The sequence below is a fragment of the Chanos chanos genome, chromosome 5, assembly GCF_902362185.1.
Source record: "Chanos chanos chromosome 5, fChaCha1.1, whole genome shotgun sequence".
NCBI classification, from domain to species: domain Eukaryota; kingdom Metazoa; phylum Chordata; class Actinopteri; order Gonorynchiformes; family Chanidae; genus Chanos; species Chanos chanos.
Genome location: NC_044499.1, coordinates 35,795,541 through 35,916,965, shown reverse-complemented (window position 1 = coordinate 35,916,965; position 121,425 = coordinate 35,795,541). Strand labels below are relative to the sequence as shown.

The 121,425-nt window shown below is 41.5% G+C and overlaps 11 protein-coding genes across 13 annotated transcripts; 7 read left to right on the top strand and 4 right to left on the bottom strand.

Moving 5' to 3' along the window:
* Positions 1-1,608: 1,608 nt before the first annotated feature.
* Positions 1,609-5,213, bottom strand: LOC115813241 (transmembrane protein 184C-like). Its single transcript, XM_030775857.1, has 10 exons — positions 5,097-5,213; positions 4,714-4,844; positions 4,434-4,470; positions 3,821-4,026; positions 3,333-3,407; positions 3,156-3,249; positions 2,790-2,902; positions 2,549-2,648; positions 2,032-2,203; positions 1,609-1,892 (listed from the first exon to the last, which is right to left on the bottom strand). The coding sequence occupies exons 1-10, from the start codon at positions 5,211-5,213 to the stop codon at positions 1,609-1,611; spliced, it is 1,329 nt and encodes a 442-aa protein (XP_030631717.1).
* A 2,052-nt stretch (positions 5,214-7,265) lies between these two features.
* On the bottom strand, positions 7,266-12,692 carry ednrab (endothelin receptor type Ab). The gene is made up of 8 exons (XM_030774009.1): positions 12,680-12,692; positions 11,691-12,272; positions 10,911-11,038; positions 10,511-10,709; positions 9,217-9,369; positions 8,651-8,784; positions 7,734-7,842; positions 7,266-7,406 (listed from the first exon to the last, which is right to left on the bottom strand). The coding sequence occupies exons 2-8, from the start codon at positions 12,213-12,215 to the stop codon at positions 7,266-7,268; spliced, it is 1,389 nt and encodes a 462-aa protein (XP_030629869.1). The 5' UTR covers positions 12,216-12,272; positions 12,680-12,692.
* Positions 12,693-27,672: 14,980 nt separating this feature from the next.
* On the top strand, positions 27,673-30,851 carry ttc29 (tetratricopeptide repeat domain 29). Its single transcript, XM_030774927.1, has 8 exons — positions 27,673-27,776; positions 28,184-28,407; positions 28,986-29,171; positions 29,267-29,479; positions 29,644-29,729; positions 29,879-29,970; positions 30,358-30,481; positions 30,576-30,851. The coding sequence occupies exons 1-8, from the start codon at positions 27,673-27,675 to the stop codon at positions 30,849-30,851; spliced, it is 1,305 nt and encodes a 434-aa protein (XP_030630787.1).
* A 1,524-nt stretch (positions 30,852-32,375) lies between these two features.
* On the top strand, positions 32,376-38,703 carry slc10a7 (solute carrier family 10 member 7). Of its 2 annotated transcripts, XM_030774553.1 has the most exons (13): positions 32,376-32,568; positions 33,813-33,895; positions 34,110-34,246; positions 34,878-34,953; positions 35,060-35,098; positions 35,343-35,378; positions 35,677-35,760; positions 35,972-36,137; positions 36,334-36,385; positions 36,528-36,601; positions 36,829-36,974; positions 37,318-37,375; positions 38,178-38,703. In XM_030774553.1, the coding sequence occupies exons 1-12, from the start codon at positions 32,469-32,471 to the stop codon at positions 37,336-37,338; spliced, it is 1,014 nt and encodes a 337-aa protein (XP_030630413.1). In that variant the 5' UTR covers positions 32,376-32,468; the 3' UTR covers positions 37,339-37,375; positions 38,178-38,703. The 2 variants fall into 2 exon arrangements, with proteins under 2 accessions (XP_030630413.1, XP_030630414.1); XM_030774554.1 differs by lacking the exon at positions 37,318-37,375.
* An 11,715-nt stretch (positions 38,704-50,418) lies between these two features.
* On the top strand, positions 50,419-59,952 carry otud4 (OTU deubiquitinase 4). Its single transcript, XM_030774926.1, has 20 exons — positions 50,419-50,562; positions 51,206-51,289; positions 51,396-51,446; positions 51,803-51,849; positions 52,079-52,151; positions 52,345-52,426; positions 52,596-52,770; positions 53,076-53,130; positions 53,265-53,385; positions 54,690-54,754; positions 55,055-55,149; positions 55,440-55,558; positions 55,666-55,825; positions 55,915-56,038; positions 56,200-56,293; positions 56,519-56,583; positions 56,699-57,671; positions 57,932-58,111; positions 58,413-58,453; positions 58,579-59,952. The coding sequence occupies exons 1-20, from the start codon at positions 50,419-50,421 to the stop codon at positions 59,806-59,808; spliced, it is 3,978 nt and encodes a 1,325-aa protein (XP_030630786.1). The 3' UTR covers positions 59,809-59,952.
* Positions 59,953-61,148: 1,196 nt separating this feature from the next.
* On the bottom strand, positions 61,149-67,279 carry abce1 (ATP-binding cassette, sub-family E (OABP), member 1). Of its 2 annotated transcripts, none has more exons than XM_030773461.1 (18): positions 67,186-67,279; positions 66,571-66,742; positions 66,285-66,370; positions 66,044-66,141; positions 65,802-65,919; positions 65,319-65,456; positions 65,039-65,108; positions 64,810-64,906; positions 64,629-64,718; positions 64,413-64,534; positions 64,053-64,274; positions 63,894-63,953; positions 63,755-63,813; positions 63,493-63,603; positions 63,242-63,384; positions 62,978-63,100; positions 62,630-62,741; positions 61,149-61,980 (listed from the first exon to the last, which is right to left on the bottom strand). In XM_030773461.1, the coding sequence occupies exons 2-18, from the start codon at positions 66,671-66,673 to the stop codon at positions 61,933-61,935; spliced, it is 1,800 nt and encodes a 599-aa protein (XP_030629321.1). In that variant the 5' UTR covers positions 66,674-66,742; positions 67,186-67,279; the 3' UTR covers positions 61,149-61,932. The 2 variants fall into 2 exon arrangements, with proteins under 2 accessions (XP_030629321.1, XP_030629320.1); XM_030773460.1 differs by having other exon boundaries at positions 66,571-66,719.
* Positions 67,280-67,405: 126 nt separating this feature from the next.
* anapc10 (anaphase promoting complex subunit 10) lies at positions 67,406-68,875 on the top strand. Its single transcript, XM_030775662.1, has 5 exons — positions 67,406-67,493; positions 67,690-67,809; positions 67,903-67,993; positions 68,163-68,283; positions 68,581-68,875. Exons 2-5 carry the CDS (start codon positions 67,695-67,697, stop codon positions 68,806-68,808), a joined length of 555 nt encoding a protein of 184 aa, XP_030631522.1. The 5' UTR covers positions 67,406-67,493; positions 67,690-67,694; the 3' UTR covers positions 68,809-68,875.
* A 4,179-nt stretch (positions 68,876-73,054) lies between these two features.
* LOC115812445 (FRAS1-related extracellular matrix protein 2) lies at positions 73,055-91,067 on the top strand. The gene is made up of 30 exons (XM_030774925.1): positions 73,055-73,088; positions 73,494-73,526; positions 73,631-73,710; positions 73,827-73,917; positions 74,367-74,480; positions 74,783-74,999; positions 76,157-81,087; positions 81,215-81,304; positions 82,162-82,308; positions 82,427-82,657; positions 82,898-83,023; positions 83,193-83,444; positions 83,696-83,845; positions 83,964-84,173; positions 84,545-84,742; positions 84,961-85,125; positions 85,931-86,113; positions 86,252-86,382; positions 86,485-86,646; positions 86,824-87,127; positions 87,300-87,431; positions 87,814-88,127; positions 88,221-88,404; positions 88,490-88,594; positions 88,804-88,931; positions 89,121-89,255; positions 89,404-89,530; positions 89,778-89,965; positions 90,059-90,205; positions 90,420-91,067. The coding sequence occupies exons 1-30, from the start codon at positions 73,055-73,057 to the stop codon at positions 91,065-91,067; spliced, it is 9,957 nt and encodes a 3,318-aa protein (XP_030630785.1).
* Positions 91,068-91,981: 914 nt separating this feature from the next.
* rnf150b (ring finger protein 150b) lies at positions 91,982-97,959 on the top strand. The gene is made up of 7 exons (XM_030775290.1): positions 91,982-92,677; positions 93,980-94,230; positions 95,070-95,141; positions 95,255-95,337; positions 95,447-95,543; positions 95,684-95,888; positions 96,561-97,959. The coding sequence occupies exons 1-7, from the start codon at positions 92,224-92,226 to the stop codon at positions 96,668-96,670; spliced, it is 1,272 nt and encodes a 423-aa protein (XP_030631150.1). The 5' UTR covers positions 91,982-92,223; the 3' UTR covers positions 96,671-97,959.
* A 726-nt stretch (positions 97,960-98,685) lies between these two features.
* On the bottom strand, positions 98,686-105,530 carry LOC115813176 (protein phosphatase methylesterase 1-like). Its single transcript, XM_030775788.1, has 14 exons — positions 105,502-105,530; positions 104,006-104,105; positions 103,306-103,398; positions 103,058-103,115; positions 102,717-102,768; positions 102,423-102,577; positions 101,899-101,989; positions 101,229-101,294; positions 100,899-101,025; positions 100,321-100,444; positions 100,024-100,068; positions 99,571-99,635; positions 99,116-99,183; positions 98,686-98,710 (listed from the first exon to the last, which is right to left on the bottom strand). Exons 1-14 carry the CDS (start codon positions 105,528-105,530, stop codon positions 98,686-98,688), a joined length of 1,098 nt encoding a protein of 365 aa, XP_030631648.1.
* A 9,001-nt stretch (positions 105,531-114,531) lies between these two features.
* ppm1ka (protein phosphatase, Mg2+/Mn2+ dependent 1Ka) lies at positions 114,532-119,840 on the top strand. The gene is made up of 7 exons (XM_030773922.1): positions 114,532-114,614; positions 115,515-116,093; positions 116,297-116,397; positions 117,171-117,336; positions 118,209-118,353; positions 118,534-118,668; positions 119,460-119,840. Exons 2-7 carry the CDS (start codon positions 115,660-115,662, stop codon positions 119,589-119,591), a joined length of 1,113 nt encoding a protein of 370 aa, XP_030629782.1. The 5' UTR covers positions 114,532-114,614; positions 115,515-115,659; the 3' UTR covers positions 119,592-119,840.
* The last annotated feature ends 1,585 nt before the right edge of the window (positions 119,841-121,425 follow it).

Genomic DNA, 121,425 nt, shown 5'->3' with positions numbered 1-121,425 from the left:
CTGTTTTGTGTAGTGTTCTGTTCTGAAAATGACATTGGGCTGGTTGACCCAAAAGCATCACTGTGCCATGAGGATCATATCAACACTCATTGAAATCATCAAGAAAAAGAAAGAAAAAAAAAAAAGATATTTGCTGCAGTATTCCATTACAGTCATTGTATGTAAGATCATATATGATCAGATGACTGTGTAAGCCTCTTTTCTGTATGGAGTGGAAACAGGGCTATGATCTAGCCCTGATCAGAGATTCATACGGTGAATGCCCCTCTGTGTACTGTCTGGTACTAAAGCACTTTCTCTATGGCTAGTATGATATACATTACTCAAACCAGACTTTTGTTTGTGTCAAAGCCTTACTCTGTACTCATTTGCACTTTCTAAACTGTGTACATCATTGAAATTGTTTGAGTTGACAATGGTTGTATTGTAAAAATACTAAGTGGAAGATATAGACTATGCAAAATTTTCTACACAGAGTTTATATTTTTCCACAGATAAGATGAGGGATTTTGTCCTGATTGTAATCTCAAATCTTTTATCAACCTGAGCCATACTGTGTCATACTGCCCCCTGATGGTTAAAAATAAAACTACAGAACCTTGTCTCTGTAATTCACACAAAAATGTTCATATGCAAAATTGACCTTTTATTATATGCGGTATCTGAATAGTGAAAAGCAATGGGAGTTGTGCATTTTTATAATTTTGGATTTTACTTGAAAGACCCATCAATTCTGAAAGTCAGAAAGCTTCTCTCTCTTTCTCTCTCTCTCTCTCTCTCTCTCTCTCTCTCTCTCTCTCTCTCTCTCTCTGTGTATGTGTGTGTATGCTGACTGTTAAACACGCCTAAACACACACAATAACTGCACATCAAAATAACCACACAAGCACTCACATAGACCGGTTTGGAGCATGTCTAAAAACACCTGAGCATTTGTGTCTTTAGTCCAGTATGTTCCAGAGCTGAATTTCACTCACAGGTCTGCACAAGCATGATAATGTTCAGCGTTTAAAAGTATGACACCAAATGACTATACAAAACTTCCCCTCAATCAGTAAATCTCCATAAAAACACAGACATTCTGACAAAGTCTATACATTAGTAAAGATTAGTAAAGTGCCAAATACAGAAGTACCTCAAGCTTTTTAACAACACCATGTTGCCTCTGAACACTACATAGCTACAATATGGAAACATTAGAAAGTTACAGTCAAACTTGAAACAATACCCTGACGTCACAAGCACTGACAAAGAATGTGTGAGCACTGCTTTGTCCCAAACTCACAACTGTAATGAAGCCAGTGCTCTCTCTGTGTGTGTGTGTGTGTGTGTGTGTGTGTGTGTGTGTGTGTGTGTGTGTGTTAGTGGTTATATGGATCTGTCTGTCATTTGTTAAGGACTTTAAAAGGTTCATACACACAATTTATGATTTCGTTTAATTAGCCAATGCTCTTATCTAGAGTGTGTTACCCCCAGAGCACTCTGAACTATTTCTATGTCTGACATAGAATATAGTGTATGTGTTTGTGTGAGTGTGTGTATGTATGTGTGTTGTGTGTGTTTTCCTCTGGTCTTTGTTCTGACTCTGTTTATCATCCAAGTGCTGCACTATGACTCCACCCTCGTGTCTTTGTTCTTGGCTGTGGACCCACTGACAACTCTGTCACTCTCCCAAGAGGAAGCATTAAAGCCAGCAGGAGCGGAGAGAGAGTGGGGTGTATTTGTGTGACCCAGCCCCTGGTACTGCCCTCTTGGCGAGGGGGGCACAGAGAGAGTGTTTGCCTCCCCTAGGTTCTGAGATGCTCCTCTGAGAAGACCAGTGTGTTCTCCTTGTTCCAGACCCTCTTCACAGCCAAAATACATCTTACGGGGTCGTCCCAAAACAGTGCGCCCTGGAACACACACATAGACATAAACATAGAGAGAAATACAAATAGACACATTTCATAAACACAAATATTTCCATCTCACACCCAAAACACAGTCCCCTGGGACAGCCGATATTCTACAGTTCGCACACAACATACTCACCCACGTTGCGGACTTGTTCTGAAATGTCAGCGCGAATGTCGGAGACGTCCCACATGGCTAAGAAAGAATCAAAGCAGGAGCCTTCTTCCTCCTGACACACGTACGGCCGGTAGGTAAAGCTGTAATGGTGAGCAATGGCTGCCACAAACATCTCTATACAGATGATAAAATCCTGCAGACAGACAAATGAATTCAACACATTACGTGCTTCGTTAGATGATGATCACAATAGGTAAAATGTTGAAAATGGTATAGTTGACAGGTAAACTCCGGCACTCTTCAGCAGGGGGATATTCCAAGTACGTGGTTTAGTGATTAATCTGGATAAGTTAATTCAAAGTAAGTAGTAAACCTCGTAATAGAAGAGCCCTATGGCTTCAATCTCTTAGCAAACAAAGCCATAGGGCTCTTCTATTAGGAGGTTTACTACTTACTCCGAGTTAACTTACCCAGGTTCGTCACTAAAACACGTACTTGGAATACTCCCCTGGGGCCTTGTGTTTTTTGGTAACTGTACCTGTAATCCTGTAGCCACAGCTTCCACACTGTCCCATTCCCAGGTATGTTTATCTGAGATCACTCCAACCTTTACCAGAAATGCAATAAACACTGCCTGCCTACAGAGAGAGGAGAAACGAGAGAGAGAGAGAGAGAGTAAGAGAGAGAAATAAAAAAAGATATTTAGAAAAGGCCCTTAATTGAAAACAGGCAGTAATAAGTTGTGACGGGATTTTAGATGGTTCGAGAAGTGCATGTACCAGAAAGAAGCAAAGACCACCATTTTGACACAGAGAAACTTTCCAACAGGTCTCAGTGGACTCAACTCCTCCCTCAGGGTACGATAGAACAGCACCAAGCAGTACATGGCAAACTGACACACACACACACACACACACAAACACAAAACAGAGGAATAGTTACTAGTGTACAGCAGAGTGTGTGCATATCTTCAGGTTATGTGATGAACCTTAAAGCTCAGCTCAAGTGTTTGTAGGCAGTCATTCAGATAGTTACGAAATCCTTTAGACACACTGATGTATCTATTCAAATCAATATACTGAACCATATGCAGCATTTGTGTATGTTTTATAAAGTATTATACTGTGAATTTTTGAGTAAATTACCAGCTGGGAGGCATTGTTGACTATGACCAGGTAACTCCACGCATTTCTGAAACTGAAGTTAGCTTCATCATAGACCCCACAGAGCTGACAAATGCTAGAGAAAGAGACATATTTTAACAGAATATTGTGTGTGTGTGTGTGTGTGTGTGTGTGCATGTGTATGCGTGGGGCTCTCACAGTGCTATAACAGTGGTCACAGGTCTGACAACAGTGTACTGTAGAACTCCCAGTTTGCATCTGAACAGCAAAACTCTGAGAAGAGAACAAAACAAAAAAATAATGTCCACAGAGTACACAGTCAATATGTCAAATACAGAGCTTACTTAAACACACACTCATACTAAAATCATCAAAAACTGCAGCACAGTCAAAAGCTAGACCAAGGAAGGAGGATTTAAGTGGCAGGTATTAGTCAAGTTGAGTTTCAAATGAAAAAAACAGCAGGAGCAGCAGAGAGTTGTGTGATTGTGTGTGTGTGTGTGTGTGTGTGTGTGACTTGTGTGTTTGTGTGTGTGCGTGTGTGTGTGTGTAAGGGTGAATGAGTGAGTGAGAGAGATAAGATAATTATGTTTCTTCCAGCTAATACTGTTTGGACAACCACATACTGTAAACATTCAGGCCAATTAAGCTCCATGGATATGAATGAGCTGCAGTGAGAGACTCACTCCCCCATTGGCCAAGGTGGACAGCAGCAGAGAGGTGGAAGCAGCCTCTGAGTCTCCTGGACCTCCAGCATCAGAGGAAGGCTGGGATACTGGTTCTCCAGGAAGTTGAGCAGAAACATTAGGAAGTTGTAGATGACATACGCCTCATAGCACTCTCGACATGTGTCCACATAAATCGCTATACTGGGGTACTTGAGGGCAATCCACTGAGAGTTACACACACAGACATGCACACGCACACACATACACACACACACACAAAGGGAAAAAAAAATTAACAAAAACAAACATACATGTGCTAACATGCATGCCAAACCTGGTATATGTGTAAGTGTACAGAGAAGTCACCTAAAGTACTACTTTGGTGAGAGAAAATGCAGCTGTAATATTTCTCTCAATAAAAAATTAATAATGTCAACAAACCAGTTACTTAGGGGTGAGACAGTGAGAGAGAGGTAGAGCAAGAAAAGGAGAGAGAGAGAGAGAGAGAGAGAGAGAGAGGAATTCCTGTTTTAAATTCCTGTTCTATCACTTTGGAGAGAACAAAGCTAATGTCCTTAATGACCCAAAGTTATTAGAAAATTATAAGACAAGTGAAGAGAAAGACACTCACACTGTCCAAGCTGTATATTGGCACCATCCATAATATCCTGTAGAGATATGACATGTGACATATTAATCTCTGAAAACACTCAAGCTTATACCACCAGCTCGCCCAAACTACACCTGTTATAATGCAAAATGCAACATATGCAATATGTAAACATTACAAGCATGTAATACCAGGTAAGTAAGTCATAGGTGTTTGTGTGTGTGTGTGAGAGAGAGAGAGAGAGAGAGAGAGAGAGAGAGAGAGAGAGAGAGAATAGGTGCGGGGTGTGGGGTGGGGTGACCTGATAATAGGTTTCTGGAGCTCTGGCTGTGTGTAGTGAACCAAGTGCTGCAGGATGTCCCACAGAGAGACAGGAATAGTCATGAACACAAACACTCCAGCAATGAACCACGCCTTAGTGTGTGTTCCCACCTACACAAAACACAGGGAAAGAGGTGGCGCGGGGCTTCATATGACATTGCACAGTGCGTCTAAAATAACATAATTACAATTTTGTCATTTAATAAAATCTTGATGTCATCATTATAAGCGATTACTGGTGAATAAAACATTACGTCAGTGTTGAGAACTGATGGAGCACAGAGTTACGACCTCCGATATGTGCACCACCATCGTCAAAGACATAAAACCGAGATAACCATAAACCAAGAGTGGGAGACTCACCTCCGCTTTCTGGAGTTCCCACACACACAAGGGGAGCGCGACCACCAGAAGCAGTATGTACACAACCACAACGAGTGGCCGGATCCAGCGCCGCCAGTTCCCGCAAGTACACGGCATCTTTCCCTCAGTGCGTCGATGGTCAAGCAAGGATACGCGAGGCGACCTGTCGTCTTCGCATCATTGAAGTATCAGTGCATTCCTTTATTGGAGAGTCTAAGTATTAGGACAGTCAGTGTCAAAATCAAGGCTGGGTCATCCGGGAAGTTGCTTACGCATGCCGCGCATCGTGTTTGTCATGACAATCCGTAAAAATAAAATCAAACAAAATAAAAATAACGAACCAGATCCACGAAGCGCAACTCACCGTGGAATCAACCCATTATCTTCCGACTGCATCACAACGAGAGATGATTTGATAAAATGTTGGATAACAAAAGCGATGTAAATCTGTGGAATCGATTTTATCTGTAGCAGCCTTTCAGCGTCGCAAAACCAACGGTCAAGCAGCAACACCCTGGCTGAATGTTCTGTAAATTGCAGGTCACATTAAATAATATTACATTATAGAGAGCAAAAAATCAAAGGTTTAAAATGGTTAAGGTGATTTCCCATGCAGATCGTCTAAGGATGCTGTTAATACTTAGGTTGGATGTAGGGAGTAGGCGTATCTGACGCCCTGCTCTGCGTTAACATCTTGAGTCAATTATTAGACTGATACGCTAGAGGGCGGTAGTTTTTAGCTTTTGAACGTGAGCGCTGTCTCCCAATCATTTGAATGTTCTGTTGCTTATGTTCATGTATTCTTCTTTGATTTGTCCAAGAGTAAACGAAAAGACCACACACACACACACACACACACACACACACACACACACACATCAAGGGCACAATTCTCCGCCACATGTTGGTAACCGCTAACGCACATTTTAGGGAGAGAGAGAGAGAGAGAGAGAGAGAGAGAGAGAGAGAGAGAGAGAGAATGTTCCACACATGTCTGAAAAACAGGAGATTAGATTAGGTGACTGAATGAAAATGTTTTATTGGTTCACTTTAATCTTAGCCGGAGGTTCAGGAAAACAGAAGCACATTCCCATATATGAACTTTCCACTGGTTTGTTTTTCCTTGTGTTGATAAACATATGTACAGCCAAGCCAGTGAAAAACTGAGTGCGTAAAAACGGCAGAATGAACACATATACATGATAAAATACACATACACACACACACACACACACACACTGTGAATTTATATTCAGTGTGCGGTGCAAACAATAAAGATAATACAAAAACAAAGCTATATTTAAAATGTTCTTTATTATAAATGTAATCTATGAGTATTTTTTTTAAATATACTTATTTTTTGGTGAAGATGTATTTCAGAAAGTCACTCTTAACAGAAAATTCTCTTCATTAATAGCCATTTCATTTCAGTCCCTCATAAGAACAATACTCTTAAACTCTTAAAACTCCTTCACTATCCTTTAAAGAGCAGGCAGTTCTTTTAAATCATTTTGTCTAACAACAGATTCAATATTCTCCAGAGCTTTTGCTGATATAATTCTGTTCGTTGGAAATAAATATAACTTCAAGTAATGTTATACACATCCTTAACAATAAAAGTGACTTAATGTCAAATATACAATGTCATTTCATATATAATGTTGTATTATACAAATATGTAGTCATAAAAAAATGAATGGTACAAGAAGTTTACATTGTCAGTAATCTGACAAAGACATGTGACATATTTCAGTCTCAGATCTCAGTGACAGCCAATGAAAGCTGGTTCTGCCACAAAGCAGTAAAACTTTGGCTGAAACAGTGATGTTGTAAGAAGTTACGGTCATATCCCTGGGAAAAATCTCTTTGTGCATCCTCTTGATTATGGCAGAGCTGAAATTGACCCATGAATATCAGTGACCACTTGTTTGACCCCAGGTGTCCACTCCTTGGACATGGCCCACTCCTCGCTGAGTCATATATTCTATCAAATAGTCATATCACCAATCAAATAATCAAATCTTCTCTCAACCCAAGACAGTGCACTTTTCAACAGCAAAACAATGAAGAGGTGGTTGAAACTTTAGAGACATTAATTTCAAATGTTACATAGTCCATCTACAAGGTTGGAATTTGTTGTTATGTTTGCATGGAGGAAAATGTGTCTGGTCAGTTGTAGCTGTCTTTGCGTAGGCTGCGGTCTGCATGCAGATTATTAAGGTCAGGGGTTTTGTACTGGATGCTGGTTCCATTGAGAGGCACCATGCTGCTTAGCAACGAGTTTGAATAACACCAACAACACAGGCAAGACTGTGAAAGACAGACAGTGAGAGAGAGAGGGGGGGGGGGAGAGAAGTAAGACACACTCATTAAAATATCTCAGAGGTTGACAATATGCTATTAATATTCTGATTCGATTAGTGCAGACAAGTCTTGGTCCTTCACACACACACACACACACACACACACACACACACACATGCACGGACACGCACACGTACACACACACAAACCATAAGACAGCATAACCAGACTTCACACAGGACAGGAGAGATATGGAGAGAAAGTGAAAGAGGAGTGCAGAGGAAGAGAAAGAAGAGAGGAAATTGGGCGATAACAGAAGGCTTGACATCATACCTTGAAACAGCTTTTGAATTTTTTGCTGACAAAGAAGAGGATGATGGGGTTGATACATGAATTTATGGTGGCCAAGTTTATACTTAAGTAGTCCAGCACCAAAAGGAAACTAACAGACAAACAAACAAACAAACAAACAAACAGACAGACAGTCATTTTTCAAGGCCACAACCCACTGAATCAGAAATGCTGACTCAGCTTACATTAGACCTGATAGTTCAGTCATTGTGAAATAGAATCATAACATCAACAAAGCTTAATTACTCTTGCTCAAACATATGAAGTATACAATGCATACTGGAATCTGATTAAAGGAGAAAATGGTTCTCTATTGCAAAGTCTGTTCTGCAAAAAGCTACAAATGTCCAGGACCAAACTCATGCTGAATTGCAATACCAGTATACCAATGTCGGAAATATGCAATAGTGCTTTATTACTACACCATAATACCACTAGGTTGGTTCAGCAGAAAAGAAACAAAATTACAACTTAGTAAAGCCCCTAATGTATTACCTCACAAAGCTATAGCTACTGTATCATAATGCTACAATAACAGGGTGTCAAAAAGCTGTAAAGTAATTACATCACAAAAGCACAAAATTGTAACATAACAAAACTGTCATACAGCCTAATCATATCACAGTTCTACTACATCACAAATCAGAAAGGATTATATTACAAAAAAACGAACGCATCATAATTTTTTACATCACAACAAAAGTATTGCATCGCAAAGCAAAAAAAAACTACAGACTACAACTACAAAACTACAGCACTACAGAATGCAGGGCAACTGCCTAGCTGGCCAGTGTAGAACAGTGTTCTTCATTTGCGGAAATGAAAGTGCACCTTAAAAGTGCATCTTGAGACATGTTTGGAGTATGAGATTAAAAGTAAGGGGAAGTGTGTTGGCTTACTTGAGTAGGTCACAGCGTCCAACATCATGCTGAGTATAAACCATTTTCTTCAGGATACGGCTCAGATGCAGTGGTAACCAGCACAGAGTGAAAATTAGGACCAGAGAAAACACTGCCTTGGCCACCTCACGTCTCTATTCACAAAAACAAATATAAATCCATTTTTACACTTGTTAAAATATGTATGTGTTTTTGTATACACTTCCTTTCCAAATAAACAAGCTGTCGTTTTACAAGTCAAGAGCTAAGAATCTGTATCCCCAGGCTGCATAAATAACGTATAACAGTTCCCTGAAAGAGTATGACTCAGTCCAAATTGTAAACAGAACCTAGAAAAACAATTGGGACCACGAACTCTCAATGGACTATGTACGAAAACAAACTGACTACAGAGAAGAAAAATGTTTTGTGTACTTTTTTCCAACGCATGAAACATAAAATGTGAACAAAGAATTAGAAATATGACGCTATTCCTTGAGAAAGATCATTGAGTTGCTGATTATTGCTGATAGTTGAGTTTTAGATATCCTAATGCATGTGTTGAGATGCAGTGTTAGCAGACTGACTTGTTTGAGATGTTCAGTCAGGGCAATTCTCAGACTTCCCTTCCTGTGATTTAGCATCTCCACCGCCATTAGCGTGTAGAAGAAGGCTGTGCAGGCCAGAGGCATGCAGAAATAAAACCCAAACAGCCACCAGTCCTTGGCATCCCTGTAAAACTGTACACACACACACACACACACACACACAAACACAGTCACACACACACATAGCCAAACGTGAGCACTGAACACTCAGCATGTAACAAGGAGAGAGTCATGTAAACAATACAGCACGTCATGAATATCATGTAAACCTGCGTTCTCATGACTTTAGCTTGTGTGACTGTGTAATTAGTGTGAGTATGCGGTGATGTATCTTTACTGGATGCAGCAGTGGGCTGACACACACAGATATTACCTCCAGATCACTATCTTTCATAAAAGCTACGGCCCATGTGAGGCCATGACCACGGCGACATGACAACGAGTGGTGATAATGAAGTGTTTTGTGATGTCTCTAAAAAACAGTAATGCAAGTGTGTTTCATTTCTACACAATGTGAGTTAGAATCTCCCTCGACTCAAAACAGCTGTTCGTAGATCCTTCTCAAATTAGCCAAGTTAACAAAGCTAAACTAGTGTAGAATGTCACCTCAGTGCTACAGGTAGACCAGTGTCCACCAATCAGGAAGTCCACAACATTCAGTCTTCTTCAGTTTGAGACGGTCTAGCAGGAGTGGTACTGGTACTTTTCAGCACTGTACTTAAGCAGTATACTGGTAGATCTGCTCTCTGACTGAGTAACAGCAATATGATCACCTTTCACTCTGCCTGACTACATCTATGAAGAAATGATATACTTTTACAATAACGATAAATTACAATAAATTTGTACTGACAAGTGTCATTACGTGTTTCATTTCACACGGTCAGTCATACGCTGAGGGCTTTTTTTTTGTGTCGTTGGGGTTTTTTTTGTTTTTTTTAGTTAGAGTTCTGACCATAAATGATGCGGATTCATGATCCGTACAGCATTATTCCCATGACCTGCCAGACAGCGGATGGGAAAACACTCCCCTTTTTCTGTTTTTTTTTTCTTCTCTTTTCTTTTTTTTTTTTTTTTTAAATTAACATTAATTTTAGCTTGTGCTTGCGAGAACTTGAGTACATTAAAAGGCACACACTCTTTCAAATTAAATACCAAATTAAACTCAAGGATTTTTTTGGACTTTTTATGGTTCTTTTATCACTGTATCTTTACTTTTACTGAAGTATAATATCTGTTACCCCCCCCCAATAGAGTAGTGGCATACACTCACTGTCATGAAGGTTGTGTTTGGGCTGAGCATGCAGGTTCGCATAGAGATGTTGTGGTATTCAAAGTTGACCATAGTGAAGCCCACAGCCTCAGGTACAGCCAGGACCACTGATATCACCCAGATACACACAATCTCCACCGCAGTGAAGACAGGAATACCCACACCCTGTACACGACTCCATGATGCTACTGCACGGTACCTACACACATTAAAAAACACACAAACATACACACACACACACACACACACACGTAACAATTAGCCTTCAAATTATGACCATGACTTTACTCAACAAACTGAATATTTAAATATCCACAGTTTATTTAGCTTTACATTAAACTCAGTTTTGGAAGGAGTCTTAACACAGAAGAGATTCAGAATCGGTACTCATCTGTGTTACCTGTCAATGCTGAGAGCACACAGGTTTAAGACTGTGATACCCACTGAGGCTTTCTGCAGGAAGGGCACCAGCTTACACAAGAAGAGTCCAAACACACTATCATCAAAAGGCCAACGCATCATCAGGAGCTACAAACAAATATATAAACACAACCACATCACTATAGACGGTTTATTTTGTGTGTGTGTGTGTGTGTGTGTGTGTGAGTGTGTGTGTGTGTGTGTGTGTGTGTCTGTGTCTGTGTGTGTGTGTCTGTCTGTGTCTGTGTCTGTGTGTGTGTGTGTGTGTCTGTGTCTGTGTGTGTCTTTGTGTGTCTGTGTGTGTGTGTGTATAGGGACGTGTCAGGTCAGTCTGATATGTTTATTTTGGGGGCTCATATCAGAGAAACACTCAACACGCTGGAGCATATCAATAATGCACACATAGAACTATGTCTGTTCTGTTTTTTGCCTGTGAAGGTAGGAATATGTATGGATATGTAGACTCCTTTTTATGTGTTTTAAGTGTGTGTGTGCGTGTCTCAAGAGTCTATTTATGATTTTGAAGGTGAGTTCAGAGTGTGTGTGTGTGTGTGTGCGTGCATATATGCATGTATGTGTGTGAATGTGTGTGTGTGTGTGCGTATATGCATTTATGTGTGTGTGTGTGTGTGTGTGAGAGAGAGAGAGAGAGGCTGTGTGTTTGTGTGTGTGTCTGTTTATGTGTGTATGTGTGTATGTGTGTGTGTGTGTGTACATGCGTGCACATGCCGGCATGTGTGCATGTGACTGTCTGTAGTACCTTGTACAGATTAATGGGGATGTCTATGGCAATATAGATGAGATCTCCTAGGGCGAGGCTGGCGATGAGAGCGTTAGGGCCATTTCTCATGCTCTTGTTGTGGTAGATGATTCTGAGCAGCGTGGCATTGCCTACCACTCCAACCAGAAATATCACGCACGACAGTATCGTGTTAACATACTTAAACAGTGTCGTTATGGACGTGCTCCGTAAACAGCGGGGAGGTGCCACGGGACGAACGTGCACTGAGCTGTTACTAGACGCCACAGAAGAGGAAGAGGAGAGGGAAGAGACCAAGTGCAGGGGTACGTGATTAGACCCCGGAGGTTCCACTGTTGACTCTTCAGGCTCCCACGTCTGGGCCGAGGGATTGCTGTGGCTTTTCTTACGAGGTGACTGGATGGTCATTGGGTCATCTGAGAGAAAGAAGTCACTTGTGTCGTTCTGTTGACAATTTCCACCAATCAGCTCAAAGGACATGGTTGTCATGACAATCAAGATGTAGTGCCACATGGGAGAGTACATTATGATCTCAGAATTCCAGACTTTGGAGATAGAAAGAGCAGGAAATGTTGTTTTTTCCTGGAGAGAGTGTACGCGAGGGGGAAAAAAAACAGAAATATGACGTGACCATGATGTTTATAAATACTAACATTCTGTACAAACCTTCCACTTCCCTAACTCATGACATGAACTGCCATCTCAGTAATCTGCTCTAAACCTGTGCTTTTTCAGATAATCTAACAAGATTCTTAAAAAACAGTCTACTGTAACATCTGTAGCAGACAAAGAGAAAGAAAGAGAGATGGAGAGAGAGAGAGAGAGAGATATGAGAAGAGATAAGGACAGTAGAGTAAACAGTGCTTCCTGCTGTTTTCATCTAAAATTCTAGATGCAAAGGGGGGGGGTTTATAGTCCCATTAGCTTTAAATACTGACACACATGAAAACACAAAAAAAGTTAAGTCAGGGTTTTTTTTGTTTTCTTACCGCTCCTACTAGGTTCTTGTCTCCGTGCCTCCCAGACAGTACAAAATTCCACCAAAGCAGAAACTCAAGGTTGATCTGAAGGAGCAGTCTGTTCCAGGAGAGAGAGCTTAGAGGTCTGTGTGTGTCCCAATGTTTAAGCAAGTGTGTTCTGTCTCACTTAAGCTTGTCTGTCTGTATCCACTCCAACTCTCCCTCTTATCACTATTCCCCTCCCCTCTCTCTCTCTCCCTCCCTTCCTCTGTCTCTCTCTCTCTCTCTCTCTCTCTCTCTCACTCCTTCTCTCTGGCTGTCTATCTAATGGGGACATGTGAGTGTACTCTTCTATTCACATACACACATCTGAAACCATGTATGAGCTCATGGGAGAAAGTCCTGTCACTGTAAAACAGTACAGAGAAAGACCACCCAGTTCATCTCTCTGCTGAGGAAATTACACAGCACACAGGTCGAATAAAAAGACTTAGAAATATAAAATGAGCAGAAGCCACAGTATGGACCTAAATTAGGTACAAAGAGATCTAGAAAAAAGTTTATGAAGTGCAAAGTGATGTGTAAAACAGGTCATTTTCAAGTGACTTTCATGTCATTTCACCATGACACCATCAGACTGCATATGATGCATACGTTGCAGAAGAAGAAGAAGAGAAAGAAGAGAGAGAAGGAAAGAAAAAGGATGAACTTCACGTCAAGAGGAAAAACTTCACGTCAATGACATATCTATTCAATGCACCTAAGACCATGGCGCAGACAAACTGTACGAAAATATTCACATTTTGACTCTCCAAAGAGGATACAGTGTTTTCACTGTTGTTAAATTTATATAATATTATATTCAAATTCCTGCGATGGACTGGTGACTTGTCCAGGGTGTTTTCCCACCTTTTGCTCCATGAGCGCTGGGATAGGCTCCAGCACCCCCCATGACCCTAATTAGGAAAATGAATGAACGAAGGAATTCCTTTAGAAAGTGAATGAATGAATGAATTCCTTTAGGTTTGTTTTCCAAGTACTGTGTTCTAGTGCATCTTATCTTTCACTTTACCTGTTCAAAAGTGGCCACAAATTCACAGATCTCAGGGCAACCATTATCTTTTTTTGTCTGCTCTTTTCTATAGTTTGTTTGTCCATCAATTCAAATTTTCCATTTACAGCCCAGCAGTTCTTACCTGTTCCAGTTTTATTTTTACCAACGTTCCAAATATGTCTTTCTGTTCTGTCTAATACTTTGCTTAAGCTAAATGAGACAGTGGTGCTGGTCAGTGGTGGTATGAGGCTGTTTGTATATTAGTGATTAATAAGTTAGTTAGCCCCCGACCACCTGACGACAGGGACTGTTTTTAGGGCAGGCAAATGGGATGGCTTTTAGGACTGACAGAGAGGACTGTTTCTTAGGGCTGTTTTTAGGTGTTGACAAAGAGGACTGTTTTTAGGACTGAGGGTCTGGGTTATGAGTGCTTCAGATTATATTGACTTAAACAGACTCAACTGGAGACACATCCAGAATCTTAGACTTCTTCTCTGGAGATTTAAAATGAGTGGATGTCTGCCTTCCTCCCCTGCTCTCCGGTGTCTCTCTGTCCGTCTGTCTGTCTGTCTGTCTGTCTGCCTGTCCGTCCATCTCTCTCTCTCCCTCTCTCTCTCTTTCTCTCAGGAAATTTAATTTGATCTGCATCATCTCATACATTTTTGGGTTGTGCATTTTTCTACTTTGAAAAAGTAAAAATTGCACACACTTTAATATTTTTGACACCACTATTACATTGTACTTTATTTTGATACATTTTATTTTGATACATTTTATATATTTCTATTTGTACTTTGTAACAGAATGCATTTTGATGTATTTTGTCCATCTGAGACGATGGGTCTGCCTCTTACTAAAAATACCTCCGACTATTGGAAGAGACATAGGAGATCAGACAATGTCTGGCCACACAGCTGAGAAAACAACACCGTCATATCATTGTACCTAAAACTGCACATCATCTGTCAGACAATGTCTCACCCCTGACAAAGCCAGAATAGATACAACCCCAACACATAGACAAGAACAAAGTTAGCAAATACTTATACAAGTGATTGAATTATCAGAGGTATAGAGAACATCTTGCAATAAGACTGCAGAATGTTTGTTTATTCCTCATTTCCTAAAAAAAAAACAAAAACAAAACAAAACAAAACAAAACAAAACAAAACAAAAAAAACCGCTTTGAAACCATAGGCATGCTTGTGTACAAATGCTTACACGAACACCCACAGAACACACATACATACATATGCTCACTCGCTCACACATACACTCGCACATTCACACACACAAGTACACACACATACATGCCCACACACACACACACACACACACACACACACACACACACACACACACATACATGTGCTTAATAACAAGATAACATACATACTTGTGAGTACAGTGTAGGTTTTCTTTGCACATATGAGGAGTGAAGTTCTGGATAAATGATATTCTCATTTTAACAATGCTAAAGCTTGTGCTAAGAAGCAAACCCCTGAATAACCTTTGCAGTCACGACCGTTTGATTTGTGACATGTCCACAGTAAACACAGACATCACTTAAGGGGAATTTGCTTGTTTAAGCTCAGACTAATTCCAACTTTAATTCCAACTTATGCTGAAAGTACATGCACTTTTATATACAAGAATGGGAATATGTCGCACACACAGCAGTCCAGAGATCAGTCAGCTGGAGAGTAAATTTTGTCTTTAATTAAATTTTGTTGCCTCTTTTATATTTGAAGATTCATTCACATTTGCTTTCTCAAACTAATTTACTTTGTTTTGTTAACATCTGCACTGTTTATAATTTAACATCCACACAGACTTTCAAATACATTTTTGTGCACATTCATTTCTTTGATTTAACTGTCATTAGAAAAGGTTCTAATTGCACGAATACTGAATGTACAGCACATTTTTACAGACAGAGCGACTTGTCCTCAGACGACAGAGAAGACAAACTGAAATCCTGGGAATAGATCGGTGGACTTTATTTAGTGTTTGACCATGAGAATGACTCCTCAGGCACATACACACACACACACATATACAAACACACACACACATACACAAACATACACACACAAACATACACATGCTCAAAATATCTTCAGCCTTTTCCACTGATCTGACTGAAAAATTAAACAAAAATGGTTAAAATTTGCATCTGGTAGCCCTTGGAACGGATGGAATGATGTCTTTAATGATAAATTGTGTACAAGGAAATAAACACAGACAAACATGTTCATAAATACAACAAACCTTTAATCTATGTATGACCTCTTTAATCTCTCTTCATTCCTTCTCTCTCTCTCTTTCTTCAGCTGTCAAGTGTGTGTATGTGTGTGCATTTATGTGTATGTGTATCTGCACGTGTAAGTGTGTGTGTGTGTGTGTGTGTATGCGAGTGAGTGTAAAAAAATCTCCACTTTCTTCCAATGCCCTGTTCTTCTGAACCTGCAGCAAGCAGAAATGTGGACTGGTTTCCTCTGAGGATATTAGATATTTCATTGCTCTCTGTTGTGGCTTTAATTAAACTCCATTCAGTTACTCAAGTGAACGAACTGGAAATGCTGTTTAGGTTAATATGAACATTGTGTCACTCTTGTAAAATAAAGTCAGCAACTGGTGTGTGGTTTTGATGAAGCAGAACGAATTATATTAAACTATTTAAGTGAAGTGGTTTTGTGGTGAAATCATATATTTCTTTTCCACTACTGCATTTAAATTGCAAGAAAAAAGTTTAATACAAGGCATTTTACAAAACCCAGGTTTTGGTTATATTTCAAATCTCTTACTTATACTAATAACTGTGATTTGTAAATGACAGTTTGTGTGGTTATACCTCAAAGGGTTAAGCATGTGTGTCAATTCTCCCACAACCAGCAACAGAGAACTCGCATAGGAAATCAAAGGAAAACCATTTCGGCACTTAGTCACAAGTTCACAAGAACAGCAACCAAATAAACAACTTTTTCCACATAAAAAAACATGTTCTGATGAGCAGTGGGACTGACTCAGACATTCATATAGAGAGGAGTAACTCTGGAACATTTGAACTTTCTCTTAAATCTAGAAATATGTCGTTTATAGAAACCAGCAGAATGCTCTGTGTCCTTTTTGTTGCATTCAGCAACTTGGCTGACCTGCCACACAACAAGAGGTCAAATTGAAAATTAAAGCAGCAGTTAAATTATAGCTCAATAAAAATTCATTTCATGGCTTCTTGATAGAAATACACCGTCATGTTTGCTTGTCTACAGCAAACTGTGTTTGTATACGTGTTTACTTACAAACCAAATGATTACATGTCCTGTGTCATGTTGCAGGGGACAGAAGCAAACAGATTTTTCAGAGTGGTATAAGAGGAGAGTGGGAATCCAAACCATAAACATGAATCTGAACTTCACACAGGAGGTCATACTATTCTCAGGCTGTTATTTTGATGATGGCAGATGTCCAGTGAGTTACAAAATTATGCAACAGGAGCTCTTCCAAACCCCTGACTGTGACATCTCTCCCTGTTTCCGCTTTCTTGATTATCATTATTCTATAAATCATCTTACCTCAACACGTAAGAACATTTCAATGGGTTTCTATTATTTTTCTTCAGCTATCTAGGACCTGTTTAGAGGTTGGGTCAGACATACTGTTGAGTACACTGGTATCTTGCTGTAAAGTGCCAGCACATATAATTAAGCCTGTAGTGACCATTTATCCTCATTTTGTTTCTATTTGTGAGTCACAATTTGTGTTGACTGGAGAATTTCTTGATGCTTGTTTGTTGCAAAAAAAATGAGGTCCAATGGAATTTCCAAAAATAAGGTCTGGTTTCTTACAGACTTTCATATGTTAAAGGTTGTTTAACCAGTAAAATAAAATTAAATGAAAGTAGTTACAGGACAAACTGAAAATACTAGAGCACAGAGAAAGAGGCCAGCAACTGCAAGGTCAAAAGCTGTGTGCTCCTAGTCAGCCACACCCTCTGCCTGTTTCTCTTCCTATTTAAAGACCTTGTGACCTGTAGAGGGCACATACTCACAAAACAGAAATACAAAAGAAAGCATCATAATAAATGCTCAAATAAATGGGTCCTACAAAGCCCTTACAAGACACCTCGGAAAAGTAGTCTTTTACATTCTTTTCTCGCTATCCAACAATAAAACAACAAACAAACACTGTTAGACTATTTCTGTTTTGCACCAAACTCTTTCAAAACTCACAGTCTCTTTCAGAACTACAAACTATAAAACATCAAACATCTCATTTAAAACTCAAGTCTCTTTCAAAGATGTGACAATCTACCAGATTTAGTCACACAGGTATTATTTTGCATTCTGATGGGCTGTGCAATGGTCTGTGTATTTGACAGTCTCTGGAGTTGTATTCATGACAGTATGACTGCTAGGTTGTGGGTGGTGAGTCTCTCACAGGTGAATGTGATTTCTCCTCAATAGTCCCTCAGGAGTTTCTGCCTGTTGGACAGCTGCCATTTGTGGTTCTCATTGGGTGGCCACACCTTTTGGCCTGGTTTAACCACTGGGAATGGACATGTTCGATGGCACTTGCTGTATAGCTGTTCATGGTGTTTCTTCTTTGACGTTTCAGCCTGTCTGAATTCCTTGATGTTAGGCCAGCGTGGAGTCAGAGTTTTAGGCAGTTGAGGCAAGTTTGTGTGCAACTCTATCCCCATTAGGAGACAAAACCCCCAACCCATACTCATCGCCCTAGCAATTGCTAAGAAAACTATCCTCTTAAACTGGAAAACAAGAAACACAATAAATATCACACAATGGTTAAACCTTCTCATAGACCACATATCCATGGAAAGAATTTCATTCCAACACAAAAACTTATACTTTCAAAAAATCTGGGCCCCTTTCATAGATTCACTGAATTTGCCTGCTAGCTAACCCCCCCCCCCCCACACACACACACACACGCGCATACTTCAAAGAAACTATCACTATTATTGTTATTAGCAGTAGTAGTAACTGTAGTACTAGTATTATGATGGTATTATTGTCAGTATTGTTGTTATCCTTATTAGTATTATGGTCATCAATGTTGTTACTACTATTATAACTGTTTCCATATTACAATTATTGGCGTTGCTTCCCCCATCACAGCTTCAGTCCTTTGTCTTGTCCCACGTATAGTTTTTTTTGTTTTGTTTTGTTTTGTTTTTTTGTTTTTCTTTTTTTTTTTTTTACTTTTCTTCTTTTTCCCTCACTCCCTTATTACCTTTCATTGATTTTGTCCTTCTGTCTGTCTCCTTGTCTACCTGTTCACCAATCTGTCTGTCATTCTACAGTATATCACCTGTCTGTCTGCATGTTTGTTCGTTTGCCTGTCCACCTGTCTCCTCTGTACACAATAAAATTTATAAGAAGAAACAAGAGAAAAAAAAAAAAAAAAAAAGAGAGAGAAAAGTACGATGTGACTCCCATGTTGGAGGGGTGGTGGCGGGCTTAAAAAAAAAAAAAAAAAAAAAAAAAGGAGACGTGCCGGAGACTAGCTATTCTCCAGCGGTGATGCACGATAACTTTGAAAATCTTAGCTTTATCTCCTCCTCCCTCCTACAGTCCTTTCACAGTGGCCACAGCACACTCAGGTTCCCTGTTAGCCTGGGGGTAGCGTGGGCTACTGGTTACATGGGTGAAGTTGTACTCTGCAGCAAAGTCCTGGAATGCTGCACAGCTGAACTGCGGTCCATTATCCGACATCACAGCCTCCAGGGTGCTGTGGCAACTGAAGACATCCTTCTGGGCAGCAATGACAGTGTTGGCATAGGTAATGTTGAGGTGAGCTACTTCACCATAGCGTAAAAAGTAATCAATTACTGTAAGGTAAGTTTTCTTCTCCCAGATAAACAGGTCTGTACCAACATGTTGCCATGGTCTCTCTGGTAAGGGATTGTTTAGCAGGGGCTCTCTTGGTGCAGGTTAATGTTTTGCACAGGTGTTGCAGTGCCCTACTTTCTGCCTCATCTGAACAGATAGTCCTGGACACCAGAACTTGCCAAGCTCTGGCTCTGCACTTGAGAATTCCTTGGTGCCCCTCATGCAGAACATCAAGGATTGCAGGTCTCATGGTCCTGGGAATGACAATCCTTTGTCCTCTCAGCAAGAGGTCTCCCACCACCGTCAGATATTCTCTCTCTGGCCAGTACAGTCTCAGCTCTGGTGGAAGGTGAGACTTTCCATGCAACTTACTTCTACAGTAGCGAATGAGTGCGCTACAGATGGGATCTCCTTTCTGCTCGACTGCAATTTATCTCAGCCTGTTGTCAGTAGCTGGTAGGCCTTGTATGACCGAGTCCTCGCACACTTTCATCTCATTCTCCTGTTCCATCTCAGCCACTGTAAGAGTATATTTCATTGGAACCCGGGACAATGTAACTGCTGTAATTAGCTGCTTTCCGGCGACATGGACGATGTCGTGTGAGAATTTAAGCATTTTCAATCGAAATCTCAAAATTCGAGGAGGGAGCTCATCCAGCTCTTTGTTTTAGCAGTGTTTAGCAGTGACAACAGAGGCTTGTGATACGTTTCAAGTGTAAACCTCTGCCTGAGCAAATAAGAGGACAGTGCCTCTTTACCAATTTGGGCATAATGTTTTTCTGCCTCTGATAAGGCTCTCAGAATGAAAACTACTGGTTGCCACTCACTGCTATCCAGCTGTTTCTGCATCAGCACAGCACCCAGTCCAAAAGATGAAACATCAGCTGACACGCAGGTTTCTGCAGAGGGTGAATACGGGGCTAGGACTTGTGGTACGCTCAGTTCACTTTTCAATCTCTTGAAAGCTTCTTTCTGTGGTGCTCCCCAACACCATTCATTGTTCTCAGACAAGATGTCCTTTAGTGCACAAGTTCAGGTTGCAAGGTGGGATAGAAACTTTCTGAGATAGTTTGCCATCCCCATCACTCTTCTAATAACTGGTACAAAGGAGGGCTCTGGCATCTCCAAAATGGCCTGGATCGGGGTAACCCCTTCTGAGGTGATTCCGTGTCCCACAAATGTTATTTTCTCTTTAGCAAACTCACATTTGTCATTTAATGTCAATCCTACCTCTCTAAGCCTCCTGAGAACCTGATGGAGTCTGCTCTTCTAAGTCCCTGCCATACACAAGAATATCATCTGCATGGCATATCCCTGCTTCACACCCTTCCAACAGCTGCGTCATGTGCCGCTGGAAATGTTCTGGCACTAAGGAAATCCCGAACTGCAATCTATTGAAAGCATAGTGCCCAAACGGGGTAATGAAGGTAGTCAGAAGTTTGCTGTCTTCCAACAGGGGAATCTGCCAGAAGCCAGATGTAGCATCCAGCCTACTGAAAACTGGCGCATGTGGGCATGGCTAGGGTGTGGTCCTCTGCTGGTCTACTCCCCTGAGCCTTGGGCACCCCAACTAAGCCAGCACACCAGGGAGTAGGTCTGGTGAGCTTTGATATCACTCCCATAGCTTCCATGCGTGCCAGTTCTCCTCTTACCTTGTCTTGCAGTGGAAGGGGAATTCTGCGCAGGGACAATAAAGCATATGGTACTGCTCCAGGCTCCAATTCAATTGCATAGGGCTCCTTCAACTTCCCCAGCCCTTTGAAAACTGTGGGGTACATAGCCCTGAGGTAGGGCTCGACCGATATGTTTTTTCAGGGCTAATACCAATACCGAGTATTAGTAATCAAGCAGGCCGATAACCGATATTTGGAACCGATACACATTTGCAGTAAAAATTTAAATCTTGGTGTCAAAATTTAGAACACAAACTCCAACACAAAACTTCGTTGAAATGTCTTCAAGCAATTAAAAGAGAGCTTTTCAACATTATCTTAAAACAAGAAGTCCCGAGAGCTCCCAGCAGCATTACTTATAAAGTTAACTGAAAATTTTAATAAATAAATAAATAAATAAATAAATAGAAGTGTCTATTTAACTCTGACAAGTGTACACCATCTATGCAGTCCATGTATGGATTAACACAGACCTTAGATGCAGTTCCTCTACGTCTAAAGTCTCTAACAACAATATCCTGCACCTCTCTACAAGAAACAAGAGTCAGAGACAGCTTCAGGACACACTTCAGTAACGTTACTAGTAGACGTGGGTTGAGACTGAGAGTATGCGCGGCCCTGGTAAGTGACGTGCAAAAAATAATGTTATAGCATTAACGTTATATCAATTTTTTGCTAGTCAGCAGGCTCAGTTATGGTCCAGCAAATGAACTTGTCGATGTTCGCTATCGCATTTAAGTTCGCTCTACAAGACTCAATATTAGCTTACATTATTATGACCATCGGCTACCTATCACATGTAAAACACTAACTCACGCGGACGAGTAATGTTGTGTTCACAATATGGTTGCTAAAATAAGTTCCAGTTGCATTGGCACAAATGTTAATCAAAGATATAGCTATCGCTATTATCTCATTATAGATAACTGTTTATCAATGCAATGAAGTGCATTATTCTGGCATTATCAGTGTAACAGGGAAACTGAGGTTTTTGCAACTTCAGCGAAGAGGATTGTGATATTTATTGCAACTTCGGCAACGTCTGCTGCCTTACCTTCAAAACACAGCTCCAATGAGCTCCGGTCTGCAAATGTGTTCCTCTGTGTCTGTCTGTGGCACAGTAGCCTTCAGTGTTGATTAGGGGTGGGACAAAATATCGATACGGGAATATATCGTATTACTTCCTCTTGCGATATGTTATCAATACAATAGTGCCAAATATCGATATTTTCATTAAAACATGCAGGTGCTCTAAACGGAGCCCCCCCTAATTTGACTAACAAGACTCACTACTTCATGACTCTTTGTGGTTCTGCTTATCAGTTTGATAATATCAAATGAATGAGGGTACACATGTGGTGAACAAAAAACTCACAGGCGGAAAGTGGCGGACAGCACAGACAGCAGGGGAAAGCAAATCAGAGAGGCACCGTCATCTTTCAAGTCAAAAGTCTGAGCCCACTTCAGCTTTTACAACACTGATGGGACAAAAAAAATGGATAAAGACTATGCAATCTGCAAGAACTGTCTCCGGAAAGTAAAGTACACAGCCAACACATCAAACATGTATAGCCACCTTGTTTGTCATCATCCTGATCTCGTCGTGGCAAAAACAGCAACGTTACCACAACTGGAAGTCAGCCTACAATGAATACAATGTTTAAAGCAAAGTTTCCTTTTATGTCCCTGGGGGCTACCAGTATTACTAAGTCTATCGCTGGGTGTATTTGCAAGGACCTTCGCCCATACATTGTAGTCAAAATGAACGTTTTTGCCAAATGCTTCAAACAGTGGAACCAAGATGACGTACCAAGTCAAAAATATTTCACTGAAACAGCTATTCCAGCATTGTATGCAGACACGAGAGCAGTGGTGCAGGATGCACTTCAATCTGCTGACAGAGTTGCACTCACCTGCAATGGCCGGACTCAAGGGCCACCAAGTCCTATGTGACCATCAATGCTAATTATATTGACAACTGGGAAATGCACTCTTACATCCTTCAATCTAGGGCAATGCATGAGAGTCACACCGGTGCTCCTATGGCAGAGGTGTTACAGAAGGCTACAGAGGAATGGAAACTGACTGAAAAAGACCCAGTAGTCATTACTGACAACGCATCGAATATGACTACAGCTGTTGAACTGACTGGATATCAACACATTCAGTGTTTCACGCATATACTGAACCTCGCGTCACAGCATAGCCTGAAACTGACTGTGAAAGTTCGGAGGATTTCTGTCTTCTTCCACAGAAGCACCATAGCCACAGATGCACTGAGGAGAAACCAGAGGATGCTGGACCTTCCACAACACAAGCTCATAACAGATGTTGTCCGATGGAACAGCGCCTATAAGATGCTCTCCCGGTTTCTCAAGCAGCAGCTGTGCTGCCCTCTTATCTCCCGAGGTAAGTTGTTTGTTGTACATTGTTACTGATAAAATGTATTAAAATCTGTATGCATATATCTGATTTGTCTGTATATCATATAGATGATTAAATTTTAATAATGAGGCTGTGAATGACAAATATGAATTCATGATTTTTAATTAAAGTGCTATGCTGCTCTGTTCTTGCATTAAAGCTGAATTTTAGTACTGACTAGGTTGTGAATTATATAAAATATGAATTATAATTATTTTATATAATGAAATTCTTCCTGTAACCTCAGAACTGTTCTGCTTTCTGGCAGTTTCGCTTTTTGCCAGTTTAAAGCTATTTTAGTTACAGGCACTAAGCTAAGGCTCTTTATTGTACATTATTTCATTTCAGTTATCAAATTCTGTGAAACTGACGCCAGTGAATAAATACATAACTCCTGCTTTTAGGAGTATTTTTTCTTCTTCAGTTACACTGATTTTGTGATGTATCTTAGATGACTGTCTTGCAATGCATCGAGTATCGCAGAATCACTGTATCGTGATACCATTGTTATCGTGGGCAACGTATCATGATAGTATGGTATCATCAGTTACTCTGTGATTCCCACCCCCAGTGTTGATAGGCTCTTACTTGAGACGTGCAACCAATCAGATAGTGCTGTGGGCATGACACTGCTCTCGACCACAGAGTGGTGACTACAGACAGACAGAGGCGGCTGCATCAGAGCCAAAGTAGAACATTTTTAAATTAATTTATTTTATTGGCAATTGGATAAAAAAAATAATGATACTGATAGGCCTAATCACAAAAAGGCTGAATATCGGCTCCGATAATCAGCCAGGTCGATAATCGGACAACCCTCTTGCTGAAGTCTTCCTGTTTAAGCTGAGCAGTGTGAAGACGCTGGATCATCTGTAGTGCTTCTATAGCTGGAAGTCCTAGTAGTCCTGATACATAAATTTCCTGCTCGGTTGTTCTGTTTTTGAGGTTCAGTCTTTCCCTGAACCATCCCTTTACATCTAGGATGTGATTTCCTGGCCCATATAACACTTTGCAGGGACTTTGCAGTGCTCCACGCACACCTGAGGAGAAGCTGTGACTTGGAATGGCAGTAACTCCTGCACCAGTGTCTAATTTAAACTCTGTGTTCTCCACATTCAAACTGACTAGTTCACTCCATTCATTTGTTGCTCCTGCAGACAACTCACCAAGAAAAGCAAATCCCTCATTCTCTTGGTCTACCTGTTCCTCCGCTATGTAGTTGACCACACCAGCTGATCTACATTTCTTGGCATAATGGCCTTTAAGGTGACGTTTATGGCATTCTGCCTCCCAAGCAGGACAGTCCCTCCACTCATGTTTATTTGCATTTCCACTAGTGATGTGTCGGTCGTGAACGATTCGTTCAATTTGAACTAATCTTTTGTATGACTAGGGAGTAAAAAGACGTCTGAGTGATTCGTTCAGTTTTCCCTAGGCCGCGCATGCACACCACTCAGGCTCAGCTTCGTTCGTGAACAGGTTCTCTGGGTCTGTGTCTTCCATTCACTTGTCACATAACCACTGCGCAGGCTCAGTGTAGGAACGACTGATTCGTTCACGACTCATAACTTACGGATCTTTGGGTCCTGAGTTTCACGTTCACTTGTCACATGGCCGCTACACAGGCTCGGTGTAGGAACGACTGATTCGTTCACGAATCATAACTATGGGTCTTCGGGTCTTTCATTCATCAATCACGTGGTTACAGCAGTAACATGACCAATGCTATTATTACGGGTGAGGAGAGCTATCTGACGTTAGCTAGTCAACCAGAACATTTCTGTAGCTAGCTAGCCGTGTGTAATGTAGATACTGAATAGATGCTTAATTTGCCTTTCTGTTGGAACAAGTTCATACACTACAGGTCTTCAATGACCAGGTAGGCTAAAGTGAATAGCTATCATAAAATGATCATTTTTTATTCATAGGTGCAGCACTCTCGTACGGGCAAATTAAGTAATCAGTCATTTCAACTGAATAACTCAGTACGCTATGGTCCAAAAGGTTGTTTAAAAGCCTAACAAAAGTGAACTTGTGTATTATACTTTACCAGGTGAAGCAAGCCATGTTCCTCTTAGTGTTTGAGAACTGTCTTTCTGTCATTACTCGGATGACAGCTACAGTGCCACACTAGTTCCAGTGAACGAAATGAACGAACGACTTGAAAAAAGATTTGTTCATTTTACTGAATGAGATTCAAAGATCCAAGTCAGTAAGAAGATCCGAACTTTCCATCACTACTTCTGAAGTGTGAGCTCAGGGTCTAGCTGCATTTGTTCTGACAATTTTGCATCACATATGCCAATTACAGTCCTGTCCCTGATCAACTCCTCTCTAAGAGCTCCAAATGCGCAATGTTCTGCAACATTGCTGTAATAAAGGCCTCAACATTTTCTCTGGGCTCTTTTACACGTCTGTTGAAACAAGCACATAAAAGACATTACGTTTACTAACACAATAATTCTGAAAAGATACTGACACTGCATCATATGATTTCTTCTGGTCCACAGGTAATGGTAAGATTTTCTTCAGCTTGGTTCCTCATTGTGTGCATAAATGTATTTACTTGGTACTCTTGTGTTTGTTAGTCTAAGCCAGACGCTACTCTGAAGTGTTCAAAACGTCTCATCCACTTTGGCCACTCGCTATGCTAAAATCAAAGCTGCTTGGTGGCGTCAGCTGCTTGCGGACATGCATCTATTTAAATATCAGGCTTAATGTATTTCTCTTTCACGTCAACTTGGATATGACATTTCGTCTCCGTTGCTCCTCTTTCTCTCCCTGTGATAGCGAGGCCTCTCCCCACCTCCGTAAAGCTAGTTTCTGGTTCGTTCGTTCGCTTCGTCCTGTCATGGATTTTTTTTTCCGACGAATTTTCCGCGGAAGCACGCGCTTATCTGACAATCAGATGAGGACTTTAAATTTCCTCCGAATTTATTCTGACGCCACGTCATGTTAAACGGTGAAATAAAAAGACTCAAAGCATGAGCACTCATTTGACCAGAACGAAGAGACGCGCATTCCAGAATTACGGTTCCGAGTAAAACCACTGATTCAAGATTCAAGATTCACGATTCAAGAACTTTAGTCATTGTGCAAGCACAACGAAATTGCTAAGTGATATAACTGATATAACAACTGATATAATTAAGCCCTACATGACAGGCCACTGTGCCAGCATAAATATTCAAAATGACTAAAATAGAATTACACTGGAAAAATTACAATTTGCACACCATTATGTGCACTTTTTGAGCACTATTTTGAGACTTCTCTGATAACTAAAAACCAGCCTGGTGTGCACCCCAAAATGTTATTCGTGCCTTTGTGCTTTTCTTATTCCTTTAATAAAATACAACTCTTGCCTTCTTATGATCTACTATCAATTCTTTTTGCCGATTCCACTGTGTATAAGGACTGCATTTTTGTAATACAGTTGTGTCACGTAGTTCTGCCAAAAAAACACAACTGAATACAGCTACATTTTAATTAAGTCGGAAAATGTGTAACTTCGTCTGTCGTCTGCTTACATTTGCTTAAAAGTTTGCTTCTTTTTGGGATTCCTACAAGCTCAGTATTCGCAGAGGCTCTGTACATTCCCAACTTTGTTTTATTATCTACGGTGTTGCTATAGCGACACGTTGTCGCAGCAAAGACAGAGTATTGTAAACAGAAAAGGGTATAGGTTTGGGCTTATTAACGTCACTCGAGTAGATTTTAAATGAGTATTTCTTGTGGGATTTTGTGAAATTTGGTGCGAGGATACTTTAAATAGATTTTGCAGGTACTGTTTCCACAGTAATTAACTTCGTTTGGTTTTGAGCAACATATAGAGTAACGTTCCGCTACAGCAGGTTCACAGAATAGTGAAACAGAAAAAGTAGCACATGTGTTCACAAGCTGTCCTTGAAAAACAGACTAAACTGTCTCTCTAGCGTTGAAAGAATGCTTCAATATTTTCAGCTGTACGTAACAGAGGAGTAGGTTTTTCTCACGGTTATTAACATTAACATTAGCAAGATGAGCACAGCTGTACTATCCAGACAGAAAATGCCATTCTTGCCGGACATCAAGAGTTCCGAAGAGCGCTCGTCCACTCCGGAGGGGAAAAGTCCGAAATCCAGGTAAGTATTTGATGGAATCTCAGTGTTATTCACATTTCTATCCAGTTGGACTGCGTGATTTTAATTAAAAACCCACCTGTTTTAGGATACAGAGAAAAGTGAAAATTACCATTCCGTCTCATGGCGCGAAAGACGAAAGGCAATCTCCCAGACTTTCAAAAAATGACATAGAACAGTGAGTGTTTCGTTTTGTAAACTGAATGTTTTAATGGTTCCAATGAAAAAAAGTGATTTTGCTTTCTCCTCAAAAAAAAAAGGAAAAAGAAAAAAGCCCAGTAGATGGCGCCGTAAGCCCGAGTAAAATCAAAACATTCGTCTACACCAGTTCTGAGTAACAAATTGCTGGAAATTTTTACACATACTCATTGCTTCTCACATCACTAATTCCACTACGAACTTTTCCTAAGATATCGCAACCCTTTGCGCCATAATGTCTACGTGACCATGCTCCGTCAGGGCTTTCATCGCTCCTTTGCTGACCTGTACTCACTCATGAAATTCTGGAATGAAACAAGACAAGCGGCCGGCCCGGACAGCGCGCTCTGGAAGGCTCGCTCGGTGGAGGAGCAGCCGTACAAACTGGAAACCCTGCAACTGTTCCTTACTCGCGCAGAGGCTGCCAGCAGGGCCGGTAATTTGGAATTATAAACGTTTTCTCACAGTGGCGATATTTACAGCTGAGGGTAAATCAATCCAGGCAGGGGTCAGGGACGGAAAGTTTAATACTCGCTCAGGGACCAAAATTGAAGGCTGGAAAGACCACGGTTTGACTAATCCCAGTTTTTGAGAGGTAGACTTATGAATGGAAGATCAACATGACAAGGAAAAACAAACACAATATTATGTCACAAACCAACTGTTGGTGCAGACAATTGCAAAGCACATCTTAAAAAGATCCTCAAATGAAATAAAAAACTGAAGAAACGAAAACGTATGTGCAATGATGGTCCAAAATGTGTTGAGTCTTCCAAATACTATCTGCAGCAGGTTGGGAGCAGAAACAGTTTTGAGAATCTTTCACCAATTCGGAGAGAGCGTCAAAAAATTCGATCTGTAGTGAAGAAATGAAAAGATTTTGCTGAGTTTAAACCCTCCGAAAATGTGTGCATTGTGCATATTACACTGTTTGATATATACATACATATATGTGTGTGTATATATATATATATATATATACTCCTTTCTCATCCCCTCCCACCCCCACCCCAGGTGATCATGGGTCAGTGTATGAGAGTCAGTTGGCCTTGGCAAGGTTCTTCTCACATCCTGAAGATAAATGGCTAAGTCATCATTTCTACCAAATGAGCCTGGTGTCTGCTCGCAAAATCAAGATAGATGGGGGAAAGAAGGAGGCTGAGGCTAATGCACACATAGGCCAAGTCTATCTGGAGCAGGGTAACAGCACGCGTGCGCACACACACACACACGTATGAGCACACACACACACACACACACACACACATACAGATGAGTATCTGTCTGTGTTGTAGGGCAGGTGGAGTTGGCAAAGGAGCACTATGAAGCATTTCGCCACTTGGCGGCAGGACGAACATGGCATGATGGAGAGGGGCGCACACACTACTCCCGCTCATGTGAGGGCCTCTGCAGAGTGTACACACTCCTTGCTGACAGGGCCCTCCAGAGCCAAGAGTACAAAACAGCCATTCAGATCCTTACCAAGGCCTACGAAATGGCTAAAGAAGGTATTCACAAATAAACACACATACACCATGACACATAACACCGAATGCCAGCATATTCCAGAGAACTCAAACACATTTACTCTTCTCAGACATCACCCTGTCTGTTAGTTAAAAGATTTTCTTTTATATATCTGGTATGACTGGTTTTGTCTTCCCTCCTTCAGCGGGAGACAGGCAGATAGAGGGAAACGCTGCATACAGAGTTGGTCTGGCCTATCAGAAAGCAGGTGACCAGCTGACAGCCAAACGGGTAAGAGAGCATGTGTTCATATTAAAACAGCACATGTGCATGCAGACACACACACATGCTTGCACATACACATGCAACCACATAAACACAGGCACGCACACACTCACACCATGTTTCTATGTTTCTAAAGGTTTTATTTTCTTTTTCAGTTCCTTAACATATACATGGAGATCTCCAAGATACTGAGTGATGCAAATAATGTGGGGAAAGCCTACAAAGCCATTGCTAAATCTCTGGAGAGGTAAGCACACAGGCACGCATGTATAACATGCTTTTGACTTTGTAAGTGTATGACTGGCATATATACTGACAGTCACAGTTACTTTGTAGTGTTTTTTTTTTCCTCTGTGCACTTAGCTAGCTAACATTCTTTCATATGAGCTGAAGTGTACATACAAACAGTAAAGAATCAAAGCAAACTGTAATTTGGTAGGAGTAATCTTATTCCCTCTGCCATTTTGTGTACGTGAGTTTTAAATGCCCTATCAATCACTGCCCTCTGTTTTAGGAACTACAGTATAAATATATATAGACACACTGCAAAATATTTTGTGTTAGATGATGTTACTACCTGATCCTAACATTAAACCTGATCAAAAATGTGTTTGTATATGTGTTTGTGCTACAGTGAGGATAAACTGACTGAGACCATCCAGTCCTTGGAGAAGTTTGCTGAGGTGTCGCAAAACAGTGACCAGCAGCAGAACCTGATAGAGGCCTACATGTCCCTTGGCATGAGCTTCAACTCTAGAGTAAGACAGAGACAGGTTAAGGGCCAACATGGTCAAGGCAGTTGGTACTTTGAATATGCCAGTGTGTAACACTGTGTGTGCGATATGTTTACAGGGTCAGTATGATCAGAGTTGTCAGTATTTCGAGCAGGCGTATGAGACTGCATGTGCCCTGGAATCAGTACCTCTTCTGCACAAAGCCCAGGTGTGCTTGGCTAGCGCTCGAGCACACAGGATGTTGCGGGCATACATCATACATGTAGAAGCCGGCGGGCGCCAGAGCGTTCAGAGGCTCATCAGCTGGAAGGAGAGCCGACAGGATACATTCAACGAGCCCGCGCATGAGTTGAGTATGTTACAAAAGGGTCAGTTAGACAGTTACACACAGTAAAGTTGTCCCTGGATTAAGCTGTCTGGTGCATCCTGATACACTCTGTAGTGTACTAGCAACACATATTTTGATGCGTCAAAACTTTCAAGATTAAGTTGTTATTTTGCATTTTTTTGGTTTTGTTAGGTATTTCTTGTTGTGTTTTGAGGCTCTCATGTGATTCATCCTAACCATTGTAAAGTTGTAAAGTGTAGCCTGTTACAGACTTAACATGGACCAAGATGATTTACATAAGATAGTTTTAATGGGACATTGAGCATGTAATTTCACTCATGATTTGCTGTGTGTAACAGTTATGGCATCCAAAACTACATGAACATTGTTTTCATCTAACGACTATAAGTTATAATTAGTTAATATAGAGTGCAGGATCCTGCATACCTTAACATCACAGTGACACAAATACAGATGCATCATTTCACTTTCCTGAAAAGTTGACCTTACTAAACTTGACGATTTACTCACTTTTCCTATAGATATTTTTGTCTTTCCTTCTCTCTGATGTCAAATGGAGAACGTTGTCCAGAAGAATATACAATAGAGTGTTCTTTCAGTTTCTCACGTGATACTATTACTCAGACTGTCATACTCCGCCAGTGAATTTAGAGGTTTCCTGGTTTTCTTGACAGAGAGCAAGAAATGAAGAAATGAAGTGAGACAGACGACTAAGGAAGTATGAGGAGGAGGGGAGGACAAGGTTTACCTCACATCACCCTTAACAGAATAAACTCTTATTTACAAAACCACATTGTATAAATATCTTGACTCCATCATCTGAAGAGTCCATAAATTCAATAAATAAATATTTACACTTTAAACAGATGGATACTAGAACTACTGGACACTGTTTGACTGCTATTCAGTGTATCTGCCTCCAGTGCTTTCCAACGTCTACCATTTCTGGTTGTGGCTTGGGGAAGCTCTAGAAACACTAACGGGAGGCACCTCTGCACAGGTGACCAGTCAGAGCTGTCTCTGACCCAGTCCCTTTGTCCCTTTTATAGTGTAATGGTTCCGTTGTTTTCTACTGACTAGTGAGTTTTCAATGATTAAGTTTCTCATTTCTTTATTGAATTAAATATGAATGTAAATACTGATAAAATTACCTCTCCAACAAGTACATACTTACAATAAACCTGCCTATAGAAAATTTTTATCAAGATCATCACGTTAAATGTGTTACCAACCCCATGCAGTACATTTCACTCTCATTTGACAGTGCCCTGGACCGTCTGAATTAGTTACCAACGCCGTAAAACTCCAAATAAACGTGCCTGAAAGTTTGAGATGGAGCGCCCTTAATTCGAAAACTGAAACATTGACTCTTCAATCATTGTTTAAATGAAAAGAATATGTCCTGTTTCTGTTTTAAGAGAGATTTTGCTGTCTATAATGTATTGCCTCACTTACACAAGCGTTTGTGTGCCATTATTGAAGGGGGGAAACAAATGCGTCCCTTTTAAGAGTATTACAGTGATTATGGCGACTCGCATATGTGTCCGGAAATGAGCACGGCAGGCATCAGGTACCTTGGTGTGGGGAGGTGAAGTAGTACTTTTTGCGGGTTAACCTGAAGGAACATACATGCGTTTTGGCAGTTGACAGACTGCCGCTGATATGGGCCTTTTAGCGCGGATACGGAAAGAGTGGTTTATTATCGGGATAGTGCTGGTGATCTCCTCAGCCAGACTCGCACCGTCGGTCGGAGTTAAAGGAGGTAAGGTTTATCTTATCACACTGGCAATATACTATCTCTGTCTCGTGGTCGTTCAAACAACGGTACCGATAACACTTCATATGTGAGTACCTGTGTCTACGTTTGTATTAAAGCGAGAATGATTAGACATCCCTGTTTCCTGTATCGATATCCCTTCATAGTCTTTCAATATTTTTTTCAGACGTACGTGGACCAATCGAAACAGAACAAGCCATCTATTGTACCTATGTGCATGTTACCAGCTACAGATCGAACAGGGAACTACTTTTCTAAAGTCCCATGTCCATAGCCACATCTCAGAAATGGTTAAGCGTTTTAGCAGTAGCCTTACTGACTACTTTAAACTGGCCATAATTTATCGTATCCATTTTGAATGGTCAGGTATTGGGCACCAACTGTACCTGTGTGGCGTGCATCATGTGGTGACACGTCGCCTGTAATCCGGGTATACCAAAGTTTCTTCCGTGTACACAGCTTAGGGCTGTTGACCCATCCATCCATCTCTCGCTCGCTCCCTCTCTCTCTCCCTCTCTCTCTCCCCTTCTCTCTCTCTCTCTCTCTCTCTCACACACACACACACACACACACACTCTTCGTTTGTTTTCCTCAGCATCAGCGAAAGAAAGAGAATTGGCTACCAGATAAAGAATCTTCAATCCCATCAATTACACCATACCATTTTTGTATATGCTCAGCGTTCAGTCAGTCTTAAAAGAATTGCTCAGGTGTAACTGTAGCTCACAATACCTGTAAGGCAAGTTGGACTGAGAGCAGTACACTGCAGTTGGAGAAAAGTTATTAGTTTTATGTACTGAAATTGCTCTTGGTTTCTTTGGTTTAGCAGAACTGAATTACACTTAGTTCTGCTTTCTCTCCCACAAAAACTCTGGGAGATAGATATCTTCGGCCATCAAATCTGAATAATAACACTACAGATGTAGCACCATGTTTAACACCATGTGAGAGATCATGATCATGCCTCGTAGTTTTGAAGGTTGTTCAGCCAATAGAGGTTGCACGGTAATGTTTTGGAGGTGCTGAAAGTTATCAGTGGAAGATTGGTATAATGGGCTTGTGAAGCAGCTGAACTGTATTAGTGTACTTGTGAAGTGTCCGTCGTATTTGGATGGTGATGCTGCACTGAAACAAATTTGAACCTACCTGACAAATCAGTAATGGGGACCAGACATGATTGAATTTGGGTCTGTTAAACTGTAGCTGCTTTCTCTCCTGCTTTTTATCAGGTCCTCTCAAGCCAGAGATCACAATCACCTATGTTGCTGTATCTGCTATTTTCTTCAACAGTGGCTTGTCTTTAAAAACAGAGGTAAGGACCATCATGTGTTCATGACAAACTGTTCGTTATACCCCAAGGATCTGCTTGTTTGTAGATCTCTGTGTGCATGTGCGTGTGCGTGTGTGTGTGCGCATGTGTGTGAGCTCAGGATCTTTATCTGTGAATCCTGGGAGAGGAACAGTCTGTTTTTGACATTCTCATAATTTAGTCTTCTAATGTCTCTTTCTTTATTTCTCTTTTTCAGGAGTTGGCAAGTGCTCTGATGCATGTAAAATTGCATCTTTTTGTTCAGACGTTTACACTCGTCTTTTTCCCCATTGCCATCTGCCTCCTCCTCAAAGTTTTAGCCCTCACACCTATCAATGAATGGCTTCTGAAAGGGTATGCTCTCTCTCTCTCTCTCTCTCTCTCTCTCTCTCTCTCTCTCTCTCTCTCTCTCTCTCTCTCTCCCCGTCTCTCTCTCTCTCTCTCTCTCCCCCTCTCCCCCTCTTTCTCTCCCTCTTCCTCTCTGCCCATTCCCCCATCCCCCACCTCTCCCTTTCTCCATGCTCTCTCTTTCTCTCTCATTTCTCCCTCAGTCATCTCTACCTGTGCAGACGTGAATGACTGAATGGAGTCTTTGTAGGACTGCTGTGTCCGTGTGAGTGGTTATATTCTGAGATGCAGTTTCTCAGAGCTCTGCTCATAAAGCCTCTGAGTACTGTATCTGAGAGTTTCTACAAAGACTCAGACATGCACTAATCAATGTTTAGAAACCTAAGTGTTATTTTTCACTCTTAAAATGCTTCTATCTAAAATACATCTGTAACATTCATAGCGTTCAAAGCTTAATCTTAAAAAAAAAATAGATAAAGTGGAAAATCAGCAACTTGTTTTAAAGAAGGACAATGCCTCCTTCCTGTCATAATATATAAAATATATACAAAATATTATTGCCATGGGCAAACACTCCATAAAGCATTGAGAGGTTCAGTAAAATACCTGGACTCAAAGTGTGTGTGTGTGTTTGTAGGTTACAGACAGTGGGCTGCATGCCCCCTCCTGTGTCCTCTGCTGTCATCCTTACCAAGGCTGTGGGAGGAAACGAGGTGAAGGAGAATTGACAATATATTCACATATTACAGTGCGGTCATTACTTGGCGTGTGTGCGTCTGCGTACTGTAATTATTTTCATTGTTACGTTATCTGTTGCAGGCTGCTGCTATTTTCAACTCGGCATTCGGAAGCTTCCTGGTGAGTCCTGACTCTGTTTAAGAGAAGAGGAGACGTCTGAAACAGGGAATGAGACATCTACGGTTGACAATTCAAGCGTTCTCATAAAAAATTTAAAACACAATACCGTTTAGTTATTAGTGTCATATTCCAGATAATAAATCCAAGAGAAACATCTGAGGAGAGCGCTGTGAATCAAAGTAGACTTTATTATTTGGCGGTGTCCTATATTAATTCATGTTAACCTAGAACTTTCTTTTGGCAGGGTATAGTTGTTACGCCAATGCTGCTACTTTTATTTGTAAGTACAACATTTACTTTTCCACTTTGTGAAGCTCTCCACCTCTATTTGTCTTTTTCTTTGTCTCTTTTGTTATTGATTTTTTTTCCCTCCTCTTTGTTTCCAGTCCATTCCTTTTGTCTCTTGTTTTCCCTCGTGTGGGCGTGAGTGAGGATAGCTTTACTCTGAAAGTTTAGCTCCTATGTGTAGCGAGTGTGCGATGGTGTCTGTGGGTTAGCTGTGATTCTTGAGATTGTAAAGTGTGTGTGTGTGTGTTGAGTGTTCAGAGTGTCTCATGATGGTTGTGTCTCTGCTGTAGCTTGGCTCCTCTTCTTCAGTGCCGTTCTCCTCCATTTTCTCTCAACTCTTCATGACCGTGGTCGTCCCCCTCATCGTAGGACAGGTGAGTGAAAATGACGGTTCTTTTGCTGTATGTGAGTTAAAATAACAACACAGTCTCTCTGTATATCCCTCCCATACTCTTCTTTTGTGTGTGTGTGAGAGTGAGAGTGAGTGAGAGAGAAAGAGAGAATGTGAGAGTGAGAGAGGGAGGGCGAGAGAGAGAATGTATGTGTGACTGAGTAAAAATAAAATGACCTCTCTGTGTGCTCTAGGTGTGCAGGAGGTTTCTGAGGGACTGGCTGGACCGGCGGAAACCTCCGTTTGGAGCCGTGAGCAGTGTGGTTCTGCTAATGATCATCTACACCACCTTCTGTGACACTTTCTCAAACCCCAACATTGAGCTGGATCATTTCAGCCTCCTCATCATCGTCTTCATCAGTGAGTGTAACTCTGAGCCTTTGAGAGAGGGTTCGATTAAAGTATATAATTATAAATGGCGTGGTGTGGGAGCTGTACATAATGAATATGATTTTGTGTGATCAGAGACATGAATATCTATATAAGAGGGGGAAAGACTAGTTGTGGTTTTGTGTGTGTGGCCAAGTCTAACCTAGATCTTTGTGTCTCCTCTCAGTTTTCTTAATTCAGATCAGTTTTATGTTACTCACCATTGGCATTTCTACCAGGTGAGTCTATCCATAGTTATATGTCTACCTACTGTATATCTGTCTTCACTTTTCTCAGATCTAAATAACTCTGAACTTTTTATTTTATTCACCAGTGTTTGTTTCTTTTGATAATAAGTGATAAATCATTTTTCTTCCATAGGAAATCTTCAGGTTTCACTGCCGCTGATTCGGTGGCCATCATGTTTTGTTCTACGCACAAATCCCTGACTTTGGGTACGGTATCCCCAGTTCTGACTCTAAACCCCATACACCCCATAAGATTGGTTCACGACAGCCTGCCTCTGCTGTCAGTGGACCAAAAAACAAGAGGGTTGTTGGTTCAAAACCCATCTCTCTTTGTTTGTGTGTGTGTGTGTGTGTGTGTGTGTGTGTGTGTGTGTGTGTGTGTGTGTGTGTGTGTGTGTGCGTGCGTGCGTGCGGGTGTGTGTGTATGTGAATAGGTATACCCATGCTGAAGATTGTGTTTGAGGGTTATGAGCACCTCTCCCTCATCTCTGTGCCTCTGCTCATATATCACCCAGCTCAGATTCTTCTGGGCAGCGTCCTTGTCCCAACCATCAAAACCTGGATGCAAACTAGACAAAAGGTACTCACACACAAACTCACAAGCACACATGGACCTCAAACTAATTTTTCTCTTAAATACAGGTCCAGTCCCGAACTCTCTCTCTGTGTTTTTCTCTCTCTCTCTCTCTCTCGCTCTCTAACACACACATGTACTTATCTTGTTTTTAAGGTAATCTCACTACAGACATTGCTGTTTTAATTATGTAGTATGATAGTGAGAGGAAAAACATTTGGAGGAGTCTTCCTTGGTCTTGTGACTGACACTGGGCAGTCAAACAGGGTTCTGCCTTTGTAGGTTCTGCTTCTCCATCTCATCCCCATTTGACTCCCTTTATACCTCTCTCTCCCTATTTCTCTCCCAGTCTAGTATCTTAGTGAGATAAGGTTGCATGCCTTTGCCATCACTACAAGCAAGCCTGTGTGAGTAAAGAAAGTGCCGGAAAGTTTTCTCCCACAATTCCTTAATTACCTTAATTGCCACATAGTAATTAAAAACTTGAAATTGAACCAAGAATTTTTTTTCCAATTCATGAGGATGAATTACTGAATAAATTAATCATTCAAATTACTGTTTTTGGTATGTTATCTGATACTGATCCAACAGTGATTTCTGAATGTAATTTAATTTATGTAATTTCTTAAATGAATCAGATTTCCTTTGTGTTGACATCAAATGAACAATTCATAACTTTCAAACAGGGCATGGTTTCCATTGTTTTCTATTGAAATGATCCTTTTTTTTCTGTAACACTGGAGAATGTAGACATGGGTGACATGGCCTAAAAATAATATCTCAGTATTTTAAAACTGTTTGCCAGTGACTAATATGTGTCGTCATTGTTTTCCCCTTGATTTCAAATGCTTAGTTTAGCACCAAGACACTTTGCTCATTCCATAAAAATGCTTTTTTTTACTTGATGTGTGGTGTTATTTATCATAATACGGGTGCTTGATATGAAGTCTTGCATCTGCTGCATATTTCACAGAACATTGAGCTGAAATTGAGCCAATAATTGAGTCTTGACAATACAGCCTCATCAGTTTATTTTGGTTAATTATTTGCTGAATAAATCAAACTTTATACATAGCTTAGATTTACCTACATGCCCAGTAACTTATGGTCAATGTAAGTCTCTTCCTTTGGGTGGAACCGTGTCCAGGGATGTCGTTAAAACCTTTCCTTAAGTGAATGAGTATAAACTCATATTGTGTTTCTGCACAGGCTGTGAAATTGACCAACGTCCAACCCGTTTGAGAAGGACCTGAAAACGTGACCTACAAGGGACTCAGATGAACCAAACTAAAGTGACTTAAACCAAACAGAACTGAACTGTGCCGAACCAAGCAGAACTGCACTGAGGTGAAGGCTCCGGGCTTTGGCACAACGTTGGCGGATGTTTTGCCTTCTCTCCTCTCTCTGGTGTAGGGAGGAAACAGTGGATCTAGTGCCTTATCACAATCTCATGTTACTGCCATGGGCGTCGGCCGGGACAGGCCCGTCATTCTACAGGACTGCTCTACAAACTCAAATGATTCCATGAATATTTTTAAAGTATTTGTGAATGTATAGCTTTATTTTTATATATGAAGTGCATTTGAGACCATTTTCTGAGCCATGGCTATTGACCGTGGAATTGTGACTAAGATAAAAGATTTTGTATGACATGATGAATTTTTATTATTTTCATTTTCATTGTTTACTGTTACTTATCAGTTACCATTCAATGTTTCAAAGGTCATCTTAACTTAGCTGGAGTTTTCCTGCTGTGACTACTACAACAGGGATGTTTTTTCGTATTTCTCAGTCAGTTGAATAACTTATGTTCAGCCTCGTGGTCAAAAAAAAAAAAAGAAAAATCAAAATAGTCTAAAATGAATACATCTGAATTTCTGTTACTTTTGACGCTGTCTCTTACAAACATCAACGTAGCCTCCACGTTTGCTGGAATTTGTTGAATTCAGCAGTGATGTCACTGCCGTCATATTCAGATCTCATGTGTGAACGTCCATCTTTTTCTGTATTGTTTCCTTTCCTGCTGACAATAAACTTGTCATGACTCATATTAGTTTGTCGTCTTTAAATTGTGTATCACAGAAAGGACTGTCCAGTTTAAGGTTGTGTTGTCCATCCTAAGTATTTAAGAGAGTTATCTGGCCAAAGAGAAGCGCACAGGATTTACGTGTGTTTCCACCCATTACTCAGTTCATAGTGGTTAGGGCTGGGGAAAGAAGACTAATGAGCATGTTTCTACTGGTTTAAGATCAGTGATATAATTTTGTTCATAATGGTTAGGGCTGGGGAAAGAAGACTAATGAGCATGTTTCTACTGGTTTGAGATCAGTAATATAATTTTGTTCATAATGGTCAGGGCTGGAAAAGAAGATCGTAATGACATTCAGCCTGCTCCTGATAAGCTGATACATTTAAGTTACATTAAAGAGACAAAAAAGTAATTTACAACTTTAATTTGATTAAAAAATCACACATTGTATATCAATATACGTTGTATATCACTTTCATGTGATATACAATAACTCCAACATATTTTAATAAATGAAAGAATTTATGTGGCAATATTCTTAGCTTCTTACCGATGCCTAGAAAAATACTATGGTCTGAATTACCATTAATTCATTTCCCTACAAAGGTTACACAGGTTCTGTGTAGATGTTATAATATGTCAGTATACTGGAAAACATCTAATGTTATCTTCTTGAATATTTTGGCTGGATTAACATTTTAGGCTTAAGATATAAATGCAATACACAGACATCAAGACAAGTATAACCTACTAAAAAAACTATCGCTTATTTGTAAAATTCAGTAATCAGGATGTGCTTGTGCGCACTCTAGCTGCCTGGTGGTGTAATTAGATTGTATTCTGCTTCCAGCAACAGTAAACTGTTCTGTCTGATTCTACGAACTTGTACCAGATCGCCGCATTCCTGAACGTGGATGATGCCTTGGCCTCCGTGGTTATGGTCGCTAAGAGACATGGCTGTGCTTTTGCAGCAGTGCCGTCGCTGCAGGTATCTAAGACCCACAGCTACACACATGCCAACTCCAGCCGCCAGACCCAGCAGCAAGCCCATCTCAGAAGCACTCTGTCTGGGTACACGTGCAGGCTTCTCTTCCTTAGGCTCCAGGGACCCGGATGCTACTTGGGGAGGACCAGGTTTAACTATGCCTGACAGGTTGGGGGAATTACCATCCCTGTAGATCTGGAAACTTGGCCCAGCTGTAAGATTAGACAGAGAGCGTCGGGGGACAGGGGAGGGGTCAGGATGGGGGGAGGCATGAGGGGTCTCAAGGATGGGGCTGGGAGTAGAGTCATGAACATCTCTGTGTGGGTTTATGCGAGTGTTTGGGAAGGGGCTGGGTTTGAAGGTTGTGAGGTATCTGTGTGTAGATGGGGTTGGAAGGACAGCAGTGGTGGAGCATGTGTGTAACATCCAATAAGGAGTGGAGGGCTGGGTGGGGGAAGGTGGTAGTCTTGTAAGGGAAAGGGAGAGAGCTGCTTGTCTGGGGGTTATGGCTGAGGAAGGGGAGGTCTGGGGGTGTGAGACTGGGGACAGAGAGATCAAGCTGGAGTTGGGGACAGTGAAAAGAGTGGAAGTGTTCTCGGTGTGTGAGTTAGTATACAGGAGACCAGAGAGGTGTGTGTTTGTGATGGTGCGTGTTTGCCTCTGTGCAGTGGTGTGCTGGTTTGTACTGGTCCTTGTGTTTAGTAGACGGGGCATATGGGTGTGTGGGTGGATGTTTCTACTGAAATGCATTGATATGTGTGTTTGCGAGTATGTATCTGCCCTGATATGTTGTGAAGCATTTAAACGTGAGTGCATATCTGTCCTGTTGTGTGTTTTCATTCGTGCAGTTGTGGATAAATGTGTATATTTCCTGGTGTTTGTTGGTGTGTTTGAGTTGGTGAGAGCTTTGTAATGTGAGATATTTTGCATGATTATGTTTGAACGTGTAGGTGAATCTGATTGTGTGGTACCTGTGTGGGAGTTTTTGATCGCATATGAAGGTCTGCGTCTGTGTTGGGGTACAGGAGAATGTGACACTGTGTGTGTGATAAAGTGTGAGTGTATATTTGTGTTCAGGGTATTGTGTGTATTTTGGAGCAGTGGAGTATGTGAGGAGATGTTTGTGTGCATGTGCTGGGACAGGAGAGTTTGTGTAAATGTCTGTTCAACAGGATTGGCTGTGCAGAAAAAAAGATACAACTTTAGAGATCAAAGAATCTTTACCTTTTTTACCTTATAAAGACATATGTGTAAGAGAGTCAGGCATTACCTGTTACACTCTCTACCCGTAGTCCTGTCTCATTCTCCAGCCCTAAAGAACTACGAGTACCATCATGCACCACAGCTGAGCGGATTCGTGCCCAGTACACAAAGTAGGACTGAACCACTGTAATACTGCAGGGAGAGAGATTAGTTATAGTTTAAGGCATCAGTAAAACAATTTTCTACTGACTAGCTCATGAATATGCATATGTGTAAGCCTATGGCTCACTAAAAAAGCAGGTAAAAACTAGACTACTTGTTAATTTATATGTTTGTCTCTCACTAGAAACGAATGTCGCCAGCGGGTTGGGGCGGGGCTCTCCACGTGAATGACAGGTTCCTCTTGAGCAGTTTGTTGGAGTGTGTGACAGTGTCTTGGTTGTAGAGGCAGGAGAACAGGTGTGTTCCAGGAGGGTGCAGAATAAACATCCCCAACACAGTGTCCTGCTTCACTGAACGCGCTTGCAGCATGAAACCCATGAAGGCCCGGGAACTCCTCACCGTCACTATGGAGACCATATAACCATAGCACAGCATCACACAATTTTGTCTCTATTTGTGTGCTGCAGTATAAGTGCAGTGTCCATTTGTGTGTAGTGTTGCAGTTATGTGTTTGTGCTATGATGACTGTCAGTGTATATGGGTATAGTCATGAGTATTCTCTTCTTTTGTGAAACAGCAGAGTGTGTCTTCATATGCTCTGTGTGTGTGTGTGTGTGTGTGTGTGTGTGGAGAGTTAAGGATGTGTGTACCTGTGAGGGTGTGCTGTGGTAAATAGACTGCTCTACTGGTTTGTATGGTAACAGCAGTGTGTGTGTTTGAATGTTGCAGTTCAGCTCTGATGTGTCCAGGCTTCATGTCCAAACAGGAAGATGAGCTCGCCCCACGCGAGTAACACACACACCATCTGGGGAGCACACACACCAACACACATCCAACAAGCAATGTTGTCTTCATCATCATCATCATCATCATCTGGAGCCTGTATACAACAATAACAGAGGCTCTCAAACACATGCACGCATATGGAAATAAATACACAATCAAATAAACAAATGAGTAATACAAAAACAAAAATGCATAAACAATAATTATTATCAACATCACTTCAGGATCACTGTCATAAATGAAACATAAAAAATAAGTGTAAAATGGTCTAAAATTTAGGTCAGTGAATAAAATACTGTATGTTGTGTAAAAGGATTAGCGATTTCTCACTGAATATTTAAATATTTATATATTGGGCAAAACAAAGTGCTGCACATCCTCTCCGGAAAAAAGCTTTGTCTTTGTTTTTCAGCTCAGATTGTCTTTGATAGCACACTGTGTTAAACTGAAAGCTAACAATAACGTGTAAGTATCACCCAGTACCATCCAGTACTCAGTATCTATTTCATAGTTTGAAAGTCCCATGAGGTAAGAACGTTTTCCAATAATAGTAAGATTTGATAATTGAATATAAATCATGGTGTACTTACCTGCAAGAGAAATCTTCTGTTGCACGTAAAACAATTCTGAAAAGATGAAACAATGAAGAGAAAGGCAACTTCTCCTTTTCTACCTTTGGTCCTCTTTCCTTCTGTCTCTGTCTTTATGTCTCTCTCTCTCTCTCTCTCTCTCTCTCTCTCTCTCTCTCTCTGGACCAGGATATGCAACAGCTGCTGCCTCCAGGAACTAGCAAACAATTGCATCCTCCTTAATCCCATCAACACTCCTTCTCTCGTTCTCTTTCTCTCTCTATGCAGCCATACAATTTCACAGTCACAGAAAACAGTTATGTGCCCTCCATCAGCTGAAACAACTTTCAGAATCTTATTTCACATTGTACCCAGTAGGTGATTTGCTATATTTCAAGGGGGGGGGGGCAATGGATGGCAGGTTAAGAAAGGGGATGCATTTTGGTCGGAGCCATAGATTCTAACTCGGACAAACCTCAGTCAGATAAAGGATCAATGAGTAAGGCAGACCAGACTAACATAATCCACTAAACAACCCCTTCGCCCCTGCACTCTCTCTGCTACTAGGGGATGGAGAGGTGGGATGGCAGGTTAACAAGGAGGATGTATTTTGGTCATCCCCCCTCAAATCGCCTACTGGTTGTACCAGCACATGAATTGGATGCATAATAATCCAGACTCAGTTCAGTCTCAGACAAAGTGTACTTTATTGGTTTGAACGGATGTCTAGTATGTGGCCATAGGTGAACTTTGACGAGAAAAATGATGAGGGCCAGATAGACTCCTCAGCTTTCTCTCCAGGATCTGAGCATCTGTGTACATTCAGAGAGAGAGAGAGAGAGAGAGAGAGAGAGAATGAGAATAAATGTCTGAAATTAGTATTGATTGTGTGTGTGTGTGTGTGTGTGTGTGTGTGTGTGTGTGTGTGTGTGTGTGTGTGTTTGTGTGTGCAGGGCAAGTGTGCATGATGCCTGGGCCCAGGACAAGATTATTTTCATGGGCCCCCGCCCCCACCCCAATTAAATTTATGAGCGAGGATCACTCTCCTTCCTGACCCCTCCGCCCCAGATGCCGGACCTGTGTGTGTGTGTGTGTATGTGTGTGTGTGTGTGTGTGTGAGTGTGTGTGACATCTTTGCCTGCCTACCTCTTTGTGTTGCTCCTCTCAGCCACTGGTGAAGAGCTGGAGCACACTCAGGCAACATTTTTTCTGATAAAGCCTGTAAACATTGAGAAGCACAGATGGTTCACTAATGGTGGAAATTACTCAAGCAAATGCTTTTGTGGCAGTGTTTGTAGCAGTGTTTACCTGATAAAGGTAGGTGTTCACTTGATTGTTGGCTCCTGGACACACACACACATATACATACATACATATATACATACATGCAGAGAGAGAGGGAGGGTGAGAGAGAGGGATTTAGAGTGATACTTGTATGTATTGACAGACAAAACATGAGTAATGAACTGAAATGTCATGTAATGACAATGACTTTACCTCTGGATGTAGTCTTTGATTGTTGTGGCTCTGCCCTCTCTGGTAATTTCCTAAAATGTAATTAATTAATTGATTAATGTACACCATCTGTATATTGGAAGCAAGTAATGTAGCACACACACACAAAACAGGCTTGGAAAATGTGAGGAAAACGTGAATTACTCATTTGGCGCATAATACTACATGGTGTAATACACACAAGAAAATATTGCAGTGTTGGGCTATGTTTTATTAACCTTGAGGTGTGAGGTCGATGTCTCCGCGTGGGAGAACATGGTCGCACACGACTGGAAGTTGGTTCATCCAACGTTTTAACCCCATACTCTGCTGCATATGTTGTTGTCCTTTCTTCCCGTTGCAGTGCGGCTTTCTCCCACGCCAACCGCGCGCCTAGGCGGATGCTCTCACACGCGCTCCTATCCTCAAATTCCAAGAAAGGACGTCGGCAGGGACTCTGTCTCGCGTCTAAGTTTGTCATTTCTTGATTTTGTAACGATTTGCCTTAGCTCAAGGCCCTTTCTGAAAATGCTCTTGTCCTGGCAGTAGTTGCAGGTACGGGAATAAACTTTTGTTTGCTTGTTTTGCTAAGCAACATAGCGCAGGGGCGGTGAACTTCGGGAGGAAACCACCTCCAGGCTTTCCAAAAGAGAATATTAAAATACCCCACTAAAACCAGCATGTGAGAGATTGCTAGAATGTGGGACCAAAAGGATACCAGCCTGTGTGAATAAAAAAAACGGCATATTATCAGTATGTCAGTGTTTTCCTGATAATACTACATACGGAGTGTTGGAGCAATAAAATGGTTTTCTGAATAATGACAAATCAAGGTGCTAATCAAAGGTGCTGGTTAATAAAATAAATCAGCGTAGCTGAGATGTAAAATAGTGTAAATCAATGTGATATGAATGTCTTCAGTTACTTTTGATTAAGGTCAAACTGTGATTCTTGAATGTGCCATTAGGGGGAAGTAAGGATCAAGTCATTTTTATTATTCAGAATGATGAGACCTGAGAAATAATGGTGTGTAAAACAACAATTCTGTGTTCGAAATATCCACTCGTAAATTTATAGCTGAGATTTCGAACAGCACTACAAGATGGCTGATTCATTAATTTAGTGCATTTCTGTGCTTTATATAGTGAATTTCTGTTTTTATATTTAAAAATATGAAATATATTTACCTCTAAAAATAAAGAATAGTGCACTATATTGTGGGTGAGTGGACATTTCGAACTTGACACAAGTTCTGGAAAGTTTGGGAAGTAGCTAAAGAATGTGAGAGGTGTGACTAATGGCTGTCTTGATTGTCCATTGGATGTCTATGTTTAGTAATTTGATCAGATTCTGTATAAAAGCAACTCTGTTGTATACTGCTTATGATCTGGAACAATAAACTTACACTGTATCAGACTCTTGGGAAAACCTTGACGACATTCCAGTTAGGTTCTTTAAACGTTATAGGAATGTTCCTGTAACAATCACAGTCTGCTCATATTTCACTTTTTTGGTTGATGAATGAATGAACAGGCAGACTGAAATACTAAATAAATTGTGTTTTTATTTATTGGATAAATTAATGAATGAAATATTTATTTGTTTGTTAATGTATGTACATAAGTATGTATGCATGTAAGTATGTGTGTATGTATATATGTATGTACAAGGATAAAGATAAGGATGTTTTTATTGTCATCCCAGAACATGTTGTACATGAAAAGGAACAAAATGAGGTACTCAGGTCATGGCTCAGGTAATAGCAGTAACATAATCAAGAAGAAAGCACACAATAAAACATTAAGATAAAAATAGGCAAATGAATATACAAGAAAGCACACAATAAAACACTAAAATAAAAATCTCACCCTTAAAATCCTATATTAACCTCAAAGCTGCATATATGTTACCTTGTGTATTCACGTATTTTTATGAAGTAGAATGTGATATCTAGGATCCACAACAAACATTACTATATAAGTTACTCTGTAACTGCAAATATCTTCAGAAATCCCCCTTAACTGCTCGGACATATTCTTATGCTGAAAGTCTTGTATAGCACCAGTAAAGATCACCACATAATGCTCTTGATTGTTGAAACTAAAACTTGCCTACTGTGAGCCTGCAGATGTTGAGCTCCTCAAATGCCCTTTTACTTTTCCTTTCCCTTAGGCTGTATCTTGACAGGTCATTATTCGTGGCCACTTTCCGCAATATTTTTCTGATGGCAACCCTGGGGTTGGCACCACCCAGTGACCTGAAATAATGTAGCTGTAAAGAAATTCATAAGTAAGAATAGTGCATAGTTACACCCTGTTAATTTCAGAATACCAGGCACAGGACATGTTTGCCCATTGTGGAATGCATTTTTGCTAAGCAAAATAATCACTAAAGGCCAATAAACTAATTGAACTAAATTATACAGCATATGTGAACACTTTAAAACTTGTGGAGGGCAGTGTCTATTATGACTACTCTCCCCTCTTCATATATAACCATCTTATTCTTCCTCTCCTGTTGGTCCAGCTCCCTGTCCAGCATTTCAAGTCCCTCCAGATTTTTGCAGGGAGTGTGGAGAAGCTCCTCCTCTGCCATGGCATCGGCAAAGAGGATTTTCTTCTGCAGTGTGAGGAGCTCTTGAATGTCCTTCCTAATCTCCTCTAGTTTTTGTAGCACCTTTGCCCAGTAGCTTATGGAGAAATGGTGATGATACTTTAAGGAAGATCACAGATGAGTGTGTGCATGCTTGTGAAAAAAGAAATGCAAAACCAATCACTTTTTTGCAGGGGTATCACCGGCTGTGCTAGAGTCCTTGTTTAGAAGCTGCGAGACCACTGTAGTTTGTACAAGACAGTGAATTACTCTCAAATTGTATTTTGTAATTATATTTTACAGGATATGGAACAGCATACAAAATATTATGTGGCCATAAACCACTGTACTTTGAAGAAGAGATTCTTCAGATCTTGCAGCTGCAGAAATGATAAATATAGAATAATGCAAAAAAAAAAAACCCATTTAATACATGTTTACGTGTATGTTTGTGTGTAATGTGTAAAATTAACAACGTAGCCCACTTACTGTCTTGCGAGTGACTGCTGTCCTCATGATAATCTGTATTGGGACAGAATAAAAGGGTTCTGGCTGTCGAAGTCAGCTCAGGATGTCCATTGGTCCATTGGTGATACTGGGACGGTTAACTCCTTGTTACAACCATCCCTGAACCGAGTTGTAGGTCTTCCTCAAGAACTGACCAAAAATGACCAAAATGTGATGCTAGCTCTGGACAATCATTCTTCCCACCTCTCTGTAGAGGGGATTGATTTCTGCAGGAGCTATGGGATCATCCTCCTCTCATTCCCCCCACACTGTTCCCATAAGCTGCAGCCCTTAGATCATAGGATATACGGGCCACTGAAGAGGCTCATCAACAACTGCTGTGACAGCCGGATGAAAGCTCAACCAGTAGTCACAATGACCATTTACGATCTGCCAAGCATTGTGCCCTTCCCCTGGCTATGTCGCCATCAGATATTCAGGCAGGGTTCGTGTGCACTGGAATTTGGCCTTTTATTAGAGATTTTCAGTGACCGCGATTTTGCACCATTCCTAGTCACAGGCTGCCCACTGCCAGAAGTGACACCAGAGGTTCCATCTTCCACTGCAGCTGCAGCGAATGCAGTCGCATGTACTACAGCTCCAACATGATGATGATGTTGTTTATGTTCACTATTCTGTTCATATTTGTATCTACTTTGCATGAGTTTTTCCACCTCAGGGTAGGTAACATGGCCATTAACCCATTGGCCCTTCTGTGTGCATTTGTCGCAGTACCCTGAATACAGTTTCGTTTTTTTCACCATTGCTTTGGCTGACACATCACACAATACACATCTGAGCACAATCCTTTTCCTTTCAAATACATGCTCAAGTAGATCCTCCACATCTCTAATTGCATCACTGAGGTCATGTTTAAGTTATATGCTCCATTTTGTTAGTGTGGCTTGTCATTTATATATTATTTGTACCCTTTGTTGTCTATGCTTTATACATCGTGCCGTTATTTGTTGATGTTTTTTGTTGTTAATTTCCAAAATACAAACTGCTCATTTTCAGTAGTGTTGTTTGTATAAATACGTATATTGATAAACCTATTAACTTAGACCACAAGAATTGTAATAAACCTATTTCAACCTATAAATGTGCTGGTCCATCACTTTACACCAACATCTGTGCAGCATTCTAGGAATGTTCTCTCATATGGTTGTGTGAATAAATAACGAAATACAACAATTAGGAACGTTATGTGAAAAGCACAATGTAACTATAAGAGAATGTTAGAGCTTTAGGTTCCCAAAACGTCCAGGGGATGTTCTGATGCATGACAACCTGGAGTGAATGTTCTCTAAACAGTGGGAGAAGGTTCTTGTAAAACTAACCATAGGCTAACATTAGATGAATGTTATGTGTTTGCTGTATATCTTAGAGTATCACATCCAATGGGCCTCTAGGAACTCCTTTTTTGGTCGGAGGAGAAATAGAAGTAGCCTAAGATAGCATAACTTTTTTCTCCTCAGTCTCGTCAAGGGAATGCTGCAGTTTGTACTTCGCACATCAGGGGGGTATTCTAAAAAGTGGGTTTAGTGAAAATTCAGAGTTAGTTAACTCAGAGTAAGTAGTAAACCTCCTAATAGAAGAGCTTCATTCTCCTAGCAAAACAAAGCCATAGGACTCTGCTATTAGGAGATTTACTACTTGCTCTGAGTCAACTAACTCAGAGTTTTCACTAAACCTGCATTCTGGAATACCCCCCAGGTTATCAGGGGTGGTAAGTAAAAAAGTAAAGGAAAGTCATTACACCACCTAACAGTGTTATATTAAGTTCCCAACTGCCTAGTTGAGAAGAAGTCAAGATACCTCTCAAGAAAATGAGTCAAGTAAAAGTCAAAAATAACCCATGAGAAAACTACTCAAGTAGAAGCTGTAAAATACCTGGTATTACATGTACTTAAGTATCAACAGCACAAGTATATGACAAAAATAAAATGTTAAAATAAATGATACATACACCCGACTCCATCTAAAGAAATCATATACGTTTTCCATTGCTTTTTATTTAGGAATAACGCAACTAGGAGGGATGATGTAGGACTCCAGCTCTATTTTGTGGATTTCTGGAGACAGGGCAATGACGAAAATAAATCAAATTAAAACATTTAAAAATGGGCGACTACATGGACTCAGATAGAGGTGAAATACTTGGATCAGCTCTAAACAGAAGAAAGTGAAAGTGCTTGCCGAGAGTAGTTTCATTAATCAAGAACGCAAGTCGGAGGTTCGAAGACCATCGCATCGGAGGACGTTATAGCTCCGACCGTATACGATACTGACCCGAGATCCGGCAGCGTTATTCCCAGTGACCCGCGGGGCAGCGTGCGAGAAACCATGATATTTCTCGCCTTGTACTTTTAATACCTTCAGTACATTAAAGGCCTCATACCTGAAAAACCCGACAGCCTTTTTAATAAATGACTTGCACTTTTACAAGGCCCACTCTATATGGTTCTATGTGTACTTTACGTTAAGTATAGCCTAATATCTGAATAGGTTTACCACCCCTGCTGGCCATAATTCGCTCGTGCGTCTTTACACCTAAATTACTTTGCCAGTCTGATTAATGTAAAAACCTGTTATTGTAAGCGTGACAACAGCAATTACACCTATGGCCCAGAGATTAAAGTCTGCATTCTCTTAACCGTATAACTTCATATTCAAGATTGCAAACCTAACCTAATCAGACTTTTCGAAGGTGACTTGGGGCGTGTAGTTTCGATTTCTCTTTGCGCTTGCAGCCGACAGACATCTTGCCTACAGCTCCCAGTTATCAAGAACTGTCAAACCTGGACGTGTTGGGAGTGCATCGTCGGGAGCTGGCTACTGGAACGGGAAGGTCTAGTCCCGCGTAATACCCCCCTTCTGGATATTTTTGAACACATTTCGTCAACAGACAAGTCGCTTGCTAAATTTGTATTGTTGCTTGGGTTTTCAAGTAGACTAGCGGAGAGGTAACTCAACTCTGTCTAAGGAATGTTTTCTTGAAATCGAAAGGAACATGATTCAGTTTAACTGGTTGGTTACTTGGTAATCGACATTCACGGCGATGTTAATGACAACAATCGAGGGAAGCCTTACTAGCTAATTAACTCTGAATACACGTTAACTATGGAGGTCCGTTCATCAAATATGCAAACTAATGACGACAGAGAGCATGAGAAACTAATGGATGAACATCTCAAAGCGAATGGGTTTTACCGAAAGAAGATAGCTAAGGATGGCTCCTGTCTGTTTAGGGCGGTCGCAGAACAGGTAACTTAAGCTTAGCCCTGATAGTTTTGATCATTCACTTGTGCTAATGTTAGCCATGCATGTTCTAAATAAGTTGATATCCGCTTTAGGTCACCTTGTTCGTTCGTTCCTAAACTTTGAACACAGCCTTGCTAGTCTTTCATACATCCTCATAAAGTTTTCACGTGTGCAACAGTAACATAGGAGCAACTCATAACAAAGTAATTGACCTCATTACAAGGTGTCATATATGACTGATGTAGTAAAAATCAATCACTTTTAAAACAACGATGTACTTCTGTAACTTTCGTGTGCGAAACGTTGCTTAATTTTCACAGTTGATATTAGCACGGCTAAAAGCATTGCTAATGTGGAGTCTAAGGTTACGATGTTAACATAGTTTGCTAAGCACTAAGCCCCAATTTAGAAAAAGATAACAAGGCTAATATATATACATATTTATATATATACTTTTTGCTGGTCAGCTAAATTTATTAACTTCGCCGAGTTAATCGGGCTGTATGACACAAAGTTAAACTATATGTACACAGAGCACAATGTAGAATATAGCTTTTTATCGAAACAGAAATATATTGAAACAGGTTTAACGTGAGAAATCATTTGTATATACTAAGTGTCTTCTGTCCTTTTAACTCGTTGTCAGGTTCTGCACTGTCAAGGCCTGCATACCAAGGTTAGGGCTGCCTGTGTGAATTACTTGAGACAGAACAGAGATTTATACGAATCGGTAAGAGGCATCTGCAACAATCCAAAAACAATACACCTTTTCTGTTTTATGGAGCTTTTGTAATAAGGACTTGGCTTGACCTATGTGATTGTTTTGTGATCTGTAGTTTATTGAGGGCGACTTTGAAGAATACCTGGAGAGGCTTCAGGACCCTCAGGTACCGAGCCAGTCAGAATCACTCCACTCACACATATTTTGTCATTTACTTTCACACACCCTTCCATCACTCCACTAAATGCTGGAAATGATGACAGTGGAAGTAATAGAATATACTTCAAGTGTACAGAAATGGATGATAGTGGAGGAAAGGGTAGTATTACTTTTTAAAGTTACCCTGTTTGAGATTGCCTCAGGTTGTGACACATCAGTGATTCTATATTTTACAGCAAGCAATGTTCTATAGCTCTCATAAGCAATTATCTATTCTTTCATTTGTGTGAAGACTAAATGCTGACCTTGTTGTTTTCCTCTTCATCTGTCTTTCTTACACCATTTTCCTGTCTGTGTCTGTAGAGTTGGGTGGGACAGGTGGAAATTACTGCATTGGCTGAGCTGTATAAGTAAGAGCTCGCAATTTTTTATTTCATTGGCGTGAGTAGTTCAGTTTGCTACATTGGCCTGGGCTGTTCTGTAGGTGGTGTGTTGTTTCTAACTCTGGTGTCTCAGGTTAATGGTACATGTTGTTTAACATGTCAGTGTTCATCAGAATATCATTCAGCACTTTTCTCAGACTCATATGTTGCTTTTAATCATTTGGTTTTTGTTTGTTTGTTTGTTTATCTGTTTCAGGCATGATTTTGTGATCTATCAGCAACCTGGACAGCCTCCTGTTAATATAACAGAGAATGGTTTCACTGATAAAGTAATGTTGCTATATCACTGTATTGCACATTTACCATTTTAAATCTTTATTGCCTTATTGTGCTGAACAATACTTTTTTTGTTTGTATCAGATATCACAGTTTACTTAAATTACAACCCACACTATTACCAGTGTGATTCCAGACAATCTGTCTCATTCTCTTTCTCTTTTGCTTTCGCTCTCTCTGTCTCAGGTTCGACTCTGTTTCCTCAATGGGAACCATTATGACAGTGTTTACCCTGCCTCTTTTCCAACAAGTTCAGCCATCTGCCAGTGTGAGTAATGACCATGGCATGCTGCTTAATATGGACTTTGTATTTTGTATCAAAACAGATTTGTTGTGATCCTGATTGAGCTCTTGAGTGAATATTTTAGTTGTTTATTTTATGTGTGTGTGTGTGTGTGTGTGTGTGTGTGTGTGTGTGTGTGTGCGTGCGTGCACAGCTATCTTGTATGAACTGCTGTATGAGCGTGTGTTTGGTGTGGATCATAAGGTGTTAGCCTCATGTTTGAAAAGAGGCAAAGAGAAGGATGAGGAGGCCGAAACAAAAGAGTGCAAGAGCAGTGACGAATCTGACATAGAAGAGGAAGATGAGTTTTGGAAAGAGACGGAAGGAAGGTTTGTGTATGGCATATTTTTTCCGCTTGCCAGATTGTCAGTTCATTTACAGTTGTCTAATGAGCTGACACTTATCTGGTGTGTTTGTATTAAGAACATGGGGAAGTAGATATCACCAACTATACACAAAGTTCACAGGCTTAAAGAGTTGCCCAGTATGCAACAGTTCCCTTCGTTATACTGGCTTTTCCTGTGTGGAAACATTCTTTATTAGGTCTATGATAATGCAGTCTGGCACATTTCGGCATACATGAAGTAATTACAGCTAAGGTGTGTGTGTGTTTGTGACATGTTTCACTGATCAGGTCCAATGAAACTGCTGGCAGGGCAGCCAACACGAACAGCAGACAACCCTATAAGGTAGTTTGACTTGTTCACACTAACACGTACACTCTCTTAAGTATTTATTTAGATATATTAAAATAGTAGACCATGGCTGTTTTGGCAACAACTGATTGTGTGCATGCATGCATGTGTGTGTGTGTGTGTGTCAGGGTCGTGAGAGGGGTCCCTCACGTGGAGGGCGTGACGCTTTCTCTCGGAAAGTGGAGAAGTCTCTGAACCCTTGCGTCTTCAGGAATGTGGAGTATGATGTGTGGGTCAGCTCTGTAAGAGGTACTGCAGTACTCCGTCAAATCATGAGATATTAATCATTAAATATGGCTCTCCACACTTTTGCCTATAGAGCCGACAGAGTATGAAATGATGGTTTCACTCATTTAGTAGCTTTTACAGTTACACTGGTGTAAAAATGAGACAGTGCCTCCTTAAATACTGAAGGATTGTTCATTTGTGGATCAACATAAATTTTCAAGTGTGCTCTCATCAATTTATCCTGTATGAGAGACAAAAGCAGAGTAGGCTAGCTGTTGCTTGTTCAATACTGTGTGCTGACAGCATTAAGTCTCTCAGTAATGAGAGTAGCATCATGTTTGGTCTATCTGTAATTTATACTAAATTTATAAAAGTCTTAATGGAGCTATAGAGCCCACAGCACATAACCACAAAATAGAATGTGTGTTTTTACAGTCCACACATGAATGTCAGATTAATGCTTAGGGAGACTCATTGACCAGTTGATCAAAAGGTGTAGGTCCACAATAACACATTGGCCCTGTTAACACCTGACATTAACATGCGTTTTGGGGTGATCTGATCACAAGTGGACAGCTCTGAGTACAGGTGTGAATGCATCCAAGATGCATTGAGATCCGATTGCTCAGACCACATTCGGAGGTGGTCTGGGATGCATACGGCCACATTGTTTTAGCAGTGTGTACGCGAATGTGTCCTGGGCCACACTGAAGCCCTGCCTACCCAACTGACATCCACTGCAAAAGTGGAAGTATGTACTCATTCGCGCACTATTTCTCATGTCCAGTTGGTTCTCAAATCGCGCAAGCTGGCTTTGTCCACAACGTCTGAAAATTTCAAAAAGCCCATAAAGATATATTACAAGTGCGTCAAACATCCCATCCCAATAGACCCTATGGTATTGTTTTGATTTCTTCTTCTTTTTTAATTTCCGGCAGACTGGGCAGGGAAGTGCATTGTTGCCTCCTGGAAGTTAAAGACAACAATGCATTTGGTTTTTTCAAACAGAAATGATGTACGTGTTTATTTGCGGGGAAGTGAGATCCGATCACAAGTGGTCACTTGAGATGCATGTGGAGATGCATTTCAATACAAGGTGTGAGCTGAGGTACTTAGAGCTGTTCATTTATGATCGGATCACCCAAGACGCATGTTAATGCCAGGTATGAACAGGGCCATTAATTTACGGGAAACTCAGAGTGTAGTGTAGTCCTCTTTAAAATGTGTGTGTTGCGTTTGTTTATATGTGTTGGGACTTTTTCTTATTCCATGTGTATGTGTTTTGTTAAGAACTCAGAAGAGTGTGTGTGTATGATGTTTTGCAGCCCAGCAGAAGCGTGATTTCTGTATGGCAGCGGGACTGCAGTACACCGTGGGAGACACATGCAAGGTGAGCCAAGTGACTTGGGTGTATCAGTACTTGTGTGCCGGCTATCATTTGTTTACTGTTACTGTTTAAAAGTAACTGCAGAATATCAACAGCAGCCTGGTCTCAAAAAGCAGTCTCCTTAGGAAAGGTTAGGTCTGGTGTTACCCTCTTTGTGATCTCTTTAACATGACACTCTGGGTTAGTGTATAAATATCTCACGGGTAATGACTTTTTTTGAGGACTTTTTGGTATATTTTTTGCTGACAGTGATTGATCCATAAGTGTTTGCCTGACTAACAGTGCATAATGTGCCTTGCTCAGGTGCGTCTGAACGGTCGTTCCTACAGTGCTTACATAGAGGAGGTCAGCCCCAACAATGGCCCTGTCACTGTCTACATAGAACACCTCAAAAAAAAGTATGTACTGTCCTGTGTGCGTACGTTTCTCCCTTTGCTCTATTTTAGAGTTATTTAGTTATATTGGTCTTATTTAAAAAGAAAACTATAGTAGAGGAATAATAAATTATTATTGTCATTGTTAAAATATGAATTTTTTTTCATTCATAACTGAAATGCTCAGTTACTTGATAAGATGTGTCACAGCTTAAATGATCTTAAAATTGTTATTGTAATTCAGAATTAGGATTCAGATGTATTTATGTGTGGCATACATAAGTGGACGTGTATGTACAAATTTGAATTGGCAGGCACACCTTGCCATTGTGGGATCTATGCTTTCCATCTGAGGACAGACCATCCTGGAGTAGGGTGACTGAGAGAGGCAGAAAACACCATGTAGCCAATGTTAATGGACACACACCCTCTGGTATGATTTACACCCCTAGAACTCTGTTCACACATGCACACAAACACACTCACGTGCGAAAGTACAGTTTAGTACCAGGTAGTGATTTTATGTTTCACTTCCCTTAGACTGGGAAACCAAAGGAGGAAAGAAGCTCAGCAAATCTGTGTCAAGTGCTCCCCAGGCCACAGCAGGCCTTGCCCCTGGCAACCGCGTGCAGAAACAGCATTCTTGGCCCCCATTAGCAAGTGTAGAGGAGCAGGCAGGGGCAAGGAATGGGACTTCCAGGTGTGTAATCCAGCAACTCCACACAAGCACAGATCTCACAGGCCAGAGACTGTACGTGTTCCAAAAGCCCAATCTGTGTGTGCTTGCAGGAGGGTAGTTGACAGTGTCGCTGCAGTGGGTTTGTCGCCTAAGGAAGAGGAGGAGAAAGTGCTGCTGGAGCTTCTTAACAGAGATGAAGAATCTTTTCCTGCTCTTGGAGCAAGCACACAAACGGTACTGCACAGCAGTGATGTCCAGAGTGACATATCATTTAGTATATGTCACAACACTGACTTTCACAGTCTGCAGACTGTTTCATGGTATTCTACCTTCATTCATAATTTGGACTTCAGGAATAAGTGTCTCTTTATCTGTGTCTTCTTGAACCGGGTCAGGCGGTTGAAGGGGGGAAGAGGTCTAGTGCAACACACGGTGAAAAGAGGAGCTCCCGCAAGAGGTCTGACCAAAAGGAGAAAGGCCAAGAGACAGGTGAGGGGCTGGAACTTTGGGATCGGGGTTTGATGGACCCAGGAATGTGCTCCTTAGCTGCAGTGTGCTAATGAATTGTCCTGTGAACTAAGTTTCTGTAGGTTTCCTTTTTTTTTTTTTTTTTTTTTTACGGTGTTGTGATTCACAGTACTCCCTGGTCCATTACTCTCTAAATTTTAACCAATACTGGTAGATTCAGTCTTACTGATAATTTTTGGGGTACAGGCACTAAAGAGTCCCAAGTTCAACCCCAGAAGACGTTTCAGAGAGGAGAGATGGGCAAACATGCGGTGAGTTTCTTTATCTTTTTATTTACAGTAAACAATTACATTTGTTTATCTTTTCTTGGATGAATGTTAGTGACTAAATTGAGTATTGTTTTTGATGTTGTTTCTACTCTTCCAGAAGAAGGGGTCAGTTGACCAAGACCACAGAAGCTCTCCCATCATTGAAGAGAAATCCAAACCCTCGCCCACCCCCCTACCTTCTTTAGCTGGCACCCCCTCTCAACCCTCTTCTGCCCCCGTGTCCACTAAACCTGTCCCAGCCCCTTCTCAGAATGCTCCCTCATCCACCCCACCACCACTAACTCAGCCCAATAGTGTACCTGTAGCAACCCCTGTTGCATCTCAGACTGACTCCATCTCTGTATCTACCCCTGTATCCTCTAAAACCACTCAGGCTCCTGTAGCTGGCACAGTCCCTGCTGAGCCTGCCCCTGCTCCTTCCCCTGGACTTTCTCAAATTGCTCCTGTTAGCCAAGCGTCCGCCTCTGTCTCCTCAGAAGCTCTACCCTCCACTGCACCGTCTTCTGTCCCAGCTCCAGCTGCCCCTTCCCTCTCTTTTTGTGCCCCTGTCTCTTATGTTGTGGTCTCTGACCGCACAAAAAGTGACCCTCCCTCATCCGACCCTCTTTCCCTCAAACTCACTGGTACTGCTGCCATGTGTCCTGTAGCTTCATCTGCCCCTAGCACTGCCGTGACATCTCCTGCTGTATCTGCCCCACTTACCACCGTTCAGACTGCTGCTGCTGTGTCTACTGTCAGTGCTGTAGATGCCACCCCACCCACCTGTGCCTCCCCTGCTCAAGGTGTTCTCTCCTCTGCCCCTGTGCAGGCCTCTGTACCAGTCACAGCATTCCCTGTCTCTGTTGCATCTTCTGCTCCTGCCTCCTTGCCCATGCATACAGCGGCGGTCAGCTCTCCTTCACTGAAGCCTACCCCTCCCCCCCAGACTGCCCATGTGCCAGCTCCTCCTGATTCCCAGAATGCCCCTATCCCTGTTCCACCCTTTCAGGCACCTCCCGTGCCCCCTGTCTCTCTGCCTCCAATCATACCCAATTCTTCAGAGCCGCATGCTGCACCTGGACCTGCTGTCGGTAAGAGCTGTTTATGCTGTCACTACCCACTCTGTTACTTCATGTTGAATGAGTATTAATATTTGATGTTTTGAGACTTCTCTTGCTCATGGCATTTCATTTCAAGTCATTCAGTGCACTTGCCTAAAAAAACATGAATTGAAGTGCTTGCTCTTCGTAGAAGTTTTGTTTAAACTGTGGCCATTCAGTATTTCATAGAATGTGAACTTTGATGCTTTTCTTTTATAATTATTTAATATTGCACCTTTTACTTTCATCAGGTATCGCTACCTCTGTAGGGTCAGATTACCATTCGCAGCCCCCAGCACCCAATCAGCCTCCATTCGTCTCCCAGATTCTACAGGATCCACTGTACCCGGGATTCCCACAAAACGATAAGGGAGAAAGAATTCCGACACCTCCATATTCCCTCCAACGCACTGGAGAGGACTTGCCTAACGGTAAAGATTATAAACTTGGTATCCCAAGAATATCACAGAAACAGTTCTCTTCCCACCCATTTCGCCTCAGGGACAAATTTAATATAGAAGATGACTTGCAACTTAAGCACATCATCTCCACTTCAGTAAACTAGCTTTCAACTGATTTAAAAAAAAAAAATGCATTGAATGTGATCATCAGTAGTAACCTATACAAATAGCATTCTTGGGTACATGATGTTCCATCATAATGTGTGTTCCGCCTGGCAAATTTTTGAAAACTAGTCTTAAGCATTTGTGTACTTCTTGTCTTCTTTGTCAGATGTGAATGTGCTTAGATTCTTCTTCAATCTCGGACTCAGGGTGAGAGTAAACAATTTTTTTTTTTGTTGTTCCACTCTCAGATGTTAACATTTCATATAAGATTGAAGAGCACACTAATGATAACAACACAAAATACTGTCTCCTTCTGTCCTCTCTCTTCTCAGGCCTACACTTGTCCGATGCATGCACCTGCCTCCTATCTTTTTCATCTACAAGCTCATGCCATGCAGTCCAAAATGCCCACTTCTACCCCAAGCCCCTACATGCCCCCCTCGTTCCCAGACAACACCATCAAGAGAGTGATCCCATCTCCTAGTGGCTCCTTTGTACCAGAGAGCTATAGTAACATGCCTATGGGATCAGCAAGAGTGGGAAATTCCCCTGCAGGACAGTTTGAGCCCCAGGGTGTGGTTTTGTCTTCTCCTCAAGCAGAGCCTCCAACTAGAGTGGGATACAACCCCAACACTCAGACAACACCTCTGCACATGCCTCCACGTCCAAATGTTCCCATGCCCTGGCCTACCCTGCCCCAACCAGGGGTTTTCCCTGGAGTTTACCCTCCTCCACATCATGTTCCCCCTCCTCAGTACCCTCCTCCTCCTCTTCCTCCTCAGTGTGCTCCTTCAGGGGGACAGCTGTACCCACCTACCTCGCTAGGACCACAGAGGCTACCCCTTCCTCATCTAATGCCCCCTGAAATGCTCAATCTCCCCACACAGGCATCAAAAGACTTCACATTATGTGGTCCAATGGCCACTGCTGCTACAACAGTGGAAAGTGGACAGGGAGATGTTCAGAGGTCTGTTCTTCCAGCTATGGAAAAGGTTGCGTGGCAGCCACCTACCAGAAGTGGAGATTGTAAGCTTGGGAACGTTGCTATGGTTATGCCAACTGTTGATGCACAATATGGTGGCCCTAATCCAGTTGCCCAGTCATTTTCTATTTGCCTCCCTCCAAAGGAAGGATCAGAACCTCCAAGTCAGTTTTTAGCAGGTAGGCTGGTTAGAGATGATGGCATCACAAGCGTTCTACAAAGCAGTTCTCCAGGTGGACCTGTGATAGGGCTGGAACTGAGTCCGGCAGTGTCCGATATCCAGTCGTGCTCTCCGGCGGAGGACTGGGAGTCTGAAGTGGCACTTCATGCAGCAGACTTGAGAAACGGCCGTTCGTTCCATAGCCGATCTTTCAAGGGAGCTGGGAGGCATGGCCAAGAGGACGGACGAGGCTTTAGGAGGAGAGGATCCCGTGGGCGAAGAGAGTATGGTCAGTGGGGGAGGATGGATTATCAGTCATCGCACTTTAGAGGACAGAGTGGGAGGGGCAGGATGCAGAGCTACAATCAGCACTCCAGGGGCAGAGAAGCAGGTCACACAGGAGGACAGTTTCCTATGTAAATCTCTGAAATACAAATTCAGTCATTCTTTTTCTGTGGATTTTCCAGTTTGCCTGAGTATTTTTTTCTTTTTACTTTGTTTACCTATATTTAGTTGTGGTACACTTGATTTTCCTCTCTGCTTTAAAGTGATCGATGTGTTTGTTTTCTGTCTGGTCACTGGGAGTGTCTGGATTTATTATCTAAGCTTATTAAAATTTGGAAAATGAAGAAAAAATGGCCAGATCTGTCTGACATCGACATGTCTGTGAAAGACCTCTTGTCAACAATATACAACTATCCCATATATTCATTAATATGATTTAATATTTTTCCATTAATTAACTGATGTATCAAATTTTGTGGGATTCATCTCTGTTTTGAAGGTGTTGCAGCCTGATGCTTAAGAATTGCTGTTTATTTCTGTGGAGACTCTAATGTAGAAGAGTGGAAAACACTTTATAGGTTTGTTTTTGTTTGTCAAACTACCTCTGCTTATGCAGCCACCAGTGCCTTCCAGTCAATTCTGCTGTTGTCTGTCTGGCTTTAAGAGCTGTTTCTGTAATGCTGCATTTTAAGTTGTGCCATCTACTCTTGAGACTAGTTGTGTAATATCTTGATTTGACTGGTGAGGTTTGAAATAGACATGAATATAAGCCATACAGGAACTATTCCTACAAATACCTGAACTGAAACTGTTTTCCTCAATTTCACCTGGTATAATCTGGAAATGTGTGCTTTCATCATCCAGTTAAATTGAGCAGTCTTTTCATTTTGTCTTTTTGAGCGATGTTTACAGTGGCTCAGCCTGTTTTTGTTGGAAAAGTTCTCCTCCACTCTGACTTTGAACAACTGTAATGGGAACATTGAATGTACTCATTTTAAACGCTTAACAGGTATGGTGTGCATCCAAAGATTTTAGGTGTTGCTTGAAAGAATAAAAGTCAAAGTGTTTTATCGTATCTTTTGTCTCCCCCCCCCTCCTCTCCATTTGGCCTGGAAATATTTACCTTTGTTAGACCTGTTAGTGTTGCCATTTGCACTTAGGATACACTACAAAATGTATTAACAGTTCACACTGATATCGTGTCACTTGCTTTGTATTAGCCTTGATCTTGTTTTTTTATTTATGAGTTCAACATGCAAGGCCAGTGCATCATTGCAGCTAGGCAGGCCACTGCTCTCTGTTGCTTAGCAAACTTTGCTCGATAAGGCTGTGCTAGTTAGATCAAATTAGCAATGAACTGTTGCAAATTTTGTGGAAACCATAGTGCATGCCTCATTTGTATCAGTAGAACCACAGTTAGAGCATACTTTTATTTTAGGTCTGCTGTCTAGTATACAGAACAGAAACGACTTGGTTTCGAGCGGTTAGTGTAACATCATCCTCCCCCAGGCAGCATGAAAGCAATAAACCAAGCTCATGCATTTACCCACCCTCATAAAATATCAGTGAAAACTTCAGTCTAATCTTCAACCAAATACAACTGACAATATGAAAACATTGCGAGCTTTCGTTTATTAGAAGTGATCGAATAGAACTGATTATTTAAGCATATAATAGCTTAAATTCCTGAGTTTCAAGGTCATCGTTACATATTTCCTAACTCAACTGTTTTGAAAGAATTTAAAAAGGTACAACTGATATTTCAAGTATAATAAAATATACACTTGTAACAGTGGCATGAATCTTTTAATCAAAATACTTACATAGCAGCAACTGTTAAACTAGAAAACCCTCTAAACTGGTGTAGGGCCCAAAAATCTGCTACCCCTTCAGCTTTGATATGGATACAAATATGCGAAACTAACTTTGTGTCAACTCGCTCTTGAGAGACAAATTGCTTTAAATAAGCTTAATGTTTAGGGTTATGATTAAAATTTATTTCATATGTAAAATGCATTTTTTGACATTCTAATCATGCCTCCTGCTCGGAGTCATATGAGTTTGCGACCATTAAAACAGTGTGGTAGGTCATTTTTCAGTCAAAGGAACACACCAGCCTTTGTGGATGAACGAGAGAGGAAAGCTGGGGCTGTATGTATGGTCCATCGTGCTCTCTCTTCCTGAGTGAAGTCATACAGTGGGAGTGTCACAGCCTGATGGGCTGGTGATGCCCATAAGACCATGAACAGGAATGGAATCTTAGTCATCCAGGAAAAAGTAGTTCCCACTTCGCTTCTGCTCCACATCCTGAGGGAAGAGGGGACAAAAAAAAAAACAAAACTTGGGGCTGAACAATACACAGAGTAGCACTTCATTTTACCAGTGCTTTATCTTTGTCTTTCAGGTTTAAAAGGAGCTAACTGTAACAAATTGGTAATTAACCATTTTGTACTGTTTCTAAAGTACTACTCATGAATCTTTTTTTAAGGTAGACGGACAAAGCAGTTCATTTTGGCTTTCCTCCCTCCACTTGAAATTCCTGCTTTGCCTGTCTATAATACTTCTTCTTTATACCATACAGTTCTTGTCAATCCTGTTATCAGTCTAAAGAATTTCCTTTTCTTCTATCTGTCTTAGCCCTTTTCTGCTGTTTTACAATGCTGCTTTCCCTCTCTCACACATACTCCTGAACACTGAGTTCAATGTCTCAGCTACAGTTCCTGCCAAGCACATGAGAGAGACATCAGATCATATATAATAGTTGTTTGATTTAGACCGTGGGAGAGATAGCCCTGCCCTTAGACGTATTGTATTATTTTGCACTGGAAGATTCACCATTTGGCAAACCGAAGTAAATTAATTTTAGTCAGGTTGTGTATTCTGTGTGGCTCAAGTCCACCTTGGCGACCCTGAAGTGTGTGTGTATGTGGATGTGTGTGCTCATTTGTATTTATACCTTAATGGAATTCATCTTATTGATTCTCGGTCTGAAGTTGTTCGGGTCTCTTCTGAACGTGATCTCTAGCTGAGACAAAAACTTATTCATGCCGGCTAGCAGAGTCTGTGGACTGAAATACAAAGATAAATACAATTAAACACACAAACATGAAGAGACTAATCAGACTTAAGATCAAATAATAGTTAACCACGACAAATGCTTAATATTTAAAATACCATCTTTACCAATCTAACCTTCTGCTGTGTCTACAGTGAACTGTAAATAACAAGCGGTGCAGGTGCTATATACGTATAGCCATGTGTGTCTCTGTGTGTTTGTGCCTGTGGATGTCACCACAGTCCTTACGTGTTGGCTGATGTGCTTTTGGATGGGATCCCGTCAAACACAATGACTCTGTCTGCTAGGTACGTGGCCATAATGAAGTCATGCTCCACCACAAAGGCAGTTTTCTTAGCATGAAGTATGTATCTTTAAAAAAGAAAAAAAGAAATGCAAAAAATGAAATAAAATACAGATAATGTGCATTTCATATCAATTCCTCTGTCTAATAAACTAAACCAAAAGTATGAAATACTCAAATATACTAATATAACATTATGGAAATGTTACCGTTTGATAACTCTGGCTGCCATGAGACGCTGCTCTGAGTCCAGGTAAGCAGATGGCTCGTCGATCAGATACACATCAGCTGGTTTCCCCAAACACAGCGCCAAGGCCACACGCTGCAGTTCCCCTCCAGACAGGTTCTGCACCTACACACACACACACATACCACACAAGAGTTTTGTTTCCAAAATTTGCATAGGAAAGATAGAACAGACTTGTATGTGGGTGAGTGTGTGGTTGCCATGGTGACTCACGTCCTGATCAATGATGCTCTCAATCTGCATGGGTTTCATGACGTCTGTGATGAACTGAGGGTGTGTGTACGCATCTCGAATCTTCTCATGAAGCAGAGCACGGACGCTGCCCTGCAACACACACACACACACACATTCATATTTACACATATGGACAAAAGAGCTAAGATAGCAGCAATCCTGACAAGTCTCAGTGAGTAAGTGGAATCAGACAGGACAGGTAAAAACGACGTGGGTATATGTATGGTACAGTCAGAGGCACCTTGAATTTGGGGCTGATCTTCTGCGGCTTATAGCTCACATTCAGGATGGGCACCTCCCCTGCAACACAGACATTTTAGTGCTACGTTACTGAGCATTTGTGTCTATACATGCACACATTACAGGCCAATATACTTCACCTCCTCCGTCTGGTTTCAGGCCTCCCGCAAGCATTCTGATAAACGTCGTTTTGCCGGTACCTGCCAAAACAGAACTGTTTCAATATGCTTAACCCACATACTTCCTAAATTTTGGAAATCGAAAAGAACTGAAGGTGACCAAACTCCCTCTCCTCTCACCGTTCTCGCCGAGCATGACCATGATCTCAGAGTCGGTGAACTCTCCCTCCTTGATGAACAGCTCAAAGTCTCCCATTGTCTTCTTCATGGAGGGGTACTGATACCTGCACATCTTCTTCACCTCCTCCTCCGCTGCTGTCTCCGCCACCTTAAACACCAGAGAGGTTTCTCTGAACCTCAGGTTCTCCGTCGGCACGTAACCATCCAAGAAGATGTTAATACCTACAGACAGAGGAGGATTGGGGGAAGGGAGCAATGGATAGAGAGAGAACAAATGCCAATGAGCATACAATTGTCTTGTAGATTTTCAGCTGTAAAGATATGAATGCATGTGTGTGTGCACGTGTGCGTGTAGTGTACCTTCTCGGACGCTGAAAGGCATAGTGACCACACCATACGCGCTGGGAACTCCATACAGACAGCAGATAAAGTCTGACAAGTAATCCAGCACGCTCAGATCATGCTCCACCACAATAATATACCTAATGTACAAAAAGAGAGAGAGAGAATGGATCATTTAACACTGGATGGATGGATGGATGGATGGATGGATGGATGGATGCTTGTTATACTGACCTGTCTGGCGAGATGAGGGATCTGATGGTGATGGCGGCCTTCAGTCTCTGTTTTACATCCAGGTAACTTGATGGCTCGTCAAACATATAGCTACAGAAAGAGATGGAGAGATATGAACAACAGAAAGAGGTAGAGAGGAGCAGAAGGAGGTTCAAAACAGAGGGATAACACAGCAACTGACATGTCAGCTCTTTGGATGCAGACGACTGCGCAGGCAAACCGCTGCAGTTCTCCTCCTGAGAGGTCCTCGACATTCCGATCGCGCAGGTGCAGCAGGTCTGCCCAGAAATGGAAGCAAGTTAGTCACACACAAATGCCAGTTACAGAGAAAACCTCAGTTGCATTATAACCAACATCAGATGTAGCAGTGAATACGTTCAGCAGAATTGAATAAAGCGAAAGTGTTGTACCCAGCCGTTCACAAACTAGTTCCTGTGTCTCTGTGTCATCCTTCCTGTTCAGGATCGCTCCAACAGAGCCCTGCAGGCCACAAAAAGAAAAAGAATAAAAAATTTAAAAAACAACAACAAAAAAAAGAAGTAGAAGAAAAAAAGCACACTGAAGGTACTGGGGATAAATGTAACCATTACTGGAACCGGTTTCAATGAAATCTTTACACGTAGACCAGAAGTGTAGTCGGAACTGCTAAGTAACATTTAAGATCATCACATTCTGGAGTATGTCACTGACCTTCACTGTTTTGGGGATCTGGTCCACATACTGTGGCTTGACGATGGCCTTCAGGTCATCCTCCAGGATTTTGGTGAAATAGTTCTGCAGCTCAGAGCCTCTGAAATACGTCAGGATCTCTTGCCAGTCTGGAGGAGCCTGTAAATCCCCCAGAAAGAAAATGGAAAGTTAGTAATAAGTAACAGCTAAATGTGCTAACATAAATGCAGAATAGAGACCCGAATCACAACTGAGCTTCAAGCCGACGGTCAGCAGAATTAAGAGAGACGAGAAGTCTGCCATGTTTGTTACTAGGAATATATATACACACATACTAAAAATGAGTTAAAGGCATAAGAATTACCCTAGCAACTAGAACAGATGAGGGCTTTGTAATATTTGAATATGATAATTCTAGAGATTAATCAGCATCCACGTTAGGGAAAAGAAAAAGAAAAAAAAAAAAAAAGGAAATCAATCCACACAGCTGAGGGTTACACTCACATCATACTTTCCCAGGTTGGGTTTTTGTTTTCCTGCCAGGATCTTAAGCGCAGTGGATTTTCCAATTCCATTGGTGCCAACCAGCCCTAGCACCTCCCCTGGTCGTGGAATGGGTAGTCTAACAAAGAATTACGTTCACTGGTAAGAAACTTATTAAAAGTCTTGGATGTGAAACTGTTGGGGAACACTCAATTTGTTTTGTTCAGACAGGCTCCTCCGTGGAGGCATATGTGTGTAACTACCTGTGAAGTTTAAATGAGTTGGCACAGTATCTGTGAGTTGTTTCTTTCTCCAAATTGCTAGGTAGGTTTACGATTGATAAAGCACCAAATGGACATTTCTGCGGACACACACACAAACATAATGAGGGAAAACATAGGGTAAAAAACCTTGACCTTGACTAAGTACACTTGGTATTATCTGCTCTGGTTTGAATGCAGTTAATGTGTGAAATGGTGCAGAAGAAGAGGCAGGTTTTAGTACCTTTATGCAAATACCACATCCTATACACAGAGACTCAGAGATCCATACTATCTTACTCTGAGGAGTGACCTCAATACACAGTTTACCTGAAAAAAAAAAACAAAAAACACAGGCATAGCACGTGAATATTAAATGCAAACACATTATAGAAATAGGCAGGAGCTTACAGTATGGTAGATGAAACTGTTGTTCTTTGTAGGTTTTGTAAATCCACTGTAAACGACAGATTTGCAGGAATGCCTGTTACTTATAAGAGGCAAAAATATTCCAATGGTAAATATCTTACCCATGCGCACCACAGGACAACTCTTCTTGCACTCCTGTCGGCATTTCTTGGGTTTGCACTTATCATGGTTGACTATGGCGATTCTTGTATTCTTATCTGACATTATGCTGGGTGTTGCCTTCGTTCCCTGAACAGCTCAGACATCTGCCCTGCTCAAGGGGGAGACAGAGACCTACTGAAGATTACACTAATATCGTGCGGTAATGAATAATTAAGGAGGGTTACCATGTTTATGAATCTACCTGCACCTGCAAAACGTATCCCAGGCATCGGAAAAAAACAGTGAACAATGACCATACTTACATCGGCAGGCGAGCGAGCAAATCAGTGTTGCTTTAAATTTTCTGATAGTGTTCCGACATGTCTTTTTGAGGTAGCTACACAAGCAGCCAAAACACGCTATCTTTTCATGTGAACTACAGCCAGGGCTAAAGCTGGCATCGACAATATTAACCAAGATACACTTATTACAAAAAAACTGACGAGGCGGACGCGAACATTGGGCTTGGCTATCAAGACTGTCACTGAAGTTTGTAACCACGTTTCTGTTACCAAATTAGCCTCCATAGTTGACATATGCGAGCTACTGCTCTCACAATGATGAAATTGACTTACTTTTTTCCAACACACCCCGACCGCCTCCTTTCAAGGCCCACTTAGATAGTCAGGATGAAGAGTCCTAGTTTATATTACTATCCCCTCTTTTCAGGCAACGTGTTCTATGGATGACAGGGGAAAAATGGCGGCAATGAAGACTGCGTTTTAAAATAGCGCCTGCAATACCATGACCTCATCCATATGCGACAGAACCGGGAAACGGACTTCAATTCGAAGTGAAAAAATTCGGGTCCTGGAATGTGATGTTTGAACAAAAATGTTATCCTCTTCAGGTTAAGATAAAACAGATATTCATTGGACCACAGGTAAAATATTTACTAACAAATTGTTCCAAATGCTTTCTCAATTCCCAATGCTTTGCGGAAAATTGTAGCGTAGCTTGCTAGCAAAGCTTTCTTGTCTTTCGCATATCGAATGTCGAGTGAATTTGAATTTATTTGTAAGTCACAGTTTTACGCGTGAGGCTTTGAATGCTAAATACGAACTTCTCTGTTACTTCAGTTACGATGGCGACCGCAAATAAAACCCCACCTGGCGCAGACCCTAAACAGCTGGAACGCACCGGCACCGTAAGGGAGATCGGGTCTCAGGCCGTTTGGTCACTGTCGTCTTGCAAACCTGGTGTGTGTCTGTGCATAACATTCTTATTCCGTCTTATTTTTTAAATAGATGGTCAAATTAAGTGACTGTCTGCCTCCTCCAATATCTGTGCAGGATTTGGGGTAGATCAGCTGAGAGATGATAACCTGGAGACCTATTGGCAGTCTGATGGCTCCCAACCTCATCTTGTAAACATTCAATTCAGGTACAATGAGTGTGTGTGTTTCGGTCTGGCAATGATCATTTTTTTGTTTTTAGGCAACTGTCTGCTCATTCAAGGTTCTGAGTGTTGAGTGTCTCTGTTTCAAATTGCATGACACAGCCTCGTACATAGTTTCTGTTGTTATGGGCTCTTTTGACGTGTTCTGTTTCAGGAGAAAGACAACAGTGAAGATGTTGTGTATTTATGCAGATTATAAGTCAGATGAGAGCTACACTCCAAGCAAGATCTCTGTCAGAGTTGGAAATAATTTTCACAACCTTCAAGAGATTCGGGTGAGAAATCAGAATTTAGTTGGTTTATGTCTTATGTTGTTTGGCTACAACAATGACTTTAATGCTCTGCTTTTAGAAAGGGTTTGCTCATAGTTACTGAGCACGCTAGATGTTTATTCTACAAAAGTCTGACTTGTATGCATGTATCTCAGGTCAGTCTGCATGTGAAAGAATGGCTCATATCAGTGAAAGATAACAGAACATTAATACCAGGCAACTGTCTAAATCATTATGAAACAAATCAATAAAACTGCCCTCTATTTTTCTGTTCATGTGTGCCTGTGTGTATATTCTTAGCAACTGGAGATGGTAGAGCCAAGTGGTTGGATTCACATCCCTCTTTTGGATTTGAATACTCCGATTCGAACCTTCATGATCCAGATCGCCGTGTTGGCCAACCATCAGAATGGCAGAGACACACACATGCGACAGATCAAAGTTTACACGCCTGTAGAGGAGAGCTCCATCGGCAAATTCCCGCGATGCACCACAGTGGACTTCATGATGTATCGCACCATCAGATAACAAAAGCAGTGCTCAATCACAATGCAGCCATGCAAACTGAAGACCCTGGTGACTGGGCAAGGCTTGACACCATACCCTGTGTTTTCAGACACAATGACTGACGTTTTAAAGAGAAGTTGTGTCTGTCTCTCAACTGTAATCTCAAATGGATAAGGCCAAATGATCTTGTCTTATGTGCCAATTTGTGTTTTAGGATCAGAACTTTGTAAACATTAAATTTAATATTTCTGCTAAAAATGTACTATGAATAAAACACAAATAACTGTACCTGAGAGAAGCTTTCTTGTTTGCAGAAATTGTCTGTGTGATATTGGAGTAATGCCAGATCTGTTCACCAGAGGGCACAACATCACCAGTTCCAACCGCATTTCTCAACTTATGTGTTCCTGATACCATGACAAAATACATAAATAATATTGAGGTGTGAAATATGTGTCAATGACATATTCTGGGTATGCTTCTCCTGAAGGGATAGGTATTATACTTGGAACTATATTCACACTTGAGAGATTCAGATGTTCTTTCTGCTAAATGTATGCAGTTGACGTTGTTAAGGTCAGAGACACGGCCACTTGTAGGCGATACATGACAGAATGAGTCACTCTGACCTGTTATTTTAACCGAGCACCATGGGGTTAGAGACGTGTCCTATATAATTTGGTAATGTGTTCTGAAAACCATAGACATCACTGAGCTCTACTGAGACCTGACAGTATTGAAATATTGAGCAGGGAGCGTGATTTTATAAGTATTTGTCAGAAATATTTACCATATTTAATATACAAGCAGTTTAACAAAACCTTGTTAATATGCAAACAAAATATTGTCTGATTTAGTAGCAGTAATATGGTTTGACAGATTACTATATTACTATTTTATTATGCTATACACTATTACCCTTCATACATAGCTATTGCTATTGGACATTTTAAATTATGTTATTGGGCAGTGAGAACTGTTTTAACACTATGTCATAACTTTCCGTTGGCGGCCTGAAGTATACATGACTTCCTCTGAATTGTGTGAAAGCCTTATGCACCCTGTGTATGTATGAGCTGATGTGCAGGCATCCTGTTAGCAGCCTGTGTGGTTTGCATGCTTTAAACTTGATGATGACGATGTTGGCTCAGTTGCAGAAAAGAGCTGGCAGGAACATTTCTTCTTTGTTTCGTTAAGGTGCGGCCATCAGTCTCGCTTCAAGCAAGTGCACAGTTAGTTTCCTATAATAACACCAAGATGCTGAGGAATTTTCTTCTTTTGTTTGTTTTTGGTAAGTGATCTGAAACAATTTTGAATGAATTTATGATTTTCTTTTTTTTTTTAAATAGAAGGAGTGGTTTATTTGATCTTTTTTGACTAAAGCGTGTTTGTCACGTGTTGTCACCCACATCTTGCTCAGCGCATAAATGCTGACAAAATCTACATACACCAAGATGGTATATGCAAAACTCTTTGTTGAACTGCCCCTCAGAATTAGCCATTTAGTTGTCTGAAAACAAGATTTACTTTTTTGTTTGTCTGTTTTTTGTTTTGTTTTTTTGTAATTTTTATTCTTGCACAGTAACATAAAATTACGAATCTAGAATTTCGAATTTCGAATTTGAAATATTTAAAATGGAAGCATACAGCACATGCAAACTGGAACTTCACACTTAAATGTATTGTACTGGGACTCTCAAGTGTGTTTAATTTGATGAGATGTACAGTATTTTGCTGAGTCGCAGACAGAATGCTGAACACTCTCTTGCCTCCTGTAGCGTGGCTGTGTGCTGCTGGGCATTTTCAGACTTTAGCGCCAAAGTCCTCAGTGACCGCCAGTGATCCACAAGAAGCCATGAATCCAACAAATTCTAACAATACACATTCAAACACTTCTGAAAATGGTATAACCCAAGGAGACGGCGATAATTCAGGGGATGACTTAGAGGAATCGGAAGAAGGCTTCCCAGCTCAGGATTACGATAACAGCTTAAACCAAACAAGCCTTGATGCAGGGAACAGAACGACTGAAACTGGTACACCCAGTTTGACCACCCTGGAGACAAACCATACATCTGGGTCATCATACACATCACCAAATATGAGTGCCACAACCCCTGTGTCTCCTAGAAGTAGTAGTATAACTACAGGCCTCAGGCAACAAGGTGAGTCACTAGTTCCAATTATGTTCTGTCCCTAACAGCAGATTTAGGATCAGCTCTTCTAGTCTTAACTGTTATAAAGATGGCAATATTACAGTTTCACATATAGGCGTACTGCATCTACTCCAAACCCCATTTTGAAAACTGAAGAATGTCACATGTGATTCCATTTCCTGATAGCCATGCTCTTGTCTGTTGTGCTCTACTTATATTCTTCAGGTGCCTGCATTCAGACTCTTGCATGATACCACCATGTGCAGATAGAACTTCTGACAGTTTCAAGTGGCACATTCATAGCTTAACAAGAAAACCTTTGAGGCCCCAAATGGATTATATGAATGTTCACGAGGGTAGAAGACTGAGAGCCTTGTCTGAGCATTTGGGGGCCTGAAATGCTATCACAGATTGGAAATGAATAGATGAATTGGGTTACTATGGCGCTTAGAAAAATACCCATAGAGTAATTTAAGACAAGTTCAAAAGGTCCAGGGAAGAGGTTATAGACTGGGCTGAAGGTTTTGGGTGTACTTTACAGTACTAGTACTTTCTAGAGTAGAGGATACCAAAGTCACTCCAACAGGACTGGGTTGTATAAATGTGTTTGAATTAGATTTTCTATCAGTTATTAATTAAAGCCTGAAATCCCACTGAGAGTCCTCTGGAGTCAAGTGATTCTTTTAACAAATAATGAACTACTGAACTACTGGCCTTCCCTTCAGGACTTATAAAAGTCACTGTGTACAGCGTGCAGTCAGCTGTCCCTTCTGTATTCAATACTCAAAACATACTGGCCAAGTCAAACGATGCTGGCCCTACATCAGTTAACAAGAGGCTCATTTAAAATGTTCTTCTGTATATCACAAGCCTAGTCTAACCTTTCAGTACTACACGCAAGATGTAGAGGTAGGCACATGATCTAACAGGTACAAAATATCTTTTTGCTTCAAGTTTTCTGATGCCAGCATGGGAGAGAGAGAGAGAGAGAGAGAGATAGAGAATAAGTGAGATTCTCTTTTCTTGTTCTTTGCCTCGCTACAGCAATTTCCTGTCAGTCTCACCACAACAATCACACATCTCTCTCCCTGTCACACGCACAAGCAAACACATGCACACACAAACCTCCCTGCAAGCACATTCAGACAATCCGCCCACTTTATGTATGTCGTGTTCCATTTATTACTTCCCCTTAATATATTAACATATTTACTCAATGTGCCCATCTGTAATAAATAAATTATATAACATAAAATTATTAAAGTTACAGATTTATGCTGGAATGGGATGATGGTTCTATTCCAGAAATGCAAAATAGTCATGTTTTATCAACCATTCCCTAACAAACACATTTCAACTTTGTTTGGATGAGCAAAGAAAATCTAATCTGTTACACAGGACTGGGTGTTGGTGGAGCTTGTACTCATGTATCTGTTGAAGGAGAAGACAGTAAAAGAGTTCACACTTCTTTCATGTTTCTCCTGCTGAACCAGAGCAACCTTCTGCAGTAACAGTATCAATGACATTCAGGGCCAGAAGGGAAGGTGATTAGGTTGTGGTTGCCTTTGATTTTATAATGAAAGTTCATCTGATTATAGTCATAAAGTGACTGAATGAACATGACTTTGTATTGATGCTGTTTAATATTATGACTAGTATTCTGAGGTATGTGCATGTGCGTGGACATGCATGTGCGTGCATGCATGCATGTGTGTGTGTGTGTGTGTGTGTGTGTGTGTGTGGTGCTCGGCTCAGAATTTTTTTTACAATGGCATTTGTGGCATAGTGGCATTTGATTTGATCAGACAGTGGGGGATCTTTCAGTATGACTGATGAAAATTAGTTTTGATTTGTACTCATTCAAATTCAGATGTGTGACAGGCATGGCCATTTCCTTTCAAAGTCAATCTTATGAATTGAACCAGAGTAAATGCCAAAGTATTGGCTTGAGTACAGCCCAGTTGTGTGTATGTGTGTGTTTTGTTTCATGTGGATGAAGCTGTGCTGCACAGACGTTATGTCCAGTATTAAAGAGGTTGCATTTATGGCAGTTAGGGTTAGGGTCCAATCGTAAAATGATTTTTTATGAGCCTGTGTTTTGTGTTGCAGACATGTTATCAAAGGATCTAGCAAAGCACAAACCAGGTAAGACAAATTGTATTTCCCAGAATCCAGGGGGGGTAGTTAAAGAGAATTGATATCAATAAAATGTTCCTCAGACATCAGCTGCTGTCTGACATTAATGAGGTTGCAGTAATGATGGTTAGATTGCAGGATTAATCATAAAGAAATTGTGTTACAGTGAAACTGTGTCACATGTTGCAGACAAGCACGGAGGAAAAGCAGGAAAACAGAGCACAACATGTTAGATCTTTTGTTTTCCTCAGAACACAAGGGGTCACTGCAGTTCAAAAGAATTGACATCATTAATAAAAAATCTTCACAGTTGTCTGATATTAATGCGGTTTCAATCTATTGAGGTTTAGGGTAAAGTTAAGGCTCTAGTTTTAATTCAATTTTATAGTAATTAATCTGTGTCTTGTGTCACAGGGGACACTCATGGGGACAGCAGACACAGAGCAGGTAAGACTTTATTGTCTCAGAACACAAGGAGTCACTGTTAATTAAAAAAAAACTGATATCACCCAGATGTTTCTCAAATATCAATTAATAATCTTTTGTTTCAGGAGTAGTCATTTTAATTTTCATCATCATTGGCATCATGATGCTCATTGGCACGCTCTACTTCCTCCGCAAGAAAGGGAGAGTAAGAAAACAGTTAATAATCAGATTTAATCCACAGAAGTAAAGTATGTATTCTTAAAAGAGTAATGTCTTGCCTCTTTAAGTTCTATTCAACCTCACTCATATCCTCAATCTCAGAGCTACTCCTTTGACCTGGCCCACCCAAGCGATCATGAGACTCCTCTTAGGAGCATGGAGCAGGAGGGAACCTTTGAACAGACAAACAAAGGTAAGGACCACTCAGTCTACCCGTCTGATTTCATAACAGTGGTATACACATAAGAGAAAAAGATGCTGCCTTGCTTTGGAGGTCATTCTCTCCCTAACTTTCCAGTAGACTTTTAGAATATTTGTTGTTATGAACTTATTGCTGTTGGTTTTTTCTTCTAAGAGCTCCTTGGGATGGAAGAAGAAAAAATCTTTGAGTTTTTCAGAGAGTAGATCTTTATGAAAAAGGAGTTATTTTGTGCAGTTTACTTGCTGGCGAATAATATTTTCCTGGTGTCTAGTTTGTATTGTTTTTTGTTTTGTATTTGTCAAGGGTGTAAAGAGACCATTCTGTAACTATGACAGAGGTCATGCATTTTCATACAACTGACGGCCAGATTTAAGCAGGACCCACACTGATTTAAATACGATGTCTGAATTTGTCCACTTTGCCTGCTTCTGTCTTGTTAGAAACACCTGTAAGCTTGGACTATGAACAGGAGGACAAAGTCAACCACACAGACAACTCAGTAGTGAATGGGGTTGCAGCTGAGTTGAGTGAAAAAACACCAGATGACAAAATTGGTACTGATAACCATCACTCTATATATATCTTTACCTCAAACCTCAAAGCTGTATGGCTTGTGGAACGCCTCTGAAGAAATTACCTACAGTCTGAATTAAGCTTTTTACAGATAAAGAAAATTTAATATCTGCAAAATCACCCCACAATAGCTTTAGTCAACCTTTATAGATCCCTGTAGTATTTTCTTTGTGTATCCCTCTCTATCCAGATCATAAAAACCTTGACAAGAATGATGATGATGATGATGATGATGATGATGATGATGATGATGACGATGATCACGATCACTGTCTTTTTCTAGACTCCTCCTCAGAAGAGCAGAATGTTGCAGAGGAGAACAGTTTTAGCTCTGAGTCCAGTCTGACTACACCCATAAAGAAGGTTGAGTTTAACCTGGACCTGGACCTGGGCAGCGATAAATCCAGTGTGACAACCCCAACCACCACTGAGTCTCAGGATGGCCAACACAATGAGAACAACAATAACGTCACTCTAATTGCCACAACAGCTGCTGGTCCGTAAAGCCAAAAGACCTTCTTTTTATAATCCTCTCAGAGATTGACTTCAATGATCATGTTGTGTGTGTGTAGTGTAGTGTGAATTTGTGTGGAGGAAATGTGCAACTGTTGTCTCATAGTGTTATTTCCACCTAGTATAGTATTTCCTGAAAATTCGTGCTTATTTCAGAATCATTTGCAGGCATTAACAATGTAAATTAGCTGTGCATAATGGGCGTGATGGTACATGTGGTTCAAGGGGGGTTTACTGAATGACTATGTGTTTGTAATGTGATGTAAGAAAGAATGTAGTGTGTGCATGTAGAAGGAAATTTTGTTTTCATGATTTCTCTATTTCATTGTTAGTGACTGAATGAAAGTTGTCTCCTTTTCAGACACTGGAGAGAATACCTTCACCGAGATCAGCCTGGATGAGCAGGACTAACCAATATACGCATACAGACACAAACGTGTACATACAAACACACATAAACACTCACATGCAGACACACACACACATTCTGTAAAGATTCATGAAGGGTAAATTAACGCTCAGTTTTATTGTGATCTCTGCTTATGAAGTAATAGGATCTGACTGATGCACTTATTGTAAGTCGCTTTGGCTAAAAGCGTCTGCCAAATACCAAATTGTAAATTGTAATTCATCACAAAATTAAACATGTATTTTATTGTAAAATGGTACAATGCTACTCCAATGTTTGTACATGTTTTTTCTGCACTGAAATAGGTTTTGTAATAAAAATGTTCTGTAAAAATCAAATTTAGCAGAGTGAACATTTATTAATAAACACTGATATTGTATGTATTTTTGTATAGTATGATGTGAGAGAGTGAAAAAGATAAAAAAGATAGAGAGAGAGAGAGAGAGAGAGAGAGAGAGAGAGTGCATGTGCGTGTGTGTATTGAGAGGACATGTCATTTACAGCTATGTGGGAATTCCATTACTCCCTTGTTTGATTAAACATTTGTTCAGGGGACAGAAGATGTAATGATGAGGGGGAGCTGGAGAGAAAGTGTATTTAAGATCTTTCTCACTGGCCACCAATTCAGTTTAGAGAGGAAATGGAGGGCAGAGAGAGGCACAGTAGACTAGCTCTACAGAGAAGAAGAGTTTTGAAAACAACAGCTTTGCACATTTTACTTGGTATAACTATTAGCCTGGGAATCTGTTCCTCCTCGGTGGATGCTACATTCCATGATTCTGTTCTACAGTATCAGCAGAGGCAAAGGCCTGACATAGAATCTATTGTTTTGGCCAAACAAGAAGTCACAGTGCCACACGGGTCCTCTGTTTTCCTGGACCCTTATACCCATCTTTCCATCCGGGTTCTGCCAGAAGATCGGTGCCGCATAACTGTTCTGGACCATGAGCTCCTCACTCAGAGGTTTGGAATGCTCACCCCTAAGAAATTCTCTTGCACTTTCACAAAAGGAGAGGTAAAGTACACTCACTTTGGCTCACAGACCAATGGAAGGGACCAGGTGCGACTGCAACTGAGGTATGATTCCCAAACCAACACCATCATCATCCCACTCACTGTAAATGTGCATGTGACCTCAAACATACATGCAATGGTGAAGCTAAACCAGCCTTTGGTTGTACATAAGGAGAATGGCTACAGCAACTCAATTGATGGGCAGGGCCTGACCTTGACATTTGGTGGAAAACACTCAAACTGCCTTCTGAAACCTTTAGTAGGTATAGGTGGCTTGCCAAGGTATGGATCTTTGGTAAACTATATCTCTAATGGACAATCAATCAATTGTAATGCATTCTTTAGCCTCGGCGTTCGCTATAAGCTGAATTTGCCTGAGAGCTTGCCTAGAGTAGACTTCATCCCAATGCTTGTTGAACAACTTGACGTGCATGGCAGGAAGCTGCGACAGGAGCACTTTCAAATCAAAGTGATCATAAATGGAGCTGGTGAGAACAGTCCCCCCAGACCCAGCTTTATTGCACTGATGATGATGGAAGTAAGCCAGTTTGTGCTGACAGCAATTACAAGTGACATGCTGGCAGCTGAGGACCTGGAATCTGACCCGGAGGATTTGATTTTCAACGTGCTCTCCCCTCCAGAGCAGGGCTTCATCATTAGCACAGATGACCAAAACCAGCCTATTAATTCCTTCTGTCAGAAAGCCCTAAAAGATCTGAAAATTGCATACAAGCCCCCTGCAGACGACTCGGAATCTGAGAGGATCTTCCACGCTGAGTTTGAGGTTGTGGATGTAGAGGGCTCATCCTCAGACCGTTTCTCATTTATGATTGTGGTTAAACCCATGAACACACTAGCTCCTGTTGTGACTTTAAATTCTGGTCAGATTTTGTTCGAAGGTCAGTCCAGACCCATATCCAGTACTCTGAACTTGCGCATTAGCGATGAGGATAACCTCGCAGATGTGAAGATCTCCGTAGTCCGTGGCTTGCATCATGGAATCCTCACAGTCCTTGGATCACAGCGGAAGTTCTTCACTCCAGATGATCTGGCAGCAGGGGTTGTCATGTATGAGCATGATGGCAGTGAGACATGCAATGACAACCTTGTGTTTCGTATGACTGATGGGACCAGCCAGATTGAGTTTTTGTTTCCTGTTACCATTGTGCCACTAGATAACAAGCCTCCTGTTGTCAATGTCAATACAGGATTGGTTCTTGTCAAGGGTGAGATCAGACAAATTACACCTATGATATTAAGTGCAACAGACATGGACTCTGAAGATAGAAGTCTAAAGTTCAGTCTGGTGTCTCCATATTCCTCCGTAGGACAGCTGCTGTTTAGACAAGCAGAAACCCCTGCAGACCCCTCTTTGTGGATCATCAGTGAAGTCGATCACATGTTTGAGAGAGTTGTTACCACATGGTACCTAAGTGACATCATGGAGGGAAAGCTTTTTTATCGCTATGTGGGGCCACATTTTACAACTGCAATAACAGATCAGTTTGTCTTCCTTGTCCAAGACGACAGCGAACCCCCAAACTATTCAAAAGAACAGACTTTCATAATAAAAATACACCCATTGGATGATCTACCCCCCAAGCTTCACCCTGGGACCACTCTACAGATCAGTGTGAAGGAGTGTGAACTGACGGTCATCCGTAAAGACACACTACGCTTTAAAGATCTGAACTCTGTTGACAAAGATCTCCATTACACTATCATTTTCCCACCTGCCAATGGCAACATTGTTTTGACTGATAGCCCTAACACAATCCTTAAAGAATTCACACAAGCACAAATAAACCATGGCAAAGTGGCATATAAGCCACCCAGTGAGGAATTAGGCATCTTACCAAAAGTGGTCCAATTTGCTTTTAGAGTTAGAGATGCCGCAGGTAATTCTGCCGATGGCCTCTTCACGATTCTCCTTCAACCTGTCAACAACAAAGCTCCACAGATCGCCAACCGAGGGTTCAGTGTGATGAGAAACAGCTCTTACATTATCACTAAAACTCTGCTGGATGTTACAGATCAAGACACAGCAGATGACAACATAGTATTTACAGTGAAACAGGTCCCTGATCATGGACTATTAAAGTGTGGAAGAGTCAACTTGTTAGTTGGAAAAACCTTCAGTCTCAAAGATATAGAGAATGGTTTGCTCATGTACATTCATAATGGAGTTGGAGGATCATTGCACGACACCATTAAATTAGAGATAAGTGATGGCAGACATCATGTTCCGTTTGCCATTAGGATCAGCATTAGTCCTGCCAGTGCTGTGACCCCAGCAGTGACCCTGCCTCCCAGCCTGCTAGATATTGTTATTGAAGTGAAGGAGAACGGTGAGACCAAGATAATCAGCAACAGAACCAAAGACAGAGGACTGCAAACAGAAGATGTTAGACTGGTTCTGACTGTAGACTCTCCACCAAGGTTTGGTGTGATCCAGGTAAATGGAGTCCTGTCCAGAACATTTACACTATATGACTTAAACAGTGGAGCTGTTTCCTATGTCCACACAGCTGGGGAGGTAGGACAAATCAGAAAAGATGACTTCTTCAACCTTACTGTTTCTGGAAAATGGATTATTCAAGGCAATGTCATCCAAAAGGTCAGAGTTCATGTCCCTGTGCTTCCAGTGGACAACATTCAACCAGTGATCCACATTGTGCAGCAATTCACTGTAATAGAGGGAAGTGAGAACATCATCAGCTCAGACTTTATCCAAGCTCAGGATATGGATTCCGAGGTTGATAACATTCTCTGCAACGTCTTAGCACAGCCTTCATTTGGTTATTTAGAAAATGTGTCTCCTTCACCTGGTTCAGAAAAATCCAGATCAGGCGTAGCAATAACAGGTTTTAGCATTAAAGATATCCGTCTCAGGCATATCCAATATGTGCAAAGTGTCCATGAGGGAACAGAGCCAGTAGAAGACAGGCTTACCTTTCAGTGCACTGATGGGACAAACCTCTCAGAGATGCTCATCTTTCCCATAGTAATCATCCCAGCCAATGAGGAAAAACCCAGCCTCTTCATCCGAGAATTTGTGGTTATGGAAGGCATGAGTCTGACATTCGACATTCCCATTCTGAATGCAGTGGATACCGATGTCCCCAAAGATAGCTTGGAATTTGAGATTGTTAATACTCCAAAACATGGAAAGATTGTACAGCATTCCATCACTGGAACTGTGCCCGTTGTAAAATTCTCCTTGGAGCAAATTGAAACAGGGTCCAGAATTGTGTACGAGCATGATGGATCAGAGACAAGGAATGACACCTTTACAATCAGGTTGACGGATGGAAGGCACATGGTAGAGAAGCAGGTCATCATTTTGATACTGCCTGTTGATGATGAGACACCTAGACTGGCTATAAACAGTGGACTGGAGGTAAAAATTGGAGAGACTGCCACCATCACCAACAGGTTGCTCAAAGCCACAGATCTGGACTCAGAAGATAAGAATCTGACATTTGTCATCCGCCAGGGGCCAGTGCATGGGCTCATTCAGCATCTCAGCAGAACTAAAGATTTTGTTTTAAATTTAACAGTTGGCATGCGCTTTACTCAGGATGAAATTGATAAAGGGCTAATCCAGTACACTCATACAGGACAAGGAGGTGTTCGTGACCTTGTTAAGTTTGATGTCACGGATGGTATTAATCCGCTCATAGACCGGTACTTCTACATCACAGTGGGAGCAGTGGACACAGTATTCCCCGTGGTCATTAATAAAGGTGTAACCCTGACTGAGGGAGGCAGGGTCACACTCACTACAGATCTCCTCAGCAGCTCTGACCTCAACAGCCCAGATGAACATTTACACTATACCATTACTCGCCCCCCGACCCATGGACGTCTTGAGTGCACAGACCTGCCTGGCATTTCTGTCTCAACCTTCACACAGCTACAGCTGGCTGGCAGTAAGATTCGTTACATCCACACCTCCTTGGATGAGGCCCGAATGGACAGTTTCGAGTTCCAGGTGACAGATGGCCAGAATATGGTGTTTCGTACTTTTCGTGTGTCAATCACAGACATAGATAATAAGCGGCCAGTTCTGAGCGTGCACGGGTTGATTGTTGGGCAAGGCAAGTTGCGGTGCATCACGCCTTTTGAGCTGAGTGTGGAGGATCAGGACACTCCTGATCACAAGTTACACTTTATCATCACACATGTCCCCAGCCATGGAAGAATACTCTACAATGGTACACGTTCTGTTATGAACTTCACCAAGGAGGATCTTAGTGAGAATCTAATCACCTACAAACATGATGGCACAGAGAGTGAAGAAGACAGCATCATGTTCACTGTTACAGATGGCACCAATTCAGGATTCTTTGTGTTCCCTGAAATGGAACGTGAAACTACCCAGCCACAGGTCCTCAAGATCAAGATAACTGGGGACTTGTACAGTGCTCCAAGGGTGGTGATAAGCCGCCCAGCACTTTCGCTCACATTGCTCCCCACAGGACAGTGGGGGTTCAAATTTAGTAGCAAAGTGCTGAAAACAAAAACAAAAAAACAAAAACAGGGAAAAGATGTACCCAGTGTGGATCTTATATATAGGGTGACAGAGCTGCCAAAATATGGATTCATAAGACACACAGAAAAACAGAGCAACAGCAGTATTTTCACTCAGGGTAAGATATATTTAATGTAGACCAGAAGATATGTATCATAAGTACAGATGAAATATGTATCTTTTGCTTTTACCCAGAGCAACACTGTATCCTAACTGATAACTGCCTTTTCTGGAACCTTCTCTAGCTGATATTGATGATATGAAGATCTGCTACATTCTTTTTGATGGGGTCAATGCCAGCAGTGACGTCTTTTACTTCACAGTAGAGGACAGAGGTAAAGCCTTTACAATCTCAGTGAAGTTTTAATATTCTGTGATATACATGTCAGCCACAGTAGTGAGAAGTCTTAGCACATTTTAAGTTGATAATTGTGTGGTTGTTTATTACTGTAAGGTCAAAGTCACTCATTAATGATCAAGTGAGATGAAAATTACTAAAGCCTCCAGCAAGCATTAAAAAGAACAGAATGTGGACTATAACATGGTTATATGGGCATGAAGCTGCAGAGGAGTGAGGTTATTTGACAAATAAAGCTAAACTGACACACTAATATAAATCCATAGGAATGTGTTTGCCAGGGTTTCCTTTCCTGCCTGTTGTCCACAGATGTGGTGATTAGTGAAAGATTCCCAGGCAGCTACAGTTTCCATTAAATTACGTGGACTGTCAGCCTTGGCACCTTACTGAGAGATTCCTCGGTGGCAATGAAAAGCAGTCTGAGTCTGGCTTTGTTTGCAGAGTAGTTTGTGCTCTAATTCTGTGGCTGGTGCGAATGGTAGTCTGATTATATAGCAGCTGGCATAAACAGACTAAGATAAATTCCAAATCATACTCAAAGCTTAGTTAGCTGTGACTGACTCCTTGATGCAATTCCTATAAAACCTACTTAAGACTGATGTAGAAACAAAGAGATGTTTAGCAGAAAATGAGATGGTCTCATGAAGCTGAAGAGTTACTCTAAATACAGTTACAGGCCTATTCGGGGCCTCTGTTTCCTTACTTTCATTACTGTTGCTTAGTGAAGACACATACATTTCACATATTATTAAATCTGGGTACATTAGTACATTACTGTTGGATATGCTCTACGTGGTAGACACCATTTATATGTCCTGTAATCTCATGATTCAGGTGGAAATCAGCTGCAACCACAGTCATTCTGGCTCAAGTGGGCTTGGGTGTCTCTGGAAAGGCAGTTTTACCAAGTACAGGAAGAAGTCCACACACTTGAGGTCACTCTACAACGCAGAGGATATCTAGGAGAAACTTCATTTGTCAGTGAGTCGCTTTACCATTTTACAGAATAGCAGTACCATTTTACTCATTATACACTTCATCATACAATGCTTCATCACATATAATCCTCCTTCTCTATCCCTCCCTCTCTTTCTTTCAGGTATCAGTACAAAGGATGGTACAGCTGTGCATGGTCAGGATTTCCATGGCAACATTCAGCGACAAGTCCAGTTTAACCCAGGTCAGACACGTGCCACCTGGCGACTCCGTATCATTGATGACCAGCTGTATGAATCATCTGAGAGCTTTCAGATTGTTCTCTCTGAACCTGTTATGACCCTGATAGAGCAACCGAGTACTGCCACTGTGGAGATCACAGACCCTCAGGATGGTATATACACAAATATTACACTCACGAGTTAGGGTCTAAGTGTCACATCTGCTTTTTGCTGGATTTAGATTTGATTTTTTTCCTAGTCTACTTTTGTTTCAGCTCTCTCAAATCTGACTTCCTGACTTGTACTGATTGATTCACATTTGTGTGTGTGGGTGTGCGTGTGTGTATGTGTGTGTGTGTGTGTGTGTGTGTGTGTGTGTGTGCACGCGTGCGTGTGTGTGTGTGTGTGTGTAGAGTGTACAGTGTTTTTCTCCCAGACAGAGATAAGGGTAGAGGAGGATGTGGGTGAGTTACTGATTCCAGTGCAGCGCAGTGGAGACATCAGTCTGGAACTCATGGTCATCTGTTACACACAACAAGGTGCCCTCTCCACACATGCAGCACACACATAAACACAAACACAAACACACACACACACACACACACACACACTCAATATAGTAATAATTACAATAACAAGGTTGTAAAATATGAGACAACAGGATCATATGCTGATGCCATTCTTGTTCTCCATGCTTGTCCACTGCAGGCAGTGCTAAAGGAACTACTCCTGGGTCGGTTCTGTCCTTCTCTGATTACATCACATGCCCTGAGGACCACAGCAGCATTCTGCGCTTTGAGCCAGGGGACAAGGAGAAGACATGCCGTGTGATCATCATAGATGACGCCCTGTATGAAAGAGCTGAGAGTTTTAATGTTTCTCTGACCTCAGCCATGGGTGGACGTGTGAAGGAGGGGCATCACACCACAAGTGTAATCATTCTTCCTCATCATGATGATGGTAAAGGGGAAGTAGCTTTAATTATTTATTACGTTAACATTTTAAGGATTTATTTTTCTCTCTCACATTTTTGATGTGCAGTTTGTACACTGTAACAGTAGGATGTGAAGTTTAGTGTGTGTGTTAGTAGTTAGTAGTGTATAAGTCTGACCTTCTCTCTCTCCCTCTCTCTCTCTCTCTCTCTCTCTCTTTCTCTCTCTGTGTGTGTGTGTGTGCGTGTGTGTGTGTGTGTGTGTGTATGTGTGTGTCAGAGCCTTATATATTCCTCAGGCAGAGTGAGTATGAGGTTGAGGAGAGTGCTGGTTTTGTAGAGCTGCAGGTGTGCAGGGCAGGATCAGATCTCTCACAGCCAGCAACTGTCACCATCACTACCAGATCAACAACGCCTGCATCTGCACAGGGTACATCTATGTGACTAACTCTACCATTATCTCTCATGTTATCTATCTCACTGCTATATACCCATGCATCCATCCATCCATCTATCTATTTCCCTCTTATTTCTTCTCCTGTGTGTAGCTGGTGTGGACTATGTAGCCATTGGGAAAAACGTTGATTTTGCGTCGGGTGAGGCAATGGTAACGGTGAGGGTGCTGATTCTGGATGACATGGGTGGGCCAGTGCTGGAAGGACCAGAACAATTTGAGTTATTTCTGAGCATGCCCACCAATGCCTCACTGGGACAGCCAATCAGAGCCATCATTACTATCCATGACTCCCAGAGTGACGGTAAAAGAACACACTACGTTGAACATTTGCAAAACATTCTACACACACAAATGCAATCTTTCATAATAAACAGGAACTTCACATCATATCAAAGACACAGTGTGCCAAAGAAAATACACACTTCCTACTGAAACTGTACAAAATGCCACAGTAAAAGCCACAGTACATCCTTTCCACCAGACACATTGGTTAAGCAGCTATAAGTCATAAACATGTACTGATGAGCAAATTATGATTCGCAATGAGTTAATCTGGAACAAAATGGTGAAGTAGGGTTGTCAAAGAGTGGTTATCACTAACATTCAGTGGTATGTGTGTGTGTGTGTGTGTGTGCATGTGTATTTATCTCTCCATGTTGGGGGCTGGGTTAGTGCCCACTGTGCAGTTTGAATTCTCTGAGTACAGTGTGCGTGAGGCGGACGGACGTGCGGTTGCCGTAGTGATCCGCAGCGGTGACCTAACTCAGATTTCAGAGGTCCGATGTTACACTCGTCAAAGTTCTGCTCAGGTGATGATGGACTATGAAGAGCGGCCTGATACAGATCTGTCAGTTATAACCTTTCAGCCAGGTAATTCTTTTCTCTGTCTGCCCCCCTCCCTTTTTCCCTCGTTCCTTTCTTACTCTTTTTTTCTCTCTGTCACTATCTCTTTTATGACAGATATACATGTCTGAGTGATATCACAGACTGATATCATTTGTTATTATTAGAAAGTTCACGAGACGTGACTGACTTGTGACTCCATCACAGTCGTGCTAATTTCACTTTGTCTTTTGTTTGGCTTATAGGAGAGCGTGAAAAAACATGCGAGGTCACAATAGTGGATGACTCGGAATATGAAGAGGAGGAGGAGTTTCGCCTTGTGCTCGGAATGCCCAGCAGCCAATCAGCAGTGTTGTTTTCACTGGGGAAACAGAGAGAGACACTGGTGAAGATAAAAGATGAAGAAGACAGTGAGCACTCAAACTGTAACTTAAACCTTAACTGAGTTTACCCCAACCTCTTTAATTCAAATTCCAGAGTAGCATCCTCAATGTCAAACTGTGATAACTTTAACTGTAACTACGGTGTCAAAGTCCTCCCTGAATTCCACAGTTAAAAAACCTGAACTCTTGCCCTGCTCACAGTGTACACACCTGTAACTGCTACAGAAACAACTTAAACCCTCATAACTTTGTCATTGGTACACAGCCCAACTGCTTACCATGGTTTTTTTTTTTTTTGTACTTTTTGTTAGTGAAGAAGACTATGAATTTACTAGTTTAGTGTAGAAATGAGCATAGTAATGTGAATATATTGAAGGAATCCATAAAAATATTGAATACCGAGTACTGAGTGCTAAGTAACAGTGATATTCTAAAGATAACTGGTAAAGAGGAAAAGCAACACTTCTCTGTATTCAAATTGATTGCTTTAAGAGACAAAAACTGCCTTAATTGGTGTTCGATTTTTAGGTGCAAACCGGCAAGTACAATGAAAAGGGGGGGGGGGGGGGGGCGCATATGTCAAAAACCTAGACGGGGGGGGGGGGGGGGGGGGGGGGGGGCATATGTCAAAAAAGGCTGAAAACTCCTGATCTAACTTTATGTTCCAGCAGTTAACTTTAATTTGCCACTTAACTCTGCCCTCCAGTGGTGTGTATGTGAATAGCAGTCTAGCATGTGAATGTTGCACTATCCTAGTCCAGATTGGTCAGATGCAATCAAAAGCAGGAGGCTGAGTGAGTTACAGAAATAAATTCTGTTTCCATTCCTTTAGAACCCATAATCCGTTTCTCTGAGACACGGTTCTTTGTGCGGGAGCCCCCTGGTGCTGGGGAGAGTGTGGCAGTGAGGATCCAAGTACAGCGCCTAGGTGACTGTTCCAAAGTGTCTGTAGTCCGTGTACACACACGAGACGGATCAGCCACTGCTGGAGAAGATTACAGACCTCTGTCTGTGGGTGAGTCAAACAAGAATACACACACAAACACTCAGAAATACAGTGTTCAGAAATGCATGCAATCACACATATACTGACTTTGTGTGTGTGTGTGTGTCTACTGTATATTTCACTGTGTGTTCACTGTGTATTTTGTAGAGCTCCAGTTTGACCAGGGTCAGTCGCTGCATTTCGTTGAAGTATTAATACTGCACGACACTGAGAGAGAAACTAGAGAGACATTCACTGTGCACCTCAAACCTGATGACAACATGGTGGCAGAAATACAGGTGTCGTGTACTGCACATAGTTATGTAACCTGACACATATGCACACACAAAAACACACAGACACACACACTGTTGGTCTTTCTGTTTCTCTGTCCCTTCCAGGTGACCAAGGCCATGGTGTTTATTGAAGAAAGTGGATCCACTGGGGTTGTGACCTTCCCTGCAGTGCCTCAAGTTATATCAATACTTGTTTACGAAGACAACGAACAAACCACATCCTACAATCCACCTCCTCCCTCTGGGTATCCGCTTGTGTGTGTGACTGTAAGTGACATCACACACACACACACACACACACACACACACACAGACACACACACACACAAACACACCATGTTCTTTTTCTCATAACTGTCTTCTCATTGTGGCCCTCTCTCCAACATGTCTCACCAATACACACACACTCTTTCTCTGGCTGTCTGTCTCTCTGTCTCACTGTAGGCATGTGACAGGCGTCACTCTGAATTCTCTACTCTAGAGTCTGTGTGTGTCTCTGAGGGGTTGAATGACTCGCTGTCAGAGTTCCGTTGGTTCCTTGGGCCCCCACGAGGTCCTGACGGCTCCGCAGGCCCCATGAGGGAGCTGGAGGCTGGTGTTTTCTTCGCCCCCTCTCACGGGCGCTTGCTGGATGGGGTGTATTTCCGAGGAGGGTGGAGGGTCCAGTGTGCAGCACGAGCAGTCAGCGTGAGCGGCCAGACAGGACTGGAGCTCAGCAGTAACATAGTGGATATTAGCACCACGGAGGGTGAGACACATCCATGCCAAACCAAACAGACAAACACATACAGTCACACGTATACATGCATATCTGTACAACTGATAGAGTTAAGAGCTCACATTGTCACTTCGCTTCATCGAAAGTATGGTGTATGTACTTCTGTGTGTGTGTGTGTGTGTGTGTGTGTGTGTGTCCTCAGGTATGTGTCAGCCTCATGCCCCCAATGTGGTGGGGACGGAACCCTTCACAGCTAAAATCCGATACACGGGTTCTGATGACCATGTTTATCCCAACCTCATCTCACTGACCGTAACCATGCCTCATGTTGACGGTGAGTTTCTGTCTAGAACTGTAACTGTTACAAACATTAATTCTTTCATTTCTCTTTTGCTACCAGCACAATATTAGGATGCCACAGTTACAACTAAGCTATTCACAAAGAAAACTTTGCATAAAACTGTTGTAAACTATTACATTTCAGAATTACAGCCCAAAGTTTGTTCTGACTGATGGCCATTTCTGATTGTTACTCTGACATTTTAACTGATAAATTAAAGTTTAGGAGTTCCAACCTTCTATTAAATGTTTTACAATAGTTTCTTTCATACAGCTATTCTCTTATGGTTTCATTCCTGTCACATGCTGTAACATCTACAATATCCAGAGAGATTTATGGGTGGACAGAATAATTCTCTCCTTTTGTTGTGTTACAGGCATGCTGCCTCTAATCTCCACACGTCCTTTGTCAGACTGGTCTCTGACTCTGACCGCAGACATCTCTCGTGTGGGGAACCACCGCTGTTCCAATTTGTTAGATGGGCATGAAGTCACCACAAACCACGGTTTTGTCTCCCATAACCCTGACCTCAGCTCTGCCCATGGTTCACACTACCCCCTCTGGAGCCCAAGTGCCCTTCGTTTCTATAGCAACCTTGACTTAGAAGCCTGTCTCTGGACGTTCCGCGGTTATTTTGGCATGTCTGAGTTGCTCAGCGAATGCGGAGGGACGGTCAGCACAGACAGACAGGTGGGGTGCATTGTAACAGCTGTTTCTATGGTGATGTACCACTCCGTGCTTTGGGTTTTGGTTATAACAGGTTAGGTTGTTTCTTCCTCTCAGGTGCTGAATCTTGTGCAGTCGTTCGTGTCTCTGCGGCTGCCGCTCTATGTTTCGTACCTGTTCCACGCCCCGTCGGGCTGGCTGAACTTTGACCTTCAGACGGAGTTACGACTAACCTTCGTCTATGACACATCGATCCTGTGGCAAAAAGGCATCTCTAGCCCTCAAGAGACTGAGCTACAGGGTATGTGGACATGTTTGTGTGAGGGAGAGAATTTGTATGCATAGAAAATGCCACTGCAGTAATCTCTCCCTCTCCTCTCTCTCAGGTTCCCTGTATCCCACAAGTATGAGGATAAATGGAGAAGGTCTTCTGGTGGTGACTTTCAGGACACAGACTCATTTCCGAGGCCAGTTTGTCTTGTCACATCAAGGTATGATACATACATGTTTTGGGCCATAGGGTCATTAATGGCATTTTGGCCCTGATAAGAATAGCATGGAACCATGGAATACAGGACCCAAAGGTTCTATGTCTAAATCACTTTCACTTACGCCCACTCCCTATTTCACATTCACACATACACACATCCTTTTTTCGTTCTCCTTTCTATCTCCCTCTATCAATCTTTCTCTTTTTCAGGGTCCTCTACGCTGTCTGTAGTGAGGTGTGTGGATCAGCCTGCCCTGGCTTTTACTCTGTCTTTGCTCAGTAGTGAGTCCACCTATGACCAGCCGACACAGACCTGGATCTTCACCTCACAACGCTCTGTGAGTCACAGCAGAGAGAAAGAGAGAGCGAGAGAGAGAGAGTGAGAGAGAGAGAGAGACAGAGTGAGAGAATGAGAGAGAGAGAGAGAGAGAGAGAGAGAGAGTGTGAGTGTGTTTGAGGGAGAGGGAGAGAGAGAGTGTGTTCGAGGGAGAGGGAGTTTCTGATGTTGTTGCATGTGTGTTTTTCAGGTACGTGATTATTCAGGTTCCTACAGTGTGAGTTTGGTCCCATGTGTTGCTCCACTCACAGTTGCCTACACCCACACTCCTGTTTGCAACCCCAAACAGCCACTCACATTCAGCATGGACGTCCGTTTTCAGCAGGTCAGGCAAAACAAACACACTCACGCAAGCACATGCACTATTAAAGCATATGTCCATGCGCCCACAACATGAGACTGTCTCTCTCTCTCTCTGTCTCTCTCTCTCTCCCTCTCCCTCTCCCTCTCTCTCTCTCTCTCTTGCTTTGCAGGTGAGTGACTCTGTGCCAGTGGAGTTTACTCTCAACACACTGTTCTTTCTGCTGTCTAAACGTGAGCTTTGGCTCTCAGATGGCTCTATGGGTTTTGGTGAAGGTGCTGATGTTGTCTTCTCAGAGGGTATGCACCCATCTCGCTTCCACACATGACCATATCACCACCCATTAAAAATAGTCCTTCCACCAACACTGTCTGCCCAGAGAAAGTGAAATGAAGTGCAGTTAGAGTGTTTTAATCAACACTGCACATTGGCTCAATCAATAAAAATGATATGGATGATATGTTGATGATGATATGTTATGGATCCAATCCAAATCTAAAAATTTGAAAATAACAAGTAATCATTCCTCTCTCTTTGTCTCTGCAGGGTCTCAGATTTTTGGACGCATAATGGTGGATCCAGTACAGAATATGGGAGACTCATTTGTGTGTTATGTTGAAAAGGTGTTCCTCTGTGTTGGTGCCGATGGTTACATTCCTAAATACCAGCCGGCCAACAGAGAATATGGCTGCCTGGTGGATACCCCAGCTCTTATCTACAGGTTTAAAATACTGGTGCGTCCATTTGGCTGAGAGATAAGCCATTTATGTAGTTGCTGGTTTGTGTATTTTTGAGTGTGTAACATTCTACACTCCTCTCATCCACAGGACAAAGCCTCACCAGAGACACAGACCTTGATGTTTGGTGAGGTTCCATTTGAAGCCCGATTGGCTGAGAACACCCCAGGGGCAGGGCCTCTGGTTAGACAGGCAGGTTCTGATGGTTTTAGCCTATCGGTTGCTCCACTCTTCCAGGTACTGTCTACCTGTTTTGTTTTGTTTTGTTTATATTAAATGTAGTTGTTTTTTTGTTTTTTTTTAGATAGAAATGTCTTAGAACTGTTTTAAACGACTTGTTCTTGGTCTGAAATGTACAGTCATTTTGAATTTAGTCATTGTTCAAGTAATTTGACAGCAAATACATTTAGTTTGAGAGCTGTCCAGTTTAACTGAGCTTTTCTTTGTGCAGGTGGCTGCTGGAAGACAGTGGTACATTCATGTTATCTACACTGTGCGTTCGAGAGCAAGAGATAAAAAGCGCCACACAAGGAGTCTGGACCCCCATAACACTCATAAAAACCATGGCTTAAACAACAACCACGTGCATCACAGTATAATCACTCACAACACAACAAAAACAGCGAACCTGGACTCTGTGACTCTGCCCCCTGCTGTCATGTCTCGAGGCCATAGAGCAACCGCAGATGAGGACAGGAACATTGGCCAAGACAGTGACCGTGGCACTAATCTCCAGCACATCAGCCTTCAGTACCCTCCCAGTGCTCTGAGACAGCCAGGCAAGGAGGCCTCCAGCATGGGCACAAACAGACAGGAAGATGGGCCCTCTCTTGGAGGAGAGTCTGAGACTAAGACTGCACAAATGACGCTCCCATTAGCCATGTTAGTGTTAATTACTATAATTTCCCTCAGTGGAGTCACACTCTTTATCCTCTTCTCTAAATACTGTAGAAAACATCACGCAGTGAGGCATAAAAATTCTCAGCCATCGCACGTTTACTCCAGTGAGGGGCAGTGTCCGCATTCTGCCCGTGGGCGTAGGGGCGGGAACAACGGTCGATACAGAGACAGAGAGGACTGTGGGAGTTCAGAGGTGTGATGGCTGTACTGTGAACTCAGAGACTGAACAACACCTTCAAATGGACCTATGAAATCTATATAAAACAGTAAAGATTCACAGAAGAACAGAGATGAACAGACACACAACACACACAATACTCAGAGAACACAAAACAGATTAGTGGTGCTGCACAACACTCATGCCAGCAAAAAAAAAAAAAAAAAAAAAGGGAAAAAACAGAAAAACAACTGTTCCCTGCACACATTTAAACATGTGCACTACAGTGAATAGTGTGTGAGGTCAACTCTGTTGATGTATATAATTTATAACAAGTAAATGTTAGTGTGAAGCAGGAGATCCCTAAGATTGTGCTGAGTAAATTAGATGACACACATCATAAACGCACACTTGAGTCATTTAATGTTAGGAAAACTTTGGTCAGAGATTCTGTTATGATCTGTTTGTTTTGAATACCATTGATACTCCAAGGCCTCGGTACTTGCTCTCACTCTTGATAGCCTGCTCTACATTTTCAGCAGAAAAACAAATAAAAATGCTATGGAGTCAGCATGTAAGTATGTGTTTATATTTGCTCTGTCATGCATGTAGGTGTAAGTGCTTTTACAAGATGGGTCAAATCAAGTGCTTTTGATTGTAACATATATCCTTTTCAACAGGATAATGGCAAAGAATGTCTCATTCTGAAACAATGCGTTATGATAGCCAATAATATTAATGGCAGTCTCTCAACCTCCTGGAACATGATTCACTGTTCAAGGCTTGGCAGAGAATCCCTGTTTGTGTAACTGTTTGAGGTCGATGTGTGCAACTCGCCATCCAATCATTAGATGGCGCTGTTCTGCTTTTCTTACTGTAGCCATCTTTGTCTTCTTTGTGTTGTTTTGGCAGGCCAATGAACAACACTAGACAGCCGACTCATTCACTTTAGGCGACACTGTGAACTCTGGTGCGGTAAACCGCCCTGAAGCAACAGGGTTTGGGGCTGCTCTAGAATATACTCGTTGTGATGCAACTCGTAAACACAAACTTTGAATAATTTGATCATGGTTTTTGACTGCAATACAACGTAGGTGGGATTTAGGCGTACAAAGACTGGTCAAAGTAGCATGGAATAGCAGACCGTTCCGTAGTCTGGCAAACAAACACTCGACAAGCCGTCGAATGAGAATTGAGAATGGCGTTTTCCGTGATCCAGGCTTGCCGTAGCCTGGCCTTGTCGACATGGCTGTTCTCCCTCTGCTTCGTGCATCTGCTCTGTCTGGACTTTACCGTAGCCGAAAAAGAGGAGTGGTACACCGCATTTGTAAACATCACTTATGTGGACCCAGTGACTTCGGAGATCAGGACAGAGAAAACCGAATGCGGGCGTTACGGGGAACACTCTCTCAAACGCGAGGCCAGAGGAGTGCTGGTGTTGTCTGCCTCCCCGCACGACAGGCAGGCTTGCGACCCTAATACGAAATTCGCCATTCCAAAGCAGCCCAGTGCTTGGATAGCACTAATAGCAAATGGAAATTGCACATTTAGAGATAAAATTCGACATGCAACAGGCCACAACGCCACTGCTGTAGTCATCTTTAATGTAGGTTCCTCAAATGCCAATGAAACCATAACAATGCCTCATCCAGGTAAGTTAGCATAGCTAAACTGAACGCTTCAGACCATTTCTGATGGTTTGCTAAAGGTCAAAATTGACGTGCAACTATACTGTCGTGGTTGTTCTTGTGTTCGTGTTCAGCTCGCGTTTTTACAAGACAGTGAGCCTGCATTTGAACGGGCCTTTGGCCAAATGTAAACAAAGACACAGCTGGCCGCTTGATTTAAATGAGACCTGTTGCTCCGAGACGTTTCCATGAACCAGTGTGTTTTTTGTTATTATTCTGTAAATTGGTTGCTTTAATTCTTTATCATAGGGTAATTATGTTATGCGAATCACTAACGTGTGGATGTCATTTTCACCCTTGCTAGCGATGTAATGTTTTCCATGTTTACTTCCCCCGAAGTTGATTTAGGATTAGAATATATTGTCCTCCTCATGTTCTAATGTTCTAAACTGGAATATTCGAAGGAATGCCGAAAAAAACTCAAGATCAGTGCCCCAAGACGACTTCGCCCTATGCTTTTTTGGAACACTGCGTCTGAGAGAAATGTGGAGGGAATATTATAATTTCCACACACCCTCTTTTCATTCCTTTGGGAATTTTCTTTCCGGATACAGCTGTTGAGTACTGGATCAAATGTTCTGTCACTCAGGAACGCTGAGTACGTGACGAAACATCTACGGAGCTGCAATAATGCACCTTCCACTCCTCAAATATACACACCACTCAGTAAACATAACGGTAATGGCTAAATTGATGACAATTCGTTTTGCTACCCTCGTGTATGTAAGTAGGTCTTCGTCGAGTAGAAGTTCCTGTGCTAAAAGAGCAGTTTTTTTTATATTTCCTGTATCACATGACACATCGCGAACTTTACAGACTCTCCTCCCGCACATCTGGAAGGCATCTGACTGCAGTCTTTATTAACAAAATGTAACACGCAGGCAGATCTGCAGCGCTAGTTAGGCTGATGAGTGTTGTAAGTGTTCACTCTCTGAGGCCCAGGGGTTGTACAGGACACAGTGCCTGTTAAAAAAATCTTATGCTCCCTCAAGGCCACACCTGAAATGTTTTTACATGGCATTCTGAACGTTCCTCAACACAGCTGAAACATGAGCAACTCATTTCTCAAGCCTGTTATCAGGATTTGGTCTGGAGTCAGGGTTAGGGTGACTGCCGAGCGTTGGTTGTTTGCTTTATTTAATAAACAGTTGTTGTTGTTGTTGTTTTTAAGGAATTCTGGCAATTTTCTTTTTTCTCTCTCTCTTTGTTCTGCATTGTTGGTAATCTTTTTTAATAGAAGTGATTGTGAATAAATCTGTCTGTCAGGAACCGGTGATGTGGTTGCCATAATGATCCCAGAGCCGAAAGGTCATGAGCTCTTGTTGCTTTTGGAGCGGAACATTACGGTGCACATGCACATCACCATAGGGACACGGAACCTGCAGAAATACGTGAGCCGTACGTCGGTGGTCTTCGTATCCATCTCCTTCATCATTCTCATGATCATCTCGCTGGCCTGGCTCGTCTTCTACTACATCCAGCGCTTCAGATACGCCAACGCCCGTGACCGGAACCAGGTATACACACACACACACGCACACACACACACGAACTGAAATACAGTGGTATGCAGGGCAGAGTTGTAGTCATTTCTTAAACCAACTCTGATTTCTAAACACTTTCACAAAGTGTTCTGAGGAAAGGTGTGAAAAAGCAGATTCGGCAGCAGTCCCCCCTGCACTTCTAAATTGGAATGGAGTGGGCAGGAGGGTGCTGTGGAGCACTGTGTTCTAGACTAAATCCTAATTAGAGGCAAGAAAGGCCTTCTGGTTTAGCTGTGTCAAGGAACGTGTGCAATGTCAATGTCATCTGGAATAGTTCAGGAGACGCCTGAGGGTCAGGAGGATTTTTAACTGTTAATCAGATAATATCTCTGTCTTCCCTCTCTCTCACTCTCTCTCTCTCACTCTCTCACCCTCTCTTACACACACACACATACACATTCTCTCTCTTTACCTCTCTCTTGCTCTCTCACCCTCTCTCTCTCTCTTTCTCACACACACACACACACACACATTCTCTCTCTCTCTCTCTCTCTCTCTCTCTCACTCACTCACTCACTCGCTCACTCTCTCTCTCCCTCTCTCCCTCTCTCTCACACACACATACACATTCTCTCTCTCTCTCTCTCTCTCTCTCTCTCTCAGTGCTGAAATAATCAGAAATAGTACTGAACCTAAGGCCTGAGTACACTGGCCGCAATGGTAACCACTTCCTCTAATGCTAAATTGAGGTGCAAATGCATTGTTCTTCTGACACACTGAGCTCTCCACTGCTTCACACTAATGTGTCTTCAGAAAGCATCTGTGTGGCTTATACACAGTCTGAAAGTGCCTTATGTTACCTCTTTGTACAGAGGCGGTTGGGAGATGCTGCTAAGAAAGCCATTAGTCAGCTACAAGTTCGAACCATCAAGAAAGGAGACCAGGTAACACAGACCTCTAGGCAAACTAAGAACTCATTTGAGTTTTATGGATTTTTTTGGGCTCTGCACTTGTAACTTGTCAAATTGTGCGCGTGTGTGTTGGTTTTCCTTGCCAGGAGACAGAATCTGATTTCGATAACTGTGCCGTGTGTATTGAGGGCTACAAGCCAAATGACGTGCTGAGGATTCTGCCTTGCAGGTACGACCCATCACACATCGGTCCGCCAACGAGATTGAACCGTATGTTGTAGTATATGGTTTAATGTCCTGTTTCAGACTGCCTTGCTCACTCTCTCTTTTCTCCAAAGACATCTCTTCCATAAAGGCTGTGTCGACCCCTGGTTGTTGGACCACCGAACGTGTCCCATGTGCAAAATGAACATCCTCAAAGCCCTTGGCCTCATGGTATGACACAACCCGTCTGTATTTTTCACTACTGTTCTGTTAAACTCTCTGCTGGCTTTTGGCCCGTTTACTGTAGATTGTATGAAGAAACAAAGCTATTTTTATCTGCTCTGTTTAACTCTGTGCGTGTCGCTGACCAGTCCAGCGCTGACTGTCTGGATGAACTCCCCCTGGACTATGAACTGGCAGTGGGGGGTGTGGCGTTAAATGCCATGGTGATGGGCGATGATGTCATGGCTGGTGACAATGTGGGAGGACGGGACCCTGGAGTCAGGATGGTGGGTCTCCCTCAGGTCCTCCTGGACTCAGAACCCTTGTCTCAAGACACCACAGAAGCTGAGCACAGTAAGTGCATATGTCTTCAGTGTTAATATGTGTGGCTGTGCACGTGGGTGTGCGTGTACAGGTGTGTATGTGTAAGAGAGAGAGAGAGAAATGCTTTGATTTTTTGTGCGAGTAAAGGGAATCTTTTGTGGTTTCCTATTCTGTCTGTGTCAACCACTGCTTCGAGTGATGTCTTAAGCAATTAGCTATTTTAGCATAATAATAGTAATAAAAATTTTAGTAATGTTAGCAGTGTTTTCCAGTAGTATAATAAATATGAAAATGAATCATAGTATGAATATTATATATGTCAGCCAGTGTGCTGGTGGAACACAGCCAGAAGTTGTCATTGGCTGTATACAATTTCATTGCTACCATGTTATTTCTTCATTTAACATACTGAGTGTATTATACTGAAACCTTTTCTTCCCTGACTGAATCAAGTGGGTGCTGTTTGTTTCCCTTGTGTCAGGGATTAAATCTTTAATCCTGCTAATCTCTGTCAGCAGGAGCATATGATCCAAGTGGAACTCAGACATATCCTGCAATGAGTCCAGGTTTCACCATTTCAAATGCTTTTTTCAACAGCACTGCAGGCAGTAATTACAAGCAATAACAAAATGTGTAGTATTAACATTGTCATATGTGGTTAGTGCACTGCTCAGAGTGTTTGTACTGTCTTGTCTTTGGTAGGTGAGCAGCAGCAGCTAATGGCTAGTGGCAGTTCAGAGACGTCTTTGGCCTTAAGCCCGGGGGCAGGGCTCTCTGACATGGACACACCCACAGAGGAGGGGAAATGCTGATGAGGTCACAATCATCCACACCATAAAATGGGAGTCACCAGGACAAATTGGAGTGGGTCAGATTTGCAGTGAGCCTCTTTGCAGATCGAAAAGGAGCTTTTTTTTTTCTTCCTATAATGATGTCACAGCCATGAGAGAGCATCACATAACGACATCACTGCCACCTGCACTTATGACACCACACTGCTATCAACGCTACCTGCAGGATTAGGATAACAGGGTCTTTGGCCTGTAGCTACTCTCCATTCCTCTCTCTCTCTCTCTGTCTCTCTTTCTCTCACTTTCTCTCTCTCTTTATCTAACCCCAGAACTTGTCCCCAAAACAGACCCCAAAACGGAACGCTATCTAAAAGACTCTCTCCTTTCCACTCTCCCGGCCCGTGAAACAGAGTGTACACTTAAGGGTGGACACAGGGTAAGTGAAGCACTTGGTTATGCTCGCTAGAGCGGAAACGCTCGACAATCAGCCATCCTCCTCCCCCTCCTCACCGCGGAGTCCTCTGGTCAATGCATTTCACGCTGTGTGTTTCATGAATGTCTGTGAATTGGACACAGAGAGAGTGAAACCTGTCTAAAGAAAACTATTTTGATAAAGGAAAAAAAAAAGTTTTATTTTTCTATAGAATTGTATTTGGATTGTATAACATGCAGTATTTAAGAAGCTTCACTAGTATTGAACCGCCTCCTCGAAAACTCTTTCAGGGTGTTTACTTTGGCCGTACCAAAGAAGCAACATTCTGGATGATAGTGAGGAAAAGTATTGGGTTTTTTTGGTTTTTTTTTTTCTTCAGGTGGAAAGTGCTGACGTCTTTGGATTGTTTTGACCCTGCTCTTTCATACTAACGGACCTGTTACTGGAGCATGATTCTGGCTTTATTCAAGTGTGCATTTCAGTGGATTCTTATTAGGTTCAGAAACTGGTTCTTCCAGAAATTCATTTGATGTAATGGTGTGCATAATGTATATAGATTGTTTTATTAACAGTGGTTCTCCATATGTAACCTCTCTCTCTCTCTCTCTCTCTCTCTCTCTCTCTCTCTCGCTCTGTCTCCCTCTCTCTCTTCATCTGACCCATTTTCCCATAATGCACTTTATTTGTATTTATAGGTTAAAGTTCATTTTTAAAGAATTTGTAACCAACAGTCCATACACAGCCCGTTGCCCTGTTCCTGACACAAACACAGACACACACACACACACACACACACACACACGGTACAGTGTGCACACAGAAAATTTGTGCTGATTCATGGTAAATATTTTGCACGTGTTCAAGTCAGACTGTGGCTTTAAATCTCAATAAATTTTATTGTGATTTTTAACTATATTTTTCCCCCATTTTCCTCTGTGTGTGTTGATCAGTTAGTTGTCACTTTGTGATAAAAGTGTGGGGTTAACAGTTGTGTGTGCTTAATGGCAACGCTGGTCTTTGCTCTCTCAGGGGAGCCTCAAAAAAGTACTGCAACACATTCTATGACCTTTTAAACCGTACTGTAGGTCTTCTGTTTTTTATCAGCAAACATTTTTATAGGCAATGTTTTTCATCATACATGTTTTATCAATTTTCTGTTAACAAGTGCAAGTGCAAAAACAAGTGCAAAAAAACCTGAATCAACTAATGAAAATCAACAGTCCTGATATAAAAATCTTGATACAAATTGAAATTCTGAATCATGATCATGAATTAAGCTTTAAAGAAAGGATTGATTAAATTAGGGTGGTAGATGTCTTAGTACTGAGGTGAATAGAGCAGAGTGTGACAGGGTTTTGTCATCATCCATAGCCCAAGGGAACCTAAAACAGAGAGCAGCATTTATATTATTATAATATTAGTCCAGCCGCATATTATAATGTGAATATGTAGTCTTTACATTAACTACAGTGCTCATGTTAGCCTTTAGTTGTTTTACAGAATGTGTGCTGTGTTCTATCCACCAGTTCTTCAACAATTCTGTAGTTAAGCGTTGACAGGATAATGAGTGTGGGGAAAAATGATTATACTCACTCAGTGGTCCTCACCGCATAAAAGGGTATGAAGAACTGGAAAATAATTAGAACAATCAAGACAGTAAGGAGATATACTCCCACCTGCACACGCTGCAACTGCCAAGAATGCCAAGGAGGACTTCCAACAACTTAAACTGTGTCAAATTAAATTTTGAATTAAATCCTTGATTCAAAAATCCAAGTTAGCCCCAGGTATGACTTAACCGTTGGTAAAGAAATGGGTGTGAAATACACAAAAGTGGCGTGTCATTTTTAGTAAAAATTTCGAAAAGCCATATTATATGTTACGGTTATAACATTATATATTATCAGGTAAAAATTCTGATTTCGTTTCATTCAGAAAAAAAAAATCAGCAAGGGGACTGAGACTTGGTGCCTTTCCCTCTGGATGTACATCTACACAGAATCATGGGTCTTATTACTAGAATCTCAACAGACCTTTTGGTTTCACTCCTGGCCTCTGCAAACTTGTGTCTGATCATGAAGCTTGCGAGTGCGTCTGCCACCTGCACGTTTCACACAGAGTTACATCACCATTACATCCAGTCTATGACTTTAACAATAAGTGCAGACGTTTAGAGAAAACATGATCCTTAAACAGATTCTCTGAAATGCATTGCTAAAATTTTTCCAAAGAAGTTAATTCAGAGTTGTTAGTGCTCTCCCCGTAAGATCAATAAATGCATAAAATTACAACGTTCAAACACTTTAAGGTGCTTAAATAGTCTATTATATTAAACTGAGACTTTTAACTGATAAGTAATCTAGTTTCTTGTTTACACCCTGTTTTGGTAACTGGAAATGATAAATATATTTCAAGAAGTGCCTAGAATGATGACTCAACAACTGCTGGATTAATGATCCCTTTGGGACTGGACACACTGAATTCTTACTTTATCTGGTGTGTCTTCATGCACTGCATGACCACAGGGGGGCAGCACCTGCATCATGAATTTTCCTGGGAAAGAAAAAGAAGACTTAACCTAAGAAGATTTAACCTAAGAACCTGAGATCTCATTTCCTAATTTATGCAATGTTTGAGGTATTATATGATAAATATGAAATCTCTATTAGCTTGTGCTCCTCTGTGCATGTATGTATGTGCGTGTGTGTGTGTGTGTGGGCGGATGATATTATTTGCTATGAGGGGGTCATGACTGACAGAGCCAGCTGTCTCCCAGCTGTTACTGTCACACTGGGGAGTCTGGAATCCTGCTCATTTCCCCGAGACGGTAACATTTTTTTTGGACTGTGCATGTCGACACATAGAGGATTTCAATAATGCACTCCTACACTCATACAGTCATAATTATTGTGTGTATTTGTACTGTCCAAAACAAACTCACCTTGCATCTGGCCAATAGTTAGATCTCTGTCCAGGCGATCTATACCTATAAAATATAACACGCAATGAATCCTCTTCTTAACGGAACTGCACATAATCCTCAACTTGTCACGGCTGTGAACCAGTAACATAAACTATAACATACATATAACTACATAACTATAATTTCTGTGTCTAGGAATGTGCAGATTGTTATACTGTAGATTTATAATACACAGTATGGTTCTCTTTTTGTTATGCAGAGTCTGATTCTGTGTGTGTTTGTTGTGAAGGCAGATTGTGAGTTTGTGTCTCTAACCTGCCAACAGTAGTAGTTTAGGGACATTGCAGCTCAAGAAAAGGTTTGAGATTCCACGAAACCAGCCGTCCCAGTACTTTTCAGCTTTAGACAGGTCAATTCTCCAACTGTACACACTTGAGGGCTACCAAATCACAACACACACACACACACACACACACACACACACAACACACACACACACACGCACACAACACACACACACACACACACACACAAACACAAACATGCATGTGTGGGCTTACATAGAGGGAAACTCACATGCATATGTATTCTGTGATATCACATATGTATCTTGAAAGTAGATCTCTTGAAAGTAATGCATAACAATCCATATTATAGACACTGTTCATTTCTTTAGTGCATATAGTTATGTTACTATGTTACGAGTTGTGATGTTTGATGACATGTAGTATTATGACTGTTAGGAAACACTATAGAGTATGAGATGGGCAACAGCTCAGGGGCAGTAAGCTGGGAATACAAAGTCACTGACAGATAGTGGGACATTATGAGGTCTGTGTATACAGCGAGTGTGCATGGGCGTTGGTTCTTACCTCCTGTTCTGAGAGGCTCACCTCTGAGGACGTGCTCTCAGCTTTATCAGTGACATAATTCAGGTCGTAGAACTCCTCGTGGCCCTCGGCAACCCCCTCGGTAACAGGGCTGACCTGCTCTGCAGTGTCCCCGTCCTCTCCTTCGCACCTGTGTGTGTAAGAGAGAAAGAGAGAGGAGGAGAGACAAAGAGAGAGGAGGAGAGAGATTGAAAGAGGAACAGAGAGTTAGAGGGAGGAAGAGAGAGAATGTGAGAGAAAGCGAAAGAGATACGGTCTTGTGATTGCTAACAATTACAAGAACACAACTGTTGCAACAAATAGCAAAAGAAGTGATGAAACCATAGGACCTACCTCCTGACCTGACCCACCATGGATACTTTGGCAGACTCTAAATTTCTGATTTGTCCACTTTTAACACTGTAGAGAGGAGTGTATGAGAGAAGTAGACTGAGAGAGAGAGAGAGCTAATGGTAGGGAAACTGAATGAAAATGTAGTTAAATAGAGGAAATTTCATAAATGAGTCAGTGAGGGACAAATAATGAAGAAGTGAGAAGGTTCCTCATTAAGATGTCAGAGATGATGGTGATAATAATCATATGAAGCTGATCATTTTAGTCTCCAGTATTTCACTGTCTAGTAGACCATATAAGGCTCACTGACAGCCTCTTTTTGGACTTTATTTACACCCCTGTTTATCTGACCCCAGAACACTGTATATCATCACAAGCCGGAGGCAAGCCACAAAGAAAAGTAACTTATGTTCATAAAAACATTGGTGACTAGTTATCGTTTATGAGTTATGTTTTTTATGGATTTTCTTTTTCCCTTGGATTCAAAGATAAATTAAATTATTATTCTTTTAGATAATTAAATACTCAGGAATCCAAATATGTCTCAGGCAAAGGGTGAAAGTATGTTGGCTCAGCAAATATAAACTAAGTAATAATTTCAGATTTGAATAATCAGTGGTTTTATTGTTACTGTTTACTCAATGCTCAGTGCTGTAGTCATAATAACAACCTCCATTCTATGGCGTGGTCGATGGATTTGAAGGATTTGGGCCGGCCCCTCAGGAAGTTCTGCATGCTGTGAAGCACATCCATAGCACTTCCTGTGGGAAAAACAGAATGCAGCCAGACCCTCAGTAATGCAGCACACACAAATAAAATGTCACCCCCCCCCCCCCCCCCCCACATCCGGATCTATATATCAAACATACTGCGAATAATCATAGCTAGGGGATTGTTTGCTATGTATCCATCAGTAGATTTGGTGGAATCCATTGTTTAATGACAGAATCCGTAGGGCAAATATGTGTTAGAAGTACTGTCATGATCAATATTGTACAATAATAAAAATGTTAATTAAAAAAAACTTTTGTTGTAGGCTTCCTCATGCTCATACATAACAGCATGGTGCCAGCACTACTGGCACGTTATTGTAAAGAGCAATGAAAAATAAGCAGTAAAATGGTTATATTTGTGTTATTATCATGTTATAATGAAACTATAAATGTTGTAAAACAATAGTCGTTAATGGTTCACCTTCCACAACGTCAATGACAACCAGTCCCACCACAGAGGGCAGCAGAGTACCACTGGCGGCATGAACTGCAATGGCTCCGCCCATACTGTGTCCAACCAGGACGATGGGGGGTGGGATTTCTCCATATGTTGCTCGAACCACATTGGCCACATCTCTGCAGAGTTTTGGAGAGGGCCATCAGAACAGGAGAGAAAAGTATGTATAGTGTATGTTTATGCGCTACCTGAAAGTAACCTGGCTGGAAAGATGTGTGTGTGTGTGTGTGTGTGTGTGTGTGTGTATAGATGTGCTACCTGGACATAGTTTGGGTTGAAAGGTCATCGGAATGTTTAACTTGCGTGGCACCTGTTCAACACAAATATGACCCATGTGAGTCATAGATGAATATATCTCAGTTTCAGCTGGCATAAACTAATAATCAGTTTCACTGTATACACTGAAGAATCTAATCCACTGTAAGACTAATATCTGTTGGCTTTAATCCAGAAACTAGAAACACTGACACAGGCATTTAATTATGCTTTTAAAAGAACAGTGCAGTGGGTCAAACAGTGCTTGTACTCATATGATTATGTTTCTATGTGTTTCAGTGGTTTTAAATGACATATTTCATATGCAAGGACTTTGACTTTACCATGACCCCGTAAATCCATGGCCAAGACCCGACAGGTCACCCTGCTTGTCATGGCCGCCTAGACACGACCATTTCAGACAAGAGTACACATTTCACAGTCATGTTTTGAGGCCCATCACGTAGTACAGCAAATATTATGGATCTGACAATACTGCACAAATTGGGACAAAGCAAGATGTGTGTCAGTGTGTGTGTGTGTGTGTGTGTGTGTGTGTGTGTGTGTGTGCGTGTGTGCACGTATAACGTACAGTAAAGACAGCCCAGGATAATGCAGAATGTCCTCCTCCGTGCAGCAGCACCAGCAGTGGTCCGTCTACCCCACTCTTATACACACGAAACACGTACACATGGTGTTGTCAAGGAGCCACAAGGTCTTATGTGTACACACACATACATACACACGCACCCACACTCACACACACACTGACATACATGAACTGCACAAGGGTGATCCTCACAAACATCTCTCCAGGAGTCAATAAGTGTTGGACCAACACATACACACATCTCACACAAACACGCGTGCGCACACACACACACACACACACACGGATGCACGCTCACACACACATCCATTAGTAGGCAGGCTAACATTGGCTGCATTTCCAGCTGTCCTTCTGAGTTGTCCTAATCAACCACATTGTTTACCTCAAGCACTTCAGATTTCCATCAATTGTTAGTCCTCGGGAAAGGAGACAAAATGAGGTGAATGTTTAATGAACATACATTTCACAAGTATGCCTTTTGGTCTCTATGTTTTAACATGTCATGAAATTCATTCTCTCCGTCTGAATATGCGCACATTGTGTATGGGTATATGAGTGTGTGTGCACATGGCCTGTGTATCTGTATGTACGTGTGTGTGTATGTGTGTGTGTGTGTGTGTGTGTGTGTGTGTGTGTGTGTGTGTGTGTGTGCGCGTTTGCGTGTAAATGCCTGTATGGATATATCTTTGTTCTCTGCAGATCCAACCACCACATCATCCATCATCTCAAAGTACTCGCTCCAAGACACAGGGGAGTAATCCCTCTTTCTGCCCACCCCGTGGCTGTAAGGAGGGAGAGAGAAAAGGGATGGAAAAAAGGCACCATTATGTGACATTTCTGCCAGAGGCTTTTGAATAATCAGTTAAATCACATTCTGTTTTCTTGCCTTTTGAACGTGTTAATAAGAGGCTGTCATAGCCTTGCTCCCAGCTGAAAGCAATCTTTCAACTACATTGCATTTTATCTGTGAGAAATGACAACTGTTTGTATTCTGTTTCTCCAATTAATTTATTGTCCCTAATAATTTACGTCATGTCTGAGAATTAGCTCATAATTCTTCGGTTCTGTTCTCTAACTCTTCAGGTGTCTCAGAAGTCAAGGAACATGTGGGGTTTTCCTGAATGAAACACCACAGAACAACAGCTGGTCTACAGTCGACTCAAAGTTGTCCGACTAATCACTGGAGCCGACTGTTCATCCAAGTCTTTAGTGTAAGATGGATGATGGAAAACAAAACCTCCCCTTACACCTGTTACTTACAAAACTAAACACATAATCCTTATGAGGTTGACCGACTTAGGAAAAAAACAAACAAACAACAACAATAAAAAAACCCCGCAGAGAGTCACAAAATATGCTATCTTTGTTATGTGCATTACTACAGCTAACACAAGTGAGGATTTTCCCATTATTTTGCACTTCTTGCAGTTTTAGAATGTGTATGGTTTTCTGATTCTATTACGCATTTGAATAATGTATCCAATTACATAGTGAAGCATTTCTGAGATGCAACATAAACCTTGAACAAGACTAAAATCAATACAATGTTCGTGTTCATTTTGCTAGCTGATAATGCTGTAGATTCAGATCCTGATAACTTCTGAATGTTGAGCAATATATTCAGCAGTACCAACAAAGGTGTTCTGAATATGTGTTCCAGTTTAAAGGCTCCAAGCCACTACATGATGTAATATTTGCTAGAATAAACAGGTTGACTTTTGGATGAGGTAAAAAGACAGGTAAATGGGTTTGGTACCCCGCAGTGAAAAAAGGCCTTAATATGCGTTAACAAAAACATTTTTTCTTTCTTTCTTTTTTTTTCCTTTTTCAAAACAGGAAATTTTCAAATGTACAAAATTTGTCACAAGGCAATTGAAGATATAAATATATATTCAAGCATACATTCTCAGAAGAGCGCTATCTATTGACTTTTAGATTACATTCTCTCCCTTTCTGACATCAAAGGGATGACTAGTGAAGAACACAGACGCTGTAAGTGAATTCACATTACAAAACTCTTTCTCTCCTCAAATCAGGATCAAATTTGCTTTTCAAAGACATGACATACGACAGACATCCTCCTTAACAAAGAAACACATTGCTCCCTCCCTGATAACCTGTTCCATTTTCTGACATGTTTAATTGTTATTTTCTCAAATGCTGAGATGTCAAACTCACTTTTCTGTGTCGAAGTTTTCCTCCCACATGTCGGCCGGCTGTGTGTCTAAGCAGAGGTGAGAGCTGCTCTCGACAGCAGTGCACTCGGATGCCATGGACAGGCAGGGACGAGTGAACACGAAACGAAAGCCACAGAGCTAAAGAGGAGGCTCAAGAGGCCTCATAGACAATGAACACACAGATGGATGAGACAGCTAACAGGCCTGCTGCTCCTGATTGGCCAAAGACCATTCAAGAATATTAGATGGTCAGGTGTTTTTGTGATCTGAGATTGTGTGAAAGACTGTGTGTGTGTGTGTGTGTGTGCGCGCGCGTGTGTGTGTGTGTGTGTGTGTGTGTGTGTGTGTGTGTGTGTGTGTGTGTGTGTGTGTGTGTGTGTGTGCGCGTTTGTGCTAGACTGATGAACGAATGTATCACCACCACAGGTCACAGACTGGAAACACTCCAGTATCTGTCATGGTTATTCTTAAATAGCCTTACTGGCATTAACTGAGTTCTGTCTGATGACATTCAAATGGAAACCAGTCAGTGCCATTATTTTTTCAGAGCTGAATTGGTTTATCATAATTCATAGTGAAATATACTATATTCTCTTGTTTTGTATTAAAGGCTCCTCCAAACAAACACGAAGTTAGCACTCAGGTAAAACATCAGCAAGCACAAATAATTGCCATTTCATTCACTTATAAATATCTGAACAATATGTCAAGTTAGCTCACTGTGGATACTCTCATAGTCTTAAACCGAAATGTCACTTTAATTTGTTTCCTGTAGTCCACCTTGTTAATTGTATTTAGGATGCACCAAAACAGTCACTAGATTCTATCCGGATCCAATATTTCCAATACAGAATATTGTACTCTGTCCTTATTCCAGTACCTGTTTGAGTGTCTAGTGTCTAACTGCTGCCAGATTCATTATCTGTTTTTATTCAGTGTGAGGAGTCCTCACATCTCTGACAGATCCTCTCTTTTCAATCAGAATACCAGAAATGAGAGCAGATACACTAACTATCATGATCATAAAAATGCTGATCATCAGTAGCAAATGAATCTGGCGTCATTTTGCACATATCTTTACATCTAATTTGACTATTCATGCACTTCTAAGAGCTGTATATTTCTTTTGAGCTGTGTATATAATTGTGTCCTGATAAAAATGGGCTCAAGTCAGTGGGGCTGAAGTTTGATGTATAGTTTTGAGCTGCTCAACTGTGTCATTCCTGTCTTAAATCTCACATAACTCTATGTGTGTTTGAGAGCACACAGACTACTACGCAACAGGTGAAGACAGATAGCCCGTGTTCTAAAATACTGCTATTGTACTTGATACATGGGGTGGTAATTGAGAACCACAACATTTTCACAAGCACCCCAGAACACACAAACACTGACACAGTTCTTTGTCACACAAATTATGTGTGAAACTAAACTTGTTGTATAATATACTGCTCTCAATGGTTTTGTCAGTGGTCATGCTAGGGTGAGCTATCTAATAGTTTGTAGGCTGAGATGATGAAATCTACACTAACGACACTTTAGTAGATTTAGTGATGCTTAAAAGTTGTAATACCTAATGTAGTCCTTTGGAAACATTAAAATAAATAACAACCCAGTGTGGATGAATCTAAATTAAGGCTTGACTGATGTTGGTCAATAACACAGCCTGTATTTGGTGCCACTTTGCACCATATCAATCGAATTTCTATGGAATTTCTGTCAGTTCATATTATAAGTACTACGCAATGACATTGAAAATATTTCCAGTACTTGTTTGGTCTGTGCATGCAGCATAGGAGCTATGATGTGCCATTTTTAATTGGGCCCTCAGCAGGGGTGTGACTGGAATAAGGTGACCTATTGCTAATGAGCCTTGCTGAATTTCGCAGTGATATGAATAGAGCTGTATATCAATAGAACCCTTGTATTTACCAGTGTGTGAGGATGCAGGAGCTGGTTGTGAGCACCACTTGCTTAATTATCTAACTGTGAGACTCAAGAATTTTAAACTTCAAACTCTAGACTACGCTCAAAGACCGTGTGTTTTACGGAGGAATAGCAGCCAGTTACACCTGTAGTAGAGATGCTGGAGATCAAGCGAGATTTTTGCATACTTATTCAGTCTTACCAGTGTGAAGAAATTAGAGTAATACTTTAAACTAAACAAGTGCGGCTGGCTGGTATTTCCTGAAGCCATTTGAAAGCATTAGAGTCTTCACATTCATATTTGCCAATTTTCAGTGCTCTGGTTATAAATGAAAAGCAACAGCTATACAAATGAGTTCTAAGTGATGCACATAGAATGACCATAGTTTGCTGCTAAGGAAAAACTGATCAGCTGAGTTGGCTTTCTCACAGTAGATGCCAAAAACTCATGTGTGATTTTTATTTGTTTATTTATTACTAAAATACGGAATGGGTTTAATTTTTGTTTATCTATTTTTTTATTTTTTTATTTTAAATAATCTTCCAAGTTGTGTGTCCTAAATCCATATTTTATCACATCGACAGAGCACATTCAGATCATTTTTCAGTTTATTACACAGAGACGTTGATAACGTTTGAATTAACCTAACCACGTATTGAAAACTTAAGTTCATACATACACGCGGTTAACATGAGAGACTTGTCTGAAACACCTTTGGATGCCACTGCTGCATGACTAATAGTCTACATCTCGCCGGTCCTTTGGTGGTCTTGTAGGCACGCATAAACAAATATCACAGACTTTGACGTCTCATTTCGCGGAGACAGCGGGCAGGCAAACACAATCCAAAAGACAATCAATGTGACCTAGTTTTCAGTTTTTCGTCTCTTTTACGGGAACATCATTCCATTTCCTTCACCCATATACGTTGTGCGTGTTTTGCTGATGCTCCCGCCGATTTGAAGCATCGTCATTTGTTTAACCAGGAGGACAACGGAGCAGATCGAGTGGGGAAGGGAATTAAACTGCTTCATTGGGTCTCTGACGGATCACGGCGTATGATGCACAGAACAGCAATTAGGAAATTGAAGCCACTTAAATTTGGATTTTTTCCCAAGGTGAGTATGTCTTTGACCAATGTAGAACATCGATTCTTTCCACGTTTCATTATCTGTCTTCAGAGGTCAAGTTGAGAGAAATTTTGTCTGATTAGGAAGCAAAAGGTGTTCTCCTCAGCCTGCATAAATCCGTTACCGTTCTATTGAACTAATTTCGATACGATCGTTATCTCTAGGGTGTCAGTTCAAAGAGTGTACTAATAACGTTATTCTGTTCTTGGATTTTTCTTTTTATCGATTACATCGGGAACAGAATAATTTCATTTTTGATCATTTGAATGACCCAGTACTTTTGATACTTTTGAAGGGAATATTTTACTTGAAGCATTGAAATAACCCAAGCGTTTTAATGATGTATACTCCTTCGTTGTTGGAAAATGGTACTTATACACTTAGTTAAAAAAAAAAAAGTCTCCCAGACTAATGTGGAATCTCAGATTGTCTGACATTTTTATGTCTGTTTTTATATTTACCTTTTGGGTTCTGAATAGTTCCTTCCACCCTTACGCTTATGCTTCTGACCAGGAAGATGGAGTGATCAAGTCTCCCTCCATCCTCATCTCTCTCAGAAACGCTAAGGCGACAGGTACACTCCGCTTAAATGTCATTATACTTTTAAATTAGTACATTTTGAAATATTGAATAAAACCATAAATACATTTATGAAATATGTCAAGTTTGACTTTCTTCAAAACATTCATTTTGAATCTTTAGTGCTTTTTTATGTATATTTTGAAACATATCGGGAAGTCCTGCTATGATGTCAGAAAAAAATGTTTCGGTATACATGTATGCTGTCACAGTCCATTACAAGGAGCTATGAGGTGAGACCCACTTAAATCTGGTCTAAAATTATTCTCTTTATCAGCCTTGGCATTGTTCCACTGTTTACATCACTGAAACCAGCCAACCATATTCCTTCATCTGTGTACACTGTTTAATGGCAATGGAGCCACACTCTGGTCCCCTCGAACCATGTGGGAGTGGAAAGTCCGGAACAGGTGTGAATACTGTATCCAGATCCTCAAGTGTTCACACACAGGAAAACATGTCTCTTGGCAGCAGGAAAGTGAATGGAGGGAGCATGAGGAAACATGGACAAGGAGAATCAGGACACACCACTGGTGAGGAGAAAGGCTGCTCTAACACTAAAACACTAATCACCACAACCCAAGGAGCCTCAGTTAATCCAGCTATGACACCCAATGCTGCACCAGTGGGTACAACAAAAATACCTACTCACCAAATGGCTACAACCTTAACTGTATCAACCTCGGCATCAGTCGTGGAGAGTGCAGGTCAGGCTAACACAGCTACTGTGATCACACAGACAAATGAGCGTAGACTGAAGTCACCAAATGCAAGGAGGTCAGTAGAGATCAAAAACACCAAACCGGTAACTGCAAAAGATTCCCCAAAGGGTCCACATAAAGCAGTATCTCAAACTATGTCTACAGACTCGTCAAAAGCCCTCCATAAAACCTCTTTGTCACATATTCCCAGAGCAACCTCCAGCCCAAAACTTAGATCCTCCCCAGGCACCGTGATTAAAGCAGAAAAAACTGACATGACCAATAGACTGGCCAGTAAGGAGGTGGGACTGTCTGTAGGACAGACAATGACTGACGGCACAGCAAATACTGATTATGCACAACTTCAGGAAAAATTGCAGCAACCCAAAACTTGTACACCCATGAGTGAGCAGGCATCTCTGAAACATGAAATGGAACAAATACAGACAGAAGAAAAGAAAATGCAAGGAGACAGGAGTGAAGTGTTTCAGGAGACACAGAGAGAGCAGAGTCTCACACATAGTGACCTCTTTCTGGAGAGAGACGAAAACCCTCTCGAGGATAAACTCTCTCCTCAAAACAGGAAACAGCTGTTGCCATGGGTTACAGACCACCCTGCATCTCAGAAGAGCAAAACAGCACACAAGACTGATGGAAATGTCACGACTCAAGAGAGAGAGAAAGACATGGAGGGGAGACAGAGGGAAGAAAGGAAAGCTCTGCCCTTGAGGAGTTGTAGGGACGCAGCAACGATGACTGTTGAGGAGTTTCCTGGTGTCCAGACTCAGAGACAGGATGCTGGGCCCCTGACTGCTGATGTAGCAGTGCAGGCAGTGGTGGAGGTCTGCAACAGGTCTACATCTATGACCCCAACAAAAACTCCACTATCCCATGTTTCTGAGCTTGATTATAACACGAAAGTCAGCCAAGTCAATACACTATCTAAAGGACAGATTTCTCTGAACCTGAGCCAGGAAAATGGATTAGATTCTGGACGGAGCAGTGACTCTGGATGCCTGTCAGGATCAGTGACTGTGCAGGCTGCTGGACCGGGAGCTGTGTCTAAAAGGCTTGGCCCACCCCCTTACAAGTCACCAACTGTCCACCAACCACCCCTGCAACATGTCTGTAAAATAGAAATTGAAATGTGTGGCCAACTACACCAGTCGGTCAATGCAACCCCACCTGTGGCCATGGGCAGTGAGTCTCACTCTGGGAACACGGCAGCCCCGAATGGACCAGCATTACCAAAAGCCACAGAAAGAGACACACGACCTGATTCTGTTTCCCAGACTGGTCAGGACCAGACAGCACCGCAGCAAAGAGCAGCAGAGGGGGATAATAAGGGAGGAGAAAGTGGGCCAGTGCAAGAAGTGGTTTGGGATGAACAGGGCATGACGTGGGAGGTTTACGGAGCCTCTTTGGATTTGGAATCGCTGGGCTTTGCCATCCAGAACCACCTCCAGTGTAAGATCAGAGAACATGAGCGGCGCATTGGAACCCTGCGGAAGTCCATCTCCCTCTCCGAGGCCTCACCTGGGAAGAGGGCAGTGCCAAAAAAGAGAGGAAAGGCTTTCCGCTCACTCTTCCGACGGCCAAACTGCTGCATGAGGCCAAGTCCTAAATCTGTGGCGGAGTGACAGTGGTACAATGTGTACACTTGGTGAAACTTCAGAAAATGTCAGTAATTTTAGTACTTTTCAGCGACTGTTATTTTTGAGGACACTTCAGCGTGGATGCTCCCATCACACTCTACCCACTTGATGACCATGAGTTCATTTCTGATAGCCTACAGAATATTTCAGCACTTGAAATTTTGAACACTCGTGTGGAACAATATAGCGCTAGACACTGCAGTCACAGAGATGCTCTTCTGACTTTTTCAGTCTCTAACAGTCTCTGACCAGACACTTTCTGAATATAAATCATGGTTGAGATGACTAATTTATTCATTTTATTCCTGCCTCTATCTCTGGCTCTGTTTTACTTAACCTTAAGATTACAGTCCAATTAGACCTTTGCACAGTCCATAAGAAGAAACTTAGAAACAGTTGGTGTAATGTTATCAACCAAGAACAACAGTTTTGTTATTTAGAGAACAATGTAGCAACAGCACTGTAAGCAATATTGTGCATGTAATTTCACTCCACGCAATGTGTAAATTGGATGACACATGTACTTTAAAAGACCAACAGTGTTTGTGTAGCTGTGCACCATATTGCCTGGTACTCACTGTAAATCTTTCAGGCAAGCGTTGCTGTCATGGTATTTTAAAGAGGATGTCTTAATGTAATCAGTTATTTAGATCATGTAATGTAACAATGTAATAACCACGATTCCTATTGAAGCACTTCAGCATTCAACTCCTGACTTTGCTGTGTTCAGTTTGGCTCCTGAGTCTTGCGTGTGTCATGCCAATGTAATTCCTTCCATTGCTGGTTAATATTTCATCTGATCCATTATGAATCCTGTTCTCTGACAAGAAAGAGAAGGGTAGATAAATGGACTTAGGGAAAACAGAGGAGAGTTAGATAAAACACATGGACCTCCTGGCTGATTGTATTATGTTGGTACCACTCACACAGTGATGCACACAACCCAGACAATGTACATTTGCAAATGTACACACACATATGTATCCATGCACCAAAGAGACATTATCACTTCATAATGCTTATATTCAGGTGCGTGTTATTTTTAGATCAGGCAATACCCTCTCAAATGAGTATGTGTGAAATAATTCATGACATAGCTGTAGGATTTCTCTCTCTCTCTCTCTCTCTCTCTCTCTCCCAGTGGAATACCTGCCCCACTTTCAGTAAGGTGAACTGTGTGTAAATCACTTTATGTCAAACAGCCCCCCCCCCCTCTAAAATCTCCCTCTTGTCCCCCACTCCCCTTACATCTCTCCTTGTGTCTTTTCCTTTCTGCTCCACTTCTCCATTTTTCTTTCCACTTTCCCTTTCTTACTATGAATGATTTAGACAGCATTAGAGTCACTCTATGTTTTGTCAGAGTTCTGTTCGCTAATGTTTTATTCATAGATCATGTTTACAGGGAGAACTGTGCTGTAATCCACCTATTCTCTCTCTCTTGGTGTGTGAGTGTGTGCGTGTGGGGGGGGGGGGGGGGGGGGGTATGTGTATGTATGTGTGTGTGTGTGTGTGTGTGTGTGTGTGTGCATATTACTATGTGGTCCTATGTGATTCCCTGCAGTTTCTCTCCTGCTGCTACAGAGCTTCATAGCCAAAGGAGATAGTGTAAAAACAGCATGGCATTTCAAACATTGAAGTGTGTGTGTGTGTGTGTGTGTGTGTGTCTGGGTGATGGGGGGGGGGTGGTTTATGACAATAGTGGGGTAGTCCCTGATGGCACAAAATCCAAAACATTTACATAGACATAAAGGCAACAGACAACTGACAAACACACTTAGTAACACTCACACACACAGACACACACACACGCAAGCACACTTCTAGTGATCATTTAGTATACCCCTTCATGAGAAAAAGATATGGTAGGCTAAACAATGTAAATTCCAGCCTTACTCAGCACAACAGACTGTGAATCATAAACAAAAACAACATTCTACCATTAATTAAAAAAACTGAGTTAATTAGCTGTAACAGCTACAACGCTTTTCATGTTTTCATCATTTTAGTTATGACAGTAAACTAAATAAAATGTACTTATTTATCTCCTGTTTGTAAAGCAGCTAAATAATATCAATTCAGTTTCAGACTGGACTAACCTATCAAGAGATTTTACTTGTTTGTTTGTTAGCTTTTTTTCTGATGATGTATAAAAGCATCAGTGTGCAGTGCTATGAATATCTAACAATATAGATATGATTTAACTGTTAATCTGCGGAACCATGTGGATATTAGAACACAAGTCACACCTCAAACTGTGGCCCCATTTTTAATACAGGACAAATATGTCATATAATTTCATTCCACAAGCCATTAATATGAAATACCATTTAATTTTGGAGCGATTATCTTAACGGCAGTAAGCAAGGGAGCCATTTAATCCAGTCTGTCACAGGTCTAATCGTAGTCACAGTGATAGCAATGGACACAGCTCACACAATAGTACAATTTGTAACTTTTTTGGATAAACTATCCTGTGCTGTTTCAAAAAAAAAAAAAAGTGGAGACACTCAGGACATTTTCTCATTTCTGACTATGTCTCCACCTCGTGGAGCAGTAGGAAAAACCAGACGAACGAAGCAGAACTACGAACAAATGAAACGAATTGCAAACTGCGAACAACATACAGCTCAGCAAAAAACTCTCTGCACGCGATTCCATTCAAGACGTTAACAAAAATCTTGACTTTTTAAAATGTGTCAGGTATAATTTCGTACACTTGTATTTTGTTGCAGTCATTGAATGTAATTCATTATATCATAATACTGTAATACACAACACTCATTAACAGTTTGCTACGTAGCTGACAGCAAACGAAACTAAACTAAATATTTGGATATTTGAAGCTGCAATGTAATACCGCTGTACGTTCAATCATGAATCGATGTATAGCTGAACGGAATCAAATCGCAGCCAAATATGAACACACCCCGCAAAAGGATTGGACGAGAAGTGGGCAGGTCTCGAATTCCGATTGGTTGTTTGGGACGTGAATGCGAGATATTCCAGGCACAGCCAAGATTTCAAACACTCCTTTGGAGCGTGAAAGCGGCGTTTTGGGGTCTTGTCCGCAACTCCTCATATTTGCGATTATCAAAGACGTCACGCCCGCTGTTCTGCTAAAGGTAGGTATCTATTTCTGTTCCGTTGTTTAGAACGTTATGTAAGCTTAGGCCCCAGCGTTGTACTGTTAAGGGAGTGTCAGGTGCAGTTTTGGCATAGTAAATGTTTCAGTGGCTCTGGACTGTTAAGATTCTGATAAGATTTTATTCGCGTCTGATTGCATGAAGCAAAGATTTCGTTGCCTGAATTTGAATTGGTTGTATTGGTCTGGCTTAACTGAGTTGAGGCAGGGCAGTCACTAAATGAACGACTGACGTTTTGTAACCCGTTTCAAAATTCATTTCAGTTCGATTCATTTGTTCTCAAAGCGCAACATCGTCATGTTGTTCGAGAAAAACGTTGTTGTTGTTGTTTCCATTTTTAGATATAATTGAGACAGAGTTAGTTCATTGTTAGTCACGGTGTGACCGCTAAGAATGTTTTCATTAGTTCACGCGCTGGTCTGTTTTGACCCCAAACACTCGCTTGGAGGTCATTGGTGACACACTATGCACACGCTTTGTTATTGCCGAATATTCTGGGTAAGAGTACAAACAACAGCAGAACAGACACAAACACACACACACATACACACACACACGCATACACACAGATAATACGTAATCCACGCATATATTGCAGCAGACTATATTACAATAAGTTGTTTGAATCATGAGTAATAATAATATTCTTTCATCACACACACACACACACCACACTCATATTGCGTCATGGGAAGAGTATACGTATGTCAGACATATGAGGAAAGAGAAGATCCCTGAGAGATCCCTTTAGAAGCGCACACACACACACTTGGGCACACACACACACGCCATACTGTTTCTCCTTATTATGACTTACTGATAGTGATATGTTGTCATCTGTGTAAAACATTCTTTTTTTCTTTATGTATTTTCTTATAGGAGGTTATACGGACCACAAAGTTTGGATCATCAACCTTCCACCTTCTCCCTTCTCTCTCTCTGTCTCTCTCTCTCTCACTCTCTCTCTCTCTCTCTCTCTCTCTCTCTCTCTCTCTCTCTCTCTCTTTCTCTCTCTCTCCTTCCAATGGCTCATTCTGTGGTCTCAATCTTTCGGCTTCTCCGTGGTTCTCTCTCCTTGGGCAGCCGGCCTATGGTCGTGTTTCCTGGTCAATGTGTGTGTGCACGTGGGCTGTCAACCCTGGGGGTTCGGTTAAACAGTTCCCGCCTGGACGCCGACGGAAGTGGCCAGCCGGGTACATGGGACTCTTTTGGGATCTGGGACAACCGCCTTGATGAACCCATTCTGCTCCCGCCCAGCATCCGCTATGGAAAACCGATCCCGCACCTCAGCCTGGCCAACGTTGGCTATGCCTCCCTCATAGGTCATCGCCGTGACAATGAGGATCGCCTACGCATCGCTATGCTTACACCCGACACGCTGTACTTTGCCCTGTTTGACGGACACGGAGGGCCCCAGGCTGCGGACTTCTGTTCTGCATACATGGAGAGATACATCAAGTAAACAAATACGCTGGCACACAAACAGTTAAATCAAGCTCGACATGTTCTTAAATGCACATGGCATTTTCTCTGACACCACACATGCTCACACAAATACTACATCAGGTATGTTCATGGAAACACGATACACACAAACTCAGACGCACACACGTGTAATTTTTACTCACGTTCGGTATGTTTCCGTGCCGTGTGTTTTGTAGGGACTGTTTGGAAGCAGAGCAGGATTTGGAACGTGTCTTATCAAAAGCATTTCTGCAGGTGGATGCAGCACTTGCGTCACATTTTCAGCACTATGGCAATGGTATGAGACAAACGATCAACTCTCAGGCCTGATCAAGCTGTACTCACCCCTTCCACATTGTCTGTAGAAAACGCTTTCTCCCAACAACTCTTTACATATATTTCTCTAATACAGCTGAATACTATCAGAAACTCACGATAAAGTGCTTAGAACAGTGTCCCAGCTTTCTGTGTTGATGGACAAATATTGTGAGATTGATGTACTCTGTTCATGGATAAACCAAATGTTTGTAAATGGTCGGGTGGTTGATGTAAAGATACTCATAGGTAGTGCTTATTTTTGACATGCTCCAGAGAATTTTCCAAGTGCTGTGAAAGTAGATGGAGGTAGTCCAGAATATAAGAGCCAATCAGTCAGACAATATTAAAGGCTAGAGTTTACTAACATGAAAAAAAAATGTTCTTCATCACTTTATTTATTTGTACTTTATCACGTTATACACTCGGCAAGTAACTAGTCACTAGTTACTGGTTATAGGCAGTTCTGCTATTTTTATCCCCTCACAGACACTCAGTGTTGATGGTAGTTAAAGATGATTTTACATAATATAGTGTAAATGCACTGTGGTTATTAATGAGCACATTTGTTTGGGACGCACAAATCTTAAGACTTACAGGTATCTTTAGAGTGTAGAACAGTGAAAAAAAAACCCAAAATGTTGAGAGTGGCCGCTTGTGTTTGTGTGCTGCGTGCACGTGCGTGTGTGTGTGTCTGTTTAAGCATGTGCACATGCATCTATGCGAGAGCTTTAATGTGTGTCTCTCTCTCTTCAGCATCCCTTATGACAGTGGGCACCACAGCGACAGTGGCATTACTGAGGGATGGCATCGAGTTGGTTGTGGGCAGCGTTGGAGACAGCCGTGCTCTGCTTTGTAGAAAGGGCAAAGCCAAAAGGCTCACCAGTGACCACACGCCTGAGAGAAAGGACGAGAAACAGAGGTATGCACCCCTCCACATGGATGCATGCCACACAAAAGGTCACTGACCTGCCAGGAATGTTATTTACGGTCTGATGTGGTATGTTTGGAACAGAACCTGTGTGTTACTAACCTGACCGGAATAGTGCATGGACTCCATCAGTTCACAGTAAAATAAATGTAGAACTGAAATTGCTGCAACTGTGCTCAGAAGAGTCACTGTAATGTGTACAAAGTACTTATTTAAATCCATGTGAAAATACTTGCATAAAGCTCAGGTTTTTGAGGGGACAGTCAAAGATACTCATAGATGCGGGATGCATTTGCTAGGCAGTCTTTTTTCCAAAACATAATGCAAAATCCAAGTCACTAACACAGACCATGTTCTTGACGCAAATGTCTGTCTATTGGAGGCAGGTCAGAAAAAGGGCTAATGGTAAACAGGCTAAGGTCAAAACCCAAAACCTGGAACGCTAACCAGGAACATCAAGACCAAGAAAGGGAGAGACTTGGAGACTGCAGCTGACTGAAGGAAACTAAGTAATATGTATACATGTGACTTAATGAAACAATGAACAAATGAACACGATGACGGGGTAATGAGCCGGTTAGAGGATGAGCAGGTGACAGAGGTCTGATTGACTGCAGGAGAGTGTGGTAGAAACAATGACAGGGGCAAATTTGTTGATATTTTTGTGAAGGATAATTGCACCAACCTTAGCAGTAAAAAATAAACTGATTTGAATGATATTTTGGTAAATAATTCTTGCTTTAACAAGGAAAAATGTAATCTATTTAATGTAAGTTCGGTGACCCCTGCTAAGATTGTATGATGTATGAGTTTTTGTGTATGTGTTAGATGCTTTAGGTGTGTCCATGTGGTCTTTCTGTCAGGATTAGACAGAGTGGGGGTTTTGTGACGTGGAACAGTCTTGGCCAAGCCAATGTCAATGGACGCCTGGCTATGACTCGCAGCATTGGAGACTTTGACTTAAAGAAGAGTGGAGTCATTGCAGAGCCAGAAACTACACGAGTCACAGTAAGAGAATTGATCGTTTGAAATTTTTGTTCGTTTTTGTTTTTTTGCTCTCTGATCTCTGATGTGAGTCTGATATTAGCCTAAAATCAGCCACAGTGTTGCTTAGTTCCCTGCATTGTTTTATTTGTTTATTTGTTTTAATTGTTCAATCTAATGACTACCTCGTGTTCTCACTCTTAGATACAGCATGTTCATGACTCTTGCCTGATTCTAACAACTGATGGCATCAACTTCATCATGAGCAACCAAGAGATCTGTGATGTCATCAGTCAGTGCCATGACCCCATGGAGGCTGCTAATGTCATCACTCAGCAGGTCTGTTTGTAATCCAGAAAGTTCTCCTCAGACAGGGATGATGAGAACTGTACACATGGGACTTTGCTCTGTACACTTACACAGAAATTTGAAGCACAAATTTTAGCATTTGTCCACGAACTCAAATGCTATGTCTGAGAATCAGCCTGATGCCCACACTTGATTTATTATTATTATTATTATTATTATTATTATTATTATTATTACTACTACTACTACCACTACTAGTAGTAGTAGTAGTAGTAGTAGTATTAACAACAACAACAACAACAACAACAACAATAATAATAATAATAATAATAATAATAATAATAATAATATAATGATAATGAAATTTTGGCCAGTTTATGAACTATCCCATGTGGATGCAGCACATGAATTAACCTTTGGATAGATTTGGATTTATAATGACTATTAGAGTGAGGCTCAGGCCAGTGTTACTGATCTAACCAATGCGAGACAGTCTACGTCATCTGGCCTGATGGAGTGTTGTATCCTTTACAAGTGTCTCTTCATGTGAACATGATCTAAATAGAACATGGAGGGTATGTGTCCTTAGCTAGCCCGACGACACTCTCTCCAACAGCAGCTGGAATTTGGAATGGTGTTTCCCAAGCACTGACCCAGGCCAGCAACTTCATATAGCTTTAGCTTTATTTCTGTTTTAAGCTTAACCCCTGCAGTACTTCTTTTCACTTGTTATATGCTGATTGTTTTTATTGTCTCAGTTGCAGTCATTTACCATAGTGTGTGTGTGTGTGTGTGTGTGTGTGTGGTGTTTCATTTACCAGGCTATCCAGTATGGTTCAGAGGATAACAGTACAACTATCATCGTTCCCTTCGGTGCGTGGGGTAAACCACAGAATTCTGCATACAGTTACTCCATGAGCCGGAATTTTGCCTCCAGTGGACGTTGGGCATAATTAGAAAAAGTGAGGGCTCGTTAAAAACTCTTCTTGTCTCAAACGGTGCCTTCTGGCGTAAGAGCACTTTATTAGCACAGGGCACTCTTCAAGTTTGTATTAGGCTGGTATGCTTTGTTAGTAAATGACCTTAAGCAAGTTACAAAACGATTCATGAATTCTTCTTCTAGGTCACTGACTATTTTTACCTCATATTCACAATATCTCATTTTTCAGTCAGTAATGTATTACATCAGTATTGCTACTGTTTTCTGCATTGCTACCTGTCTCAGTGATAAAAAAAAAAGAAAAAATCAGTGTACAGAATTACCATAGGCTAGCCTAACCGTAACAGAGAGTCTGAAAATGTTTGTCCTCTTTGGAACAGTGCCTCAATGCAGTGATTTGTTTCACATGTTTCTCAGTTTATGTTTAGCCATGTGTTTCCTGAACATTAACTCATTTCTCAGATGGCTTAGGTGTCATGTTAAGTGTGTCTATATGTGCTGCAACTGTAGAGTATGGTGTTACCTGTCAAAAGCCACAGCAGCTACTGAACTGGGATCAGTCTGGGCTTAAACTGACCCATATCTTTGAGTGCCTCTATATGTCTAAATGTTTCTTCACCCTAAGTGCCTCCACAACAGTGAATGATCTCAAACTACAGAAGCTGTAAACGGAAGGAGAGGAAAAAAGCACTTACGTACAGACAGTAATATGTAAGAAGGTCCAGGAGAACCCCCTTAAAAAACAAGGAGAGAAGACTCTGGATGTATTTTTGTTTTTCTTGTTCTTTTGCCTGTTTTCTGATCGGAGGAGAGCAGTCTGATGTTTCTGTCTGTTTGTGTGTAATATAATCAGTCTCTTTTGTTTCAGGATATTCTTGTCCTTATGGTATCTGGAGAAAGCGTCTTCTATAGGCTCTTAGTTAAACTGTACAGCGGAGTTTTCTGAAATCAGTGAGCTTGTACGAGGGCATGCCACTGCTTGTTACCTGTCACTGGAAAATTCCATGTTACCCCAGTTTTTTTGTTGTTGTTCTTTTTCTTGACCGACTTTTGATTTTGAATTAAGGGGTTGTGATGGATAGTTTTGTAAATTCAAGTCAAGAATTTCTGGATGCAGGTGCATCTTTGTGGAAAAATAAATATTTTGAGCTCTGGCATCAAGCTCCAGCTGGACTCTAGTTCTGAAATTCCAGCTAGAGCTTGTTTCCCAATGTACGTATTTGCCAAATGGATTAAAATATGTATATGTATATATAACTCTGTACATATGTATAGAATGCTGGCTTTGATGCAGTAATATAGAACCAGAGGAGATATAGATTTATATATAAATAATACAGAGGAAGTGTTTCTTTAGTGTTTCTGAGGAACCTCATTCAGAGTTTTGTTTGTCTGTCTTAGAATGCTTCTCAGTGTTCCATTGTATCATGCTCCTGGGAAACCTTTTTTCATGTAATATTTAGGGTGGGGTTTATCATCTCTCTCTCTCTCTCTCTCTCTTTCTCTCTCTCTCTCTTTCTTTCTCTCTCTCTCCCCCCATATGTGCAATCTACTTCTCCCCCTCAATCTCTCAGTGCAGAATTTTGCACTGGCAAATAAAGGATCCCAGTGAACCCAGTTTGCATTTGTGTGTGTGTGTGTGTGCAGAGAGAGAGAGAGAGATATTACATATCCAGCATCTGAGAGGGAGAGAGTATATGTGAGTCACCGAAGGCATAGTTATGCAAAGGTGGTTATGAGATTTTGCTGGCATGTCGCCAAGTGCTGGCTGAGAGACAAACGTACCAACTTGACCTTTTCAGTAGTTCAGGCCTTTAAATGAGTAGAGAGTTTGATAAAGCCGAACC

Excerpts from the sequence above, each read along its gene's own strand:
- LOC115813241 (XM_030775857.1), bottom strand. The coding sequence starts at position 5,213 with ATGCCGTGTACTTGCGGGAACTGGCGGCGCTGGATCCGGCCACTCGTT. Across the intron at positions 4,845-5,096 it reads GGGAACTCCAGAAAGCGGAG|GTGGGAACACACACTAAGGC; the intron begins GTGAGTCTCCCA and ends TGTTTTGTGTAG. Across the intron at positions 2,649-2,789 it reads GTGGTCTTTGCTTCTTTCTG|GCAGGCAGTGTTTATTGCAT; the intron begins GTACATGCACTT and ends CTCTCTCTGTAG.
- ednrab (XM_030774009.1), bottom strand. The coding sequence starts at position 12,215 with ATGTACTCTCCCATGTGGCACTACATCTTGATTGTCATGACAACCATG. Across the intron at positions 10,710-10,910 it reads TGTGCTCTCAGCATTGACAG|GTACCGTGCAGTAGCATCAT; the intron begins GTAACACAGATG and ends TAATGTGTGTAG. Across the intron at positions 7,843-8,650 it reads GGACGCTGTGACCTACTCAA|TTTCCTTTTGGTGCTGGACT; the intron begins GTAAGCCAACAC and ends TTTGTCTGTTAG.
- ttc29 (XM_030774927.1), top strand. The coding sequence starts at position 27,673 with ATGAGCACAGCTGTACTATCCAGACAGAAAATGCCATTCTTGCCGGAC. Across the intron at positions 29,971-30,357 it reads ATTGCTAAATCTCTGGAGAG|TGAGGATAAACTGACTGAGA; the intron begins GTAAGCACACAG and ends TTTGTGCTACAG. Across the intron at positions 30,482-30,575 it reads GCATGAGCTTCAACTCTAGA|GGTCAGTATGATCAGAGTTG; the intron begins GTAAGACAGAGA and ends ATATGTTTACAG.
- slc10a7 (XM_030774554.1), top strand. The coding sequence starts at position 32,469 with ATGGGCCTTTTAGCGCGGATACGGAAAGAGTGGTTTATTATCGGGATA. Across the intron at positions 35,099-35,342 it reads CGGCATTCGGAAGCTTCCTG|GGTATAGTTGTTACGCCAAT; the intron begins GTGAGTCCTGAC and ends TTCTTTTGGCAG. Across the intron at positions 36,975-38,177 it reads GGATGCAAACTAGACAAAAG|GCTGTGAAATTGACCAACGT; the intron begins GTACTCACACAC and ends GTTTCTGCACAG.
- otud4 (XM_030774926.1), top strand. The coding sequence starts at position 50,419 with ATGGAGGTCCGTTCATCAAATATGCAAACTAATGACGACAGAGAGCAT. Across the intron at positions 53,131-53,264 it reads ACAGCAGACAACCCTATAAG|GGTCGTGAGAGGGGTCCCTC; the intron begins GTAGTTTGACTT and ends TGTGTGTGTCAG. Across the intron at positions 55,559-55,665 it reads TAATGGACACACACCCTCTG|ACTGGGAAACCAAAGGAGGA; the intron begins GTATGATTTACA and ends CACTTCCCTTAG.
- abce1 (XM_030773461.1), bottom strand. The coding sequence starts at position 66,673 with ATGTCAGATAAGAATACAAGAATCGCCATAGTCAACCATGATAAGTGC. Across the intron at positions 65,457-65,801 it reads CCAACCTGGGAAAGTATGAT|GCTCCTCCAGACTGGCAAGA; the intron begins GTGAGTGTAACC and ends GGGGATTTACAG. Across the intron at positions 65,109-65,318 it reads AGATCCCCAAAACAGTGAAG|GGCTCTGTTGGAGCGATCCT; the intron begins GTCAGTGACATA and ends TGTGGCCTGCAG.
- anapc10 (XM_030775662.1), top strand. The coding sequence starts at position 67,695 with ATGGCGACCGCAAATAAAACCCCACCTGGCGCAGACCCTAAACAGCTG. Across the intron at positions 67,810-67,902 it reads ACTGTCGTCTTGCAAACCTG|GATTTGGGGTAGATCAGCTG; the intron begins GTGTGTGTCTGT and ends ATATCTGTGCAG. Across the intron at positions 67,994-68,162 it reads CTTGTAAACATTCAATTCAG|GAGAAAGACAACAGTGAAGA; the intron begins GTACAATGAGTG and ends GTTCTGTTTCAG.
- LOC115812445 (XM_030774925.1), top strand. The coding sequence starts at position 73,055 with ATGTTATCAAAGGATCTAGCAAAGCACAAACCAG. Across the intron at positions 73,918-74,366 it reads CTTTGAACAGACAAACAAAG|AAACACCTGTAAGCTTGGAC; the intron begins GTAAGGACCACT and ends CTGTCTTGTTAG. Across the intron at positions 86,114-86,251 it reads TTACAGACCTCTGTCTGTGG|AGCTCCAGTTTGACCAGGGT; the intron begins GTGAGTCAAACA and ends TGTATTTTGTAG.
- rnf150b (XM_030775290.1), top strand. The coding sequence starts at position 92,224 with ATGGCGTTTTCCGTGATCCAGGCTTGCCGTAGCCTGGCCTTGTCGACA. Across the intron at positions 92,678-93,979 it reads CATAACAATGCCTCATCCAG|GAACCGGTGATGTGGTTGCC; the intron begins GTAAGTTAGCAT and ends TCTGTCTGTCAG. Across the intron at positions 94,231-95,069 it reads ACGCCCGTGACCGGAACCAG|AGGCGGTTGGGAGATGCTGC; the intron begins GTATACACACAC and ends CTCTTTGTACAG.
- LOC115813176 (XM_030775788.1), bottom strand. The coding sequence starts at position 105,530 with ATGTGGGAGGAAAACTTCGACACAGAAAA. Across the intron at positions 104,106-105,501 it reads GAAAACTTCGACACAGAAAA|CCACGGGGTGGGCAGAAAGA; the intron begins GTGAGTTTGACA and ends CCCTCCTTACAG. Across the intron at positions 100,445-100,898 it reads CTGAGAGCACGTCCTCAGAG|CCCTCAAGTGTGTACAGTTG; the intron begins GTGAGCCTCTCA and ends GTGATTTGGTAG.
- ppm1ka (XM_030773922.1), top strand. The coding sequence starts at position 115,660 with ATGGCTCATTCTGTGGTCTCAATCTTTCGGCTTCTCCGTGGTTCTCTC. Across the intron at positions 117,337-118,208 it reads AGAAAGGACGAGAAACAGAG|GATTAGACAGAGTGGGGGTT; the intron begins GTATGCACCCCT and ends TCTTTCTGTCAG. Across the intron at positions 118,354-118,533 it reads CAGAAACTACACGAGTCACA|ATACAGCATGTTCATGACTC; the intron begins GTAAGAGAATTG and ends TCTCACTCTTAG.